General features: G+C 42.9%; 3 protein-coding genes and 2 long non-coding RNA genes across 9 annotated transcripts; 4 read left to right on the plus strand and 1 right to left on the minus strand.

Moving 5' to 3' along the window:
- The first annotated feature begins 2,303 nt into the window (after positions 1–2,303).
- On the plus strand, positions 2,304–10,709 carry TRIM13 (tripartite motif containing 13). Of its 3 annotated transcripts, none has more exons than XM_015851849.3 (4): positions 2,304–2,375; positions 2,778–2,915; positions 4,503–4,611; positions 5,872–10,709. In XM_015851849.3, the coding sequence occupies exons 3-4, from the start codon at positions 4,594–4,596 to the stop codon at positions 7,102–7,104; spliced, it is 1,251 nt and encodes a 416-aa protein (XP_015707335.1). In that variant the 5' UTR covers positions 2,304–2,375; positions 2,778–2,915; positions 4,503–4,593; the 3' UTR covers positions 7,105–10,709. The 3 variants fall into 3 exon arrangements, with proteins under 3 accessions (XP_015707335.1, XP_015707336.1, XP_015707337.1); XM_015851850.3 differs by lacking the exon at positions 2,304–2,375 and adding an exon at positions 2,419–2,613; XM_015851851.3 differs by lacking the exon at positions 2,304–2,375 and adding an exon at positions 2,471–2,609.
- Positions 8,665–12,864, plus strand: KCNRG (potassium channel regulator). The gene is made up of 2 exons (XM_015851852.3): positions 8,665–9,242; positions 11,112–12,864. Exons 1-2 carry the CDS (start codon positions 8,665–8,667, stop codon positions 11,362–11,364), a joined length of 831 nt encoding a protein of 276 aa, XP_015707338.1. The 3' UTR covers positions 11,365–12,864.
- An 8,196-nt stretch (positions 12,865–21,060) lies between these two features.
- Positions 21,061–25,028, minus strand: LOC116652763 (uncharacterized). 3 transcript variants are annotated; one of them, XR_014942132.1, is made up of 4 exons: positions 23,906–24,175; positions 23,428–23,548; positions 22,374–22,650; positions 21,061–21,629 (listed from the first exon to the last, which is right to left on the minus strand). It is a non-coding gene; the product is annotated as an uncharacterized LOC116652763 (long non-coding RNA). The 3 variants fall into 3 exon arrangements; XR_014942133.1 differs by lacking the exon at positions 23,906–24,175 and having other exon boundaries at positions 23,473–23,784; XR_014942134.1 differs by lacking the exons at positions 21,061–21,629; positions 23,906–24,175 and adding an exon at positions 24,890–25,028 and having other exon boundaries at positions 22,511–22,650.
- A 20,128-nt stretch (positions 25,029–45,156) lies between these two features.
- Positions 45,157–114,443, plus strand: LOC107308172 (uncharacterized). Its single transcript, XM_085536215.1, has 14 exons — positions 45,157–45,831; positions 49,689–49,763; positions 52,169–52,238; positions 55,524–55,730; positions 55,856–55,937; positions 76,215–76,369; positions 86,117–86,206; positions 96,845–97,008; positions 99,878–100,018; positions 100,644–101,227; positions 108,901–109,053; positions 112,237–112,430; positions 112,561–112,711; positions 114,328–114,443. The coding sequence occupies exons 1-4, from the start codon at positions 45,376–45,378 to the stop codon at positions 55,586–55,588; spliced, it is 666 nt and encodes a 221-aa protein (XP_085392341.1). The 5' UTR covers positions 45,157–45,375; the 3' UTR covers positions 55,589–55,730; positions 55,856–55,937; positions 76,215–76,369; positions 86,117–86,206; positions 96,845–97,008; positions 99,878–100,018; positions 100,644–101,227; positions 108,901–109,053; positions 112,237–112,430; positions 112,561–112,711; positions 114,328–114,443.
- Positions 114,444–118,221: 3,778 nt separating this feature from the next.
- LOC146762793 (uncharacterized) lies at positions 118,222–120,664 on the plus strand. Its single transcript, XR_014942136.1, has 2 exons — positions 118,222–118,327; positions 120,562–120,664. It is a non-coding gene; the product is annotated as an uncharacterized LOC146762793 (long non-coding RNA).
- Positions 120,665–144,179: the final 23,515 nt, after the last annotated feature.

Below are 144,179 nucleotides of genomic sequence, written 5' to 3' on the forward strand. Positions count from 1 at the left end.
TCACATGAATAAAGCAGCGTGCTTCGACAAGCCGTCAGCCTGAAGCTGGAGCGTGCTCTGGGTGTGCTCTGACACCTCTGCAACAGGACATGAAGCCTGAACCACCTCCAGGGAAAAGAAAACTAGACCTGGAGCCAAGGGTAAGTCTGGGAAATGTCCTCAGCCCTTCACTCTCTGCATTTCACCATAGGAGACAATTGCAGCCTGACACGTCTTCGGTAGCATGGCTTTCAAGAAGCCGAACTGACAGGGAAGGCAAACCTGGAAATAAAAGGAGCTACTTTGACCTCCAGCTACTTCTATCCATCAGTTTCGTGACTGATATCTTCTCCAGCACAACACAGAGGGTGGCTGGGGCCCACAATGAGGAGCTGGTGTGGCCAAAGGGTAAGATTGTGTTACTTTTGGCAGCAATGCTGGCAAAGAGCTGGCTGGAAGCATTTGGGAAATGATGGCTGAGGGGGGCACCCCAGCTTTATGTTGACACGTGTGCAGGCTGCCACTGGGACAGGGCCCTCTCTGGCTCCCTTATGCTGGCATCAGTGTCTGTTCGGCTGCGGGGTCAGCTGGGTGAGGAAATTGATCCCACTGAAAACTTCTTTTTTTTTTTTTTAACTGGATTAATTCTTGGCTCTGTTGGCAAGAAGGTCTGAGCTAACATGTGGCTGCGTGGATGTCAGAGCCAGCAGAGAGCAGGCATCAGGAAAGCATGACTAAGGGAAGGGAAAAGGATGGAGCTTGCTCTTTTGCCAGCAGCACAGTTGGCTTAACTCCCCACAAATCCACCTCTCAGGATGGAAGTACCTGTTCCATACAGCTTGAGTCAGTTTAATGGCTTGTTTCCACAGTAAGGAGAAAACCTCGTCACTCTTTTCCTCTCTCTTCTTACCTTAGGTCTATTTTTGCAACTCCTGGTCCAGGTAAAGAGGAGATATGCTTGGAAGCTGGTTTGCACTCTTAGGCCCAAGCAGCTCCCTCTTTGTTTAGAAGAAAACAGAATAGGACAGGAAATCATGCTAATTTCAGTCAAAAGAATTAATAGACAATGAACTATGCTCAAGAAATACAGGAGGAAATGAAGTGGCAGATAGGCAGGACCAGCTCCGTCACCCTGCTGGCCACCCTGCTTTGGATGCAGCCCAGGATAACGTTGGCTTTGTGTGCTGTGAGGGCACATTGCTGCCTCGTGTCCATCTCAACACCTGCCGGTACCCTCAGGTCCTTTACAGCAGGGTTGTGCTTTGCAGAAACCCGGCTGCAAGCATTTGGGAAATGATGGCTGAGGGGGGCACCCCAGCTTTATGTTGACACGTGTGCAGGCTGCCACTGGGACAGGGCCCTCTCTGGCTCCCTTATGCTGGCATCAGTGTCTGTTCGGCTGCGGGGTCAGCTGGGTGAGGAAATTGATCCCACTGAAAACTTCTTTTTTTTTTTTTTAACTGGATTAATTCTTGGCTCTGTTGGCAAGAAGGTCTGAGCTAACATGTGGCTGCGTGGATGTCAGAGCCAGCAGAGAGCAGGCATCAGGAAAGCATGACTAAGGGAAGGGAAAAGGATGGAGCTTGCTCTTTTGCCAGCAGCACAGTTGGCTTAACTCCCCACAAATCCACCTCTCAGGATGGAAGTACCTGTTCCATACAGCTTGAGTCAGTTTAATGGCTTGTTTCCACAGTAAGGAGAAAACCTCGTCACTCTTTTCCTCTCTCTTCTTACCTTAGGTCTATTTTTGCAACTCCTGGTCCAGGTAAAGAGGAGATATGCTTGGAAGCTGGTTTGCACTCTTAGGCCCAAGCAGCTCCCTCTTTGTTTAGAAGAAAACAGAATAGGACAGGAAATCATGCTAATTTCAGTCAAAAGAATTAATAGACAATGAACTATGCTCAAGAAATACAGGAGGAAATGAAGTGGCAGATAGGCAGGACCAGCTCCGTCACCCTGCTGGCCACCCTGCTTTGGATGCAGCCCAGGATAACGTTGGCTTTGTGTGCTGTGAGGGCACATTGCTGCCTCGTGTCCATCTCAACACCTGCCGGTACCCTCAGGTCCTTTACAGCAGGGTTGTGCTTTGCAGAAACCCGGCTGCAAGACTTGACTTTGTTGAACCTCACGAGGCTGCCCAGGGCCCGCTGCTGGAGCCTGTCCGTGTCCCTCTCAATGGCATCCCGAGACGTGAATGCCCAAGTGTTGGGGTATCTCTTGAGTACAGTTTGCATCTGAGGAAGGGACTGAAGTACCACAGCTATGCCGGCAAGCTCTGCTGCGAGCAGGCACAGCTCATACTGTTGCTGCCCGCCCCGAGCGGCGGAGAGAGGAGGAGGAGGGGCGTGAGGCGGCCGGGAATGGCGGTGCTCAGTGCTGTCCGCCGCCGCGCTGAGGTGAGAGCAGCCGGGACGGGACGGGACCGGGCCCGCGGGTGGGGGCCGCGCTGTGGGGCGGTCGCGGCCGCCCGCTCCCCGCCTCCCCCGGTCCGGCGGCCGCCGCCCCCTCCTCTGCCCGGGCAGCTCGGCCCCGCCGCGCCCGAACCGCGACCATTTTCTACGGCGTCGCTGCCATTTCGTGCAGGCGGGGCGCGGAGCCGGGCTGGGGGCTGCTGGAACGACCCGGTCCGGGTGGGTGAGTAGCGGCGGGGCAGCCTTTGTGTGCGGCTGCAGCGCGGCCGTCGGCTCCGTGCTGAGCCTGCCCGCCCCGGTGGCTCGTGAAGGGGCGATCCTCATTAGCTTCTTTCTCTCCTCCCCCATAAGCCTCGTTTTGTGCTTGTTGTTTTCTTTTTTTTCCAGGCCTTTGCAGCTTTCTGGAAGCTGGACGTGTTGGATCTTTCTGGTGCTCCTCAGAGATAAAACCACGTTTGGCGATGAAATAATCAGTTCCTGCTGGCTGCCTGAACACCCGCTGGATCCGGAGGGCAGTTGTGCCGTGTATGTTAGCGCTGGTACTTGGTTGGGTTGTGCATCCCCTCCAGTGAGGTGTGCGGGACAAGGACTGTTGGTGCTGGAAGGCGAAGCTGCCTTCTCCCTTCCTGCCTTTACCTCCAGGCTCTGTGTTTTGTGTGGGCTTGGGCACAGTGACCCGAGGAAGACCCAGGAGGTAAATCGTAGGAGGAGACAAGGAGTTGGGGGCCTTTGGAGAGGGAGAGGGATAAGAGCCATCCTAACTCCTGTCTGAGTTCAGCTCCTTGGGGAAGCACGGCCTGTTAAGTTTCATTTACAGTACTTGGATGTCATTGAGGGAAACTTGCAACTCAAGAGCTCACTTTCTGTTTTGCTTGAAGCTCAGTAATATTTCTGTTTTGCTTTCTGCTAACTGATAGACCCACATTCTGTGCTTAGACACATGCCAGATGCCTACACCATGCTTCAGCGTAGCTTGTTTTCACCTCTATGGCTTGATTTGTATTGCCATTCTGAATGATAAAACTGCGCAGGTTGGTCTTTCCAGTGGGAGACATCTTCTGTGGTTGTACCCAGAGAGTTTGTGTGGTTCAGGTGAAGGAATAAATCTCGGTACCTTTTGGTCTGTGCACTATAGGTGGTGAATTTTGGGCCATTCATACCCAGATCAGAAGTTACGCAGAGCACATCCCAATGGGGAAGTGGAGGGGTTAGGATCATAGAATATCCCAAGTTGGAAGGAACCCATAAGGATTATTGAGTCCCATCAGATTGCCAGGTTTTGACTGGCAGTCACACCAATACTGAGCGAGTAGTGCAAAGGGATGTTTCAGAGGGATATTTTAGTTCACAGGCAGCTTCCTCTCTGAAATTAACCTCCTGAAGAAGGGAGGAATTCAGCTGTCCCAACCAGTCTTACAAGTTTTCGATATATTTGGTTTGGTGTGACTTACTGTTGTAATAAGAGAGGGGGAAAACTAAAAGCTTATAGGTTTGCCTGTTTCTTTCTTTAAATCCTAAACTCGTAACTCTGTCATACAGTGGTTTTGAAATTTGGGTGCATTTATAAAGCATCATTATTTCATTGGATAAGTGGTCCTGGGATGCACCAAGATGGTTTTATTTGGATCACAAAACTCTTTTGCATACACTTTTGTATTTTTAGGAGCATGGAAGTCTTTGGTGTTTGCTGTAAAGTTCTGATAGAATGTGCAGTGTTTTCTGCAGTGCTTTGCATTACTTGTTGCCAGGTATACAAAGCTTCTTTTCCAGTTCCATAACTAAGAAACAAAATCCTTCCTGGTAAAGGAGATGGACCAGAACAAATATTTTCTGCATGGTGAATTTCCAGTTATTAAAGGTGTAGAACCGTCACTCTAGTTTTGCAATTCTTATCCTTGTAATACGTGAGCAGAACTGATCTGTGTGCTGCCACTATGGCTAAAAGCTATGAATGAAGGCTGGAAAGAGAATCATTCCTAGGGAGGAATACTTAGGGGCAAGAACACCCTCTTCCCTTCATCCCAATCTCTACCATTACAAAGAGAACACAAGAGAAAAACTTTGCTTATGCCAGCATTGAGAGGTGTTTCAAAATTGCTTTCTTTTTTACAGAAAATGAAGTTTCTAAAGGAAGCCTTGGGTAGAAATTAGACCTTTTCTCCAGCGTTTGACCCTACCTCCAACAGGTGCCTTCTCCTGCCTGATGACCTTCGTCCTCAGGGTGAGTAGAAAAGTTGGCAACTCTTTCAAACTCCCTTATCCAAGCAAACATAAGGAATTCCCTTCTTCCTCATTGCTGGAGGAGCATGGGAACTGTGAGGTTTCACTGTGACTGCATCTGTCTTGTTCTGAAAGAAACTTAGGTCTTGCCATTCTTCCCCGTGCTTTCCTAGGATCAGTGGTATGTTATTAGTCTTGTCCAGCATGTATCTTTCCTTGTAGCTCTTCTCTTGGTTCTCTTTCTTTGCCGTTTTGTATTTCTTAGAGGGCTCAGGAACCATAGTGATAACATCAGAACTAGATAAAAGAGCTCATTCATTTGCTTTGCTTGTTACATGACTACTTTGATGCTCTTTTTGTGATATGTCCTTTAATTTATAAGACATTTTATTACATACTTTTAAACATAATTTGGATGGAGTTTATACAAGAGAAGCATCTTTTTAATTATAGCTTAAAACTAAGTGTGCAACAGTTTTGGCTAATACAAGCCAGTGCTCTGCTTGGTGGTTATTAGTGACTTGTATTCTTAGAGCCTGCTCTAATGACAGGGTGTCTGAGATCTTGGCTTAGAGGCACAGGGAGGGTGGGGGAACGTATCCCTCCACTGAGACTTTCCATTACAAAGGAGTGTTGTAAATCCTTTTCCTGTAGGCTCTGTTCACCAGAAGAAGCTACTGAGGCATTAGTGCTGTGAGAATTAGAAATAGAGGTGGTGGATGAGTAAAAATAGATAACGGTTTTATTTTGCTCTGAATTATCAAAATTATGGGCAGCTGTTCTTTGAAATATGCTGTCTGCGTGCTGAATAGCTCAACAATAATGCATTCACTTGGTTATTTACAAATATGGGGGGAGCGGGACAAACTCCTTCAGTTTTTATCTGTTATGTTTCTGCATATTGCATCAGTGCAGGAAGATGCAAGCCTTGAGTTATTAGTACCTGAGTTATTTTTATTTGACACGGAAGGCCTCGCTTGGCAAACCCTTTTCCAGCTTTCCTGTTTGAGAATGAGAAAATGGTTCTGCCTGTACCCCAGGCCATTCCTGTGCCTGCCATCTGGTGGCCAGATTCCACAGCTAACTTGATCCCTTTTGGGAAGGTGTGATTCTGGGCTGGGTTGTCAGAGCCTGTTTGGGGCTCTACCTTTGGGATCCTTGAGAAAAAAATAGATCCTCAGATGGAGATCAGGTTTTGTGTGTTTCCTGGAGAAGAGATGCACATTCTGTAAGTTGTTACCATCTTTGCTCTCTTTCCTAGGACATGATGGAGCTGCTAGAGGAAGATCTCACCTGTCCCATCTGCTGTAGCCTGTTTGATGATCCTCGTGTCCTGCCCTGCTCACACAACTTCTGCAGAAAGTGTCTGGAGGGAATACTGGATGGAAATGTGCGGAACGTGCTTTGGAGGCCATCTCCTTTCAAGTGTCCCACCTGCAGGAAGGAAACTCCTGTTACTGGAGTCAACAGCTTACAGGTCAACTATTCCCTGAAGGGAATTGTGGAGAAGTACAACAAAATCAAAGTAACTCCAAAAATGCCTGTGTGCAAAGTGCACAGCGGGCAACCCCTGAACATTTTTTGCCGGACAGACATGCAGCTGATCTGTGGGGTATGTGCCACCCGTGGCGACCATACAAAGCATGTGTTCTGTTCCATTGAGGAAGCTTATTCCCAGGAGAAGAGGGCTTTCGAAACCCTGTTTCAGGGCTTTGAAACATGGCGTTGTGGAGATGCTCTCTCTCGGCTGGATACCTTGGAAACCAGTAAGCGGAAAGCTCTGCAGATGCTGACCAAAGATTCTGACAAGGTGAAAGAATTCTTTGATAAACTGCAGCACACGCTGGAGCAGAAGCGAAACGAGATTCTCTCTGACTTTGAGACCATGAAGCTTGCAGTGATGCAGGCCTACGATCCAGAGATCAATAAACTGAACTCGATTCTGCAGGAGCAGCGGATGGCTTTTAACATCGCAGAGGCCTTCAAAGACGTGTCTGAACCCATTGTATTTCTGCAACAGATGCAGGAGTTCAGGGAAAAAATCAAGGTGCTCAGAGAAACCCCTTTACCTTGTTCCAATGTGGACATCACCCCTACAATGAAGAGCTTCGATACCAGCCAGTGGAACGGAATCAAATTGGTTGATGTGGACAAACTTTCTTTACCTCAGGAAAACAATAGTCTGAAATTGAAGATTCCCTCAATCTTTTCACGCAGATTTATAGTAGCCTCTCTCGTTTGCTTGCTCATTCTTGCTGTCACCAGGATGTCCTTTGTGGAGTCTGTGGTTGACAACTTCCAGGGCTGGAAATCTCAGTTCTTTACCATTAGCTTGTCCTATCTGGCAGATACGGTGGAGATAGCCGATCATGCAGTCTTTTACTGGGAACAGATGACTGATGGAGCTTCGCTTCTGAGCGAAAAGTGTAAAAACTATACGTTGGTTGTGCTGGATAACGTTGCACAGTTTGTGTGCAAGTACAAACTGTTGTGAAGTCCCTGCTGAAACATAAGAGATTTGATGGGGGAAAAAAAGCATCGAATGTTCTAAAATTAATTGTGTGTTTGGGGTTTTGGTTGTTTTTTTAATTAAGACTTTCAGTGTCGGCAATCAGAGATTTGAAATATTATGTCTGTAATATTCATGTAGTTGGAGCACTGCTAAACTGAAGGTGAAACAGAGCTTTGAAAAACACTTTCCTGGACTTCTGTTGCGGTGGTGATGATGGAATATTCATTTAAAATCATTTTTCCCTACTGAAATTTAGGGCCTAACTGTGTACTTCCTATAATGGCAAAGCACTTGTGGAATAAGGAATTGTATATTCTTGTTCCTAAAGGGCATGGTTCATTTTGTTCCCCCCAATTTGAAGGTGGTTTGGAAACAAAAAGAAGAGCTGTGATTGAGGAGAGCATTGTACTGAGGATTAAGATGGCCCTTCTGCTGCAAAACACAGTGCAGAGTTCAGCCTGGAATCCATTTCTACCTTAGGGTGGTTCTACCTGTATTCCCTGAAACATAAATGTATGTATATACGTAGTTTGATATATATACATGTATGTATATGTGTTTTTATAGATTTTTGTAAAACCATGAGTTGAATTTTCCTATGTGTTCTGATTACTGTAGGTACTGCTTATTGCTTACATGTTGTATACGACAAAAGCATCTTCAGGGTATACACCTTGAATAAATTCTAGAGGTAAAGAGCAATCAACTGATGTTGATAAGAGAACAAGCTGCGAGGTAATACATACTTTGCAGTTTACTTCTCCAGCATGACATCACTGGGTTGACTTGTTCCATCTATGTTTCTTTGAAGCCACACTTCCTTAAGATGTGGCTTTGATGCCAGAGTTCATTGTGGTGAGAAGGCAGCTTGTGTTGTCGGCCTGCAAAGGTGGCAGGTAGAGCAGTTTCTCTTCATCTGTATCAATCCAGATTGTAATTCTGAGAGCCAAAAAAGAATGGGATGATGTGCTTGGAATGGTGTGTAAGGCCCTGGGAATAAGGATGTTGTTGGTGTTTTAACATTGGAGACATAGATATGATCTTTAAGTGTGTTTTCACATACTGGGCATTGAGTTTTCTGAATACGTTTGCTTCATTGTAGGATAACGGTGTCTTCAAGTGAACTGTAAGCTTGAGTTTGCTGAAGTGCCCTTCTTTAACAGCATATGATCCTGAAATACATGGCCTAAAGTACATCTCCCTTTTTCTTACAGTAGTCCTGTGAACAGCAGTTTATAGAATAAAAGCATTCTCTCCACGTTTCCAGGAAACAGGTGAAATGGGTGCCATACTTCGGGGATGTTCCCTGGCCTTTATAGAGATTTAATACATTGTGATGGTCAATTTGCTGTCTTCCAGTAGTCCTTGCAAGCTTCAATTGCAAGAATCAAAGTTTCCAAGCAACCAAACCCTGCAAACAAAAGTGTTGTATTTACATCTTTGTTGCCTGGGAGTGCTGCTGCTGCCCCACACGTCGCTCCAGATGGCTGGTGAGTTGGCAGAGATCAAGTCACGGACTTACAGAGCAGAGCTGAGGTAGCGATGAGTGGTCGAGAGGTGGTTGCTCTGAGTGTGGGAGGTGTGAGATTTGTAACCCGGCCCTGCACCTTGCTGCAGTTCCCCGAGTCCAGGTTAGCACGCATGCTGGCTGGTGACGACCCGGAGTTTAAACTGGTGAATGGAGAATTTTTTGTGGACAGAGATGGTGCTTTGTTCAGTTACATCATGGACTTCTTAAGGACTCTTCAGGTCTCTCTGCCTGCTGATTTTTCAGACTTCCAGAGGCTGCGCAGAGAAGCGGAATTCTATGAGCTGTACCCCCTGGCTGAGCTCCTGGGCCAGGAACACCTCTTGAAGCCGAGGCTGGAGATCTTGGAGGTGCGTTTTTTCCTCCAGGAGACGCAGGCCTTTTTCCGGATCTTCGGTTCCTGCAGCAACACCGTGGAGACGCTGGCTGAGCAGATCACTGTGCTTACAGGGCAGCGGCCAGGGCAAGGCTGGAGCGGCCCTTTTCCTTCTCAGAAACCACTAATTCCACTTCCTTTGGAAAGACCTTCTCATCACGACATGGTTTTTCAGTGTGGAACCGACTGCTCTGCCGGTGACCGGTTTGTGGCCAGGTACTCTGCAGAATGTGACTTCTCATGATAGAAACAGCTTCCTGGCTTCTGCTCTATGGAGTACACTCTGTGCACTAGCAAAGCTCATTGTGAAGAAACTGTTGGACAACTGTCAGAGAGAAGAAAGTTTCCTTCGTTCTGTTAGCTGAATGTTATGTTTTCCAGCTCTCAAGTACCCTGTTTGATTTCTGCCCCGCTGTTCTTAAAAGTGTTCCTGACTGTCTGAAATACTGTTCTTGATGTTTGTTTTTGTGTTCCGTTTGCTCTCTCCTCTCTTCTGTGCTCTCTCTGCAAGGCTTTAGAATTTCACGGCATTAGTGACCTTGTAGAAAACTCGAAAAATGGAATGAAATGAGGCAAAGGAAGCAAAATAAATAAGCAGTGAGGTACAGGAGAAGGCTAAAATCCTCTAGCATATGGGCCTGTAAACTTTAATAATGAAAAGAGGTTAAAAAGAGGTGTCTAAACAGGGTGAAAAACACCAGAGGAACTGAGATGGCAGTTCAGGGACTGGAGAGCTTTTGTAGAGCTTTTTTATTCCAGGAAGAAGGGGTATATTATGAACTATGGGTAACACAGTGGGTTTTCTCAGAGCCAGGTTTGTTTTTTTAATTAAGATCTCTGTAAATCAATGATTTTTGTGATTAGCAGTGTCATATTCCAATAGCGACTTGTATTTTTTAAACAAGCTCTTGCTGGATGTCTCTGTTGTAAGGGGACACATTCTTACTGTATAAGAAAATGTAACCTCATTTGTCCTCTGTGGCAGCTAGAACATCTGGAACTTCATGGAAATGTCATTGAAATCGTTCCAAAAGGGTTATTCTCTCCGAATATTTGAATTAACACAGCAGCCCTTTGATTATGTCTTAAAAAAAGAAATCAATAGAGCCTATCTTCCTTTTAGCTCTCTTCAGCTAAGCGAGCACAGGGAAGAGAGAACTACTTTGCATTTGTGAAGCGATGTCTATTTAGATGGCAAACCTTCATGTGATCTATTTGTGATTATTTTAGTGGACTGACAGTTGGCTGAGCACGTTATGGCTGCTTAAACAGAATATTCCCCATCCTTTCCTTCTTTTAATTCTGGCTTGGTAGAACTTTCCCTTTGCGTATCAGTAGAAGAGCATCCCCTGATGCTAAACCCCCCTGAAACAAGCCAGCTTTGGCTCTGTGGCCTGCTGAATTTCTCTTGATTTGGTCTTTGTGCTGGGATCTCTTTTGTGTGCTTTCCATGAATGCTTGGTGTACTTCCCTGTGAACTGTGGAGCGGTTTCACCCCTCAGCCTATGTATTTTATAACAGTATTTTTACCTGACTTCTGTTCCTTCAACTGGATAGATTCTTACACTGTACTTGATGCCAAGTAAAAGCTTGAGGCAACCTGAAAATGATTTTATTACTTGTTACCTACCACCAGACCTGCTGTATGGGTGGCTGCAATAAATGTCACTGTTTCTAGACTGATCCCGTGTAGTGGGAAGTGATGGGATGTGCATCACCTCGCTGTCCTTTCCTTCATCTCTTGCCTGGGAGGCTGTCACAGATCACACAGAGCATGCTGTCCACCTCTCTTGCACTGAATGAAATGAATTCAGGCTTCTCACAGTAAATTTGTTGTGGGGGTGAAGGAAAATGGCTTATTCCCATCTGTAAACTGGGCAAGCTGAGGAGTGCTGCTCTTACAAAGGGAGGAAGTTGTCCTTAAAGGGGGGGAAGAGATGCAGCATGTTGGCTGTCGGTCTGTGCAGCCAACTGCTGGTGTGCTCCATCCATGTGGTTTTGTTCTGTTTTGTTGTTGTTCAATCACATCCTTGAAGAAGAGTATAGAAATGTTCTGTAACTGCTTTTTTTTTCCCCTTATTTCAGGTATGTTTCCATAAAACCTGACAACAGAGTGCTGATAAATGGTACTAACGTGCTAGGCCTGCTGATTGACACCTTGCTCAAAGATGGATTTCGCCTCGTAAGCACCAGGACAGTGTCCAGCGATGACAAAGTGGAATGCTACAGTTTTGAAAGGACACAGAGGCCTGCGAGCCTTAGCATTGCTGCAGACCAGCACCCAGGGAGCTCTGGGATGGTGCAGGCAAGGAGAAGCCGAGTGCAGAAGGGGAAATAAAGCATTTTCCTGTGCTCTTGTGAAGGTGGAAGAGGTGTGTGTCAGCACCAGTGGCCTCTTTTTGTTGTTTGCTCATTTGAAACTGCAGCTATTGAGGAAAGTAACAAACAAACAACTCGTTAAAAAAAGAGGCGGGAGAAAAAAATGCCCTTCTGCCTTTCCCTGCTCCACCCTCTTCAGTTCTAAATAAAAGAGCCACAGATTCAATGCTGTTTCTGTGGACCAGACTGCAGTACTTTCAAGGGCAGTTTTTGTTTTTCTCCGTGGCTAAAACTTGTGTGACTTGCAGAAAATCAGTCGCTGCTTCTAGAAAATCATTGTTCTGTGCTACACAGACTTCATATGTGATCGTACACGGAGGAGTGACGATTTGACAACCTGCACTCAAGCAGTGTGGATAAGTGGCTGGAGGAGGAATGTCAACCTGAGAGACTGGAGGTTGTTTCTGCTTTGGAAGCACGCACCAATTCCTGCAGTGGCGAGGTCACAAGTTATGCTGCTGTGGGCCTGGAGACATGAGAACGCGGCTTTGTGGACACACCGCTGGCGTTCATGAAATAATAATGTGTCACTGTCTCTTGCAAAATACTCCTCTGTCCTCTCCCTGCACTCTGAAGACACTGAGCTGCTCATTACTGCTGAGAATTAAATGATAAAGGTCCTCAGAAAAGACTTGTGATATGAACAAAGAGTCAGTCAGTTCTTAGAGCCTTAAGTGTAAGAACAAACGTGTGATGAGCAGTCCTTCAGATGGGAGAGTTGGTGCAGTTTTAAGCAAAATAATACAAGGCATCTCTTAGTGTTGTTAAATGGAAAGGTATTTAGGAAGGAGACTTGGCAGAGGTTGCCTTGGGAATGTTAACCCCGTACAATGCTTTGTAAAGGTGCCAGTTATCTCAGGTATGGGAGAGCTGAGTTAATGAGGCTTTGTACATGGAGAACCTTTTGTCCTGCCCAACAGGCAAGTCATGGCAGTGTCAAGGATTCATTATTTGAATCTGATTTTGTTTCTTGTTAAGAAAACATCTTTCCAATGCTATGTCAGCCTATTTGGCTGACTAATTAGAGCTGGCTTTCCTTTAGCTTTAAAGTGTCCATTTCTTTACAGCTCTTAGGAATGGTGATGGGTGGTGGGGATCACTCTCCTGTTTCTCGTTTATAGGGTTTGAAATGAAACGGATCATTCCAGACTTCTGGTGCCGCTATCAGATGTTTGTTTTCTCTGTGCTACCATAAAGCATTTTAGTTTGACACAGGTTCAGAAGTTCACTGGCAACAAGTAGGTTCTCTTTGCTTGTTTTGGAGCTCTTCAGGGGTAAAATAATGTGATTGTGGGACGACATCTCCTAAGCTGCTTACAGGCTACACACACATAGTAAATACTGTGGGATGTTAACCTGGATGCTTTCACTTCAGACTGTTGTTTTTTTTTTGTCAATGTCAATCAATATGTTCATGCTTGGAGCACAGGCCTTTTACTAATAAATTTAGGCTACTTCACCTACTGCAGAAGCAGTGAGTTTATTTTCACTGCTGTAACACCCATTTTGAACTCTGAGATTTGAACTCCTTTCAAATAAGGTGTAAGGAAAAAGAAATATATATGTTTTAACCTACATCATTGCTCACACTCTGTGGTTCTGGCAAAATGATAAACTGATACAACCATTTCACAGACTGCAGCACAGCTGAGGCTGGCAGGGCCCTCTGGGTCCCTCTGCTCCAGCCCCTGCCCCAGCAGGGACACCCAGAGCAGGGTGCCCATGGCCACGTCCAGGCAGCTCTGGGAGTTCCACAAGGAGGAGACCCCACAGCCCTTGGGCAGCCTGTGCCAGTGCTCCAGTAACTGGGGTAGCAGGTAGCTGTTGTAGATGGAGAAATGAATTTGGTAGATCAGAGCCCAAATTAACCACAAGTCTGCGTGATTTTCAAGCCTTTTGGTCAAAACCAGGTGATGTGTTAAACTGACTAATTTCACACACATCTTTCCAGATCCACAAGCTATGGTGTCTTCCAATACAATTTCTGCTGGACTAGAAGCGTGTTGGAGGAGATTTGGTCATGTTTTTACATACAGGAGAACTAGGAGCTCTGATACTCAAGTTTATGTAGCAGAAGTAGATTTTCTAAAAAGAGATGGTGGTGGCTTGATGCTTCATTTGCTTTCATCCACTCGATGCTTCAGAACAGGTTGCCCAAGGACGCTGTGGATGCCCCATCCCTGCAGGCATTCAAGGCCAGGCTGGATGTGGCTCTGGGCAGCCTGGTCTGGTGGTTGGTGACCCTGCACATAGCAGGGGGGTTGAAACTGGATGATCATTCCGGTCCTTTTCAACCCAGGCCATGCTATGATTCTATGATTCATTTGTAAAAGGTGGATAATTTGGAAAGCAATGCAGAATTGGTGAGGTTGGAAAAGACCTTCAAGATTCCCCAGTCCAACCAGCAGTCAGACCTGACCTACCAGGTCCCATCACTACACTGTCTCTCTCAGTGCCATGTCCACGTATCTCTTGGACATCTTCATAACCGAGGACTCCACTACCTCTCTGGGCGGGCTGTTCCAGTGCTTCAACACTTTTGTGAATAAATCTTCCCTGATAGCCAACTTAAACCTCCCCTGGTGCAATTTGAGACCACTTGTCATCACTTGAGATCATCCTGTCTTTCTTATTTTAGTATTTTCCCTCTCTTTCATAGTTGCATTTTACCCTATATTTATTTTTTCATCACTTGGAAGATCTTTTATGTTCCCAGTTTTTACCTAGTTTGGCTCATTTTCAATCGTAATGCTCAGAAATAACTCACTGAACCTGAGCTTTGCAAAGCTGAAGGTATATCCAACCCACAGTCTGGGTGGGATGCAGTTCTGATCCACAGCTGAATTCAGTGCCAGAAAGCAGCCAAAGTGGATTAGAAGTAAGTCCTGTTTGAGGTCACAGCAATTCAAGTACGTAACTAAGAATAATTAATATATATATATATATGTTCCCAGATTGCTGGGAAGTGTTATTGAATGTTCACTGGGAAACAAGCTGGGAACCATCCAAGAGGGGGAGGGAGACTCAGTGCCTCTTATTCCTTCCCTGTGATTTGTGCTGAACCCTTGCCAGGCTTTAACTTTACAAGGTTTATTTTTATTGATTTTCAACAATAAACAGTGGGAGTATCTACAATAAAAGATTTACAGCGCATCACGAGGAAATACAACTCCCTACCAAATATTATATTGATCTATTCCCAGATGCTACTGAAACAGCATGTAAAAACCCAAAGCAAGCCCAGCAATGGAGAACTTCCCCTCTCTAGTGACAGATGCGTTTGCCTGTTATGTCTTCAGAAAACAATAAAAGGGAAGGGAGTGACTCTGCTGCTTTGACCATATCTTCAACAGCCCAGTTAAATCTGTCAGCTCAATGTAATCCACATAAATAAAGAAGTGGGAACCAAGGGAACTGCTAGCGCATCTGAAGATTCCCACTCTTTGAAGCTGCATCTCCTGCTGCAGTCAGGCCATAATTAGTCACAGAAGGCCTTGTTGTGACTAGCGAATGGATGGACCAACCGTGATTTGAATAGCCTGGAAATGGCTGGAGATACGCCTGGAGCTCCAAATACTCTCAGATGGGTGGGTGGGATGTAAATCACCACTCATCGTGTCAAATAAAAATAAATCTGACTTCTGTTATGAAAGAGAGAATATCAGCATTCTAGACCATAGTGTAGTTGCTGCTGAAATAACCCCTGAAGTTTTATCTCTAAGTGTGATCTGACGTGTAAATTTCTCCAAGAATTCTTACTCTGCTTCTACTCCATTTCCATCCTAACGCAGCGGCTCCGGTAATTGGTGGCTTCTTTCTGGTTAGAAAAATGATGAATATCGCCCTAAAGGTTGGAAACAGTAATGTCTACAAATCTGCTTTGCGGAATGAATTTAGTGCTTTGCTTTCTAAGCAAGTTACTGCCACAACAGCCAGCTGAGTGCTTGCAGAAATTGAGAATTAAATGTTGCGACATTGTTCCATCCTCATTCTAGGCTGGAAAAAAAAAGGCAATGGATTGGAAACATCAACTCTGGGGTTTTACTCATACTTTGGTGTTAGGAACTCAATTTTCTTTGAATTTCAAAGGCAGTTTGCAGCTCTCATTGAGGGCCTTCTGTAATGGCTGCTGTATGCTTCTCACCCATGATAATCGCGTGATAGAAGTAATTCACAGGCATGCCATTGAGTTAGACTAGATGATCTCCAGAGCTCTTTTCCAATCCCTGCAATTCAGCAGCAGACACAACACATGCTGATCCTTCTTCAGTTCTTGCATCTTTTTATAAGCCTTCCATCTTGCTCCTGGTTACTGGAAGCAGAGGAAGAGACCATGCTCTATGAGTGGATAGAGACCAAAGAAGAAAGCAAACCCAGCTTATTTTCCTGTTACAGAGATAAAAGATAACAAACATAGGGCTGGAGGGACTCAGTGCCTTGTGGAATCCACTTTCTGGCAGTGCTTAGGAACACAGCATAGTGGTAGAGTTGGCAGCGCTTCGTTAATGGTTGGACTTGACATGATGATGCAATTCAAAGTTTGCTTGTGTTCATCTGGAGTCCTGAAACCTCTACAGATACATAAGGAAAAGGGTGGGCAAAAGACCTGCTTCTTGCTAGACATCTTCCATTTCAGACATTTTCTGCAGAACCTCATCTGGAAAACACACCTCCAACTAGGAGACTTCTGCCCACATGCAGCACCTTGTTGTGATTAGCCATAAGCCTGAGATGTGCTTCTGAGGGAGGCTTGAGTTTGAGTTGAATGGTCCAACATCATATGGAATTGAACAAGATAAATCTATGGGATAACATCACTATGGTTTTGATAAGCTCAATTCTGTGGGTGGTTCAAAACCAACTTCTTGTCTACTCACAGCAAGACACAGCCATGAGTGAAGGGCACAATGATGACATTTATCAGGAGTTCATATACAACACATCCAGGAAATGAAGACAGGGATTCCTGTTCTTCTGAAACAGATGATGACAAACATGCCAATCTTCTACAGGAGGCCATAACTACTGCTACAAGGCTCACGTAACTTCTTTTAGCTGGGTGGGTAAGCGTGGAAGTGTTTTGAAGGCTCAAATCAGGGCATTTTAATCAAGTGATTAAAATGAAAGGGAAAAAAAGAACAGCTGAAAATATTATTCCGTGTCTGATCTCTCAGGCGTAGGTATTCACACCTCTTGAGATACAGGGCAGGCCAAAGCAAACACCATCCTGGAACCAAGTCATTAACTCAGCATCTTTCCCCAGCTCCCTCTGTTTTTAAAAGATAAAGTAGGAACTCTTTTCTCTCCCATAAGAAAGGAAATGATGTTACTAACAATCTTGTGTGGTCCCACTAAAATCGGACCCAGAATAGAACAGAGTCAATGAGTAACTAAAACAGACTCTGCCAATCTCTCTGTGATGCCTGGCATGAATCTGCTACAAAACCACTTCAATGATTAAGAGGAAAAGGTAGAACTTTAGAACACCCTGCACTGTTCCAGATCTGAGAGTCAGACAGCCTGCCACGCAGATGAAAGAAGCAGGTGTACCACCACATTGAAGGAACAAGTCTTTTTACCACATTAAGTTATTATTCACAAAAATTAATCATAGTACCCTATCTAGCTTGGATCTCTCCCTCCCAGAAGAGTAGCTGTTCCTACAGCAGATAGAAAAGTTCACCTGCTCTCCCTATCACTCTTAAGTTCCAGTTGTTGCTGCGTTCAGAGTCTGTTTTCCTTCCAGTGAGAGCAGGTCTGACACAATACTGAGCCTGACCACACTTAGCAATGTCTCTAGTATCTGGTAAAATCCGTTCTGCCAATTGAAGACTTTGTACTGAATAGGTGCAGGTAACAAGACAGGAGCTGCCATGTGGTGAGAATACGAACAAATGATGGACAAACACAGTGCAATCTGTGACATGACAAAGACAGGCTTTCTTTGAAGGTTGAAGTCAAGTATCTGGATGGTAGCTCAAGGACCCCTGTTCTTTAATAAATACCAATGAGAATGTAGAGGTGCTGAAAAATGTAACAAGTCTCCATCTCTATAAGCACCCTACTTTGAACCACAACTTGTGCCTCTACCTAGCACAGGACATCCAAATGAACTTTACAAGAGGATCCTTCTGTCCTTTAATGATTCAGGAGTATTTCCCATGGGACTGATCTTACTGGGCACTGGAGACTTATCTCAGTACCAGCAGAGTAGCAGTTCATCTTCAATGAAGACCCAGGTAATGCTCTCCAAACCAAGTAAGCTGTATCTTAACAGTGCCACATTATGCAGTATGCCTCTGAACATGAAGCAGGTTGTACTCTTTCAAGGTATGCACTGATATGAAATCCTTCCTAGGCTAAAACAGCTTCCACCAGGAAAATAACAAATGCTACCATTTCTAAAACCAATCTTAGCAGCTATTTAAGTGCTAATGTAAGTATAAATGAGTGAATAATAGACAACTACCTGCTATATCACAGGCTAGCGAAGAGCTCTATTCAGTAACTATTTTTACAAGAACTCTGAAATAAACGTGAAAAAGTAGAGATACAGGCAAGAATTTGTCAATTACCTTAATAAATATCCACTGCTCTACACTGGCCGGCTGCTCATATCTCAACACTCAGAGAAAGGTGCAGTGTTAGAAGAAACAGACTGATAACACTTTAATAGCATAAGGTGGTGTCTTTCAAAAGCTACTTACTTAATGCCTGAATAAGCATAAAATAATAGGATCGCACTATCACGGCTTTGCCAAGTAAACTTTATATTTTAAGCTACTTCATTTGGCTTGAATGAAGTATAAATTGCACACAAGCCTCGAGGCAGTCTTATAGTTTAATCACAGCTTGGAAATTAAGTAAGTAACCACTCCTGAGAAGAGAAAGATTTGCAGCTTTTCTGTGCACAGCAAGTTCCTTATATCTCCCACCCAGAGCAGACTCTCAATCACACTAATTGGGGAGGGAGATAGTAAAACCTTCTTGTCAAAAACAAAACAAAAGCAATCCAGACTAGTGAAGAGGTGAATCACTGCTGATTGCTGAGCAATCCTTCTTGAATTCTTTTACTTCCCCTCTTCAGCAGCTGTAGAAAACCCAAGAGTATCAAGCAGTTTAAGGACATCTTTACTGGTGCTCTCTCCAGCAACACAAAACAGAACTTTGGCATAACAGAGATCTGTGATCTAGTTCACAAATATTCAGCTATCTCAGTGTTCATCTACTGAAAACATAAGGTATTCCTTTAGCATGTTTTAATGGGCACTTGTATTTACTGCATGCTCTTTTTTTACTATTACTTAGGAAACATCTTAAGAAAAGAATATGGAACTTGCAAAGAACTGCAGTTAGTCCAAGAAAAACAAATTCCACTACCCTTTGAAATCCTACCTGCAGCTTGCTTTCATCTGGTTATGCTAACAGTTATCACTGCCAACAAGCTTTGAACAAAACCATTTTGTGACTTCTATGCTTTTCTGCACATATCATTGATTTAACAAGATGAGGAACATCTGTGGGCAACTTTCCCCAAGTACTTCTTTTCAGAAGCAGGAGATGTGAACTTGAATCCCCCTTGATTTCTGAAGAACCTGAAACCTGTGTTCTCTGTTTTCCAGGTGAACCCCCTGGCCCTGCAGCTGCTTCAGCCAATATCTTATGCTGATCTGAAGGATTTTAGGTGGTCACACCAATTTTTAAGCAGCTCACCAGGCCAAGTGACTTTGGGTCTGTCTATCTTTCCCATTCTTCCTCTTCAAGCATAGCATGGAACTGAGGAAATGACCACAGGTTGTACCAGAGGACCTTTAGACCTGTTGTCCTGGGAACTCTCCACAGGTCACCCACTTCCACCATGAACAATGTCTTTTGAGCAAGGATACACCACGAAATTCTAGACAATAACTGCTTGCATATAGTATATATACATACAGTATCTGTTATCCCATTGCCACATGGATACACAGTGACAATTACAAGGCAAGTTTTTGCTTTCCTTTATGAACTGTAATCACCTAATACAGGGCCCTTTAGTTTCCCAGCATTTTAGGGTTGTTTGTTTGGAGAGAAAAAGGCTTTTGATGTCCTGGCACACACCTATTTCACACCTTTTCCCCCTTCCTATTTTTGCTATTTGAGATAACATTCAAAAAAACAGCTCGAGTGCAACAAGCTGTTGGATTTGAGCACAATTTGTTTCTGGAGCCTCCACAACAATACAGCCAACAGGGGGCTGTCTGGCTACATGATGTTATATTTTCAGCAAAACCTTTTCCAACCATATAACCTACAGTCAGACAAGCACACTTACTAAATAACCTGAGTGGTGACAACACAGTAGCTCTTTTCTATCTTTGCCTGACACTACCAGACACTCCTTATTCTGATATCCTAAGATTCATTACACATGCATATATAGAAAGTTAGCAGTTTTATTGATAATGCCTGAAAATAACAAATTGCTAATTGGAAGAGTGACAGACTTCCACATCACCTTGAAAGGTGCCTCAGCCATTTCCATACACTAAGAATCCACGTGTATGTGTGCATTTTTCTGTTAGTTTTATGTATAGATGTTCTTCTGCTGAAGGAAAAGCAGAAAAGGATGCTGTTAGCAACTTTAGCATTGAATAGTTGTCTTCTCTATGTTCAGTCTCCTGCCAGTTAACACCAAAGCACACAGTGAATACAGACAGTCTATACAAACTTCAGAGAGGACAAAAGGCAAACTGATCTTCTCTTGCAGCCTACACACTTCTGGCCTTTCTCATAACTATGAGAGCAGTTAGTCTTGCATTTTTTTCCCCTACTGCCTCTATTCATGTTTCTCTTGTGCTGTACCTACAGGTCCTGGACTATATTTTCTACAAACTCCTTTGAGGACTTAAGGAACAGATAGGTGAAGTCAGCAGGAGTGTCAAGAAAGTAAGACTAAGGCCCAGAATATTCCTGACACTGGTTTAAGCAATGAAACAAACTTAAATTCTGGTCTACTCCGGACTGTCATTCTCAAGAGGGTGGAAGGAACTTTTCCTTGGTGCCAGCACTGCTGCTCTCACAGCAAGCACATTCAGCTGGCTGAGCTTACCAAAAATCAAACCAAAAGTCACTCAGTGAAACCACCACGGAAACATCAGAGCCAGGCTAATACTGAGGGGAACAGGAAGATCTGTCAGCCCCAAATTTGTCTTGCTTGAGAATCACAGATTTTCAAGAACACTCATTTGTTTCCGTCTACTGTTCTAGCTGATCCAGTAATATAGTCCCTGAAGCATTTTCTTTGCCTTTATTTCAACAACCTATTAAGAGTGTGTGCATATGAGACTCTGTGTTCTATAATTTATACCTTACATGTTATAAGATCAGAACAATGTAAGATTTCAGAGTAGTTTATGGTAGATTTTAAAATACTATGCCTTTTAAACTACTTCAAAGCACTGAAGCTTCCAATAAAAGATTCCTTTATGTAGAGCCACATGTTTACCCCACAGAACCCATGGTTCATTTATAGCCATCTCCTACATTTATAAGCTGCAGAAAGAAAGACAACATTATGGCTACAATATGATTCTTATCTCTCAGCAGAAGCTTAGTTGGTCAGCACTGTCTACTTAAGACTGAAGAGTCAAACTCATACATTAACATAGATAAATGTTACTATAATTAAAGTTTATTTCAGAAATTTTGAATACAGGGATCAAGTTTTACAGTAAGATAAGAGATACTGGGCATAAGTTAAATTTGATTTATTAACACAGGACTATTAAAAGTGAGTCAGATTCTGAACAACAGAGCTGTACCTGAGAACTGTTAAATAACTTCCAAAGGAAATAAACTGTTTAGGGTGCTGACCAAGTGATTCTACTTGAACTGCTAACACGGTAACACACAGCACTCATCTCTTTCTCTGTCATCTGAAGTCATAAGCACCACAGAAAATCCCATGAGGAAGCACATCCATGTAGCACATCTACTAAACAAAGCTTGAAACAAGCCAAAATAGAAAAATATCCCTTCAAGTGACTATCGTTCCTACTTTAAATATAACACGAAGATACAGAAACTACAGCAGTACCCAACAGTTAGAGGTATCCCACTTAAAATATGTAGGAAACTACAGCCAGACATAACATTACATAAAGTTTGAATTCATGTTCTTATGCACATCAGCTGCAAACGTGGACATCAGTGTTTCTGTTGGAAACGATGGCTTAAAGTCACCTGTGAAGCAAGGAACATGAATGCTACAAAAATCAACGACCTAGTGATTTGTTCAGCACCATACAAAAATAAAGACAGAAAGATCTAACATCCAGTTCCTAGGATTTCTCATTTCATGTAAACATGAAGACGGTTTCTCCTGCTTGTAGGCTTTGGTTTGTAGGCTTTCCCTACATTTTCAACCTTTTTCTGCAGCAGTGTTGGGCTTCTTCCTTGCACAGCCTACAAACATCTTTCCTGACTCAGCAGCATACCATGCTGGTCCTATCATTGTATATTCCGTGTGATCATGAAGGTTGCTTCACAGTAGACCAACACAAGGGGGCAAATTAAGATCAGGTACAGCCCTGAGAGACCTGTTCTGCCTGATCCTGCTTAGGCTGGGTGATCTCCAGAGGCCCCTCAAATACTTTCTGATTTTTGGGATGCCTTTTCAGGACAAAATTTCATGAAGCAGCAGACTGTAGTAATAAAGTTGCCCTTTTCTGTGTGGAATTGGATGAGAGAGAATTGAAAGCGACAGCGATTTCATCGCAAAAACTCCTGTGTAACAGTCTGACTCAAGTGCTAAGCATTCTAATAAACGTTAACATTGATCTGCTTTCCTAAAGCCTGATTTTCTCTCTACAGAATCAAGCAGGGTTAATTCTGTGAAGCTGCTGCTTCTTCCATCTTCAAGAAACAAACAAATCCCTAAATCTTTGCCTAACCTGTACCAGCCCTTCCAACTTCGCAGTTTCATACCTCTTTTTGACATGCTCCTCTCACCAGCTGTCCTCACTCTTGAGTGGCAACTCATCTCTAGATGCTTTCAAGCAGGTTTTTCTTTTATTCTCCTTATTTATGAATTAAGCATCTTCTTCCCTTCACCATTACTAAGACTAGCAGAAAAATAAGCATTTGGATTGAATTTAATACACTTTCACTTCCTTCAGTCAGGCACAATCCATAGGATGTCAGAGCTGCAAATGTAGGAGTTCCATTCCTCCACTGGAGACAGTGCATCCTTGCAGGTTTATCCCTGGAAAACATAACAGCTACTATTTAAGGCAACAATGAACCATGCAAAAAAGGTGACATCTTTTTCAAAGATTTAGGAACTAAATAACATGGAAAGGTCTTCACAAGCACTTGAAATTATACTCTTGACACTCAATCCAGACTAGAACTTTCATTCCTTGTTTGAGTCTTGGTTTTGCAAATACTCAAACCGTATTTTCATCACCATTAACCTTTACGGCTAAACAAAGCAGTGCAAGCTCGTATTTACTGCTGCTTCCGACTTTCTGCCTTGTGTCAGTACAGGGGTTTGCATGGAGAAGCAGAAAAAAGTCTATTTCACCATTCACATAGCAATACCATGCAAACAGATCTGGTCATTGTATGCTCTCAGATCTCTCTGACTGGCTTTTTAGACTTACAACCACACTCTCTGAAACCTCAGAGATACAGCCCAGAGATATTAAATATTGGATCCAAGAGAGAGACAGCATGGATGGCCATTTTCATCTATATCATGTTTGCACCTGTGTAACTGCACCAGTAGCAGATCACTGGAGTCAAAAAAAATCCCTAGTGCAGATAGCCTTCTTTTTCTCTATTTAAAACACCTATACGTTGTATAAACTTCAAGTTGTAAGATACACGCAGTCTTCAAATCAGTGTTTTAATGGCAATATATAACAGGGCTAATAAAACAAGATTAGCAACTGATACTGAGTCACGACAGTGAAGAAAATAAAATTCTGAAAGGAAACACTTTCAGATCTTGACTGTATCTAAAATTAGTGACATTTACATAACCATTAGTCCAAGTTTGAATCACCACACAGTTCTTGCATACAGCTTTTAAAGGAAAGGATCCCAAGTCATTTCCATTCTCACTGCAGCAATTTCAATTGTCTCAATGAAAGATTCCCCTGCAAAAGAAATGTGTCAGTGGAAGACGAGAAAGTAAATAGTAAATTCACAGTCACTTATATAGTTAACAATTTTAGGGGTTACAATTTTCAGCTGATTGTAGTTAAGAAATCAATTAAGAAAAGAATGTTTGACTTAAGTTATAAAATGGAAATCTGAATAAGTTTCATGAGTAATTTTGGAAGGTCTTTTTGCTGTATGTCCTCGCTTTACTAAAAATATCGCAAAACATTTCCCAATTTAAATCCATTAAGAAAATTAACATAGTTACAGGAGTCTTAATAAAGATACGCTGACATTTAAAGTGATGTCACTGCTATAATCATACATACATAAATATATATAAAAACACTTACCGAAGCACTGTTAGACAGGTATAGGTTGAGATGACTCCTCTAATAAATTCAGCTTTCATGTAAACCAAAGCAGTCAAGACTACATATGCACCTACTCCACATTTGCCATCAGATAATCTGAATTCCTATATATTGTTACTGACTAGATGAAAATACAAACCAAGCCAAGAAAACATTCATAAATAACCAACATTTAAGCAATAACAAAGCGGCTTCAGGAAATACAAAGGTCCTTTCTCATGACTCACATGCAGAAGTGGCTGGCCTTACTTCAGCAGCACAGTTAATACTGGAGATATTTACAGTTTTAACACCAATATTTACGTGCTGCTAGAGTATGACAGACATCAGCATCACCAGATTGACTAATTCCTAAATGACATTTTTCTTCAGGATGATGAAATCCTTGTATTTTTGAGGCAGCACAATATGGCCTGCACCTTTTCAAAACCCACAAACCATTATGTGCTGCTACGTTATGCCAAGGTGTCTACTGTACTTCGAGGACATAGAAACGTTGAGAGCTAAATGCAGAACTTCTGTGTTGAACAACTGTTTTTGTGCATTGACGTGAACTGTATTAACTCCAAAATCCTTATAAAGCATTGCCAAGCTGCTTGTTTATTTACACAAAGTTTCAGACTTTATTGAAATCTGTACATGAGACCTTAATGGGCCACAAATCAGAAAGTGGACAACGGCATCTGATTTGAGGGACTAAAGATTATGTGGATATTTACTGAGGAGAAAAAAAGTTAGCAAGTAGCTCTTAGCAGTCCATCTGCCTCCAGCCCAAACCATCACACTGCTTTTATTCGAAGATAGAGATGGAAACTTCAGTTCACATCCTCACCAAGTATCCTTCTCTCTCGTTGCTCAAGTATATCAGAGTTTTAAATGCATGCAGAACTTTTACTAGTTCCCTATATAAAACAAATTATTTTTTTTTCCAAATACCAAATTATTTTAAGAAAAGCTACTTACACAGATTCAACCCATGTACTTCTTTCCACTGCAAGGAGTCTTCTAGCCAGTGTAGGATGAAATCACCCTCTTAAATTAACAAGACTATCTTTGTAAGCACAAAGACGTTTTGCAGGCCACAGGTGGGAAAGTCTAAGTCTTCCTCTCATTCTTTCCAGTGTTTGCTCCTACAGTAATACAGCAAGACAGCCTCTGCTAAAAGGGTCTGTTGGTAGAGATGTGTCAATTAAAATGAGATTTGGCAGTATATAGTTAACTGCAGCAACACGAGACTTTGCATGCTATCAAGGTACTAATGCCTCCCACTTGTAAGTTTAACCTTAAGATATCAGAATGTAATAATTTTAAAGAGACAGCTGCAACATTTAATACCTTTGGAAGTACATTCCTCACTTATACATCCAGGCCAAATTCTTAATTCCTAAACTGTGTTAAACTAGATAGTGTTGTTTCAGTTGCCTAATTGCCAGGTTGCTCTTAGCTTTCTAGCTTAAGAGTGAGTGGCCTTGGTTTGTTTTTTGTTTTCTCTTTAAAGTAATTCTCCTCCCCCCCAGCCCCCATAAGTCAATACCTCTAAAATTAAACTACACTCCCCAATGAGATGAAGACTTGGGAGAACTATTATGCTATTTTCCCCAGTGAGTACATTAAGAGAACTGGCAGGTAATTTCCCCCCTTTCCCAAACATGAATACAAAACTTCACATGCATTATAGGGTTACAGCTTAAAAAATCTTTACTAACAAAAATTGCCCCAAACAAGAAATAAAATTAAAACCAAAAAACCACAAGTGTGCATTTTCTACTTCTGTTTTAAAAATACATTTTCTCTGTAATGACTAGAAGCAAGTTACAATTGAAGATGATATATTTGAGAGAGAGGGTTGAAAAACAGGAAAAGGATGAAAGGAGGAAGACCAAGATAAAAAGCACACAGATAATTAAGCAAGATATCTACCGATATCCAGGAGCATCTGCACAAAGCTTTGTACCTCCCTGCTTTCTTTGGTCACACAGCTCACACAGTCATGCTAATGAGTGCTTCTCCTACCTCTATCCTTATGTCTTCAGTTGTTGTTGGGGGACAAATTACTGAGGAGGCCTCAATAAAAGCAGGGGATCCTGTGTACAGATAACTTCATTAAGTCTCTCCACCATGGCCTTCCCAAGCAAGAGCTCTGCTGAGAAAGATAGAAGAGTTCTGAGGAGGTAAAAATTAAATATCAATGAAGGAGGCTCTTAACATGTACAGAGAATTAAGGAATAAGAAATCAGAAAAGCAGGGAAACTGCTTAAAGAGAACAATAATTAAAAAAGGGGCTGTGGTCACAAAGCCTTTTCTTAATTTCAGTGTTTCAGCCTAATGTAAAACACTGTGCTCAGTTTTTAATTGGTTTATGGTTAAGAGTTTATGATAGCACCAACTCCGATTCATTCTCTTTCTGATCCCATGAAAATCAATTCCAAGTGAATTTGTGGCTACTAATAAGTTTAATTTAAATAACAAGTTATATTCAAGGAGGTGCTACCAGCCAGCAATCTGACAGCCCGGTGATTTGGAATAAACCAAACCAAGGCCTTTCTATTAAATATAGTACATAGTGTCAGATGCCCAGGAATGTGCCATAAGCTTAAACATTTACTTGGCACATTGTGCTCAGACACCAACAGCTCTCTCCTGATATTTCTTGGCCAACGCACCTTCCATGTTGATATCAGACACCATTCACACACAACCATATTCCTTTGTTTGGGTTACTTGTTCATCACTGCAAAGTAACGCAGATACACTATGCAAGCACAGCTATTGCTTCGCTGTTCACTGTCACCCTTTCCAACCTTGCTGCAGTTTAAAGAAAAAAAAAAAAAGACACTGTAAGGCTCTCAGAGCTGCAAGCCTGAAGCACGACATTGCTTCTCACCAGTGCTGTGTGGCACCCACAGCACAGACATCACAAAGTACATCCCCATATGCAAGTTCTCTCAGTTTAACCCCTTTAAACCGATGTGAGATGTGCAGACAGCAGTTCTGACATCTGTCCTGCTCTGTGCATTCCAAGAAGAGCATAACTTACTCAATATGACAGACATTTACTGAGAATTTGTTTGTTTTTTTACACTGCAGGTAAACTTGCAAAGCTGCTCTTTCAGACCACAAGTCAGCGCCACTCACACACTCTTCAGCACAAACACACACATTAATAGTTAATTCTCATTTTAAACACAAACCTCCTATCAAATTAATCTGGGATACCAGCACTCTTTACCTCTGTGAGAAAGAAAGAATTGAAGAGACACTGTCACCACAGTATTAAGAAACACAAACATTTCTATTCTTAAGCATCCACATTCTGATATCTAAAAGTGTATGTAGCTGAGTCTTGATAATGCACTGTTTACTTTCTTCCCCCACCAGTTTAAACAATAGTAGTTTCACTTTTTGTCTTCTGCTTGCTCAACACTGTAATATTTATACTGCAAACATGCAGGAATTTATAACCTTTGCTCATTTTTAAAACTTACATTTTAAAATAGATGCGAGTTAAATATTCTGCCGTCCCTCTCTGCTGGCTGCTTTACCCAACATGAATATTTAGGACTAAAAGGGCTTCTTCACAGCCTCTACTTTCAGTTACATGCAGATACAAGAAAAGGAGGAAAGATTCAATTGAAATACCTATTCTAAGCATTATCTTAAAGATATCGGTGCACTTTTGGCAACAACTGCACTGTTATTTGGTTTGGGTATAGCCTATGACATTCACTTAATGCTCCCAACTTAATTGAGACTACTGTGTGGTCCCAGAGAGCAAAGAGAAGAGAGAGAAATAAACATCTATCTTTATTACCCTTATCTGGAAGTAAGAACATATACCTTAATTACCTTTATCTGGAAGTAACAATAAGACTCTGAACTCGCAGTTAGGACTGCAGTTCTAAAAAGAAATTTTTTGTTACCTAACAATTTTGTGGATTTTCTTTTTAGTATTATTTATTATTATTAAATGACTGTAATGCAGCAATAAATTAGCATCACTTTACCACAGTAAGGTGCAGTCATTCAGGACCGAGCTTACACACTCTCACCACGTACAATAAATCCTCCCCTATCTTCTACCAAGCAGCTAAATACTTTGAAGTCCAGCATCAATGCGCATTAAAAAGACACAGTGCTTTGGATAATATTCTGAAAGCAAGGAAGATTATTTGAACAGAGATAGCTAGAATCGCTCTGCAGTTTTGGTTGTAAATTATGAGTAAGGTCAAGCACACAAACTTTGAGGGAAAGGAGAAAAAAAAGGGGGATTATCTGTTAACTGTTTCACAATCGTGTCAACAATTTTTCCTGTGTAACCACAGTCAGAGACTGAGACAATGACAGAAGTTCTGTGCAATGTAAAATATTGCTAATGAAATTTAAGCAGATAACTGCTGATTACAAGAAACTTACTGTTGCTAAAATTGGAGAATCTATAACATGTGTCCAGCCATTCCTCCAAGGATCATAAACAAACATATTTAGACTATCCGGAGAGCTACTGCAAAAGATAAACATAAAGTAACAAAGTCAGCTAAAAAAAATACAACAAAAAGCACACAAAAAAACACCCAAAACCCAGTAACTAAAACATTAAGAAAGTCTGTAGTTTAATAATATACGGAAGCCTGAAAATGCAGTTCTGGTCCATCAGCATTAAGTTTAGTTTTAAATCGGTTTTAATTCATCTCAGTACTCCAACCATGCTTACACTGACCTGATTTGCATGTTCTGTTGTAGGAGGTGCACCGGTCCTTCACTGCAGTCATGTCAACAAACAGTCATTTGGAATGGCAATACTGAGGCTACAGTGGAAGTGATGGACAGCAATCGAAATGCGCTATGGAAGGAAAGAAACTAAAAGGTACTCAGATCTGAAGTGAGAAACGGATCACAAGACTTGAAACAAATCTTTTCGCTTGCTAGAGCTAAAAAAGAAGCCCTAAGGGAAGCTGACAGACGGCAGACAAATATTATCAATGTATATTTCAGTTTTGACTCTAGCTTAAAAATAAAATTGAATAAGACCAACTCCTCACACCTCTTTTCCCAGCTTCTAAAAAGTGTTTTGTCAGATGTTGATGCATTAACCATACTGCTATATGAGGTATTTTAATGCGAACTCATGAAGTGTAACAAGCTTTATGTCCCAACAGTGTTTGGGAAAGTTGTATTTCAGAATAGCTTCCCACATCCCTCTCCTTTGCACTGCAGCAACATGCACGCAACTACTAAAATATCTGTCTTCTCTGTACCTTTGGCATACACACAAGAAGAAAACGGTGTGAACACTTTCAATCTGTGCTCTTTCTGCTTGAGAGGACACATATAAAATCAGAGGAAGACATACACAATTTTCTGTGTTCTAGGAATTATGTTCTATACAATACTACTGTAGTTATTAAAATATCTCTTCTGCCCTCCCTCCTTCCTCCCCCCTGTCCCCCCCCCTCAATTCCCTCTCAGTTTTCATCACAAAAAGATCAATAGTCGATCTGTAGAATCTACCAAAAAGAAAGCCAGGATTGCCTTGAAACACAACTTCAGTTTCTAAACATTTTTTTTCCTTTCTTTTTCTTTTTAATTAAAAAGTTTTTTCTATAACATCCTTTAAGACAATCTTTTTATTCCAGTTCTCCAATAAATGTGCATTTTTAGATAATTACACTGTTACCCCCAGAAAAGATCATCCTATTTTTACAGTTTAAGTTGCTGAAACCTCACATGCAGAACATCGCTGGTGAAGGAGAAAACTGCCAAAATAACAAACCCCCCACACTGTATAGTGGAAAGTTATTAAGGCAGAGAAACAGGTTTTCCTCCTAAATATGTTATATTTCTCCTAGCTTGTCCTATGAAAGAATAAATGATAATTCAGAACATCTCAGCAAACTTTTAGGTTTTTGTCCTTTCCATTCATTTCTATTTATTTTAATTTAAGAAAGCTAAATACTAAATAAATAAAAAAAAAAGCTTCCTTTTTCCCCTCCCAAATTTTCACCAGGCTTTTTCCTCCAGCCCAAGCAGCAGCCTGGTGTAAAACACCGCGCTCTTCTAAGCTGGCACCCGCTCTTTTGTGAGAGAAAGGTGGGCAGGTACTGCTGCTCAAGTATTTTAACTCTAGCATCTACACCAAAGCTCTTCCCATCCTCTACAGAATGCTTAATGCTCAGGCAGCACTTTCCAGCAAGCTTGGTGCTAAATGCACAGGATCAGTGTCCAAATTACTGCTGGGAAAGGGGAAAATAATCAGCTTTAGCCAGGCTGCCCTCCTAGTTGCCATCTTATCTGAAATTGATAAGTCATAACGAATCACAGGATGGTAATAAAGCAATATGTGCAGAAGCAAATACATTCCTAAAAATGACCCTGCTGTGCAGTCCTACTTGCTCTAGACGACAGCACCCATCTTTAATTTTCAATCGCCACCTCTCTGAATTGCAAGGACCTACAATGCCTGAAGGCAGAGAACCAGGCCCGGAGCTCAGAATGCAACCCCACTTGTACAGGGCTACATTTGCTGCCCGCCTGCTTCAAAAGATTTCGGGTCAGAGTGACAACGCTGTAAAATAAGGGTCAAAGCACAGAAAGACCAAGGCCACAGAACAAAGAGCTTTTCGTGTCCTGAAAGAAGTCGCCTCTTGTGAGCCTGCCTTCTGGCCCAGACAGTAAATTTGTCTTTATCTTCTGTCTCTTGACATCATCACTACACGACTTCTGTGAAATGCCAGACAATGTATGACTTATGAAAGGTAAAACCGCCGTTAGAAGAGATTGACTCAACTGTTAATGGAATCCTCTAGTTAACATCAGGGAAACACCTACCAGCAATGGCTGTAATTCTTCCAGCCCTCGGCTGTATCTCTACGGCTTCACAATTTAAGCAGTCACTTGAGCCTAAGCTTTGGGGTGCCTTTAACATCTTTGGGGTACAGATTTCTGGTCATATTAATTACTTAGTTTTGCTTAAGTCAGTGGTAGCTGAAGAAATATGCAGGAGGCCCGATGGAAGGCTGATCATTTCCCTCCCCCCTTATTCATACAAAAGATATCTATTTGCACATGCACATGAATACTCCCATTCAAAAACATTTATAGGTTTGTTACCCACTCCCTCATCAGCGAGACCCATGACTCAGAGACCGAGCAGAGGAATATGGTGCTTTCTAAGGCTGACTGCTAAACAGTGAAGTTCATTTCTACAGCTAGAAAACAAGATGCATCTAGGATATGCCTTTTCTAAGCAACAGTTTTGCTAAATGAAAGGAACTTTATCCACTCAAGAGAAAAAGAAAAGGAAAAAAAAAAAAAAAAAAAGATGAGGATGCTGGGTACCTCCTAAGGCTTTATATTAAGCTAGATTTTCAATATTTCACTAACAAGCTTAAAGTAAAACCCTACTGAATTAACCAGAAGTTAATATATTAAGAAAAAATGTAAAATCCAATGCCTAAAACCACAGTAGCAAAGACAAGAAATCTAAGTGGTACTATCAGTCCTATCAAATACTTAGTAAATAGCCACGAAACAAAAAGACATCAATACCTTAACAGTCAGCACAGAGCTTGTCAAAAACATGTTGTTTTTTAAGTAAATGGCCAGTTGGTAATGCAGCCTTTGAGCAAACCTCAGTATTGTGAGAACTCTGTCCCCCATATCCCAAACCTTAGTGGTCATTCAGATTCTTTCTTATAAGCTACTGCCTGTTTTTTTTTCCCCCTGCAGGTCTACAATATGACGTTGTAGAAAATTAGATCTTCCTTACTTCATATTAAATGCCTTCCCAACAGAGCAAGTACCTTTAGCTCTCAAATCCACTCTATTAATTCCACCTCCCTACCCTCAGTCTTACTAACTTAATTTAAGGCTGGAATTGGAGACTGAGATATATAGGATTACGTTAAAAACAAAGCAAAACAACTTACCTTTCGGCTATGGAGATCTACAGGGCTCTTTTGAGTTACAATTCCAGCTGAAGAGAAGCTTAATATTTTCGAAAGGAAGCAGATTCCTCTGCTTTTCCTCTGCATTATGTTATAAGATGCATGATCCCTATTTCAAGCATTAAGAGCAGCATTTAAGAACATGCTTTGTTTTCTTCCTAAATATTTAATACACTTGAAAGATCTCTTATAGGAAAAGCCTGGTGTAACATACGAAGGGCCTACCCCAATCATCCTACACTTTCTGAAGGAAACGATTACTCCTCATCTCTCAAGAAGCATTGGTGCGAATATACCAATTTTCCTTGTGGTGAAAAGCAACCCACAAGTTGAGGAACTGATGCAAACTGGCAGATTTCCCCTTCTAATTCTGAGACATATGCGTCATCTTTTTGTCAAAAGCTGGGAAGAAAAAGAATCTCTCTTCCAGCCTGCCACAAGAAACCACCTGCTTAAAGGCAGAACAGAACAATATCGCAGCACTGCTCTGCACGCTGCTCATACTCAATCGTTTGTTCTTGCTTTCTTCAAATAATAAAATTCCAAAGACAGCCTGAAACGTTAACAACTGAACTCCTTTAGCTGATTTAAGGCCAAAAATCAAGCTAGTAAAAGGAGAAAAAAAAAACAAGAAAAAAGATAAAATATGCATGTTGGCAAAAATTGAGAGTGTTTTACCTGCAGAGCACTAAGAATTCAATTTCTTAACAGCTTATATGCGTGCTTGGTTTAAGCACCTGAATATTCAGTTTGATTTTGTATTAAACATTCATGCTCTCAAGAATGAGCTTAATGCGCAGTTAGGATTTGTTCTAGCTAATAACCATGGTCAGTGATAATTCCTTGCCCATTCTCCACATCCCCCCCAAATAAAACAAAAGCCTCCTCTAGGATCCAGGGACTCATCACTGAAGCATTCCTTTATCCTCTTTTCTTTTTTCCTTTCCCCTCCATATTATTATTGTTTCCTTCTGTCGGTTTCATCCAGGTCAGAACTACACACTATAGGATGAAACAACCTTCCTTCCATAAATTCTGATTAACTTTGGGCACATCGTTGCCAGCAGATTACATTTCCAAACTGCACTGAAGCTGCAGACCAGACCTGCAGAGATAAGTGTAAATATTCACTGCAACAATGCATGGAAATATTTCTATGCATAATCCTTATTAAAACCTAAAAAGCAGGTAATGAAAGAATAAGTTTTAGACCTCTAAAATACATTGTGCAAGGGGTGTGAAAGTAATACTACTTGAAAAGCTGCTTTATAACACAGGAACGACCACACCACTTGAAACTCAGATCAGCCCTTTTATACAGAAGTATATATAATAATGTGCAACTCTATAGATAGATATCAACACCCATGTGTAAAATACCCCACATTGAAACCTGCACCGTGGCACTTCCAGACATTTACACTGCTGTATGTTACCTTTCGATACAATGAGAGAATCTGCATTGCTAAAATAAGAATCCTTGAGTGCATTTCAAGAACCATGACATCACCCCTTTGCACTACAGGTTGCTGTTGACAAGCAACGGGGATGTCCAGTCCATCACAATGAACCTGTGAAAACTATCGTTTATTATGTAATGCACTGTTATGTAAATTGTTTAAATCCTGCACAATACACACAGATGAGCAATCAAGTGCTGTATTTAACTGTGGGGGAGTGATCATCTCACTTCAACTCCGTTTTTACATTACATACACTGGTTTGGTAAAATTACAGGCATCATCTATCCCTCTGATCCCTTATAAATGTATTTCATTACAATTTAAATTAGTATATTTTCCTTGTTAATCTAGATAATTTAGCAGCATTACCCTGGCTATTAGTATTACTGTAAATTTGTTACAATTGGTTCCACAAAACCAGCCCTCAATGCATTTCAACCTATTCAGACTTTTTCCCTCACTCACCATTTTATTTTCTTTGATGCTTAAAAATAAAAGGCATTTGGTTTTCAGCACAGTGTTACCTCACCTACCCAAACTCAGCATCTTTCGCATCACTTCCAGAGGGTTCAGTGCAGCAGGTTATGAGCATATTAATACCCACCAGATAAAACAAAAGAAGGCCACTGAATGCATTATGCCTTTCCGATAGCAGCAAGAGGGAAGGAAAGGAGATGGGAAGAAGAGGTTTGTTAACAGATAATGCAGCAAAACACAGGACCTGGCTTAAGTTCCTTCTCATTCAGCAGAGCACTCAGAAATACCCTCAGGTTGTGTACTGGATACAAACAGAGAGTTAAATAGAAGATTGAGGAGTGTGATTACATGGGCTGGCTGCCGCCTGGGGGGCAAAGGGACAGCCCCCATAGGCTCCCCATTTTTCAAGAGGGACCGTAAGAGCTGCAGGGCAGGCAGACTCTTGCTTCGAATTGCCCTCTAGTGTTAGCCTTCACAAATTCCTGCCTCAATGACAAATTCTGCTCAGGTTTTTACATAATGGAAAAGTGGGTCAACAACTTAAGTTTTATTAAGCTAAAAATAAAACTTTGAGGAAAAAAAAACAACAACACAACAAAACCAACAACCGAGCAGAGTTTTTGAAGGATCATTTTCGTGTCAGAAGACTGAGAGATTGGCAAACTGAGGATTACAGACCAAAAATGCAAGAGGAAATCTGCACTTCTAAATAGGGAGATAAAAATCAAGGACAGCAAGTTTAAGAGGGAACTTAGGAACGTTTTTGTATTTTACACTTCCATCAGTTTCTTATGCAGTTTCACAAAAATATCATTTCCTGAAACAAACACGAGGCACTGACAGCCAGATCCACTGTAATTACAGTGACAGAGCTGGAATCAAAACTTTAATGAAAACTGAGGAGCTGGTGGTGTAAAAACAGAGCCCAGCCTACGAGCACTAACACTCTAGAAGGAATTATTCTCTCCCTGCTGATTCGAGGATCTTGTAGTTGCACTCCAAACCTGGATGCAAACAGGCACTGTGCAAACAACAGTCCTCATTTCAAACCTGCTAATTCCAGAAAGAAAAGCCCAAGCGTTTTCTTCTGATCTTATTTCAAACCACATTTTCCTCTACTCTCAAACTGACCAGAGAGGTAATGAATTTAGGACCTGGTAACCCTTCCATATCAGATAGATTATAGCCACCACACACACAGCACTGAAAATCAACATATGAACCATTTTTTTTTCTTTTTTAAATAAAGAATAAAACAAAGAAATGCCTGTCAGACAGCACCACAGCCCCTGAACTAACAGCCACACTGCCTGAGAACTGAAACAGACTCAGTCAGGTTATAAAACAGACGAAGAAAAATACACATTTCCCTGCTGCTTGTGTAACTGCTGTGCCTGTCGCTGACAGCATCATTCTGCCTTCTCCTTTGAGCCTGGAGAAATCTTAAGGGGAGCATCAGAAAGGAGTACATTAGCAGAAGGCCATTCCCCCTTTTGCTAAGGGGTTTGTCTGCCTGTGCAAGATACTGCTGGTACTGTCAGACTCGTGTCAGAGAACTCTGCTCTGCAATAGACTTTTGCATATATTTATAGTCAGGCTTTCTCATAAGAGCTGTTACAACGTTTCACAACAGATGGAGCATCCTCCTTTTCTAATTCCTGATCTGTAGTAAGACGTGTAATAGTTTGTAACAGGGGGGAAGCAAATTGTTTGCAGGATAACTTGAGTGTTAACTCCCTTCAGACCAGAGTATCTGCCTGTTCAACCAGGAAAAGCATTGCTCTAACAGCACAGAAATTCTAACTCAACTGCTTTTTGTTTCTCAGGTGCACTGGGATTCCTGGCTTCCCCACAATTTTCACTAAGTCCAAGTGAATTATAATATATGGCAAATATATTGATGTAAGAAATTATCATTTCAAGTTGGGAAGACTCTGGATCATGTTGAAAATTACAGTATTTACCAAATATTTATGTTAACTTTCATATTGCTACTTAAACCCATATTCCTCAGGGGAGGTAAAAAAAATAATTAAAAATAATAATTTAAAAAATCCTCTTCATAACAATTAACAAATGCATGGATAAAATGATGAACATTTTTGGTTTGAAGTCATAAAAAAAAATCAGGAAAAATAAAAACCCAACCAACCAGAGAATACTCACAAGAAATAAGAAGCAAACTCTTCACACTGACTTCAATAAGGGAAAGGTGTAATTACTTTGGAGGTATTTGCACACTACCAGGATTTTAGAGCACTGCACAAATTAAAAATACAGATGCTGCCGATCTCTTGTTTTAAATTAATTATCTCAGTTAATTGAATTAAATTGATTGTCATATTTTACTGAAAAGCAGTAATTTTCCTCCAAATATTGCTGTAAAAATTGGGAATGTAACAGAACATACCATGTTCTAGGAAAAAAAAATTAAAAAAAAATAAGAAAAAAAACCCAAACCCCAAAACCCTCCAACAGACACAGAACCAAAAAGCTACTGTGGATATCCATGTATTTAAATTAAATTCAAGCTTGACAAAGCCAGAAACAGGGGCTTATTTAAGAGCACTACTGAATTCGCACTCACATCTTCATACAGGCTCTTCTTCCTGCTGGTGTGTGAGCAGCAGCCCCAAACAAGGTGGGTTAAACAAGCTATCAATACAGTAGCTGAACATTTATGATAACTCTTAATTCTATTTTTCTCTTCCCTTACCCACAGCTTAAACGCCTGGGTCTGCACACATTTCTGCACTGCTTCTTGTTGTTGTTGAAATAAATAAATAAATGCAAGCAAGAGCCTATTTTCATGCATTTGGCTTTGAGGGGGAAGCGTAAGCATTTAAATATGTCAATTAGCATTTTTTAACTATTTTTCCCGAAGACTTTGTGGCTTGTTTGTTCCTCTTTTACAAGTGTTTTGCAGGATCACTTCACCAAGAGAGAATTAAAAATTGAAGTTTAAGTACACCAGCCTCAAATCCTTGCCATAGAGATGTTTGGCTACATGTCTAAACTAATAACAAAAGCTAAGGTTTATTTAAATTTAACAGAACACAAAACTCCATTTTAAAATAATATTAGGGTTAGACCTAGTTAAAATGAACAAAATCCATAAAATTCCCTTCTTTCAGATACCTAAAATTAAACTAGCCATGTCTGAGCTATCAAAGGGGTTTCAAAGGAGGGCTAATGTGCTGTAATAACCAAGCACAGGGTGCCTTCACAGCCACATCTCTCTTTTAGGAAAATTCTTTAAGTTGCTATTGAAAAAAAAAAGCAGCAGAAAGTCCTTAAAGAAAGCACTGATGAGCTGACAAAGATGTCTGCAGCAGCTCCTTCAGCCGAGCAGAGCAGCAAGCATGCAATGTCAGCTATCAGATTGTGATTTAGGCAACAAGGTCTGTAGAGGCTCAAGCATGCACCTATTCTGCGAGTGGTAAAAGTGGCCATGGAAAGTTGCACACGGGAAGCACTTCAGCAAAGAAGCCTGCACATTTTTATCTCTTCAGCTCATTACAACTAGATATTGCAAAACAGCCCACGAAGTCGAGCACACTATTTGCAATAGCCACACCAACAGTTTTTAAGGGGCCAGCACTACAGCCCTTATTGCAGGGTTAATTTCCAACAAAATCAGTGGTAGTTTGCCTAAACAAGAACTGTGACAGCAGAAACAGGGAGTTAGAAAGTAAAACACACCCCAGAGCTCTCTGCAAAGCTTCACTGCTCTTTGGGGCACAAAACAGCCACGCTGAGCACTTCTACAGCAAACATACTGACCAGCTCTACAACAAAATTAATGTAAGCCAAATTTCAGCAAAAAAACTGTTCTAGAGCCAATCAACACTTGAAAAATGGATTCTAATGGTAACTGACAACTGCAGCACTCCTGAGAGACAGCTTCAGCCTGTACACGAGTCACACTCTGTAACTGCACTGCTGGAAAAGTCTCCTCTTTGGGCTCCTAAAAAATTATTTAACTTGTCTCGAAGTTCAAATTACTTTGATAGCTTTTATTTATTAAAATAATAATAATACTAATAAAAGTTTGGATCTACTGAGATGATTCTGCAAATCCTTATTTGTGGAAATGAGCTATTAGGACTACTTGTGTATTTAGAACCCTGCAGGCTCAGGCCCTAAACTTAAAAATCCTTTGATTTACAGTTGTGAACCAGATATTATATCTCTTTTTTTAACCGAATAAGAATCTATAAGAAATACTCAGAACTCGTGTCAGCCCAAGGAACACTCCATCAAACTTTCACCTTTTAAATATGTCACAAGGGAGCCTTAGATACTTTTGCCTTGCAATATAATCCTGATTTTCATTAACAAGAATGTAATTGCTTTTGTACAAGGAGGGGGAAAAAATAGAGTAAAAAATACAGAAAAAAAAAGAAGAAAGAATGAACAAATTCAAAGAGGTGTCCTGTGAAATCTTTATGTTCTTAAAAGAACCAGGATGAAAAGAAAAAGAAAGAAACCACCACCCGAATCCATATGCGTTATTACACTCGGTGCAGAGTTCCTAGACTGTCTGTAAAATATTTATTTCTTTGCCATCATATTAGACACGTCACCCAAACACTCTAACTGCATTAATAAAAAAAAACAACCTTTTACCACAACTGTTAATCACAAAGAAGAAAAAAAAAAGGAAAAAAAAAAATCACCAATTCACTCATCACAAATTGCAATGTTCATATAAACTCCTGTTTCCCTCATTTTCCTCTGGATCCTTGAGCTTTCTGTATTCAGGATTTTTCTTCCTCAACTGATAACTGCCTGTAGGTGGTCTTTGCTGCCCCTAATAATCATATAGTACAGTTTTCATTATGCGAACAACACCTTCAGAACGTGTCTGCCTCAAATAGGTCTGTGCCAGGAGGTGTCCTGGTAGCAAAAGCAGCAGCTCCTCGGGTGTAGTGGACATTAGTTACAACACTGAGGAAAGCTGCAATTTACACTTCGCTGGATTTGGTTAGTACAAATTAGCAGTCACCAGAATCAGCTACATTTTTTCCCCTTAAATTTCCCTTATTTTATGATACAATCCTGCAAAATAATATTAATAATAATAATAAAAAAGCCTTCTTGAAGACAGACAGATTTGATTAAGGAGAAAAAGTGGATTCCAGCTGAAAGCTGGAATTGCTAAAGTCACGACATGTTCATAAAATTTGTTGCACTGTAATATATTTCGCTCAAGATAAAGTTTTACAGTTTTTACTGCTCCATTTAGTATTTAAACAAATTTACTCAATCCAAGAACAGTCCCTATTTTAATTTCAATTGTTTTTAGAAATGGTTAGTTCAGATTATTCGCATGCAAGTAGGTAGGTTATGATTACTCTGCATGGATTTCTCAGTTTCAGCCAAATTAGTACTTCTGTTGCAAAGCAGGACTTGCAGTATGAGTGTAGCCAGTCCCTATTTATTATCATCTTTAAATATTTGCTGTTTTGCTATAGAAAAATTTATTTACTGACAAGTGGAGAAATTAAATTCAATTTCTGCCTGTTTTGCTCCAGGTAGTGGCCTCTGAAGCTCGTTTTGTCTCGTTTCCTGCTTCTTAGCTCGTCAAGCAGCAAGTTTGTTAACACACTTGAAAATAAGTTTTGCACACTACATTGAAGTGCACCCAGCTCTCTGCTCGTTTCTCTAACAAACCCTCCTAACAACAACAACAAAAATAAAGTTACTTAAAAATAAACAACACTACCACCTCTATACCTTGTTTTTGGACTAGCAACATTTCACTTGGACTAATTCCCAAGACAAGAATACGAGAACAATACTATATGGAGAATTTATATAACTTCTATGACCAAGGCTGCTGCAAATTCAGCTTTTTGTATGAATTTTGGCCACTTCGTTTCCTTTTGAAGGCAGCTGGTGTGAATGCTTCGCTTTTACTCAGCCTCTTAGAATTTTACAGAGGGAGTGTAAATTAGAATTATTTTACCAAACAGAAAAAACTCAGGCAAACCCAGCAAAACTTGTCTATTTTGAATAATCCGAACAAGTTACACCATATACTTTTTTTTTCCTTTTTTTTTAAATAAAGAACATGTGTAATAGAGAAATGTTAATATAATATATACCATGCTCTGCTCCATCAACCTTCCAGAAAGAGTTTTTCAATCACAGGACTAAGCCGTTCTCCAAAATCAGCTCTCTATTGAAAGGTCGAAACCTGCAATAAAAACGTCATGTATTATAACATATTTCCAACACCCACAGTTTCATGGTTGATCCCCAAACATAGACAGAGGTCATCGGGCTGACCCTCGCATTGTCTATGTTACAGGAAATCCTAATTTTAAAGAGGGAGAGAGATATATTTTAAACCAAACCGAGTTGATTGGGAACACCTGTGATATGCCTCTTTATTATCAGAAGCCTCTCGAAACAAATCAGATTAGCATGCCCTGCTTTCATTCTTCCTGCAGCATTTTAACATGAAAGCAATAGAAGAAAAAAAAAAAGGAGGGGGGGAGGGGGGGGGAAGGAAGGAGGGGGGGAGAGAAGAACCTCTCCCAGTCTCTCCCTCCACCCTGAAAGCAGCAAACAGGTTGAGTACAAACTGCTTAATGGGTGTGTGATGACTGCTGCCACACTCTCCAGACGGTGCTGCTGACTGAGCAGGGTTGAACTTCGCACGTTTTTTCCTGCAGGAGCTTCAGCTGCTTCTCTTCAAGGGCAGAACCACTGCTGCGTTTGTTAAAATGGAGCTGCACAAATTTTTAGCTGCGTTTTAGGTATTAAAGGAACTGCACAGTTATCTAAAAAATACATTTAAAAGCTTACAGGGAAGAGGAAAAAAAAATAAAAATAATAATAAAAAGAATTGGCCATGACACTATTCAGGTAAGAACAAAAGCATAACCTGATAGAGGCAATAAATATCAAATATCTACTGCAGGAAGCAGTGCATCCACGCAGCCACATCCTTCTATTTATTGGAGCTTTTCTCACTGCAGATAGCAGGACATGACACACGCAGTGCCTAACAAACGTGGCAGCAGCTGCCTTGCTCAGCTCACCTGCTGACAAACGTGCCCATCTTTTTGCTCTTTATTCCTTTATGGTAGTCCAGAAAAATCCTAAAAAAAATCCCCTTAGATACAGAGCTCTGATAAACACTCTGCTTTCATCAGAACTGAAAATTTGCTTTATTTAAAAAGAAAAAAAAAATAATAAAAAATTATGGGAAGGATCCATGAAAATAAAAGTTTCTGCTCTTCAACCAGAAACACAAAAGTGCTGCTCAAAATTCCCCCACCCCACCCCCATGCTTATATTAAGATTTAATATCCTTCAAGCTGATACTGAAAGCAAGCTCAAAGAAAAGCACCTTCTACGAACACAGAGGCTGGAGCCCTCAGCCGAGTGTAATTATCTCCTTCTCAGCTGAGACCTTCCTGTGAATTTCAGCTCATGCTCAATAAAATTATTAGCTGCATCTAGATCAGACGTTGAAAAGTTTATTAATAAGCCATTTACTGTGGATACACTCATTACAGTTTCTGAAAACAAACCAAATAGGCACTTTTTATCCCCCTGCTTCTAACAGTGGTTTCCTTCAGCCATTAACAACCATCTCTGAGAGTCACAGCTATTTTTCAGCTGTGAGCACAATATCATCTCGGAGCAACACGTTGGGAAGGTTGTCACAAAATAGAAGCTCAATGTACAGAATTGACATTTTATTCTCCTGTTTTGTGTATGTGGCAATGAATGTGTGTGTGCCTGCGAGGTCATCCTCACACACTGGCAACTGCAGTGCTGAGATAGGAAGAAGTGCTTAGAATTGCACACAGCCATTAACATTAGCTGGAAAGATAACTTTTTCTTAAGAGATGATGTGCTAAAATACGGTTAAATGTTAATATTAAAGTAAAAAAGAAACCTACCAGGTGTTGGCTGCGCTCCCTGCACACAGCAGCACAGGGGCTGGGCTGATAGCTGCCCCCCAACCCAGGGCCAGGCACAGCACCTCACCTCACAGCAAAGGGTTAAAAAACCACTCCAACACAGACACAGCCTTACACCCCATTAAACAACAGGCAGGGATTTTTCTACCTAGCTCATTGGAATCATTTCTGATACTGTCCAGCATCCAAATTTAGGCTCATTTCAAAAATCTATTTCCCCCCTTTTTAGCTTAACCTTCTCCTATTTGTTGTGCATTAACACACAGTTACCTAAAACAAAAATAAAATAAATAAAATAAAAAATAAATCCTCCCCAGCTCCTGCCAATAATTGGTAAAATAAATAATTAAAATGGCAGAGCAGCATTTGGACCGAGGGAAGCAAAGCATTGGGAATCCATGCCACACACCTCCCCTCTGCCTCACGTCCCCCTCAGGTCTGTGGGACACATCTTCAGTCCTCCTTGCCTTAGAGTACATCACCAGTTCTCTTAAATAACAAGAAAGGCTGTGAGAGGAGCCAGTATGTACATGAGAAACGTGGGCAAGCAACACTTCCCCAGTGTTAGTTAGTGGTGATAGGGGAAAAAAATCATTTTGATATCAAGTTCCAGTGTTTAGGATATGTATATATGTGGACATTTATTTTTATATGAATAAGTACATACAGAGCATCTGTGGAAGAAGATTTGTGTGTGTATGCGAAGCTATTTTTATTTTAAAAAAAAATATTTTATATATATAATATTTCCCTGCTGGTACAGAGAATGGCACAGTGTAATCCCCCATTTCCTCCTCAGGCAGGCAGGACCAGGCCAAGCCGCACTGCGCTTTTGACAACTTTAATAAATGTAAATTGCTGGGATGAGATCTAAGGGGCCTCTGGGCACAGGCAGGTGATGGAGCTACCAAACAAAGTATCTGCAGAATATTGGTAGGAGACAGAGGACAGCAGGGGAGGTGCTCACTGATTGTTTCCCAGTGCAACTAAAAAGCAGCAGGCTGATGTAGCAGCAATGCTGGCTGTTAGGTGAGAGCTCTGGGTGTAACCCACTCGAATAGGTAGCAGTGCTGTACACCTGTTGGATGGCTGTGTCCTTCGGGAGGGATGGGTTGAGCACCATCCCCTTGTGCTCACATTGCCAGGCAGTGCCTGCAGCCCCGGCTGAGCTCTGCTCACATCCTGACTCATTAGCACTGGGAGAATTAAGGAAACGCAGCCCACAGCTCAGAAGCAAAATCCCTCCTGTGACACTGAGCTTTAAAACAAGCTGGGAATTCCAGAAGCCAAGCAAAAAAAAAAAAAAAATCAGAAAAAAATAAGAAAAAATACACACACGCAAAAATAAACCCCAACCGACAACCAGGCAGCAAAAGCACCTCGCACACCTTGTGACCGTACACACAGCACTGCAACACGCTGCCCACAGCCCCGCACCTTCCCATTGCTGCTGCTGCTCCTCAGCATTACTAACAGCACAGTCGATCCAAGCTGCACAAGGTTTCAAAGAGAGAAAAGAGAGTGAATCTCTTGGAAACTTTCAGTACAACTTGGTGGGGTTCCCCCCCCCCACACCTCGGTACCAAGGCTAGTCAAAAAATAGCAAAAAAATACAGGAAAAAATTAGTAAAAAATTCCCAAAAAATTAGGAGGGCGAGAGAAGCTGATTTGGATGTTTTTCTGACAGCTGGGATTAAAAAAATAAGTCTGAAAAAAATAATAATAATCATTAAAAAAACCCAGCATGTGCACGCAGTGCACGGCACAGTGAAGGAACACAGCACTGAGCACTGAAGTTGAGCTTTCAGTTATCGCCGTGGTGTAAATACACAGGTTTCGATCTTTAAGCACATTTGATATTTCCTCTAAATGTGCCTTGTGCGGGGCCAAGGCATCCAGTTAATGTTTGACGTTTGAACTGAGGTGAAAAATGCAAGCGGTTCCACAAGGGTCCATTGAAGCTACACGGTTTTCTTCCCCCCAAGTGTCTCCAAACGAGCAAATAGAAGGAAGGCAAAGCCGATTTCCATAGCCGGCGTATCGATATTAGATCGCTTACTGCTTTCATTTTAGCCACACCCACCCTTTATGTAATTATAAAATATGGGAACGGTGCAGCTCGAGAAATAAGAAAAGCCAAAAGGAGACACGGGTGCGACAGAGCCCAGAGCGGGCGCAGGGGGGCACGGGGCTTTCATTTCAATGAGAAAACAGCAAAGAACTGCGGGGCTGCGGACCGACACCGGGAGATCGGGGTGGAAAATCCCCCCCGCACCTGTAGGGCACCGAGCGGGGCAGGACGCCGAGCTCCTGAAAGCGAAAGTCGGGGCCGGTGGGCGGACGGTGCCGGGTGCCGCCGCTCCTCGAAGCCCTTCATCATCCCTCCGGGAAGCGCGGCCCGACGAGGCGGCCCGGAGCGCAGCATTGCCATGCTCACAGCTTCAAAACGCGAGTCGAAATGTAGGGAAACATTGCGTTACGGCGGAGCCTCCGAGATTGCGATGCTTAAACCAGAGCCCGCCGCGTATCGCGGCTATCGGGGCAGCGAGGGACGAGCAGCGGGAGCGGCTCAAGCAGGGAAAAAGAAGCGCTGGGAAAGTGCGAGAGAGAAAAGCGTTGGGGATCCCTGTGTGACACGAGAAATACCTTCAGCCCCGAACTGGAGGGAGGGAGGGACGGAGGGAAAAGGGAGAGGCGAACTTTTGCGTTTCGCTTTAAGGCGCCGCCGCGCTCCGCTCCCGCAGCGCTGCCCGCCCACGGCGCGGCACAGCACGGCACGGCACGGAGCGGGGCCGTGCGATGCGATGAGCGGGGCCGCATCCAGGCGGATCCGAACCGAGGAGCTGGATGGAAGGAAGGAAGGAAAGAAGGGGGGGGGGGGAACGAGATGCGGCGCGGTGTCACGGAGCGCCGCTCGGCGCCTATCGCGATCCGCCGAGGGGTGACATGGAAACAGGCACCAAAAAATAGCAGAGCCAATGACGAACGGCGGCCGGGTGACAGAGCGGAGCGCTCCGGAGGCGGAGAGGAGGAGGTGAATGGGCAGCGACGGGCCGGGCCCAGGGGTCCGGTGGTGGAGGGGGGGGGGGGGAAGCGGAGCGGCCATCCCCGGCTCGGGGTAACGGAGCGGAGGGGGTGGGGGGGGCAGCGGGCGGGGAGAGGGGAGAAGTTAATGTGCTGCTGACACGGGAGGGGGGAGGGATGCGGGGGGGATGGAGGGAGAAAGGGGGTGGAAAGCGAAGGTTATGCTTTTTTTTTTTTAGGGGGGAGAGGGGGGGTGGAGATAGGGGAAGAAAAAGCGCGGGGGGCATTAATCCGGGTTACGAAAACACGGCAGGGAGCGGGGAAGAAGAGCAGCGGGGGCGATGAAGGCGCGGGGGGGTTGGAGGGGGGAGGGAGGGAGGGAGCCGCGTCCCGAGCGCTGCAGCCCGCGGTGCGGGTGGGACACGGGGCTGTCACAGCGGGCACCGCGCCGGACCCCATCCCATCCCATCCCCATCCCCCCCTCCCCCTGCGGCCGCTCCCCGCGCTGGGCGCCGCCTGACAGAGCCGTCCCCCTCCCGCTCCCCCCCGGCTCTTACCGCCCGTGGCACCGCTCCGGAACGCGGCGGGGAGGAGGAGAGATGAGCTCGAGTGGCGGCGGCGGAACGAAGCGGCTTTCGGCGGCGGCCGCTGATGTGCGCGGCTCCCCCGCGGCAGCGATGCGATCGGGCATCACTCGAAAATGGCGCCGAAAGAGCAGGGCTCTTCATTCAAATTCGTTAGGGCCGGCCCCGCGCCCTGGGGCATGCCGGGAACGGGGGGGGGGGGGAATGGGGGGGGGGGCTGAGCGAGCGGCGCTTACGGACACGGCGCGGGCTGACAGCGCGCCCCTCCCCCACACCCCCATTCACCGCCCCCCCCCTCCCGCCCGCGCGCGCTCCACGCCCGCCTCGCTCAACGCGCGCTCCCGCGCTGCCGACCCAACCGCCAGCGATGGGGGGGGGCTGGAAAGGGAGGAGGGGGGGGAAGGAGGGAGGGAAATGTCACCCGGCGGGAGCGAGGGGACGGAGGGACAGCGAGCAACGCCGGCTGTCAAGGTAAAGGGGCAGCGGGGAGGAGGGATGCGGGGTGCTGCACGAGGAGGTGCTTTCCCGCACCCCCCCCCCCGCCCTATATCCCTCCCCGCGGGACCCCGCGCTCAGGTCCCCCCCGCCGCCCCACCCGGTGGCTGCGGGCTGAGCCGTGCGGGCCGGGCCCCGCGCTGAGAGCGTTTGAAAAAAAATAGCGCTGCGGGGACGCGGGGCGGGGAGGAGGATGGGGATATGGGGGGGGAAGGGGGGGAGGAGAGGAGAGCAGAACTTTCATTTTCACGCCGCCCCCCCGGAGCCGTGCCGAGCCGTCAGGTAGCGGACACGGCTCGGCCCGCGCTCGCAGCCCCATTTCGCGGAGGGGGGGAAGCGAGATGGAGGCGCTGCGGACCCTCTTTGCACTTGACGTGAGGCTGCGAGGGGTCCCGCCTCAGCCCGGCCGACGGGAGGGAGACAGCGGCGGGGGCCGCTCCCAGGCCCGCGCTCTCACCCCGTTCTCTGTCGTCGCCTATTTTTCCTTTCCCTAACCGACCGACACAGGGAGCTCCGAGCTGCCGGGCTCGCTCAGACCGTCATGGCTACGAGGAGTGCGCTGCCGCTCCGAAACACGCGATCCCGGAGCTGCCGGCTGAGCGCCGAGCGGTGCGTGAGGCACCGCACGCTGATACCGCGCCCGTTCTACTCAGCGCCTCAGCTCCGGGATCGCTCCACAGCCAACTCTTTTTTTGTTCTTTTTTTTTGTTCTTTTTTTTTTTTTTTTTTTTTTTTTTTTAAAGCGAGTTCTCAGCAAAAGAAAAAAAAAAAAGTCGTTCCTCGCATCTTTTTTTTCTTTTCTTTTTTCTTTTTTTTTTTTTTTTTCCTTTTGAAAGGGAGAATATATAAACGATTGGCCGTTTCTTTACACCTGTGGGCTGATTAAAACTGCCCCGAGTGAAGTTTTCAATAAGCACTTCAATAAGCCACCAACGGCTTGGCTTCCCCCCCCCCCCCCCTTTTTTTTTTTGCCCACGAAAGCAGGATTTAGTGGTAGAAATAGCAATTAGAGCGCTGCAAAAATATATACAAAATACAGTGTTGCCGATACCACCCGTCTCTATTTAGATTTACGTACAGTTTTGCCCTATAGCGATCTTAGCTGCTATTTTTCGCCCATTTTTTTCCCCAACAGAAATAAGATAGGATGGCAGCCCCTTGACCAGGATGTGGTAATCTCTGATACGAATCACACTATTGTCCTCTCAAATGGCATTTCTGAGGCTTCCTTATGATTTCTAATGGCAGGGAAGCTTCTGCTCTGCTGCTCCTGCCCCATACGTGCTCGCAGACACATGCAGGCCCAATCCTGTGTGTGGTTCTGGGCTTCGCTATCCCCCTGTTCAGACTGAAGCTGGAAGTCGTATTACACAATCACTGCTCTCAGTATTACTTAGGGCTGCACCAAGCGTAAACCCAGTGCAACAGTCTCGGTTTGCATCATCCAGTCCCTATCTCTGGGATTTCAGCTAAATAATGCACAATTATCATAATTTTAGGATCAGGATGGTTAAATATTTAACGTTGAGGAAAGGCAGTGACTCTCATCTAACAGCCCCTGCAATACGAGGTGGGTATTGCACTCTCTGGCTGCAGCATCTGGGAGAGGATCGTCAGCTCGTTTCCTCAGTGACTGGCGAAGCCAAGGAGTCACAGCAGGAGCACAGCTGAGGACAGAAGGCAGAGGAGAGGGATTTTGAGCCTCGACAAAAGCGATGTGGGTTCTTTAGATCAGATTTCCATTCCAGATAAGGTGGGTTGGCAGTCCTATCTATGCTGTGGCAGCTAATAGGGTCGAGCTGCAATTTCTGTGCTGCAGAATTTCTGCACTCCTTTCCTCACACGTTCCTCGCTGAAGCACTACCTGCACACCTCATGGCAGCCAACCCCCCACTGTAGGCACTTCTCCACACAGAGTGTCATTACGTTCTCAGTGAATCTTCCACTGCTGTAACATGTGACATGGCCAGCATTTATCATGTTATCTGCTCTCCTGTTGCCAGGGGGAGGAGCGTGTGCAGTTGAATGTTTTGAGTTTATCTTTTCTTTTTTTTTCCCCAATATACATGTTGTGTGTTTACAGTAGTGAGGCAAGGTCAAAGTCATGTATTTTGTTCTCCAAGCACCATGTTGTTGGTTGGGCTCCCGATGGCCCTTAGCTCCTGGGTGCATTAATCCCACAGACTTGCTATAGCCCTTAAGAAAGTGTCTCTCTAGAAATGTTCTCTTTTCCCCCTAGTTGTGTAGATTCTCATGTGTCAGGTGAGAGAAACTGCCAACACAAGGCTGTAATCTGGAGACACACGCATTTCTTTGGAAAACCTGGATTTAGGCCCTAGAAAATCTGGAGACCCTATATCAGTCATTTAAAGTTCTATGGAAAATCAATATGAAGTGGAAGAGAGGGACTTGCATTCACTTACACCACTGCAATGACATTCCCCTTGGCTTCCTATAGTTGGCAGTTCCCTATATGGAACAAGCATCACACTGGGGTATACCAAACCACCGGGGTCTGTCTATGAGGTGGCACAACCATAGCAAGGTACTGATCTCCTAGAATGGCATGGAAGCTCCCAGCTCGTCAGGGATGGTTAGAAAGCTGGAGGCTGTCTTTTGACTCAGGCACGCATTACTTTGCAAATTACCTTGCTATGTGTTTTTAAGATTTATTTTACAACCGTGAGGATTAGAGGAATTTGTTGTAATGAAAACTGGCATTGTGTCATTACTGTGTAACTGTAGCTGGATTCTTTGGTCTGTCTGGGTACTCGCACATTATTCCACTCTTCTGGTCCAGCTCCTAAGTGAGTTACACCAAATGGAGGCCACAAGGTAGAACCAAATGGAGCAGTTACAATAATGTTTTCAAGTGATTGCACATCTACATATTATTTGGGTTCCCTGTTTTGGAACAGCATATGTGTGCATAGCCAGTGGAAATTCCAACTTTTTTTTTGGTATTTATTTTTCTAATTCAAGCCCTGCCTTGCTTTTGTTGCTCATCCAGCCTTCTTTGCTGGGTCCCTGTTAGAGATTCACCAAGGCCTCTCCTCAGACCTCTGTGACAGTTGAAGTTTCTGCTTAATAATCTACTCTGATAATCAACTGTAGTTGAACATCTTTCATTTTTTACTTTCCTACTTCTTTCTGTGGTCATTAAGTCTCTGGTTTATCCTGACAAACATGGGATTTAGAATTCATTACTCATGCCATTTCAGGTCGTCATATAGCAAGGGCTGAAGTGTGCACCCTTTATTACTGTATGGCCATTAAACTGCAGTGGCAGTGAAAGCAAAGTTCTGAATTTGCCAGCTGAGAGCTGATCTAGGGATCCCTCTCTTGCTAGTAAGGACTGCAGGAAGTATGTGCTAGATTAGGATGTACATCTGCTTTATTAAATTTCCTATAAAATTATAAATGGAACAACCCACAAAACCCACCTATAAACAACCTCTAGCATTTTTTGGTGCAGACTACCTGATTTTTCAACAGCCAACTTTCAGTCTCTCTATATATTTCCCCAGTGTCTAAGATGCTTAACACAGTATAAAGGCAGCTGGTATAATCCAAAGGTTGGGATTCCTGTACTTTCCTTCAGACCTGACAGTATTGACTAGAACACAGCCATAGGCCTGACCCATACTGAACATATCCCTGAGGCCTCGGGAAACGTTTGCTATTAAACTTAGGTTCTGTGGTGAAGTTTTGCTAAAACGGCCTCGCTGTAACTTCCAAACATTGTAAAAATTCTTCTGCATGTTAGTGGTTGTGAAATGTGCTGGTTCGTTATCTGTGAAAACTGAAGCCCGTTCTTTATGGATTAATTACAGCAGAGCAGTTGCCAAGTGATCTTCTCCACAGCACCCACGAACTTTGGCCTTACACTGAAGAGGACTCATCAAATGGTGAGAAGTAAGTGTGGTTGTCGGGGCTATAAATTATTAAGGGGATGCTCTATTATTTTGTTCTTTGTATTGATTCTGTTATTTAGCTAGTATTAAAGTTAGATTGGTCTTGGTAGGGTAATTACTGGGGCCAGAACCTAATCTCTCACCTTCCCACCCGCTATTTCGCTTGTTGCTTTCTCAAGCTTTATCATCTTCTTTTCCATCCGGGATTTTCCCAAATAATTGCTAGCGATACACTGAATTTATGAGCTTTTTTTTTTTTTTTTTTATTACTTGATTTAGCCTTAGTCCTGTGCATGTGCTCAGCTGTGTTCACAGGAGGATTTCTATCAGCACCACCAGTCAGTGCAGCACAGCTTGGATACGCAGAACTGTTGGAAAGACTGAAACTCAAATATGTATTCCTGCTTTTCAATGAAATGCTACTGAAATTAATACAGGAGTGAGAGGTCTGGAAGTGCTTTAGCTAGCACTAATTTGTTTGCTTTTATGCTGTTCAATTCATTTCTTTTAAGACAGCATGATGTAAATTGTTCATTTGCTTCTCTAGTTTCCCAATTTCTGGGAAATTTTGAAATCTGAGCTTCAAAACGTTTATAAAATGTTAGTAATGCTCATGATTCTCATAAAAGGAACAAAACGTTATTGTGTTTAACCACTTTGTGAAAAGGGAACTGAATCTAGAGAGGAACTAATTCTATCAGCGACTCCCTGCCTTAGTCAGGTCTTTAACCTTGTTCTAGCTCCTTACCAACACGTAGTAATGATTTTTACACGTGTGGGATTATTAAGCATGCATTTTAAAAAGAGAGAGTTTCCTTTTTTACAGCTGTAGGTGAAGGGTGGAATATTAGTAGCGGGAAAGGACATGAGAATGTAGGCGTTAAGCGCTGGTACTGGCTTCCTGGTAGTTTAGAGAGGTGACAGCTTAAAATAACGGTGCATACAATGATCCTCAGTTTAGGAGGCAGATCACAATGACCAGAAGTTCACAGGATGCCGAGAGATGTCCCTGAACTTTGCTGGTTCACTGTTTTGATTTCAGTGGCTCAATTTATGTTTTCCTTTAGTAACCGTATTGTAAAGTAAGGAGTAAAAGGGAAAGAAACCTACTAGAAGCTTACAATCTCCACATTTCCTCCTCCTTCTATGATCACTACCACAGAAAGACTGGAATATTGGGCATAAACCCTCACCCTGCTCTTTACCAAAGCAGGGCTGGAAGCTCAGGTGTGTTTATAAGGCAGAAGAAATTGCGATGAGCCCTTTACACCGATAATCGAATGATGCTCTGTGTTAAGAATTACCACAGTACTGTCATCAAACACTGAACTAATTTAACCTTTTTCAGAGTTAGTTACCATTTTGCATATTAAAAAACGAGATTTAATACTTAAGCCAAAAAGAAGCAGTGGTTTTCGGGCAGAGAGCACTGAGATATAACCCAGAGGTCATTTATTTTTAATCCAGATTTAATTCTCAGTTTCTTTTTTCTTTCTCGGGCACTTTCTTTAGTTTCCTTTTTGAGACCCGCTTCCCGAATTAACTTCAAGCATTTAATTATTTGCACTCTGCTTCACCCAACAATTAATTTCGTACCTAAGTCACGATACTTGCACAAGTCCAGCTATCGAGAGGGAAGCCTGAATGCACATTAGTCCCTCACGTTTTGTACTTGGGTTCGCCTATCTGAGAACCAATAGGCTGGATCCAGCCCAAGTGTGAGTCAGCATGTAAGCAGGGTAAGGAGTTGGGGCTCAGATCTGTATGCAGGCTTGGTATTACAAACGGGTTGAATGGTTTCAAGATGATTTACATTTGTTTTTTAAATTTAAGCACTTCAGTTGTTTAGCTGAGCAGAGTTTAGATACTCCATATGCTTAAAGTTAAATGCTTAAAGATAAGTGGCTTAAAGGTTTTCTAAAAGCATATTTGGAATTGATGTAATTCTTTTACTTCAATAGAAGTTGGATGGTTTTGAAAATCCCATTTTTATTGCTCTGCTAAGAAAGTAACGTTGTTTCTTTTATCACATCCCTTTTTTGTTAAGTCCTTTGCACTTCTGGTCCTGTTCACATTGTTTCCTTCTAACCTGTCCTCTAACTTCCAACCTTCTATTAACTTTGCCACGCTGACTATTCTTTGTCTCTAGAGCGATAGAAAGGGTATGAAGAGCACAGTGGGTGGCATTTTCCTAAAAGGGAATTAAAAATTATTCTCTAAATTGGTATAATTAGGATCTGAAGCCAGGTAGCGATAACAGGATTTTAAGGTGATTCTTTAATAACCATTAAGCTTATTCTCTAAAAAACAAAGCAGAAATACCCACTGAGTAGATCGATTCTTTACACTCAATGTCAGTGTTCTGTTACTAAGCTATGTATCACTGAACTTTTCTTAAGCCCTGGGAGATACAACATAAAATTGGAAGAGAAGCATGGATCTACATGAAGGGCAGTCCGCTGCATTCTTGTAAGTTCAAAACATATGTATAAAGTTTTATTTCTCTTACATTTTCACCTTTATGAATTGACATATATTTAAGGTCCTTTGCACAGGGACAAAACAAAGGCAGCTTTCCTGGAGCGGTCTCTATTCTCTGGATTGTTTTATACTCTCACCCTGTAAAAATCTGTGTTGTGTTATAGCTGAGTTTGTGGTGTGACTCCTGAATGAAAACAGTAAATGACATAAAATTCATAGTTATTTTCACAATGATTATACAACCGTGTTTTCATGCTTGCTTTCTGAATAAAACAAGACATGTAGGAATGAGTTTTCTCCTAGTAGCTTCTGAATCCCCTGCTTCATTTGAGCTGTATTTTATACAGAGATAGAGGTCACAAGGTCAAGTTTCTACAGTTTCAATGAAACTTTGCAGATGGGATTAGAAAAATGACTCAAATTTGTGCCCCCAGGACAGAAAAAGCTTCAGCATGGACTTGGAAATTTTCTATCCCGTTCAACCTGCTGCCTTGCAGATTAGCATCCTTGCCTGGTCTGACAGTCAGAATGTTGAGGTGCTCCTAGTAGTGAGATGCTGGTATTTTGTGAAGGAATTTAGGGAAATTATTTAGAAGGGAGTGGGAATCCAGCCAGGGTAATGTCAGCCTGGGATTGCTGCACAAGTATTTTGGGGCACGTGCAAGCACATTAGTAAGTAACTAGACTTTGTTACTTTGCTGGTTGTGAAAAAAACCCTTGTTTTTGCAAGAGCCTTCCAGTCTCCCAAACCAATCATGTATCCTTCAACTTTATGGCGATCTATACCTAGGTTAGATGCATGTTTTTCCTATCCTTGTCAGAGAAGTGAATGCAGCTATGTGTCCCTGACCTCTCCTACAATCTGCACTCTTGGAGCAGTGCATGGTACTCCAGTTAACTTCCTTATTGGAGAACGATGTGGAGTTGGGCAGAGGGGCAGAAAACAACAGTAGGATCTGGCTGCCTAAGTTACCACATTGCATTGCATCTTGGATAATGCCATGTTTCCCAGGCTTCATGGTCATGGGCTCCTAGAGAAATGACTGTCCCAAAAAATATAGTCTGCTCGTTGTCAGTCAGTAAGAAATGGGTACATTACACTTGCCAGAGGTACTGGTTCACTCAGGTAGGCTCAGATGCTGGTTCACACTTGCAGGCTCAAGTAGGCTAATGTGACTGATGTCTGATATTTGGGAGAAGCATTCACAGAATCACAGTATCACAGAATTGTAGGGGTTGGAAGGGACCTCTAGAGATCATCAAGTCCAACCCCCCTGCCAAAGCAGGCTCCCTACACCACGTCACACAGGTAGGCGTCCAGGAGGGTCTTGAATATCTCCAGAGAAGGAGGCACCACCACCTCCCTGGGCAGCCTGTTCCAGTGCTCTGTCACCCATTCAAGGCCGGGCTGGATGGGGCTTTCAGCAACATGGTCTAGAGGGAGATGTCCCTGCTTATAGCAGGGGGTTGGAACTGGATGATCTTACAGGTCCCTTCCATCCCAATCCATTCTGTGATTCTATGATACTTTTTGAATAGAACTTAAGAGCTGGAGCATTGATCTTTAGAAAGAGTTGAATTTTTTATGATAAGTTGTCCATATAAACTGAAAGTTTTAAAGGGAATAAAAGGAGAAGAAACACTTCAAATTCAATAACTTCTAAGACAACTGCCTTGAAATTTGTTGTAACGTCTGAAATGGGGATTTCAAATTTTTGCTTGTCTTCCTGCCCAGTTGAAAGCTTTAAGCCTGGCAAGGAAGGAAAAACTGTGGTACTCTTCTCCATTTTCTGTTTGTTTGCAAGTCTGTTGTTTGACAAAATCACAGCCAGCAAGAGAACAACTGGTTGCTCAAAACTAAGACCAAAAGTAGAGAAGAAAAAAAGACTGCAATTCCATCTTTATGGAACTCCTGATTCTTCTGTTAGATTGTCAGATCCTTTAACTTGTTCTCAGCTTTTGTTTGTTTGTTTTAAATGTTGTTGTTTCTTTAATGGTATCTAAATTAAAGGAATGAAGAAATGTCTTCTGCATGCTTATAGGGTCTAGTTCTTATGCCCTTCACCATCAGTGCTCTTGCAAAGTGTCACCAGTTAAATACTATTTCATGGAACCCATGGTTAATGTGTTTGTAAACGTTTTATGATGCAGAAAAGCGTTGTGACTGAAAATAAAATGCCTTTTAAAGATCAACATAGATGTATTTTTAATGAGAACAGTGAGGTCATATCATAAATGTTAAGTTTTGTGTGAATGGCAAAGAGGTGGTATATATTTGTTTAACATCATATTTGTACTTCCTGCATTTTAAATAGTTTTCTGTAGGAGCTTAAATTTAGGAAATTATTGCAGTTGATTTTTGTAAGGATTTTTTGTTTGAAAAAGATTACTTTTAGTATAAAATTGACTACCGTTTTTCATGTGTTTTCAAATACTTTAGTCCTTGATGCTGCTATATGTGGCCACGTGCTTTTATAGAATCATAGAATGGCCTGGGTTAAAAAAGACACAAATTATGTAGTTTCACCCCCCCCTGCAGGGTCACCAACCACCAGATCAGGCTGCCCAGAGCCACATCCAGCCTGGCCTCGAATGCCTCCAGGGATGGGGCATCCACAGCCTCCTTGGGCAACCTGTTCCAGTGCGTCACCTCCCTCTGAGTGAAAAACTTCCTCCTAATATCTAACCTAAACCTCCCCTGCCTCAGTTTAAAACCATTCCCTCTTGTCCTATCACTATCCACTCTCATAAACAGCCGTTCCCCCTCCTGTTTATACACTCCCTTCAAGTACTAGAAGGCCGCAATGAGGTCTCCCCAGAGCCTTCTCTTCTCCAAGCTAAACAAGCCCAGTTCCCTCAACCTTTCCTCACAGTACTCCAGCCCTCTGATCATCTTAGTGTCCCTCCTCTGGACCCGCTGCAAGAGCTCCACATCCCTCCTGTGCTGGAGGATCATGATCACAAAGACCTCAACATTTACCGACCAATGCTGTCTCCCCAAACTGTATGCTGATTTTAAGCATTTCTACTTCAAATGCATGTTAGTAAAAGTTCCCATAATGTGCTGTTGCTACATGTAAGGCCTGTAAGCAATTTTAAGTCAACATGCTGTAAAAAAAGGAACTAAAAATTCCTATAAATAACATGCAACTTAAAGATGTATGGAACTCCTTTATTATGTGCTAAATGCTGTAATAAAACGGGCTATCAGAAGGTTTTGCTGCATGTTACTAATTTTAATTTCTTTTTTTTTTTATCCCAATATTTTTGCAGGTGTGTGGAGGAACGGGTCCTGCGCTCACTGTTGTTACTCCCACATAGGCGGACTCTGTAACTGATTATATGTGGGTAGGGCCCTATTGAAATTAAGGAGATCCTACAGTAGTGCGGGGTTCTGTTTGTGTGACCCTACTGTGCCTTCTTACTGTGAATTCTGTCAGTGTATCATGGGTTGTGCTGGAACCTGCCTTTTGGGATAATGTAAGTTTTGCTTTTCCCCCAAATGTACTTTAGACGTGAAATAATCATTATTAAAAAAAATAATGTTTTGAATTAGAAAATAAATATAATTTACATGCGTTCTTTTAATTATGTTTTTTTGGCAGTACCAAATAATATATTCCTCAAAACTTCTTAATGGCACTGAGGCTTTGTGGATAGTTGGTCACATGATGAGAAAATTCAGCTGTAAGTACACTGAAATGATTGAATTTTTCAATAGTTAGTCTTTGCTGATGTTGACAAACTAATAATGATAAAAGGTGATAAAAATCAGGAGGTGTGATTTATGTGCGACTCCGGTTCTTTTTAGAAAATCCATACAGTATATCCATTAGGGATATTATTATTCTTGGATAATTCACCACGTGAACCTGGAGTCCTTCAGCACTGCTGTTAGGCAGGGAGTTTTAATTTGTTTATTTCCTTTGCTTTCAGAATAGCGTGTTTCTGACCTGCTCTCTATCTTCACCCATACAATTTTCCAGATTTATAGATCTATAAAAACTGTTTATACCACCAATATTTGGGTAGCTACTGCAAGCAGATTTACTAACATAATTGTCTTGCTGAGTTGAACGTTGAAATGTTAATAAATATGTACTTATGCTCATGTCAAAGTAACTCGGTTAAATTAAACTAAACTGATTTGACGTTATGAGTGGCAATTTGATCACACATGCTGATTAATTATAGTCTTCTTAGGCAAGAACTATATATTTTATTTTAACTAAGTACCTTGTGCTTAATCGGTAATAATTATCCATACCCTATGTCAGTGGATTCACCCAAAATAACTAAAAATATACTTGTACTGAAGAGGAAGTTTTTTTTCTTGTATCTATGGGTACAGGCATTGCTATGATTCCTATTTTTATATCCAAGTGAGCAAAAATTATGTGTGGGAGTTTTACCTGTGTAACGCTAACGGCTTTTATAAACTCCATGCCCTTTTTTATGATGGTGTATCTCCTTTCTGGTATTCAAGTACAAAAATGTTCTGAAGGTAATCTTATATCTGGAAAATGGAAGAACTAGAATTGGTATTGAATTTGGTAGTAATTATTAAGGAAGTGTAAAGTTCTAGAGGATTCGTAGGCATGGACAATTAAGAGATACCTTAATATAGAGCAAAGATGCAGATAGTGATTGGGGAGTAAAGATTAAGGGATTGTAGGGTTATTTTTTTGCTTGGCACAAAAGTAACATGGAATGAATTTGAAGGAAGAGCAAGACCGAAGAAGAAATCATAAACAGATCAAAAGCAGACTTGAGAGTCCAATTAACAAACTAATGAACGAGCAAAATAAAACACAAAAAGAAACAAGGAACTAAACTGAGGAATATATGGCAAAAAATATGCCCAGAAGGAGAACTGAATGTGTAGCTACTGGAACTTTTCATTTCATCAAATATCTGGTTGATTTATCAATCTATTTAATTTAAAACTTCCAGCAAATGTCTTCCTCTACAGTTCTCTGCAGTTTTTTGGAGGGGTTGTGTGGGCTTTGGAGAGTTAGTGACTGTGAATTACCTTGTATAAACAGAGTATTGGAGATGACAGCTGCAACTAAGAACAGAGGTCAATGGTCTACGTATGCTAAAATGTGGCTAGTGCTAAGCAGAAGACAGAGTTTCTTGTTCAAACTCATAACTATTCTAAAATTTAATATCTCAAAGAGAACTCAAAACACAACATGATTGTTTTTGTTACGGGATGTTATGGTGCTTCTTTTATAATTTCTGAACACAAAATGAAATGGAGTTATTTTTCAATATGAGATGAAATCATTATTTGAGAACACTGAATGTTTCTCGCGAATAATGAGAACGCTGAATATTTCACTTTGCATCTGAAATCATAGAATCATAGAATTACCCAGGTTGGAAAAGACCTTGAAGATCATCAAGTCCAACCACAGCCTAACTATTGTACCCTAACTCTAAAAACCCTCTGCTAAATCATAGCACTACATCCAAATGGCTCTTAAACACATCCAGGGATGGCGATTCAACCACCTCCCTGGGGAGCCTAATCTTGAAAATCTTGAATGGTATTTTGTTGTTGTTGTTGTTGTTTAAAATGCATAGTTCTAATAGTTAACTATCCCCATTTTAATTCTATATGCCATATTTATTCTTACTTCCCCTAAGTTGTGCAAAGGAAAGAAAAGGAGAGAGAGATCAGGTGATTGTGCAACAACCAAACTCAGCCTCCCATGTTCCCTCTCCACACCAGATAAACAAAAAATGCCTCAGAAAAGATCTAGTTCCAGAAGAGAAAAAGAAACAAGGTGATATATTAGTCAGTGGGGTATGAGGAGTCCCCTGGATGTTTCATATGTCTCCAAGCTTTTCAGTCATCTCCTCGGAGGGCAGCTCATACACATCTGACTGCATCTCCTTCCCGAGAGAGCAACTTCCCTGTGCTTTGAGAGAAAGAATGTAGGGGTACAGCTCTATTCTGCTTGAGGTAATGCTGCTACAGAATGTTGTTTGGAAGAAAAGGAACCCTGAACTGTCTCCTGCTGTATGTCTCCAGTACTCATGGCTGCCAACTGCTGTAGTTGAGCACCTGATCTGCTTGTTTCTTTGGTTCAATCCATTCTGTGCTGTTGTAAATGACTAAAACTAGGAAACAGCAAGTAAGCAGACATGAAGAGATCCTGTTGATGTTGGTGGAATTTAGGGTGTGGGCATTTGCTACATGGGCACACTTTGTGTAGGTCTGGGAATACTTCAAGGGCTGGAAATACCAACCTAGGGCAAAGAAGAGTAATTTTCCTTCAGTGGCAAGCTGAAATGATAGCCTTGGTTCTGTACAATAAGAAGGAAGAGGAAAGGAATGTGCCTGAACGTTCAGCATGTTAGTTGTTTTAACTGTAAGCTGTAAGACCTTTTTCTCCACTGCTGTTTGCACTTGGCTTGTATCACCACTGTCCTGTCTTTGAGTTGGATGTAGCATGATTTTGTTTGCTGTATGAAGCACCCATCAAATTACAATGTCATGAATATCATTCTTCTTCAGTCCTTGAAAGTCAAAACATGGTAGCTCAGGTAGCTGTAATAACCTAGTAATAAATGTGGCGTGAAAGAATTTTCTCATCTCACTACAGGAAGAACAGCGTTTTATGTGTCACTTCAGATAACTCATCCCATCTTCTTTTCTACTCCTAAGAAGATCTAATGCATGAAAATTTTCTTCAGCGTTGTTCTCAATTCTTTATTTCAAGTCACAACTACTGTTAGTAATTTTTTTCATATTTAGGTTGGGGTCCTCACAAAACCTTTTTGCATCCTTAGCGAATGATACCATCACGCTGAAGTTTGTTTTAAGTCATCAATTCTAGGCTAAATTTTAGTTTTGGAAATCTTTTTCCAACCTTTCAGGGGTGGATGCTCTTTCTTCTCTGCGGATTGCTTGTATTTTTTATCCAGGTTTTCCATGGATCATATTGTTATTAGAAAATCTTCTTCTTTTGCCTTGACAAATGTAGTCTTGTCATTATGTGTTCCAAGCACTACTGTAAATATCAGTTTCCAAATTTACTCCTTTGGCTTTTTAAACTTCTTCCTTCAGTTTAAAGCAATAAAGATAAGCTATCTGTCTTTGTTTTCAAGGCCCATCAAGACTACTTCTACCTGATACCTTTCGTTCAGTATCAAGAAGTTGACTCTGATTTTGATCAACATAAGATGCCAGCTTCCATCATTCAGTTGTTAAATTTTCACACTGGATACTTTCTCCTCAGCTGCCTCTCGTGTACTGGTTGACTCCTTCATAAACAGAACTGTTTGCTGTCTTCCTTTAATATCTTCTTAAAAGTTTTATGTACGATGAAGCTTATGATAATCCAACTAGAAAATAAGTATGTTGTCCATGTATACTAATACCAGTGCTTGTCACAGTAATACTTTGTCATTGCCTTTGTGCTCTGCAGTAATCTCTGTTGTCTCTTTACATAGAATTCAAGCATGTAGACTTTTTGTTGTATGCTTATTCATGGCCCAGCGTAATGAGAAGTGGTCCAGGGTATAGCCTTCTAGGATTTGCGGTAATGCAAATAAATAATAACGAATATTCATTGGGTACTGCAGCATAGCTGTTGGATTCTGCTGAGCCTTGAGTCACATGCTGATGCAGAAATAAGGTGTTCCAAATAGAGGCCTCACAAAAGGGAGAGAAGTGAGTTTCAGCCAACATAGAAAATACTGGCATCTCAGAGGTCTTCTCAGCTGTCAAACCCAAGTCAGTTGCTACTGGCATTGTGTCCAGAAAGCATCTCTTTATCTTCTCCACAGCAGTAACAGTAGACTCTTCCTTCTCAGAGGAAGTTAATGTGAGTATTACAAAATTCTCCAGTGTATATGAGAGATTGAAGGACTTTATATACTTCCATAGTGTCCTTCTGCTCCTTAGTGCATTCCCTTCCTGACACAGCATCTATTGGCACAGAAATCTTGAATAACCACAGGCCATTCTGTTGGTCAGTCCTTGTCAAATGACTCTTGGTTCTCTGCTGAGAAGGAACCTGCACTAGTTTTGATTCAGTATCTAGGTACATTGCTACCTCATATTGCTCTGTTTCCCTGATACCTTGAAGATAATGATTCTTCAGAAGAGTGGTAAGCATGAATCGCAACAGCAATTCCTCAGGTATGTCACTCTCTTTCTGGAAGTGGGTCTGCATGTATCCCTTTTCCTTCTTTTAAAGTGACACCAAAATATCAGTGTACAAATGATAACAGAGATGATGAAATGTTAGTGCCTTGCTGATAGAGAGATGATAGATTGGTCTATTGGTCTTTATAATGCTACCTAGTCAAAGAAGTTACATTTATCAGACTAAACCATAAAATATAATTGCAAACAGTTCCAGATCTGAATAGGAGTTGCCTGGCAAGAGCTCTGAATGAACTGACAAGGTGGACACAGTGACTGTGAAATACTGCAGGGGGCTGGGGTGGCCATACAACCGAGAAGCATGATAATAACAAGAGTTTTCAGTTTTCAAACTATGGTCTGGATAAGCTTAACATTAGGCCATCATGCATAAGCTGTGTTTTTAACTACTATCCAGAACTAACTTTTGGGCAAACTATCTAGAGATTCCAGTAAAACAAGGACAGCTCTTGATTTAATTTAGATTCATACACAGGACTTGGTTGACGAAGTAACCGTAGGAAAGACACTAGGTAGTGGCACACCGTATTAAACTGAAGTTTGTCACATTTATATGAGAGAAAAAGGTAAAAATAAATAAACAACCCAGTATTGTTTAACTGTAGAAAGGAATTGCATATGAATGAAGAAATTGTTCGAGTAAAAATTATAAGAGGCTGTGAGAGACACAGAGTGTTTGTTTTCTAATTCTGACCCAACTGAATAAGAATTAGTGACAAGTGAGCAGTAAGGGAAGTTACTAGGAATAAATTGATGCTTTTCAAAAAGTGAAATCCAAACAAGAAACAAGAGCCCAGTTCTGGGAAGTTAAATATAGACCTATTGTAATGAGGGACAAAAAGATTTTGAGGAGCAATAGGCTAAAATCATAAAAGCAAAAAGTAAAAGCTATAAGCATAAATTTTTCAGTTAATTCTGCTAGCAGGACACTGAGTTCAAGAGACAGAATATCTAAAGGCAAAGCCATTGAAGAAAGGAACATATGGACAAACCCTTGCATTGGCAGAGTTTATTCCAGGGAGATTAGGAACAGTCCCATATAAAAGTTGTTCTTTATAAGTATTTCAATTTTTACATTGCAATAAAAGATTTTTGAACAACTTGATTAAGGAGGCATTAGCAGCTTGCCGGGCAGCACATTGTTCCGTCAGTAGTTCTAGAGAAATTCAGAAATGAAACTGCTTATCTGTGAACTGTGTTGTATAATCTATCATTTAAATTGGTGCTGATGACAGAGGAATGGAAAGCAGCAAATGTGACCATTTTAAAAAGGTCTCCAGGGATGATCATGGACTAATGTACTAATAAGTCTGACTTCCATGGCAGGCAAAATGCCAGTGAATGTGATAAAGAATATAATTAATAGGAGCACTTGTGGCTATAATAGGAAACCATCACCTTGACTTCTTGTACAAGGTAGTTTTGTCTTATGGCTTTGTTTATTATTTGATGCAGTAAACAGTTTTGGGTCACCCAAAAAGCTTTTTAGAAGGTCTGTCACCAAAGAAAGTTAATGCAGTGAAGTGTTGAGATACATAAGATTCCTTGTTGATTAATAAACAGTTACAAGATAAAGAAGACTATAGCAACTAATGGGCCACCTCCTCCCAGCAATTGTACTGGTACCTTTTCTGGTCCTCCTGTTCCTAAATGGTATGAAAGAGTGCAGTGATAATGCTTAGAGATAATAAAAAGCTACTGTGCCTTTGGTGTTAGAGCTGACGTTGCCCTGAAGAGTTGCAGGAGGATCTCACAGCACGGGCTGTGTTGCTGCAGGAGCCACTGCTGTCCCAGAGGCCAGGTATGGCTGACCCACTGTTAAACCAGACCTGTCAGCAGAAAGGGTCATCACCTCATCATCTGCCAGCTCTACAGGTTGCAGCCAGACCTGCTGTTCAGGAAGGCAGGGACTTGCAACTGCTCTCTACAGGGACCACAACTTGGAAGTTCTACTTCCCTATTTTTTAGGGTTTCACAGCCTTAGGTGAGCTTGAAATACAGAGTTGGATCCTTGAATTCCGGCCTGCTACAGGGGTAAAGCTTAATTGTTAAGCTGATGGGTGCTGTATGGCTGCTGTGAAAAGCCTGGGTTCTGGAGCCTTTTCCTAATGTTCGTGTGGTTTTTTATCAGCTCCTGTTGATTTCCTGAAATCATTGTGGATGGACTAGATGCAAAATGGTACTTGAAACAAAGGAATCATGCTGGTATACAAATCGGTTTTGAGCACTGATGAGAATTATATACAATATAGACATGGGTGATGAAGATATGGCATAGCTATTGTGCAGGGGCAGTAAGTGAATGAGGATTCTTCATTTTGTTGGCTGAAGAGTAATAACATAGGAAAGATCTCTAAAACCATTAATATGTGGAAGTATTTAATAGGAGACTCTAACTCTCTATTTCTAAGAATAGAAAAACAGGGAGCCCTTGGCCACTGTTTTCTGTATCCTAGGTGACCTCTGAGATAGCAGAAGATACCAGTTTAATCTGCCATAGTTTTGTGGCACAAAACTGCACATCTCTGTTTGTCCCAGACCAGCCATGGCCAAAATCCAACCTGTGTAGAATTACAGCTTTTCTGTAAATAGAAGTTTGTAGGCCTTGTTGTCTGATGATAAATTTTCAAGTATGAATCAAATGTAAATTGGTCCCTTCTTCCTAAACCTGAAGATATATATATGTATACTCATAGATATTTAAACTATGCTTCTGTCTATTCCTTTGTCTGGCAGTAATAATGTTATGGTCATATTGGCCTTACTTCTTCTGCTTACAGATGTATGGGTAGAGGATAATGCCAGTTTGCTGCTGCTTCAGAAAGCCAGAAGCAAATAGCAGGTCCTAAAATAAGTCTCAGGGGAAATCAGATAGAGGAGCAGAAATGTTTAACACAGCAACCAGAAGGTCTGGAGGGAGGGAGAGAGAAGAGAACATCATTGTATTTCTGAAATGGCAGGAATAGTTTCCAAGCTGTGGTCCACTAACACCTGATGGGCTATAAGGCTATGGTAAGTTGAACTGCTGCTTTTTTAATTGCTGCCTTTCCTGAGTATCACTAATAATCTTTCCTCCTCTTCCTTTCCATCTGCACTCATGAATAGTGGATTTAGTGGCCTGAGAAGTGAGGACTGGGTCCCCGTCGCACAAAGATTAGACTTCCCATCTTAATCAAATGAAAATATATGTACATCTTTGAATGCTTATCTGATTTTCTATCAATATTAACAGATGCAAACTTTTCTTATGAATATTAGTATCTCTTATTACAGATAAGTTTATTACTCTAAAAAATTCCACTTCTATTTAACCACGCTCTTTAATTTATATAAGCTCCCTGGGTGGTAATTTTACATGGCAAAAACCTTTCTCTTCCTCCCATCAAGCCTCTTATTATTAATAATAATATTATCCATATTGACAATTTTCCAGAATCATAATGCATTTATGTTAGCTATGCTTTCAGTTGCCCCAATGTAAGTTACTTTGTGTTGTCACAAATACCATACAAGCACATCCATAAATAATTTGCAGAGATTACATCTTTTCCAACATATTGCACATCTTTTTAGTAATCACAGTGGTGTTGAAGTGGAGACATGCCAAATTAGAAACCTTATTCAAATGGCATAAATGTGTTTATCCTAAAGAAGTCTATTGTCTAATCTAAAGTTAGATTGTAGCATATGTATTATATGAAATGTAAGCAAAATACTACTGGAAACAAAAGTTACAGTAACAGTATTCTAAGGGCATTCAAGTAGTTTGTCAGGCGAGCATGCTCTGTGTAACCCTTTCTTGTCGCATCTTTCTTGTTCTTTTGATACATACATAGGAAATGAGTTTTGTGAATCCTTTTATATTATTGTCGTTAATATTATATTATTATTACTGAATGTCTCTTGCTGACTGATACGATTCTGCAGTTATTTTCAGTGTTCTAATATGTATAGCTCATATGGTTGGTTTGTCTTATTCACACGCACAGGGCTAAGCTGGGTACGAGGTCAGGAGAAAATCTTTGCCTTGTATCAGAAACATACAAGGGAGGAAAGTGCTTTTCTACCCTTGTAACATGGAAAAATGTTATTTACCAGTGTCATCTAGGGGTGACAGGAGACAGGGATACATATGCCTACAAGTAAGGCATATGGGTAGAGAAGCAGTGATGGGGTATACGGGTAGGACTGAAGATCAGTGTGTGGGAGTAAAGATTTAGGGGCAAAGGTCAGAACAGGATTCTTGTAGGACCTGGAGAGGTCACAGCTGGATAAAGGCACTGGGGTCAGCTGGAAGTAAGTACCCCAGACGTGGCTACAGCTCTGCCACATGCTCATTGCACACTATCCCTGTCTGTTCTCTCCCCTGCATCTTCTGCAATCCCAGCTTCTTGTCTGATTGTGAACTGGAAACCTTACTTTCCTGCTTACTCCAAAAACAAGGACACACAAGTACAAAAGGCCCCTCAAACCCCTCCCTTTGGAAGCCTCTTACTGCTCTTTCTTCTGCCTTCTGCCTACGGGATTCTGCAGTGTAGGTACAGCCAGGTGAGAAGTGGGTGCTGGGAGCAAAATAATGCCTCTGCTTCACCAGATAGTTTGCATCCTCTCCAAGTGGGATGTATCCCATCATTTGAAATCTGCTCATGAAAGAAGAGTTCTTTCATTCTTTTCCCCCTGTTCATTACAGTGTGACAATTTTTTTTCTTCTGCATGGTGAAACAGAGTTTTTTGATGTTTGTCTTACCAAAAAAGCAGAACAGTTCAAGATTTCTAGAGCCTTATCTCTTGTAATTCACAATTCTTTGTGATCTAGGACCTTCTTAAGTAAAAAATAATAAATCTAGTGGACGATTGCACCTATTGCTGACACGCCGAGGCCTTCTGACAGTATATTTTAATTACTGCTTTGCAGCCCCCTTAAAAATTGTTCATGAAACCTCAAGAGCCTGCGGAGAGATTGAGAGCCACTTTCTAAGGGGTTATCTTTAAATGCAGGTTACTGTGTTGGTGGTTTTTTTAGATTCAGGTGTTGGGTTTTTTGTTTTTTGTTTTTTTTGTTTTTTCTCTTATCCCATCTGTGAAACGCCAAGTGTTGATAACCATCTGTGAAACACCTTTTGATGTAATGGCTGTGACACTGCTTTAGAAATCTTGTGAAATAGATTGCGTGGTTAGAAGAGCTGGCATCTGAAAATGTATGTCATGGGCACAGGTAACTGTTATAGGGGAAAAATAACTTGATTTGTGTACAAAACGCTGGTCTTTTTAGCTTTCTGAAGTCTCTAAGCATCTTCCTGTATGCTCGTTGTAAAGTATTTAAAGATACAAGTCATTGCATTTCTGAAGTATTCAGTGCATCGTTTAAAATGACTACCAAAGGAGAGAGGTGGATTAGCTTCACATAACAGCTAAGCATAAAAGTAATGATTCAGAAATAATCATGTGGTTCCAGATCAGTACAAATCATTTTGTTTTTCTGTATGAGCAGAGCTCTGCACAGAACCGTGATCTCATTCTACCTTATCAGATTACAGTCACCTACATAGGTTTTCAGAACTAAACTTTATTCTGGTGATTTTGTAACTGTATGCAGAAAAAGTGGGAAATTAAACACTTAAAATTTAAGTAATCGCTCTTTATCTGTGCTAAAAGATTGCATACACAAGCTTAGTATTTCCTCCTGGGACTGGATCTATAGTCCTTCAAGTTCTGCAGTTAGAGGGAATGTGAAGGTGAATAAGGAGAAGCAAATGTGAAAGGAAAAAAAGCAGATGGAGAGGAGGAAATTTCCCTTCCTTTACAGAAGGAAGGGCAAGATGAAAGACAGTGTAATGAGCACAGGAGTAACAGGGTGAAAAGGGAGGAATAATGTGTAGTGTTCAGTTATGTTATGCTTTGTATTTGTATGGAAGACAGATTGAGACCTCAGCTTTCTGACTATCTGCTGTGCCGAGCCACACTATAAACCATGTGCATTTTTGCCTTAGTGTGGTTGCTTCCAAAGGCAGCTTGAAACTATCTTTCTGAGGCAACCTAAATCACAGAGTGCATCATTCTGCTAGAAAATAATGTCTTCCCCAATGTTCTGTCTTCCCCAATGTTCTGTTTTCCTAATCTCGCCATCTAAAAACACTGCTGGAAACACAGATAATAAAAAAGCCAGCTATATGTACATTTGCTGTTGTTAATTCCACTCACTGGCATTTGGGGCAGGGGATGGGTATGCAAAAAGGCTGAAATACATAACAGCGGCAAAAATTCTGTGCAAAACTTTGTTGTAATAATGATGGAAGTGAAAATTGGCCTCGTTTTTCAAGTTGGTTTTTTTTTGTGTCAAGCTCTTGTTCACACCGTGTTTGAGGCTCTACATTCTAGATGGATCACTAATAGCCAATACTTTATATACTGTCCTCAAAGAGCAATATGAAATACAAGTGACTGTCTAAATCAAGAAGAGGTTTAGCCATCTCTACATCAGTTTGTCAAAACTTAAATGGAAAGTGAGACCAAATGCAAAACAATATTAAATTATATTATCAAAATGTGAGTACACAAGCTAACTGCTAGTTTTTCATCATTTAACTGGACTAGGCAAAGTCACTTTGTAAGCAAATGTAGGTATAGATCAACAGAATACTCACATGAGCCTTCATTACAGGTGAGCCTTCATCAGCACATGGATTTCATCCATAATCTGTAATAAAATAGCATCAATTAGGAAGATGGCAAAGAAGTTTTAATTGATTAGTTTCTTCTTTTATGTCTGCATGTTTCTAAAGAGTATATAAGGCCTTATAGCAAATAGGGAAAGTATGGGGTTTTTTTAATTGCACAATTAATATTTATATAGCGACTAGTTCTAATCTTCTTGAGTTGTAATGCTTATTTTTAAATACACCTCCCATTTTCTTACATTCACTTGGTGCTATGCATAAAAACACCTTAGCTGTCCACCTGAGCATGACTTCAGTGTCACTGAGCCCTAAGCTGATGCACAGCAGAGTGCATCCCTGCAAAACCAGGGACAGAAATGGGTGTTGCAGGGACAGCACTTGTGGTGCCAATTCACAGTTAATTTTTGGGTAGTAAAATCTACTTCTTGGAAGGTAGAACAGCTCAGTATTAATTTCTACTAATAAAAAGATACAGGCCTTCATAAGGATTACACTACAAGTTGCTGCGCTGCAGGATTTGTTTTCACATGTAGTGTCTGTGCCATTGCACAGGAGAATCTGGACAGCGGTCAGTAAGGACATCCAGTAACGGTAAGAAGACTGAAAAGCTGATGTAACTGCTCTGTTAAGTCGAAAAGGAAATTGAAATTAATAGCAGACACAACTTTGAGAAGTTGTAGATAACAGATTTCATACTGTATGTTATATTTAACCGCTACCATTGTGTTGTTTTTCATTAGCGTTGTACTATTTTCCATCAAAAGTCTGCAGTTCTTTAGATAATGCAAACCCTTCAGTGCAGAATCATACTTCAAGCGGGGTAATATTTAGGTTTTAAAGATATATTCTTAATTGCACTGACAGCTCTGTGTATTCCTTATATAATAAGCAGGATTGGGGTGAGTGTATCCTGAAATAGCCATTAAAAGCATAGTATGTGCAGGACCATTACATGCGTGGATCTCCAAGAATTGCATAGTCCCAGGATTATATCTCAGACTTGCTATGCAAAAAAGTGCACACTGTGAACACTGGGGTGTATTGCAGATTCACCAGAGCTCCCTTTCCCATCCTCTTTTCTTACATTTTAAGCTTTGGCACTGCAGTTCTCTAAGAGCAGTGTCTTCCTTTTGCATCAGGGCTGGGAATCTGGTGAAGATTGTCCCTTCAGACTTGCTCCTGGAGCTTCTGCACACTGATAGGACTATGTGTCACCCTTGACTTTTGTCTTTAATTATGACTCATTTAAACTAACCATTAAAATCTAAGTATCAATGTGCTATGGGGTATGGTTTAGTAGTTTAGTGGTAGTAATGGTGACAGGAGGACGGTTGGCCTAGATGATCTTCTAGGTCCTTTCCAACCTCGTGATTCTATGATCCTATTTGTGATTAATCACTGAATTTAGTGGCAAATTATTGAAATATCAGCAGTGCCATTTTAAATATCATATACTTGTGCTATTTCCTGAATCACATTCTTAATGTTGTGAACAGAGAATCCCAGTCATGCCAAGCTTTGACTTCAGGAGTTAAGCTTAAGGCCCTAGTAGTACATAGATATGCCTAACAGAAGAGCAAACTTTCTTTGACTGGATCAGATTTATTTTTTGGTGCTCAACATATTAATGTTTGTTAATAATAATTAAACAACGGCAGCAACAAAAACCCATGCTACAAACCATACTGCATGTTCTATGCAGATAAAAGCTGTTAGTAAATTTTTCTTGTTCAGAATAAAGAAAGTTGAAAACGTGCTCTCTTTCATATTGCTTTAATCCTGGTGTCATTGTCTGTAAGTATTCAGCGCATCTATGCTTGCAGAAACCTAAAGAACTTCATGAAATTAATAACATTCCAAAGACGTGGTTCAGAGTATGAGATCTAAGCCTTAGGATGGGATGAATCGCCCTCTGGAGGTGCCCGTTTCAGTCTACTGGCTTCACAGGAATCCTGCCTTGAACTGCTTAGCTTAAACTAAAAGTTAAGTGAGTGGATTGTCACCAGAGGAGAGGAATAACTAAGCTATACTGGGTCTTTTCTGTAGACCTTTCTATTTGTTAGGAATAGCTACCTTATTCCTCACCTCTATTTGCCACTGTTGTTCTTGTACCATTTATAAAATGAATAAGTACAATTGTTGCTGTCACTATTTCCTGTGTATTTCCTGTTTCTTTGTTTTCTTTTCCTGTCCTTTTTTATCTTATTATCTTATCTTTCTCTATCTTTTTTATCTTTCCCTGACTTGTTCTAGCTACCATCTCTTCTGAAACTTCTCATTCGCTCCCTCTCTGACCATCCCGCCTCCCGTCCTGAGAGCACTGTCCTAACTTGTGATCTGGATGACTGCTGGCCATTTCCTCTGATGCTGATATCAGTATTTTCTGTGAGAGACAGTACTGTAGTGAAGAGACAGAACAAGAAGAAGATGGCACTGCCGTGATTTTATTTTTGTACGGTTTGGAATCATCTAGAAGTATTGCTGTGACTACAAATTAAGTGCACTGGTTTCCTAACAAACTTGTCATTTAAAGATGTTTGTAGAAATGTAAAATCAAATGTGAACTGCATTAAAGTCATTTAAATTTAACAAAATATAGCATTAGTCTCCTTTTTGTTTTGTTTTTTCTTTTAATATGGAGACCTACATGGATCACTTGCAGAAAGCGGGTTATATTTTAAAAGTTGTGGACTAGCAAATTCTGACTTATTAAAGGATAAAATGTTTTTCCTCGTCCCTATGGTAGTAGTTCCTTTATTCAGACCCGCTGCTTAAAAACCTCTGCTCCCGTTGTTTCCTTCTCTATCATCTTCTCTTTTTTGACTTCCTTTTACTAGCTTAAGCTTCCTGTTCCTTTTTGCACTGGACTTTCCTAACTGAACACCAGTCCATTCTTCTCTCATGTATACGCCCATCGGCCTAAACTACCGCCTTAAGCACGATCATGTGTATTTGTAAACAAGCAGATGTGCTGTTTCAGCATATCCAATAGATAAGAAACTTAACAACTCAGTAACAGCATTTAAAGTACTTCACACCACACATGCCTCACAGGATCAGAGTACGGTGCCATCCACATCGATGCCATAATAACTATGGACAGGCACAAACATTCCCATAAAAATACAAGTTTAACGTATTGGTTCAGTATAGGATTGCTGACTTAAAAGGAGCATCTGAAAGAAAGCAAACATTCGTAATTAGCATTGCAGGAGTATTTAGATTTTATTTGCAGATAGATCAAAGAGGAAATGCTAGCACAAAGAGAGCTTTGTATTGACAGTAATGTAAGCAGTTAAAGAAAAAAAGACAACTAGAAGATGTACGTCCATAAAAGCAGTTATCTTTTTTTTTTTTAATAAATCATGCTTTGTTATAGCAGAAATCTGCAATAAAAGTTGATGTTTTCTGTTAAGGGTAGGTACCGACATGTTTTGTAATCTTTACTAAATGTTCTTTGCACAATCTGAACTTGGATTTGAGACAGTGCAGTGAAAGGAAAGCTAAGTACGTGATAAAATAGTGACAGTTTGGAGTTCTTCTGATATGTACAATATTGTTCTGCAGCCTCTTCTGGTACTTATGATAGTAATGATAGTAATGGTACAGTAATGATAGTAACTTATGACAAAATCCATGGATGTGGCTGAGAATATCCTTTGTGATGCCCAGGAGTTTTAAACCAGTGTAATTACAAGAAGGATTCTGCATAACTTTGAGTCTATTAAAAAAGTATTCTTCTTATTTCTAAACATCAGATTCGTTTTCTGATATGAGGGTGACGATGTACACAATGTAAGCAGAGCAATATGGGACCCAGAAGTAGTTATATGGAGGTTTCGGGTTGTGTAGTAACAGTGGTAAGTTTTTTTATTGGAATGGATCTTCTGCAATTAATTTTATTGAATGAACCATACAAAAATTATCCATGGAGTGAGAAAGAAAGACTTCTAACAACTACAGAAAGCCTGTTAGTATTATCCTCACTTTATATCAAATGGCATGCATACAGTTAAATCATTGCTGCTGAAGTCCTGTCCTATTCATTAACTATTTAATGTAATATAATAACATCCTGAAACAGGCTGTTACTTAATACCTTTATCAGTTTTACAGTAGTTATGGGACATGGTCTTATCATGAAAAATAATATAATTTTAAGAATGACATATTATTGTTAGAGGGAAATACATCAAACTGAATTAGCATGGGAGAATCAACTTTGTTTTTGGGAGCACTGTATTGGCATCACATAAGATACAAAGCTATTGCTTGTTTAACCATATTACGAACCCAAAATACAGGGTTACAGCTGGAAGATAGAAGTATTTTTATACTCAAGTTTGTGCTGGGTTTTTTTAATTGCAATTTTTGGGTGACAGTGTCTCAGTAAAAATAACCAGTTAAAAACTCTCTTCAGTATATGAAGAATAGTGAGGAAAGCACAGATGGAAATACTAACAAAGTAAGACAAGTTTTTGAGCAAATAAACGAATGCAGCCATAGGGAAACACTTGTGAGAGAAGAATGAAGTTGAGCGAATGCTACTACACTGAGATGTGAAAATATACATAATCTAGAAGCTCCTTCAGGAAATAATCATGTGAAATTAGATATTTCTATTCATAAACACAGCTTAGGGTGCGTGTGGTCCTGAGGGGTGCAGTGCCACAGCAAATTCCATGTAATGCTTTTTGATTGCGTTACAAACAAGCCTGGCTAAGGCATAAATAGAATATAACTATCTGTTTCTATATAAGGAAGATCAGGTGAGGGAGCATAATTTATAAATACAGCCACCCTGCAGTTCACATGGCTGGCAGACACAGGAATAATATTACACATGAAAATGGAAGATGCCATATCCATGAAGGTTGTGATGAAGGTTTATTTCATGTGACTCTATAGAGCTGGGAGGAAGGACAGTGCAATGTATATGAAAGTAAGGGTGTGAAAATGCTTAATGGGAATTTGAATTATGTGCAAGAATATTTCCAAATAGGCTACAAGGTATTGGTAAGATATAGAATATTTTTAATATTATATTTGTTATACTCAAAATACAGGGTATTTTTTATTAATACTACTAGAAGAAATAATGACAATTAATTCAGTCCTGGATCTGAGGGTAAGCAGGAAAAAACAACAACAAAACAACAAACCTAAAATGAAGACCTTAAGTATGTACAGCACTTCTAGTTCAATATATAGGGCAGAAAAACAAGAATGATATTGTGAACATCGTTGGCAGAAAACTGTGGGGTTTGGAGAGTAACAGCAGAAAGCTGCTTCAGAACTAACATTGCAATAAAAAGAGAACAGGCTTCCCCTGAAAACAAATGTTCAGTGAAAATACAAAATATTAAACAATGAGTTTACTACTGTGATAAAACAGATTTCCCCAGTTGAAGAGACAGCAAACAAACATGGTAACTGTCCATATGGACAGGTATCCAACAACACCCAAGGCCCAGGCTCTGTGCTGCTGACCAGGAGCTCTTCGGGGCCTCTCCATGCCAGCAGCTCTCTGATAACAGGAGCACGAGGCAATGCGCTGAGTCTTTATTTTCTTAGGCATTTGTGCTAGGAAACAAAAGGGCCATGGTGCAGCTGCAGGTGGGTGGCGTGTCACAGCTCCCATTCACACAGCTGGCCTTCTGGGTGACAGCTGTCCTTACTGCCCACCCAGCACAATACCCAACCCCTGCTGCTCCTCACACCTTGCTGTGCCTTCACCTCAGTGCTTCTCAGCCTGACCAAAAAGCACACTAATAGCTCAAGGCCATGGGTTGTCCCATGGTTGAAAGCCAGTCTTCTATAGTTACCTTTCAGGCTACTGTTTCTTCAACAGAGATGTTAATAAATCCATATATTTTGATATAAAGTGACTTAAAGATAGCAAAGAAAATCAGGAAATAAATCACTAAAGTCAGAGGAGGACAGCAAAAGGTAAAGCAGTGCTTACGTGACTGTGTTTTTAAATGAGATTAGAAAGCAGCGTAGGTGAATGAGTATTCTTTTTGAAGAAGCAAGGTTACAATAAAAACTCACCTAATCATAGAAATACTAAGGTTGGAAAAGACTAAGAGTATCTAGTTCAACCACCAACCCAAAGAATTTACCATATGACTGCGTAAATAGATTCATTTCATTAATATAAAGAGTTTTGAGTCCTATGTATGTGGAGCTCCTTTTGGGATACCAGCCTGGCATATCATGCATTTGGTTATGGTGTTTTGTGCTTAGCCTTTTGAGAAGGATCTGATGCTGAAATGGGCATACTTCAGAGTAGTGATCTCATCCTGCACATGATGGAATAAGTGCTTTACTGAATATTTGTACAGATTTCTGAAAGGGATATGCAATAATATATTGGGATTAATATAATCTCTGAATTACTTGGACAGTTTGCCAGTATGTGATGCAATTACTATTAGGTTCCAGGTCAAAGTTTGACCCAGTGAGGTCACCAGTTGTTTTCATTGTTGCTTCTGATTTTACAGGTTGTAGAAAGCTATGTGCGGGATACACAAAAAGAGGAAATAACATTATATTCATGGACTATTTTAAGACCTGGGATTAACTGCTTAACTTTGAAAGCATTAAAAAAAGAGAGCAAGAAAACATGTCGAGTTGCACAGTATTAGAACACGATCTTCTAGCATCCAGTTGAATACTGTCATTTAAGTTACTCAGATGTTGAAAGAGAAAACAAACAATGTGCAGGTTCTGAAAGGGGTTCAGCTCCTCTGGTGAGTGCTGAGGACCTCCGTACTTTACTTGGTAAAATTGGTCTATAAATTAACTAGAGTAATTTATTTGGAGAAGCAGTCCTTAAGGAGTGCAGGACTTGAGCAGCTTTTCTGGAGGAACTAAGTGACCTTACTGTACTGCCAGCATCCATATGTGCAATGTGATGGGGAAATATGTTCAGCAGAATCACTTGTGCAGTATTAATGTCTGATTCTATGCCGTTGGCTTTGGAATAGCTCTGTTCTTGCAAATAACAAAGTGTGCATCAGTAAAGTCAAGAGAATATCGGGGTGAAGAAAGTAGATTCGCATACATGTGGATGGAGGAAAAAAAAGCCAATGTCACAGGTATTGCATATCTGGCTGGAAAGAAATAGTTCTTACAATGACCCTGTAATTCTGAAATGCAAATGCATTATGTAAAATTCTGTAATTTCAGTTTCAGGAAAGGGCATGAAACAAACAAAATATTTGAAGCTGTCCACTTCTCTCTGAGCCTTATATCTGAACTGTCAGAGCTGGCAGTTCCTGTTTTGAGGGGGAGAAAAAATCATTTTCAGGCTCCTCTTGGAAGAGATTTGGAAAAATACAGCAGATAGTGCAGGTACGACTGTCTGCTGGAGAGCTGTTTGCAGACTCCTTCTCTACTCAGTGGGAATATAAGTTCAGTGCCCACCACTCTTGCTTAAACAGCCATGTGCTGAGGGGTTCCCTCTCTATTCCTAGAGAAAAGGTTTTTTTTCCCATTGCTTTTGGGAGCTGTGGGCAGCTAAGCTTTAAAATGTCCTGGAGGTGACTACATCAGAAATCATCAAAGAAGGTGTGAAAAGGCTTTTGCTGATGTGGGAAATGGACGGCTGTGAGCAGGAGCTGCTGGGAGCCACGGAGTCTATGGTCAAAAGGAGCACACCTGGGTAACTTTGGGGTCTGGATGCTTTGCAAATGGCTAGGTTAGTTAGATTACAGAGAACAACTACTAAATTTCAGGAATTCATTATGAAACTACCCTAAGAATAGATTATGTGAATATTAAAAAGGAAAACCAAACCTAAGAAACCACTTCTTAGAAGAACTTTCATATGTGACTATGGTATAGTTTGTATGAGTGAAGTAGAGCAAAGCAGCAGAAAAATCTGCGCTGCATGTCATAGACCTCTAACCAGTTCTTCACTTTCTCTCTTTCTTTCCAAAGAAATAATGTAGGGATTCCTGTGATAAACTATTTTTGGTTAAAAAGTAAAAGAGACTAGATTCTCCAAAGGCAGGCAGCTGGAAGTAAATGTGAAGAAAGACAGCCACTGCTGCATTTCAAGCGCTTCTTTGATCTGTTATCTTACATCCTTTGTTTTATTTTTCTTGGTCCGGAATATTTCGACTTTATTCAGACAAAACTCATATTGAAAACAGTGAAGAATGTGACACTCGTTTACCACAAACTAGTAACTGTGTCATCATCAAAAGGGACTCCGCTGAATATTTCAGCTAGCAGCATCCTTCTGCCTCTGACTCAGAAGGCACTACAATCTGGTTTGAGGAAAGGGAGAGGGATGTGGGCTTTGAGTCAAACCTTTCTTCTGCCTATGCCTAATTCTCAAAGCAAACAATACTTACGCTTCTCTGTCTGCTCGCTTAATTAAGAATATTATCATTCTTGTTTTAGGCGTTACACCTAAAATTTGCGTATTACTAAACAGAAGGCACACAAAACCCGTTTCATCCACTGCTTGAAATGAAAAGGAAAAATGAGAAAAAGCAAATAAAATTGCATCTCTGTGTTAAAACAAAACCTAGAAAAGGGAAATGATTTCAGTGTCCAGGTAAAAGAAAATCTGTAGGAGAACACATGAGTGAAAATGTTTTTGCAGAGCGAGATTTATAAAGCACAGTCTGAAAAAAAGCTGTGTTTGTTTAGTCTACAGAAGAGAGGACTGAGGGGAAAATAAAAGAATCTGACATCTAAAGATTATTGTGAAGAAGACAGTCATCGATTGTCTTTTGTGGCCTGTTTTGGAAAGACAAGGAAAGATTATCTTAATTTACAGCAAAGAACGGCGGGCTACATATTTGTGAAACACTTCTGAGTCTGAGGATGGGTAAAGACTGGAACTGTACTATCCAGAGATGCTGGAGCATCTTCCTCACTGGGAATTTAGAACACATTTAAACAAGTTTCTGTCATTACAGTGTTTTTACATTTATCTTCTTTCCTAGTCTGAATACATGATAAGCCCTTACAAATGCAGGCATCTTTTTATCGACAGAGGTATTTTTTTGTATTTTGTGTGCCTTTTTATATCATAATTTTCACCAGTTTTAACTTTGAACTTCACATGCATGTACTCCTTATTTGCAGATCATGGACAATGATAAAAATTCACCTATGTGTGCAAGCAGCGCTGGTACCTTGACTGCACTATGTGACCCTCTACACAGGAGGCTGTGTGCCTTTGTTCCAGCACCAGCAATGCACTTCTCCCTTGAATTCCAGCTCCAGCACATGCTCCTCAGGTATGTATAGCTTTGTTGATATTACGGGGAAATACACTGCATTCAAAACACATGTAGTTTCTTTAAAGTCGTAAATAGATAACTAGAGTGTATTACTTTACAGAGCATCTGAAGAAGTCTGATTCCTAAGCAAAACCAGAACTTTGATGATCGATTTTACTTTCTGTGGTTAGCGGCCTATTTTTGCTGTGATAAGTAAAGTCTGTTAGTAATAAAAATGAAACCTAGTATCAGTGCTGTCATAATGGAACCCCAAAGTGAAATTAGTTAGTGATATTAGAAAGTATCGCTTGTATTTGTGCTCCAAACCTCAATTTATTTTATTTTCCTGTACTCAAAAACAACATTAAAGAACATGCATGGATCATGTTGCTGACATTCATGGCCTTGATTATAATGTGAATCATTCACATATATGCTTTCGGTAGAACATAAAATATATGATGCAGAAGAGCAAGGACACTGGAGGGATGAGGATCATTTGCCTGTTCAGAATCCTGGCAGAGTTCAGTCTGCTCAGAATCCTGATGAGCACGTCTGATCTTTCTAACAAACTCAATTTGAAGGAAAATGAGAAAAGCCTTTAATTGTATTTATTACCGTGATAAATAGCAAATATGCAGATCTGTTCACTGCTCGAGAATTTTTAATTTCGTTTCAAACAGTAGTTAAAGTCTTCAAATTGAAGTGCTCATATTGCAGAGATAGTTCTTGTATTTGGTCTGTAGCAGCAAAGAATGTGAATATGTGAAAATGGGTATTTTTTGTACCTTCATTCAAACTGTGTGAGAAACATTTCGATTATTAGTTAACAGCTGTATTAAAAACATGAATAACATACAGAGACTGAAATGATTTCTGCTTAGTTAACTTCCCAGAGAGGAAGACTTAAGTAAGAAAGTAAGAGAAGAAGCAGCCCTTCACTTTTGTAGACCTATCTTGTTATCCTGCTCTAGAACCAAGGAGCTCCAGTGTAACATTCCTCTTTTGTGTGGCACGTGAGTCATCTAGACTGGACCAGAACTTGGTTTAAGGAGTATTTAAAGTAGGAGACATCTTCTTAAGTTGTTTGAGAACTGACTTAGAAGAAGACCACTATAGTCTCAAGGCTTTTAAAACACAAAGCAGTCCAGACAAAGATTGTTGTCAATTTGATGTATGTAATTTTAGGAGTCTTATTTACCAACAGTAATTGACTGCATTATAAGCTTGTTTGCTACGGGCAAATTATGCCCTATGTTAGCATTCCCACAGCATTGTGGAACAAGAATACAAATTACATACTATTGCTCCTTTATATTAATATAGTTTAGAAGAAAACCAGTTTTCTTCAGAGAAGCTTTGGGAAGAACATGTCTAGCGAATAACCTCAGAACATTTAATTCACGCTTTTTAGTTTTTCTCATGAAAATCAAAGTAGTAGCTTATAATCCAGGATGTTTCATGAAGAGAGAACGATGTGAAATGTGAATGATGAGCAGAGCAAACAGAGAGAAATGTGAAACTATTAAGGCTTCTTTTACTTCAAATCGACATCTAAGCTTGTCCGCTTCTCAGAACTTGCTTTTCAACATGTGCATAAAGCCTCTGATTTCTGTAATAGAATATTCACCTTTGTAGTTTGGAGTTATAAAATCTTAACTATATTTTCAACATTCCTATTTAATATTTTATCAATCAGGTAATGTTATTTTTTTCCAGACTAAAGAAAAGATTTCATTAACCAGGGGTTATTTATTAGGAAGACAAATGTAGTTTCTTTGTGTGTCTTCAGAGGCCCAATGGGGTGATTAAGAAAATCAACGCCCAGCAAGGTGTCTGTAATCTACTTCAGATAATATGATACTCAGGGAAAAAAAAAACCCTACAGCTCATCGTATGGAGAGCTCTAACTGCTATTTCAAAGGTGCCACTGAATGTTTCACTTAGCAATTTTAAAAATATTTCTTATGGATTAGATAAGGATATTTAGAAGCAGTAAGAATTACTAAGGGGCAGCTGAGAAGAAAAAGAATATACGCAGTGTTCGATTAAGTGAGGTAAACAACCACACACAAACTGGAATGGTGCGACAGAGGACAGAAGATATTTTTAATTGAAGATGGACTGACTGATACAAGGAGTGTATTCCAAGAGAGGACCTCCTGTCCCTGGAGGTGTTCAAGGTCAGGCTGGATGGAGCCCTGAGCAGCCTGGTCTAGTAGTAGATATGGAGGTTGGTGGCCTTGCATGCAGCAGAGGGGTTGGAGCTTGATGATTCTTGAGGTCCCTTCCATTCCAAGCCGTTCTATGATTCTACGGCTCTATAGAGAATGTGTAATTGGAAGCTGGGATAGAATTGGGAAAACATGGTGTGCAGTTGGTTTGAGTTATTCTGTCTTAACAGATTCAGTATTATTTTAAAGAGATGTTAATCCGTTTGATTTCATAATCAAAATTAGACTGAACAAAGTGCTAGAAAAAAGAAGGTCCTGTGGCCAGATCTGAGGAATAAGTTAAAAGAAGGTCAAAATTAAGAAAATATTTTCTCTGAAGTAATAGAGTTTGTAGGTAGTTCCAGGCTCCATGCTTATACTGTGATACACAGGAAGAGTAATAAAGAGAAGGATGCTTTCTTAATGTAGTTTGCATGCATGTTAACTTATGTAGCCTAGCTTTCCATCTCAGTTGGCCAAAACACTGAGAATCATTTTAATTGCCCAATTTTTACAAAGCATGTGAATAACTGAGCTGGGGTGCTTTTGGCTTCTTGAGTGCTTGAGTAGATGGAGTTTATTGCTGGTGTATATGTGCCCTGTAAGTACAAGGACAATTTGGACAAGCAGAGTCTAATTATTAGACGGTATCAGTGGATTACTTGAAGCACCTTCATGCTCTCTGTCCTCAGGGCATTAAACAGTACTGTGAGTACAAACATTCATGACTTCATTATTTCCATCACACCACAAAGGTGGAAATAGTGCAATATAAGTACTGTGTGATTCATTTGACTTTTATGTGTAATACTGTAATTAATTTCATGCAGTAAATTAGGTCTCCTACTGACTATTAAGAAATATGGTTTGAATTAATATACCAGATATGTCTCCTTCTATAAGGATAGGAGAGTCATGAGTTACTGGGGTTTAATATTTTCCCTAGCATGATTCTTCAGATCCTATTTATGACACGAGGAAACAGTCAGTGGGGGGAGGAGGGAGGGGATTTCCTTAGGGGAAAAAAAAAGAAAAAGGAAAAGAAAAAAGATTAGTTTATTTCTAAATTCCATGAATAAAGCTACAGTTATGCTTTAAGACAGCGTCTCATATTAAGTGTCCTAAAAGCTGTGACTCTGGACTTCTAAGCCACATTCGTGCCCACAGCCCACCGACAGGGAAGTCGGCAGGAGGACTGCGGTTCCAAGCACAAGCACATGCACATAGCAAGGGATGAAAGAGTCATCAGCAATATGGTGTCTCTCTGATTCATGTATTTTAAAGTCCAAGGCCTGAAAAGAACTATTTTGTTTTCTGGATGCTCCCTGCAGGGACCTTCATAGTGACTGGCTTTGTGTTGAGTGCCTTATGTATTTTGAGCTCTGATAGCAGCGATCGTCTCTGTAGTGTCTGTGCTGTCCGTAGAGCTGTGTGACTTGCTCTCGTGCCTTCTCTATCCCTTATTCCCTATAAAGCTATCCAGCCAGTCAGAAATGACAAACATCAGAAACAGATTCCCTTTTACAACAGATTGCTAGAGCAAATGTGCCACGGATTGCTAACAGAAGCTGCTGTACCTACCACTCTCCTTACAGAAGGGGTTAGTGCTAACCCTGTGCTGTGAGCCATCAGTACTATGACACTTCCATTTGCTATTTCAAATTTGGACTGGAGTCGGATCCATAATTTCCTCACCAATCCCTAATCCTCAAGATCAGCCTGCAAAGTGTCTTTTATACAGGGGCCCACACAGCAGATTCCTAATGGGAACACTGGACTATTCTACAGAGAGCAACCCTTCACAAATCCTCCTTGTGAACCAAGAGACATATTTATTTTGTTTTGGTGTTCTTCCTGCCTCTCTCCCAAAAGCAATTGTCTCAGAAGATAACAAACAGAAGTGTAGTGCCACAACAGGTGATTGACTCGGGTCACACAGGTCAAAAAACATAAAATCAATGGTTCTAGACCTAAAAAAACAGCAATGCTGATTTGAAACACTTGGTTATGAGGTTGCTGAACAGCAACAGGTCGGTTAAATTTGCTTCCAAGCATCTGTTAAGCTCACAGAAAGCATCTTAGCATTTACAGTCCCTCACAAGACATACTGTACTTTGTCTACATTCTGCACAGAGTTGACCTGTTGCTGCCCAGCACCAAAGCAAACTGTGGCACATGAAGAAGTCCTCTCCTCATGAGACTTTGGGCAAACCAATTGCAGGTCCTTAGTATGGTGTCATCTTCCTACTGGATGTGCCTGGGGTCTGGATGATAGGCCTGCTCAGAGACAGGGATTTGCTCACAATGAAAGTCTCTGTGATGCTTGGGTGATGTTCTCTATGTATCTCTGAGTCTTTTCCTTTTACCTTTCTTTGTGTTGTGTGAAGCTTTCAGTGCTGTGTCTGTACCTGCTTAGCCAAACATATTCTTCTGAACTAATAATCAGACCCTGCAGCCAAACCCAGGAAACTTCTTGAGAAGTATTACTGTACCTTGTAAAACACGTAGCAATGAGAATATATTCCATGAATCTCCTGTGGAAATACTAGGAAATTCTCACAAGCTTCTGCTGTTTTATTGTCAGCTCTGCCTGATTAAGGTCTGCTGCCAAATGCCAGAAACAGTCTTTGCTCCCTTAGAGAAAGGCTTGAACTACTTCAGGTTTTTACTTCAGCTTTCAGCTGAAGTTCACACTGATTCCCTGAGCTTTAATTCTTAGCAAGCAATATTCTCAGAATGGGGCTGATTTCTTTGGAACAGCAAATTTTCTTCTCTTTATTTCCACTCCCTACTACTCTTTTAGATTCTGCTTGCAGAAAGACCAGCAGGGCTTTAAAAGTGCAACATGCATGACTGCATCTTTTCCTCTAATGCATCATCCCTAACAGTGGGAAAGAGTGGCTCTCCCCAAGTGTGCTCGGCAGAGCTTCCAGTTCCCTGGGATCTTGGAAGGCCTTCTGTACAAGTGCAGCTCCAGCATCTGCCACAGAAAGTGGGCCGAGCAGTGGCCGAGAGCTAAGAAGAAACAGGTTTCCAGCACAGAGACTACAGCCTCTACTTCAGAGACTTTAATTGCCCCTCTGATGCTTTGTCAAAATAGCAATAAATATTTTAAAACGGCACATGGAAAGGATGGACAGGGATCCACTTTCTGCCTTTGCTATCAGTACAAGAATGAGGGTGCATTAGATGAAGCTGGCAGTAGGCAAGTTCAAAGCAAACAGTATTATAAACTGTTTTATTTTATACGTACTTGGGTAATATACTTGTGACTTCCTTTGCCTTAAGATAGTACAGATAGTACAGAAAGCTCATGGGGATCCAAGGAGGGGGTGCAGAAGAACGTGGAGGAGGGATCTAGTGAAGGTCACTGAGCAGACAGATGGCATCAAGCCAGAGAGCTAAAAATTGGGTACTGGCACCCATGGGCAATGTCAAGTGTGCTGGTCCTGGTCCTGCTACTCACTTGGCTTGGACCCAGCCTATGCCTGCTGCCAGAGGTGGGTTCATGGGCAGCCCAACCTCTCTTGCATTCTAAAATACATTTGATTTATGAACCTCTGCTAGCCCAGCCTTACAGTAATGAAACAATACTTTCAGGACCATTCCCTCCTAAAATTCAACCAACAAGAGCCAACTGGAGTCAACAATTCTGTAACGTGTTAGTGAAATGCCTCTATCTCATCTCTTTTCCTTTGCTTAATCTTGACCTTACCTAAACCAAAATTGATCTCTTTAGAAACTTTCTGATACAGAGAGAAAATCTTTCAGCCCACCAAAAAAATAAAATAAAATAAAATAAAATAAAATAAAATAAAATAAAATAAAATAAAATAAAATAAAATAAAATAAAAGCAAAAAAAAAAAAAAAACCACAAAAAAAACCCCAAAAAACAAAAAAGAAAGAAAAAACAAAAAACACTAGAAAATTCACGGGATAGCTTGGTTTCCAACACAGTAATTTAGGAGCTGATCCATATTAAGCAAATCAGTTGAATCCACAGATCAGTAATGCCAATCTGTAAGGCACAATTCAAAACGGAGCAGGCCAGGATCCCAGTCTTTGGACCTTGTCAGCAATCATTTGCTTCCTTTCCACTTAAGAAGTGGTCCTGGTGCTAGGTTTATGCTCCAGAGTCACGCAGGAAGGAAATTCAATGGGAAGCCTCTATCTTTAGCGGAGCTTAATGCCATCATTGCTTACGTTCAGTTCCCTGGTTTGTTTAAACTCTCTCCAACATGCCAGTCCACGGGCCTGGGTGAGTGCAGCTGGAACTCAAGGGTAGGGGAACAGGAGGGGATGGAGGATCTAAGGCCCTTTGTGGCATCCTCCCACGCTCTGCCTCCTGGCACTGGTAAAACCTGCACTTGAACAGCCAGTGCTTTACTGAAAAAGAAAAGCAAAAAGCTTCTCCTATTTGGCTATACTTTTAACACCTCAGGTGTTGAGCAAATTAAGGCAAACCTCTCTGCCAGAGCTCTGTCTCTTTAACTTTGTGTGTACACCAGCAGGCACAGTAGGAACCCGTTCTGTTCTGAGCTCACCATAACATAAGTGGCTGATAAATCAGAAAGGAGGGAATCCACATTTTGTATTGCTTCTGCGGCCTACTGGAATGAGGGATGTAAGTTTAATGAGTTATATATGTATACTTTATTTTATTTAAATTAAAATGTTTATTTTTTTTTTAACAAGACCACTTAAAATTAAATATGGAAGTAGGGCAGCCTGTACTAAGGTTACATTTACTGTAGGTATTTTAAAATAACACAATAAAAGTGCTACGCGACACATTTTTTGATGCCAGATTTTTAGAGCAAGTCAAACCACTGAAGGGGGTGGGAGTCACTGCCAGAGCTCTTGGAAACTCCAACCCACAGAATGCTGAAGCTGCTTCCGAAAGCTTTTTTTCCCCTCTTTTAATATACTCATTTACTTTACGCTCAAAACAGAAAGCTCCACTGAGAGATGAAAAAGCAGGCAATCTCATCTTTCTCATCAAGACCATGAGTGAAGACTGTGAGAGGATGAGATGTACCAGCTCCAAAGTCTTGAAGGTCGTGCTGACCAGAAACAGTCACTGCAGCTCACCATCTAGCAGTGATTAGTCCTTGCTGAATAAATCAGCTTGCAGTGCACTGTGTTCTGATAAATGTATTCTTTTTCTTACACGTTACGTACATCTACGGTTATTTAATTAAACTGATAAAAAATGAAGTGCTCTTTTGCTACATTTTAACTGAATACCACTTTCTGTCTAAACAGAGTTTACAAATCAGAATTGGAAAGATTAATCACGTAGTAAAGAAAACTCATTGTTTTCTATGGTAAAATGTAAAAAATTAAGAGCCTGAGGCTTTATAGGAGATTAAGTGAAAATCGAGCGGTGAGTGAATAACAATCCAGATGACAAAAAGTATCATGTTTTGTGAGCGGCTATATTTAATTGAAAAAGGGCCTTGAACAGTGAAATGAAAGAATGCAAATATAAAACCATACCAAAATAGATGGAATAAGGTAGGGTCCTTCTCTTTTCTGTTTGGAGAGGTAGTTAATAAGGATCATTTAACTCAGAGACACAAGGCGATTGCACCCAGGCAGCTGCTGCTCACACTGGGGCAGCAGCACCCATTGCCTCTGCCCCAGCCTCTGGGGTGCTGCAGCCACTTACAGAGAGTAAATGGAGGTGCTGGGACCTGCCCAGGGGGAAGGTAGAAGGTGACCTAAGGTTAGATGACCCTGACAGTCAAGTGTGCTGCCTTGACAAAGCACAGTGGCTTGACAATTGCTCAAGGCTTGCAAAACATTACGTTATCGTGTTCATGCTGTATCCACTGATAGAGATTGTTTTCCTTGTACATGCTGGGTATTTCTAACTCCGCTGAACCTACTGATGTGTGAAAACAGAGATAAGTTCCAACTGGAGGCCTCCAGCTTGAAAGGCTGAAACTTGGAGTGTCTGCATTGTCTGAGTTATTCCTTTGGGCTAGCGGCCTCTGTCTTTAAGTGAAGAGCTGATCCATGCCCAGCATCTACGCTGCTCTTTGAAATGCTTTTTTATTTTTTATTTTTTTGAATGGTGTCTTTGTTAAGAGCTGGAGAAGTTGCAGTGAAAGAATATCTCAGTTTCGTGCTCGATGAATGCCTTTGTATTAATTCTGTCCTTGCATAGGTTTGAGCAGTAGTGCTGGTGGGGTACATTAACAGCTTGCAGTGGGGTACGCCACACTCATAGCTCAGTACTAAAGCCAAGTGTAGAAGCTCAGCATGGACTGCATGTATTTTTACACTGGAAGAACTTAGATTTCTTTGGTCTGTGCTGTAACAGAACTTCCTTTTGAAGTGCTGTCTGCCGTTACAGCTTCTTCCCCATTCAGCAGAAGTTTTAGTGATAATGTAAACACAAGCCTCTTTAAGCTGAAGATTTTGCTTTCCATAAAAGAAAGTATTCCTTTTTTTTTTGCAAAGTGGCCTGAAATAATCTTATCTTCCTATATTTTTGCTTATATCTTAACATTTGCTTAAGTATTAAGAAGCTTCTTGGTGTGAGGGAGGATGCAGAAATACATAAAAGTTAACAAGATTTTTTCAAGTAGATATATAAAATAAAAACAAGGAAGGCGAAAGCAGCTTGCAACATACAGCAGACACAGGCTGCAGTGGATAGGAAGGTGTGTGCCTGTGCTGAGGACGACTGCAGACTGTCAGGGTCAGGACATGCTCACCTGTGACTTCAGGGGCACAGAGATGCAGAACCTTTGATTTGCATAGTATTAGGAAGTAAAGAGGGTAATAGCCTTGCTGAAGGCTCTGGTCATCAACTCAACATTTGATATACGGCTTTTTGTCTGTAGAGCTCAGCATATTTTTAAGCCTTGAACATGACTTTGCTCCTTTTAAAACTCACAGAGCCCAGGTAGAAGTGGCTAAGGCAAAGTTAAACTGTTCATAGCTTGTCACCCCGTGATTATACAGCTCCTCTCATCTCTGTGTACTTTTACACAACCCAGAATCAGAGTGTCACAGAACGACTTGGGTTGGAAAGGATCTCAAAGAACAACCTGTTCCAGCCCCCTGCCATGGACAGGGTTACCAACCACTAAGTTAGGCACTCGAATCTATCCACTGCTTTGTGCTGGATCTCCTACTGCTCTCCAAAACTTTCCCTATTCCAACACGAGGGAAGACTTGTGGCTGCCTTCCGCAGTTCCTTAACACACATGGCCATGGAGCAGCCTGTATACATGTTTTGACTCTTAGGTCCAGGGAGGTCCAGCTTTAATTGCCCTGATCTTAAAAGTTTAGAGGCAGGGACAGAATTATGGCCCCAACCTGAACTTCCATTCCAAACCACGATCCATCTATCTCCTACCTTGGCACAGCTTGAACATCAGCTATATGGTATAACTTGAAATCATCAGCACTCAGGTGGTGGGGAGAAAGAGATAAGAAATAACAGTGATATTTTTCAATGTGCTAATTGATTCAGTTGATTTAAGCTTAGGAAATTAGGCAAAGGCACTTGATTTCTTTTATTTCATTTATTTACAGGTCAACTTTACCTGCAGTGCTGAGCTATTGTGACAGTATGGCTTTTGTGACTTGCGTTGAGCAGGAAGCTTTCAAAGCCATGTGCCAAAGGTAAGTCAGTTTAATTACCTTCTTATTTGTATATCCCTGCAAATATTGTATGTTTGCAGGGGAACTTGGAGGGGAATTGGAGGCTGGCTCTGTGGATAAGGCACAGCCCTGGGAGCAGGGAGCCCTGAGTGCTTTGCTCCCAGTGCTCTCACTGTACTGAGAAGGTGCACATGCTGCTCCAGCTTTAAAATACTGCAACCCGATCCTTCTTCCACGGCTCAGAGCCTGGGGGTGGGGAGGGAGGTGAAAGAATAGCCCAGATCCTCCTTCCCGTTTTGGGTCTGGTTTACTATCTTGGGTGAAGAGAGCATTAACTGTGCGTGTCGTTACGAAGGAGGACTCTTTGCTTGCCTTTGCTCTCACCTTTCACTGTTCTCGTGGCATAGGCCAGGTTTAATCTAGTCTGCATTAGGAAAAAACACATGTACGCAGCACAATGAGCTTCCTCCTCATTTTCATTTTCCCTCGCTGCTATGTAAATCACGGCTCAAAGCTTGCAAGGCGTTATGAAACCAAAGGGGTTGCACCGATGGGGAGCTCCTCCTGATTAGCCCTCAGTGTTTGCCACGCTGCTTAGCATTGTAAAACCCCAACAAACAAAACCTTAGCTCAAAAGCGACTGCCTGATATTTCCCTAAGCAACACACGAAGAGAAAATATTGTCAAACGAAAAGTAATTTACTAAGGAAATCTTTATAAACACAGACAGACAACGTGCGAGTCAGAAAAGAGCTGTACTGGAGCTGCACTTGCGGGTAGAGATTTCAAGTTCTCCAGATAGAGTAGCTCATAGATTTGACTTGGAAAAGAGACCAACATTAATATTTAGCCAGGGGCTGTGACAGCCAATCAGTACACTGCCATACAGTGGGATCTTTGTGAAATTTATTCTTTTATAAGAAAGGATGTTCATGCACGTAGCACATTGAGCCAGCAACAAGGATATGAAGAGCCCTGAAAAAGTACAGTTGTTTTCATATCCTCTTTTGCCAGCTAATGCTGCCTGCTTTTCTGCACACTTCTTTTTACATTCTCCCTACAGTCTGAAGTGCCTGTTTCTCACCTGATGAACTACTGCAGGCTTCTTATCGTGCACCCGTCCTTTATATTTGATATATTTGTTGCTCTGACCTGGACTGAGAGTCCGCTTTCGGTCTGTGCTGGGTACGCATCCTAAAGCAACGCCCCAGTCATTTACACATACGTAGTATTAAGAACGTTAACCGCACTTAGAGAAAGTACTCATCAAAGCTATCACTTAGGACTTTTAGTGAAGCACGAATGCCAAGCTCGAAAAAGAGATAGAGATAGAGATATAGAGATCCCTCGGTACCAGCGGAGGGTGAGGCAGGAGCCGGCAGTAGGGCTCTAAGGGGAGGAACTGCTGAGCAGGACACTTCTCGTTTCCAGAAATGAAAAGAACCCAGAGCCGCTCGCAGATTCCTCCAGGAATGCGATGAGAAGGGCCGCACCATCCCTGTCCTACTGTTGGAAGGGAGGCACTTCTCTTTCCTTTCCCACTTTCTGTAAAACACCGCTTACTATAAAAGGACAGCTGGATCCGTGCCGCTCCTTCTGCGCTTCAGGCTCCATCTTTTAAAACTTTTCTGCCCGCACCTTCCCCATCACGAATAAGCGCTGCGCTTTTCCGCCGTCAATAGTTACGTCCATGCGGAAGGGACACCTCGCAGAGCAGACGGGCCGGGTGCGGGCACCCAAAAAGCGGCAGCCGGATTCTCAGCCGCGTTAATTCCGCACGGAGCTGCTTGTCGGCGTAAAGCAGAACGCGGGGCCGGGGCAGGGGAGGGGGGGGTGCAGCGCTGCCCGCAGCCGTTCTCCCGACCCGGGGCCGGCCTTAGCGATGGGGCGGAAGGGAAGCGCTGCGAGCTCGAAACGAAAGCTTTAGGAACTCGCGGCCGAGGCCTTCACGGCCACCGGGGAAAACCGCGTATGACTCGCAGGACCTGCGAGGCGGCATTTCTGGAAAGAGCCGGGTGTAAAAGCGCTAAAGTATATTTTAAAGAATTGAAGTATTGGGCACGGCCGCAGGGACAGAGCGTGAGAAGGGCCGGCCGTAACGTACCCGTGCAAGCAATTGAGGCGATCAAAAGCAAAACAGACGCCGAGGGGAATCGGCAGCGAACGGGCCACGGCTGTGCCAACCCGCCAGGGCCCTTTGCTGGCCGCACCCGGAGCGCTAAGCACAACGACGGGCTCAGCCCACAGCCCTGCACGGCGCCGTCCCGCAGCACCCCGAGGCTTCTCCCCCTGTGAGCCTCGAGCCGGGTCGAGATGCGTACGGAACGTACTTAGGATTGAGCCGAGGGGCGAAACGCTCGCTCGGTTGGTGCAGAGGAAACGGAGCAGAGCTACAACCTAGCAGGACAAAGGAGACACTATTGACTCATTCCAGACTGCCGACTTAGCAGCTCAACTTTGTTTCCTTTTAACTTTAGTAACAGTAGGAGCTCAGAGCTCCCCGCTCCGTTCTCCGCGCAAATAGAAACACCTGGACTTCAAAACAGCAACGCTCTTTGAAGCCACCCCGAGCCATTAACACATTAAAAACCTCCGTGCGCTGCCTCAATCCCGCACTAAACCGGTGCCCGTTCGAAGGGGGGGGGGGGGAGAAGTTTGCATCGCTGCTCTAAACTTTTACAACAAGTTTCCGAAGTGTCAGAATGACTTTTTGATCTTTGTGACGGTTTCGCAGCGGGTAAGTAGCGCTGTTACGTTTGCAAGGGGTTCAAAGGTACAAAAAGAAGGGGGGAAAAAGGGAAAAGAAAAAAGCATCTTTGCTGTACTCCCGCACTTGGAGGAGCGGCAGCGTGGGGCGCGCCAAACGCGGACGCGCGCGCGCGCCGTGACAGCCGCGCACAAAGCGGGGGGGAGAGAGAGAGAGAGAAGTGGGCGGGGCCTTGGCATCCTATTGGCTGGGAGAGCTGTCACTCATGCGACGTCACAATACGGCTGGGGCTGCACTGTAAACACTCGGCGGCGCGGGTGTGTGTGAGCGCGGGGGCGCGCCCGAGCCCGAGCCGGGGTGGGGGGGAACGCGCGCCCCCGGGAAGGGGAGGATGCGCGCTCCCGAGGTGTCGTGTGCGCGCACGCGAAGGTAGCATCACTACAGAAGGGATGATGTAATTCTCCCTCCGCGGGGGGTTGAAGGGGGGGGGGTGTTTGGGACACGCGTGATCGTGACCAGCATTCCCCCCCACCCTCCCACCGAGCGCGGCAGGAGAAGGAAGAGAAAGGGGAAAACGCGTCAACACCCCCCGCCGCCCCCATCAAAGCACCCCGCGAGGCGTGGGAGCAGCGAGTGGGGAGAGGGGTTCGGCCCGCGGTGCGGTGCGGTGCGAGCACCTCCCGCCTCCCCCCCTGCCCTCCCCGCCCGGCACTTACTGTCAGCGGGGGAAGCCCGGCGCCGAGCCGCTCCGCCGCTCGCAGGACGGTGCCAGCGCAGCAGACAACGAGGAATCAAAAAATAATCGCGAACGGATCTGTAATCTTCCAGTAGCGAGAGAGAGAGCCGGGGGGAGGGGGTTGGAAAGGAGGCTTCGCTTTATGAAAGCGGTGGCAAAAAATCAAATGAAAATAACGCCCCCCCACACCCCCCTCCCCCGGTTGCCTTTTTTGTGCAGTTTCAGCAAAGCTGCGAGGAAGTTGCTCCTTTTGTTCCACTATTTATAGATTGCGTCAACATTGCGAAAAGGAGAAGGCGGAGCGGCGGCACTCGCTCCTCGCCGGGGGACGGGCCGCGGGGACGGAGAAGGAGGGGGGGGGACACGGCGAACAGCCCGACGCACACGCGCGACCTCGGGCACCCGCCGCCCCCCTCCATCCCTCCCCCTCTGGCCGCGCCCCGTGGCTCCGTGTGCCGGGGCGGGCGGCTCCGCTCGGTGCGGTGCGGTGCGGTACAGCACGGTACAGCACGGCTCGGCGCCGCCCCGCAGCCCGCAGCGGGAGGCGGTGCGCGGAGAGAAACCTGTTGCGGCCTCGGGGAGGCCGGGGCCGGGGAGGCCGAGCGGCGGGGAGCGGCCCGTGCCCCTCCGTGCAGGTGCAGCCGAACGGCAGCGCGCTGCTCCTCGGCACCGGCAGAACAGACAGCGCGGAGCCGCCCGGGTCGGGTCGCTCTCAGCCTTGCACGGAGAAACGCGAGCGCACTTTGCTGGCTACGGGCCAATATTACTAAAGTGAATGTAAACAAAGAAAAGTGCAAACACGAGAGAAGGGCCTTCCCCCGCCGCCGGGACGAGGGAACGCGCTCCCGAGCGGTGCCGGCCTCCGTTCCCCGCCGCGCACCGGCCCGACCCGGCCCGGCCTCGCTGGGACCCGTCGCTCCGCGGGGCCGCAGGCCGACGTGCCCCGGGCGGGCGGAGGCTTCGGTCCGCCCCCGGTGTCGGGGCGCTGCTCTCCCGCCGACAGCGGGGCGAGGCCGAGCGGGCTCGGGCCGGGCAGGGCAGGAGTTGGGATTCCCCCCCCGAGCCGCCCGCATGAGACGTGCGGATTTCCCCTCCCGAGCGACGGCGGATTTCATCGCTCTTCGGGGTTTTCGGGAGCGGAGTCACCGCGGAACGAGCGCGGCCCACGGCGATGGGGCAGCGGGGTGCGGTACCGCTCCCAGACGGCTCCGGAGCAGTGAAATGAAAGCGGCTTTCCGTGGCTCCTGGCTCGGGCTGCGTCCTCCGGATCCCGCTCCCTCCTCGTCTTTACGGAAAGAAATAAAACGAACGAATATCTGTCGGTTCGAAGGCGGACAGCGCGCGGTGTCGCTGAAAAGACGGAGCGGTTTTTATTCGGTGCGAGAAGTCAAAACCACAGCCTGAAATTGGCTCCTCGAGCTGCCCCGGGGCCGGACGCGGCCGATGGGAGAGGCCGGGAGCGGAGAGACTGCGGGGAGAGCGCGGGGCCGGGCGGAAGGCGGGCGGGCAGCGCGATGTCCTCGGAAGTGTTGGAGGAAAGGGGCAGTGAGGCAACGGGAATGCGTTCATTGGGGTGAGGAGAAGGGTGCTGCAGCGACAGGGGGGACAGCCGTGACGGGAAGGGCTCCATTAGGTGCAGGGTGCTTTATTATTATTACTTTAAATCCCTTGCTCTCTCTCTTCTCTCATTTTCTTTCTTTCTCTCTGTTTTTCTCCTTCTCTCTCTGTCTTTCTCTCTTTCTTTCTCCTTTCTTCTTTCTTTCCTCTTTCTTTCTCTCTTCTCCCCCTCCCACCCCCTCGGACGTTTTCAGAGCCGCACGTCTCTTCCCGAAGCCGCACCGACCGCTCCCTGCCCACTACATGCCTCATAGCCCAAAGTCCCCACGGGCCGCGGGCTGCTTTCCTCTGGGACAGATCAAGAAGCTGATCTGACCCCCCCGCCTTCTCCCCCCTCACCCCCCACCCGACCTCACCGCCCGCTTCTCGCTGTTCCGCCCGCTAAGCTACACAGAAGCCGCAGCGGTCTCACAGCGGGGCTGCCACCCTCGGGCCTCACGGCCGGGCACAGCGTGGCACAGCGGGGGCAGGGCTGGACACCTCGGGGCAGTTCCCGACCGCTCTGCTTTCCTTTACATCCAAGGCTGAAATGACCTCAGGACTCCGCCTTTTGGGAAGCAGCCTTCAGCCTCCCTCGCTCCTCTGCCTCTCGCTCTCTCCCCGTACCCATGGGACCGGGGGGGGGGGGAGGGGAGCTTTCACTTCTCGTCCACTCTTTGCAAACTTTTCGGACCGTATCGGGACTCGCCGATGGGGCCGGAGAGATCGAATCCCATTTCCTTCCCCCTTCTGATAAAACAAAACCTTTCTCAGCCCTCTCTCCGATGCTGGGCACCAACAGCCGACAGTTCCCAGCTCCTTCTGAAGGGCGAGATGTGTGTGTGTGGGGGGGAAACAGCCGGCTGTGATTGCGGGCATTTTAGGAGCGATGCTCCGCTGTTCCAACGCCGTTTTCCAGGAGCGCATTTGGTTGCCGGGCTCGGGGACCGTCAGACGGAGCGGAACGTCAACGCTTGTACGATTTTCAATGTGCTTTAAAAAAATTCTTTATTAAAATCAATAATAATACAAATAATTAGAAATAAAAATCTCACTTTGATGCGATGGAAAAATTGCGGTGTAACGTCGGGCAACGCAGGGATGAGCGGGGTGAGGGTGAGGGGGGGGATAGAAAAAGGAAAGAAGAAGAAAAAAATGGGAAAAGGAAAGGAAGGAGAAAGGAAGGAAAGGAAAAAGGGAAGGAAAGGAAAGAAGACGAGAGGAGTGGAGTGGAGAGGAGAGGAGAAGAGAGGAGAGGAGAGGAGAGGAGAGGAGAGGAGAGGAGAGGAGAGGAGAGGAGAGGAGAGGAGAGGAGAGGAGAGGAGAGGAGAGGAGAGGAGAGGAGAGGAGAGGAGAGGAGAGGAGAGGAGAGGAAGGAAAAGAAAGGAAAAAAAGAAAGAAAAGAAAAGAGAAAAGAAAGAAAAGAAAAGAAAAGAAAAGAAAAGAAAAGAAAAGAAAAGAAAAGAAAAGAAAAGAAAAGAAAAGAAAAGAAAAGAAAAGAAAAGAAAAGAAAAGAAAAAAAGAAAAGAAAAGAAAAAAAGAGCTCGGAGGGCCGAGGAAGGGCTCCGGCAGCGCCTCCCCCGCCCCGAGCCCCGCTGAGCTCCACAGCCGCCCCGGGGGGATCCGGCGCCGCTCCGACCCCTCCGGCCCCGCAAGGGTAAAGTGCCGGGATGGGCTCAGAAAGAGACGTGTTAAGAAAGCCGTAGAGATGGATGGATGTGATCCGCGCGTCGAAGCGATGTGGCGCTTCTACCGCAAGCGTGGGGCTTTTTTTCGCATTATATATATATATATATATATATATATATATAAATATATTTTCTTTCGGTCTGGAAACTTTTTGTGCATCTCAAGCGGCGTCATTCCATAATTATTATTTCAGCCCCCGTCGCGTGGAGGCGAGCAGGTTGTTGTTAGGGCCGGGCCGAGCGCCGCTCGGGATCCCCGCAGGGTCGGTCCCAGCCCTCGGATCGCGGAGCGAACGGCGGCGGGGCGGGAGGGGCGCGGGGCGGTGCGGCCCTATGAGCGCTGCGGGGGCCACGGGAAGGGCCCGGGGCGGGGAGAGCAGAGCGGTGGGGGCTGTTCGGGGGCAAAGTCGTTGTTTGGACATTGAGTCGAGGTTGGGTCTTTTTTTTTTTCCTGTGTAGCTGGGAAGTGTCAGCCGTAGCCTTGGTTCTATGTACGTTAGCGGCGGAGGCTTGGAAACGTGCTCGTCACGAGCGGCTGAGGGAGGTTTTATATATGTATATATATACTGCAATTCGTGACAGCGAAAAAGCTCAATAACCCGCGCTGGGATAGCGCTTTCCCAGCGATTTGTCTTTCCTTCTTTTTCTTCTTTTTCTTTCTTTCTTTCTTTCTGCCTATCTTTTTATTTCTTTCTTTCCTCCTCTCTTTTTCTTTCTTCCTCCCTTCCTTCTCTCCCCTTTCTCTCTTTCTTTCTGTCCTTTTCCCGTATTTCTTCCCTTTGTGCCGTACCCCAGCCGATGTCCCGGAGCCGCCCGCACAACCCCGGCCGCCCGCTCCTTTTCCCCTTTTCGTTCCCCAGCCCCGAGCTGTCCCTGACGACGCGAACCAAACCCCGGTGCCACAACTCTCCCACTCTCCAACCCCATCGCCCTCCTCGTCCCCTGCACGGCACCTTTCCGTCCCTCCGTTTTCTGACGTTCTTTCCCTCGCAGATGTCCCCACGTCCCTCATTTCGTGTCCTCCTCCCTCCACCGGCTCAGCGCGTTTCGCCTCCCCCCAAACTTGGCGTAGGTTTGGTGTGAGCTGAGGTGGCCGATGGCCGCGTTATCCCCCTATTTTTGCACGATTCAATGCGGCGATTTTCAGCGCCGTCGTTAAAAATACCGAACGCAAATGCTGAGCGCTCTGCGTGTCCCGAGACTTCGATGCGCCCCGGCGCACGGAGAGTTGTTTAACGCGTAAAGTAAAAGTGACGGATACCTCCTTAGCAGGAGTTTAAAAGCGATTAACCGAAAAGAAAAAGAATAAAAAGAGAAAAGAAAAAAAAAATGAAGGGAAAAAAAAAGGGGAGGAAAAAAGATAAAAAAGAAAATCTTCAGATAGTCAGAAAAGGCTGCAACACCGCTGGGGGAAAGAGAATAGAAGCAACAACAACAAAAACCCAACAAACAAAAACTAAAGCAACAAAACAACCGTCTTCCGAGCGGCTTCGGGTCTCGGCGTGGTTTCCTCGGGGCTGCGGGTGCCCCGTGCCGGTGTTGGCATAGGGACATCGCGGGGACAGCGCGGGGAGTGGCGGCGGAGCCGTCCGTGGCCGGGATGTGAGGCTGCTCCGGGCGGGTCCCGGCGTCCCCAGAGCCGAGGGGCTGCGGGGGAGTGCGGGGATTTCACCGATGGAAACTTTGCGGTGCGCTGAAAATACATAAACCAGAGCGACAGCGACGCGGAAAGTAACTCCCGGCTGCTTGAAAAGGGAGGTGGGGGGGGAGAGGGGGAGACGGGGAGGGGGCTGGGAGGGGGAAAGAAAATAACCCAACAACACAACACAAAACTGCCGGGGGATGTGAGTGAATTCCGTTCATTTCACCTCGCAGCATCGCACCGACAAACGCGTGTTGGGGCAACTGGGGACTTTCAGTTTTGTTCCCGCTTTGCCCGCCGGGCTCCCTCTCCCCTCCAGCACTGTCTCCGTGTCCCCAGATCTCCGTGTCCTTGTGTCCCTATATCCCCCTGCTCCATGGCCCCATGTCCCCGTGTCCACCCGTTCCTAATATCCCCCTGTCCCAATATCCCTCTGTCCCTATATCCCCTTGTATATATACCCCCGTCCCCGTGTCCTCCTCCCTCCCCGGTCCCCCTGCCCCATTTCCCGCTGCCAGGTGCTCTCGCTGTCCCCCCGCCCCCCTCTCTTTGAGATCCGGTGGAGCAGCAGCTGCTTCCAAGCGATCCCCGCTTCTCGGTATTTCATTGTCACAGTTTCTCGGGCCCGGCCCTTATCTCTCCCCGCAGACACTCGCGCTGCGGCCGCTGCCCCCGGAGCTTTCCGTGCCCACCCCCGGGCAGCGGACAGAGCCGGGGTTCTCCTTCTTCCTCGCCCCCCTCGCCTATCCCGGGCCGCTCAGCGCTCACCGCCGCTGCCCTTTATCTCCTGCCTTCAGTCCCGACTGTGCGGGAGGGAAATGCAAAAAGAGCGTAAACTCAGAAAAGAAATTCGCGTTCGGCCATTTTCTGCTTAGTTGACACCCCGAAGCGAGTTTGTCCGAGGTGTGGAAATTAGGCGTGGAAACTGCAAACAACCGCACCTGGGTTGGAATCGATGTCCCTCCCCGCGGCTGTCCCGGGCCTCGGGGACCCTCTCAATAGGGGCACCCGGAGGGGTTCGCTCCAAGGGGGCAGCGCTAGGATGGTCTGGGGCAGTCGAGACGGTGCTAGGAGATGTTGGGACGGACAGGGAGCGAGGGGCATTGAGCAGCCGGGCCGATCCGTGCCGGGCGGAGGCTGCCGCCACACCTGGGGGCCGGGCGAGCTCAGCCCCTCCCGGCCCCGGTCACACCGGTCGGTTCTGGGCGGGAGCTGCGGGAAAGGGAAGGGAAGGGAGGGGAAGGGAGCTCCGTGTGCTCTCTGCGCGATGAGCGTCCGCATCTTCGCGTCTTCCTTATGGAAAAGTCAGTATTTTGCCTCCAGCTGCCAACTTCGGCTCCTTCTGATTCCTCCACTCCTGGTGCCGTCCTTCTTTGGGTTTTATAAGACCTCCCCGTACCCCGGGACATCAGCCGCCCCCCAGTGCCCGCACGCCGCGAGCCGGTGGAGCTCTTTGCGCACTCGCTAAAGACGTGCGTGGTGCTGCACGATCCCACGGGGAGACTTCAATCGCTGATAAATGTGTTTGGCTTGGCGATGAGACTGTGGGGATTTGACTCATCGAGATGTAAATGAAGAGTAAATAGAGAAAAAAGCGTTTCTGTGCGTCCATCTGAATTTACATTTCGTCGTTTTAATAGATAAGTTAATGCCGCTTCTATGTCTCTAATTAATAAGAGCTCTAGGGGGAATTCCGGGAAGAGAGACGGGGATGATTTGCCTACTGAAGAGCTAATGCACGGAGGAACGTTGCTCAATATCTCTGACATCGGTCTGTGCTGATACAAATGGAAGTGGTTTGAGGCAAGCAGCTTATTTGCAGCTGGGGAGACAGGGCTGTGCCCCTGCTCCTACTCCAGTCTGCAGGCTGCCTGCTTAGCTTAGAAGCTCCTTTGTCAACAATCATTTTCTGGGGACCCAGAAGCTGCCCTGCTCCCTGCAGCAGTTCTGTCTATTAGTTTCCAGTGAGTTGCAGCACGCTCGCAATATGTGGTCATTGCATTATAGCCCAGACAGCCCGAGGATAGAAACAAGGCAGATACAAGTTATAAAACGTTACATGAAAAGGAAGTCGTGTTTGTTATTAAAAGCGTGTCAGTGTCAAATGATGTTCAGAAAATATTTGCTCATCACTTAATCACCACCTTGTTTCAGCAGACGCTGCTTGCCATTCATTATAGCTAACATGAGTGGCTGTACTGCACACAGTGATGCAAGGGCTCTAACTCAGTCAACACAATCTACATATCTTTGCCTACTTGTAACCTTGCTTTATATATATGTTTGACAGACCAGCAACACTTAGAATCACACAATCACTGAGGAAGAGACCTCTGAGACCATCAAGTCCAACCATCAACCCACCACCACCATGACCACTCAAAGAATCATAGAGATTAGAAAAGACCTCCAAGCCCATTGATTTCAACCCATCACCACCATGCACTTAAACCAGTAAGTTCAGAAATGTTGGCTATGTTTATCATATGAGACTCTCATCCATTGGAGAGCATCCTGAATTCCTTGGTGCTTGCTGTCTTATGTGGGACCAAGGCTCAGGTCCTTTGGTGTCACCTGGGATCATTGAGCCACCGGATCCTGTGCAGTTGTTTCTCTTTGGGTGGTGTAGTCTGAGGGAAGATGTGGGCCTTGTACTGTTTCCCAAAGGCCAATAGGTCCGCCCAGGGCTCTGTGAGAGGCAGAAGGCAATCAGCACAGCTTTGCCATAGCAAACATGTTTCTATTTTATCATTCAGAAGGCGAATGCATGAAAACAGTTTAAAATATATAGATTGTTGCTGTTATGGGGGTCTACATGTTAACTGTATTTGCTGACCAAAGAAACTAGGTGAGGCTAATTAGCAGAACTGTCATTTCTAACACTGCATGTTCTCTTGACAGAACTGCTTTCTAGAATACATACGTGCACTTTCCATGTACACAAAAGCTGTTCTGCATGCAGGCATGTGCAGGTTGCAATTGTCTCTTACCTCTGCTTTTTGGAGCTCCTGCATGTCATGTGAGCCCCCCCTGAGGTTTGTACTGGATATTTCAACCTCCCTTTGCAAGGCAATTGCTGCATTCGCACATGTGGGAATCTGGTGAGCCATACAATCTTAGGCTGAGGATTTCTATTCACTGGGGATTAGCTGAACTGTTTTCCTAAATCAGTCACCAGATCTGGATTCCAAATTAACAAAGTGGCGCTGAGCAATAATGTGGACTCTAGGTTGCAGCTTTGCAAACTTATTCAATGGAAGCATTATAAAAGCAGGCTGTCTGACTGCCTTAGCTTTAGCGCAGTGAACTCTGAGAGCTAGCGGACTTACTGAATTTCTAACAGTTAAAAAGCTCAGGTTCATTCAGCTCCGAGGATGCTGAATGAGAAATGCTGGTCTTTGTACAATTCTTCTAAACACAGCTACTCCCAACAAAAGTTGTAGAGGATGCAGAACGACTGTATCCTGGATAACAGTATTAGCTTGGAGACGATTCAGCCTCTCCCTGTGCCCCCTTGACCTGCTGTCCCTTTGTTTTGCTGGACAGATGTTACCCTGTTCCTAAAGACATCCAGGGGTGGGGATTTCACACCCTTCAGTGCAGCCTATGCCAGTGCTTAACCATCGTTCTCTTGATGTATTTTCTGTAGTCATCTCTAGTCTAAACCATACCGGTCTTTTTTATTTCACAGAGTTTATGTCTTTTGACCTCAGATTATTCTGATCTCTCCTTTTTGAACTTGTCCAGTCTTTCTTTTGCTGTGTCTCAAACCAGATCTCAAGACTATTTCTCCAATCTATCAAGATCATTGTAGTTTCTATCCCATCTTCCAGTGAGCTGGCATCCTCTGTTAGCTTGGAATCGTCTGCAACAATGAATAAGCATATTTTATCTTCCATCCTTTAGGTTGCTAATGGAAATACTGAGAAATCCCAGACTTACTCTTACACAGCTGTCAATTTCAGCAATTCTCTGTTGATAAATGCTTCTGGTGAATGACTTCATAACTGTTTTGTACTCATCCTATATTAGTTTCCTCTAAACTGTGTTTCTGTCTTGGGTAGAAGAAGCATGTCATTGTCAATAACAGTCAAGTTATGACACCTCCTGCTTCTCCCATCTGTTATCCTGTTGCAGAAGGAAACTAGATTAGTATGTCACCACCTAGTCTCATCCAAAAAGACTAGCTACACATAATTTAAGCATTGATAAAGAGTGTGGATCAGCAATTGCCAACTTATGACCTTGGGTGAATGTGCTGTGAGTGGAGGCATCAGCCTGGCTGAGGCTGTGCTAGAGGGGCAGGGCTCATGAACTGAGGAGCATCTGGCAAAGTTCTCAAGGTATCATGGTAAGGGTAGGTGAGTTTCTAGAGCAGTCTTATGTGAGACACTGCCCCAGAGCTTTATCTCCCTCTGTCCTTTCTGTGGCTGAATATGGTGTCTTGAGACAAGAGTGATCGCAACAAGCGACCTTCAGATAACAGTAAAAGAATAGAAAGGAATTGAATCTCTGGAACACAAAGAAAGCAAAATATTAAAACTTTAAGTCTGTTCAGATATGTTAAGAAAGTGCCCAGGGAGGTGGTGGAATCACCAACCCTGGAGGTGTTCAAGTTGTGGTTCTGAGGGATGTGGTGAGTGGGCATGGAGGGGTTGGGCTGATATTTGGTCTAGGTGCTCTTAGAGGTCTTTTCCAACCTTAATGATTCTATGATCTGCACAGGGATGGAGGATGTAGAACATGGTACATCCAGAGATCTGAAACCTACACTCATTAACTCAATCATCTATAGTAGGGCATGCCAAAATGAAACAAACATTAGGCTAATGGAAAATTCAATATACATTAATGTAATTTGTCTCCAGAAGTGTACAGTGTATATTTCATGTCATATCACACTGCTGTATATACAGAGAAGAAAAATATGTATTGTCAGTGTATAATCCATCTCATCTGTTCTGGAGGGGGTTGTACAAAGAAATATACTTTCATGTACAGTGTGATCTGACAGGTCAGATGTAGACATCTGTATTTTAGATTTATATAGTCAAGTTACGTAGTTTTGCTTTTTGTTTTGGTTGTGTGAGTCACTTCTGGTCTGTATAAATTATTATGGGAAGAGGGGCAAAACCACCATATTGACAGTGCCCCGTGAACTTGAAATTTAGGAAATCTTGATGTCAGCAAGGTACTGTTTAAATGTTTAGCACCCAAATGTCTCCTATTGTAACCCCTATTATAACCCTGTATACAGAGATGAGCTTCTTGGCTGTTGACTATTAATTATCTCATAATTACCATCATTCTTCTTGTATTTTAGTTAAGAATTGTGGATTTACATAAAGGCCCTCCTACACCTGAATAAATCTTAAGAAAGAAAATAAAGCTTCATGGCTTGCAAGTCCCTATTAAGGAACTACCAGTGCTGGAGTTCTTGGCATCAAAACCTCATCTCTATAAGGTAGGAAAGTTGATATATTTCAAATTCAGATATACTAAATAGTGTTAAACAGGAAATAGTGTCAAATGCTGAACACTCATAATTATGAAAGCTTATACAGAGTTTAAATCCAATATAGTTTACTCTGTTGATCCAAGGTTTTCCCAAGGCACCTTGTGTAGACAAATCCTGATCCTGATTTTGCAGGGCGTGAGCAACACCATTTACACTGGATTTTTACCTGAAGTACTATGATACACATAAGAATGTCTGATGTGAAAGGGAATTGGAATATATAACTGAATTCTAAACCTTGTTAAAAGCTCGGAAGGAACAGAAAGCAGTGAGATGATATTTCATTGCAGAGAGACGGTAGGTGATTTGTTCTCCTGTTCAAATGCGAAGGAACACATAGCTTTAAAATGTGAATTGCCACGTTTACACTTATGAACATTGCTTTGCTGGAACACTCCATAACATTGTTACAGGACCCCACAGAAATATGGGGATATGCTGGGGCCTTCTAGAACGAGTTACAAGTATTTTTGACCTTCAGCCAGAGTCATTGAAATTTAATGCCAGAAAATTGCCTTAACTCAGTGCAAACGACTGGCACGATTTCTAAGAAGGTACATGGTCTTAACAGCTATGTTGGAAGATTAAGAAGCTGCAGTTTTCATGGTGATCCCCATCCCATCTGTTTTAAAGAGATCAAAGAATGAAGTCATACTTCTGGATCTGTGCTAACATCGGTCCACAGGGAAGGCGCTGAGGAAAAGGAAAGTGATCTTTACATATGGCAGAGATGCTGCTGCTTCATTTGTTCAAGTCGGAAAGTTTTCTTTGATATCTTTGTTTCAGGGAGCTTACAAGCAGCTTAAAAAGACACAAAAACACTGCATGACATTGCATGCGCTGTGTAGTACCACTGTTTGCTATGGAATATGCGTGTGTTTACTATGCTAGGTAGTTCATGCGGCTGTAAATGCAAATCTGATTTTTATACAATAAATGTTAAAATTGCTTGGTTTGTATGCACGTGTTTAACGACGATGCTGATGTGTGGTTACTTTTTCTTTAAGTTATGTAACTAGTCATCTGTTTTTAAAACATGTCAATTCAAGAGAATGTTTTTTGTTGTCTTAAGAATAGGTAATATTACCAGCTGGTGCTATTTGGAAGAATGAAATAAGTCAGAGTGTTCTGGATATGCTACACTTGTTGACAAAGGCAAGTCGTATTTTTATTTCTGTATCTCTAAGATGTATTGTTACCACTGAATTATAGAATCCATCTTCTCCTTCCCTCTGAAGAAGGCAGAATGATATATACCTATATTCTCCTTAACAGATATTTTACAGACTCGCTATTTAAGACCTCCAAGAATGGAGACTTCAGGTGCTTCGGTGCTTAATCATTGCAGAAAACTATTTTTTGACATGTGCAAATTAAATGAACAAGCCTGCTCTACAAACTGAACCTCTTTTGCTGCAAGTTATGTCCATTTCTATCTCTCTTGTTTCTTGACTCAAAGCAGTTTCAGAATAACTTATTGTTCTTGACCTCCAGCCCCTCTTACAGCTTTACTTTTATTCCACATCCCTCTCAATGTATAGAGCCCAAAACTTTGAGCAATTCATGCCAAACTGAATGGAAACATTCCTTAATATGCCTTGTAAGTTGTATTTCCCACCATTCATCTTACTATGATGACCAACTTTTATTTCCACATAACAATATGACATTGGTGAATCATCTTCAGGTTACTCAGCTATAATCCTAGCATATTTTTTTGTTAACTGCTGCTATAATCCCTCACTTTCTGCATTTTGCCTAAGCATCGAGCTTTATTCTCATCTCAGTAGCGTTGTCCACCTTTGTTTTCAGACCCTTCCTGCGTTTTCTAAGATCATTTAATTCTTTACTAAGCTGCTCTGGAATACTCACTCATCTAGCAGCACAAGTTTTGAAGCCTCAGAAAGGTTATAGATACCTGGAGTAACTGTAGGTATTCACATGTGAGTTGGGTGTCTTGACCCTTTGGGATCAAGTTAGTCAGTGCAATCCATGGAGTTTAGAGACATTTCAACTCACTTCATCTCATTCTTTTGTATCTGAGTACATCTGGTCTGATTAGCACACCTATTTATTTTAGCCTTCATCATTAATTAGTGCCAATTCCTTGTAAACATCTCAAATCATTTCTTCTATGGTTCTATGACGTGCTGGAATTGTCTGTGTCTCTCCAGCGACTAAACAAATTTCACCTTTAGTGTCCTGTTAATGGGAGGGCTGATACTGAGGGCCAAAAAAGGCCACCACTGCCACCAGGGTTAGTGTTTCCAGGAGACCCGTACAGTAGCAGTAGTCAGCTGTCACTGAATCCCACAGAGAAAGGGGGGCAGTTCTCAGCTCGCCTTTCAGCCACCCTCACCAGTGCCAGCTGCACAAGGAAAGGCTGCAAAGCGCTGGGCAGGCTGAGCCAGTTTGTACAGCTGGCTCTGCAGCAGCGGAGGCTGAGCTCTCACAACCAAAAGCACGACTCATTTCTGGTTTTAGGTCTCCAGTATCTTTCCAGTCACACGTTAAACTGTCTTCAAGGAACGCAATGCCTTTTTTTCTCCAGTATTGTTCTGGCATCTCCTTCTGCCTCTAATGGTGCCGATGTTCTCAGATGATACCTCTGGACTAGATTTACTCTAGAAGTGCAAAAATATGTGGTTATTTCTAGGGAGAAAGTCCTCTCTGTGGATTTCTACTTGGCTATAGGAAATGTTTTTCATCATAGGTTGCAGTAAGAGCTACAATCCAGACAATCCTTCTGGTGTCTTTGTTGCCAGGAGAAAAATGATCTATCAAAGCCCATTTAGTGGGAACTTCAGTCAGACACTTACGAGTGCTGATTCTTCGTTATTTTCTCATTATGTGGTTCTTAGGTTTCGAAAGGTCTTGACATACATACTCCACCAATAAGAAAAAATCCCTTCTCATGAGATTTAAGCATGCTACTTTTATCTTTAATGGAGCCACGTTTGAGCTGCTGTCATCACGTTCACTAAGTCATCTGTCAATGAAATCCACATTTTTAGTAGCCATTACCTCAGCTCACGGATAAATAAAGTCCCAGCTTTTATGTTTAATCCTCCATATTATTTTCAGGTGGATAGGGTAACTCTGAGGCAACATCTTAAATGTATTCTAAAGGTGGTTTCAGGTTTCTTATGAATCAGTTTATCCACTTACCGATAGTTTTTTTTCTCCAAGACCCAGTTCACTGCTAAGAGGATCAAAATGTTGATCATCCTTGAATGTTAGGAGACCATTAATGTATTACTCGAGGTAGACAAAGCTCTTCAGCAAATCTGTGATGCTCTTTGGTCACAAACAGCCTTTATTGTGCAGGAATGAGTCTTAAAATACTTAGCTGCGGCCTCAAATGCACTCAAAATGAGTTAGCAGCCTGCATCAGAGCCACCTTTGATGTAAGGAGATTAGATCCACCAGCCCTTATCAAGGCATACGCAATTAGAATACAAGGTGCTGCCACAGCACATGCTGTCTGAATTCCAGCAGATGAAGGGTGCAGAGATAGATACCACACAACTGCTGACACTCACACTTGGGAAGCAGTGCTGATGGTGGTGGCACAGAGGTTTGACGCTGCGGAAGGGCACTGATTCTTCAGTTTTTGTCCAAACGAAGCTGGCATTTACTGGCATGTCTGCCCTTTTAATGGAAGACCATTAAGGAGTTTCCTAGTCACCAGAACTTGAAGAAAGAAGAGCAATTCCTTTCGTTCCTGTGATTCTTTGCATGCTCTTTGGAATAGAGCTCCCACCAGCGCCCTTCTGTTCTGCAGGCAGATGACTCATCCCCTGAATACAGGGCTGCTGAAGAGCTGGGTGGTGATCTTTATATGTGCTTGTGGGAGGAGAAGCAGAGGTGAGCAGGTTATGCACACACCTTGCTGTGGACACATAGCAATCTTACAAACACTTGAATTCTTGTGCAGGAGAGACATATCCATTTACAGTGGATTTTACTCCCATAGAACATTCTGAAGTGTTATAGTTGTAAGTTTAGTAACCTTCTTTATTGTTCTTTCTACAAAACTTTGTGTGAATTGCATTATTATTCCTGGTGTATTATATTACTATATTGCCAACTATTCTCATTATTACCATTAAAAGCAAAGAACTGCTAATAATATTTAGCAGGTAGTGAGAGTCGTGAGTTTTTGCATGGGAATTACAACTCATTAGGATTCAGAAGTAGGATTTGTTGTGTGCACTGCTAAATTTTCTTTATGAAACCCACTGATGCACAGCATGGTTACACACCAACCAACAGAAGTCCTCCACAGCTGTTATTTTAAGGCTGCATCAACAAACAGTTTATTCTGCACCCCTGAAAATATATATGCATGTTCATTATGTACTGTATATGTACGTACATACACTGTGTATGTGTATATATATATATATTCATATATATATATATTTATATGAAGTGACAAAGCAAGTAGTTTAATCCATTTTATGGGTCCAGCCTGGAGTTCTGCATACATGAACTTGTGTGTGGTCAAGGAGGTTTGCATATTTTTGAACTCTAAGTTGGCCTAATAAAAGATATCAGACTACAGTGCTTGCTTTGTCAGCCCTGTTTTCCTGGTTCAACATCACTTGCAAGATTAATTTTCAATTTTTAACATAAAAACCAAGCGGAAAAAAAAAAAAAGTGTTTACTTACTGCAAGGAGTGGATTCCATGTTAATGACCCTGAAGGAAGCTTGTACACAAGGTAAGGATTGTTGCCAATTTGATGGATATTCATGTTACAGAATATGAAAATGTGAAGTTACACCATCTTGAGGATTTTGTTTTTATAAGTTGGATTGGTTAAAAAAACCCTTTAAGTAATCATACTGTGCGTTTGATGGTGGAAATTAGTATGAATGTTTTTGGCAGTGGAACAATGTGATGTGGTTATGCATTTCTGTTTTCTCTGCCTGCTCAATATTGGCCTTCTACAAATACAGATTACCATGTCGATGGAAGGAATTTACAGCCTTGGCCCCCTTGGCCCTCTCTGTGTTACAGCACCTTTTTTGTACCTTACGTTACATATCCTCCCAACTGTATTTTTCTGACAGAAAAAGGAAATGTCTGTGGGCTGAGAAGCTGAAAATACATGAGCTTCACTTTTTAATTGGATGAAATGTGTATTATTTCCCACTTACCTTGATTTCCCGCGGGTAAAAATCTCAGTTCTTTGAAATCAGTAGCAAACTTTCTGTTCATTGTGACAGGGATGGACAGTTCACATGTGATTCCTTACCGGCCAGTGATGTCCCATACTGGAAGCCTTAATAGAAATACTTCAATAATAATGACAGCAGAGAAAACATTAATAAAATTGGGATTTAGAGATGAAAGATAAAATCCACAATTAAAACCTGACCTGAAGACAAAGGCTGTGCTTTAGATATGTGTAATATCATCAGTTTTTGGGCTTCGTGGTCCAAATAGTTTGAACAGCAGGATCCGTTTGTGTTTTGTGGGCTGTTACACTGCATCCCTTACTTACTTCATCCTGTGGGCTGCTTGCTCTGACTTCATGGAATTGCAGCTGTATTTGCGGAGTGCTCTTGTCCTTTGGCACTCCTTCCTCTGTACCTTACTAGGCTCTGAATGCACCAGCATTTTCTCTGGAAGCAAATTTCAGAGTTTGTCTTTAAGCCGGTGCAGTGCATATTCAGAATTTTTTCTTTTCCTGGAGTTTAGTTCCAGAGGAAGGCTTGCTTGCCTGGTGCTCCCATCAGCCAGCTGTGGTTCATAACAATAATTAACAGTAAGTTACTGCAGCAGAAAGACAGAGTGGAGCAATGCAGACCAGAAGCTTCGGTTACATGGTTCTGTTCATGTGTACGGATTCCAAAGTGCTTAACAACCAGTAATGCAGGCAGGATGGGCAGCTCTGCTCATGGGGAAGTTTTCTGCTATAAGATTCTGTTCTCAGTTCAGAACTTAGCCAAACTCACATTTGGGTCAAATATATTTACATGGGATGTCATTCTCTAGGATTTCTTTTTAATGTATTAGCCAAAGTGAGTTAACTTCTTATAAGAAGGCTGGTAAAAAAAACCAACAACACACCACATGTTGTTATTCTACATAAGAAAAATAAAAAATAAAAAATCCGACCCTGAGTTTTAAGAGGTTTCAGAGCAAAGACAGATCTCTCTCTTCCTTGGAATCAGGCATATGCCTTTTGCCATCCCCACAAAGCTTTTCAAATTTTGGTCAACTGTTTCAAGAAGTGGAAAAAAACACAGTTACCAAATATTCCATAGAGATTTACTAAGACCTAACAGCAAATATTTCCAGAGATTTCATCTTCTCTGCCTCACACAGCTCCTTCCCATGCTCAGACTTTCCATACATCGTCCTCACAGAATGGCTGAGCAGCCACCAGCTGGGTGCACCAGTGCCTGGGCTGGAAGTGACCCCTCTGGTATTGCCCCTGGCCTTTACTTGGAGCTGCAGACTCTCCCTGGTGCCCTTAAAGGACATTTGGGGCTCTCAGCTTTTATCATTTGTTGGACAGCCTCCAGCATGGTTTCTTTGCCACTTGCCTGAATGAACGTAGAGAATGGCCAAGAGGGCCTTGGAAGCCAAACATAATGTAGACATTAATCCTGTTGTCAATGGGGCGTGGGACACACGGACTCCTAAGGTCCTTCCCAACCTCAGTTAGCCCGCCGTACTGTGATTCTTTGCCACCTGTTAGTCTGTGTGGGCCTGAGGGATGATTGATGATTGGTCTCTGTAGGTATGATGCTACATAGTGGAAATAGTCTTAGAATCATAGAATCATTATTGTTGGAAGGGACCCCTAAAGTCCAGCTCCCCTGCAATGAACAGGGACACCTACAGCTCCATCAGGTGCTCAGAGCCCCATCCTGCCTGACCTTGGGTGGATGGGGCATCCATCACCTCTCTGGGCAACCTGTGCCAGCACCTCACCACCCCTATTTCAAATAACTTCTTTCTTATATCCAGTCTAAACCTCTCCTATTTTAGCTTGAAGCTTTTTCCCCTTGTCCTATCACAACAAACCCTGCTGAAGAATCTATCCCCTTCTTTCTTACAGCCTCCCTTTAGATACTGAAAGGCCTCTTTCTCTTCTCCATGCTGAACAGCCCCAGCTCTCTCAGCCTGTCCTCATAGAAGAGGTGTTCCATCCCTTGGATCACTTTCATGGCCCTCCTCTGGATGCACTCCAACTGTTCCATGTCTTCCCTGTGCTAAGGACTCTACACCTGGGTGCAGCACACTGGGTGAGGTTCATTAGTTTTGTAACAGCAGGTATATGGAGAACACCAGGCTAACACTGGATTTACAAGGACCAGTTTAGAAAAATGGAGAATACAAGACTGATTTCTGCTGCCTTGTTTTGCTTCCAACATATGTTTGCATTGTAACACTGACTCGAGTTTTGTGAGTATGCTGTCTTTTCTCATATGGTTTTGGCCATACATCTAGCATGTATCTGCTTTGGAGATGAATCAGCACTGAGCAGAATTGATAGATGGCAACTGCAGAACTCCAGCTCACATGTAGAGAAGCTCACATGTAGCAAGGCTTTTCCTGAATGAATCAGGACGTGGTAGAAAAAGAAAACAAGGTCTTCTAGTTGAGGTGGTTGAATTCTACCCTGGAAACCTGGAAAATATCCCTGCCTCTCCTACCATGCTTCTGTGTGGTAATAGGCAAATATTTCTCAAGTGGTTATTAATTGTAAAAGGACCTTTCTGCTCGTGCCAGTAGTGCAAGATTATTATGCTAATGTCATCCATCTATGACCACTCCTTCTATAGTAATGTCATATATGATGTTCCATTAATAAAGCCCTCATCAAGTCAGTTCAGGTAATTGTTAGCTCCTTATGTCTGCTTATCATCTAATGCTCACCTTATATTTATACTTACACATTATCCTTCTAAATATTTGCAAATGCTTATTTGGCAATGAGCTAGGCAAAGTATCTTGAAAATCTTTGTAATTCATGGAAATGCTCAGGCAGCGTATGAGATTGTTTTTCAAACCTCATCAGGCTTAATTAGATCCTGCAGTTCATTCATTTGCACTGAAGTCAATTGGATTTTTACATGTGGAAAGTCTGCAAGATCAAAAATAATGCCCAATGGGCACATAGTTGTATAGAAGAAAACGTCAGCTCCGGCTGGTAGTGTTTCTGACTTCTCATCGGTCAGACTCTCTTTCTCAATTAGCTTTGCTTGTATTTTTATGTGAGTGGTTTTGAAAGGGTTCCTGGAAAAAAAAATAAATTGCTGCGTCTACTGTACATGTTTTCATTTACAGATCAGTGAAATGGATAGACAGATAAATAAATAGATAGGGTTTTCTGCGCTCGTGAAACATGTCACATAACACGAAACCCTCTTCTGAGTCCATTTTGTCAAGTATGTCAAATGATATTTTTGAGATTAGACTTCTGAGGGTGTATTTGCAGCATTTCTTATTGCGGCTCTTGATCTATGCACCCTTGTTTGACAGTCCCTTAATCTGGTCGATAGAAACCAAATGAAAAGCAGCATTTAAAAATATGGCTTCAGGGACTCCTTAGGAGGTTTCTTTGTAAGTGTACATTTACTAGTTCATCTGTAAATTTATTTTATGGGGTGTTTAAACCTCAAGAAAACCAAAAAGCATAATATTAATGCCTGGTTTACATCTACCGAAGTCAACGAGAACTTTGCAATTGACTTTAATGGTAGCCTATGTCCTCTAATTACGAAAGTGGCAAGGATGATATACAAAAAACCACAAAGAGAGTTTTCTGTTTCATCATACCCTTTTTTTCTTTCTTTTCTTCTGCAGATGTATAAGCAAAGTACATTGTGGTTTGTTCATGGATTAAACAATTCAGCATTTTGGACCTAATCTGGAATGACGTTGCTGCTTTAGGTGGTGTTTTGATGCTCAGAAGATCACGGACTACTCATTGTCTGCATGGCTCACAGAAGTAATAGGGTAGGAAACCCAGCCACGTTTTCAAAAGCCTTTTGAAAATAATGCTTTTGGTTTTGATCTTACATCTACCCTTTGGTGTGAGTAATGGAAGAAGTTAATGAAGCTGTTTTCTTCCTAGTTGTCTTTTTTTTTTTAATGTTGTTTCATGAGATAATTTTGACAGGGTTCCTGGAAATCCACATAATATCCACAGTATATATGTACGTATTTTCCCTTAAGGTTCACCCAAGTGCAGTAAAAAAGTTTCCATCACGCAATTGTAATCCCAAGGCATCGTTTTCGTATCGTGTTAGTGAAAGTGAGTGAAAGTACACTGCAAGAAAAAAAGGACTTGCAGAGTTAAAGCTGTTTCTCTGCTGGCGTAACAAGCACAGCAGTCTGAACAGGCTCGATCTGGTGAGCAATTTGTAGCAGTAAATAAAGTTAGACAAAAATTCCCACAAACTTTTTGTTAAGTCTTCTTCAGAGGTATTACTCATTTGGTGGCTGAAATGCTGCTCTTGCTTCACATTTTTAACGCTTGTGAAAGTTTTACATATTTTAGTGGTAAGTGGAAATGCTGTTGCTCTGTAGGGAAGAGCAGCGTCAAAACGTTCCCAATGGGAAAGGGCTGGAAAGGGCCACTTTGGTGTTCTGAGGTGTGGCAGTGAAACCCCAAGGGAGCAGAAGGGGACAGTTGGGTCCCTGCTGGGCCAGCCTTTGGGATGCTCTGAGCAAGGGTGCAATGGGATGTAACAGTGGGTGAGCTCACCTTTAGGGTGGGTAAAATCTACACCACCATTAGAAAGGAATAACTTTGGTTTCACACCCTGTGTGAAGAGGGCTTGCAGCTCTCCAGCTCCCCTCCTCCCAAGCTGGTGAAGGCTCAAACCTACCTGGTTCTCCTCCCCAGGCCTCCCAAATCTTCAGACTTTTTGCCCTTTTCGGATATCCAGCTCTGAGGCTTCCTCACTGCTGGGCAGCTGTTTTTTGAAGTACATCAGCATTAGGGTAGCCAGGAGTCCAGCAGCCCTAGGTTTTGTGCTGTCTAGTGACACATGTGCTTTGGGAGTGAGTTGAAAATCTTACAAACTGGCTTTCTAAAAAAAAAAAAAATAATAATAATTTGTCACAAATTGTCTCTCAGAAAACAAGCAAACAAACAAACAATCAAAAAGAACAGACTTGTTGCAGGCTGAACATAAAATTTGTGTTAAAATTCCTTTGAGAAACATCAGTTAGAACAAGTAGGGATCATTCAGGATCGCTGCTGCAGCAGCTTTCATTTTATGCTTATAATCAGGACACAGATGAATAAATACAACTGGAAATGACATATTTTGGGAAGATTTGTATTTCCTAGATATATCTCATCTGTATCTCAGACAGAGATATAACTGTATTTCAAGGCCAGGCTGGATATGGCTCTGGGCAGCCTGGTCTGGTGGTTGGCTACCGTGTCCATTGCAGGGGGTTGAAACTGAATGATTGTTGTGGTCCTTTTCAACCCAGGCCATTCTATGATTCTATGATTCATTCCATGATCTCTAGTGAAAGACACGCAGAAGTAGGGCCTTACTTCTCAAGGTAGGGCCCATGTACCTATAAATAGAGTAGGTCACCAAACGACTATTTAACTGATCCTATTTTAGACTTACTTTTGATGAAGACCATGGCTGTTAAAGAAAAATCAACATATAAGGAACTGAGGAAGAGAGGAAGGCTCCTCTGCAGTGAAGGCAAGGGCAAGATGAAATACAATCATGAAATACAGTCTGTGTTGGATCTCTGGGCTAAAATGATAAAAAGTAGGGCAAAGTCAGGACACTCAAGTCAGTGGAGTGGGGCAGCTGCTATTCCAGAATTCAGACAAAATAGGTGTATGAAACCACATGCTTGAGTGTCTTGTAAGAAGGGAAGAGTCACTGGGACAAGAGCAGGTTTGTTAATCTGGGTAAAAAGATCAAGGGCGCAAGTCCTTAAAACAGATCTTGGAGGAAAAAGAATGTACTTAGTAAACAGAGAGAAGTATTAAAATGATTAGTTTGGGGGGGAAAAAATGAACCATAGAATCAGCAAGGTTGGAAAAGACCTAAAAGATCATCCAGTCCAAACCATTCACCTATTACCAATGGCTCCCACTAAACCATGTCCCTCAACACAACATCCAGTCGTTCCTTGAACACTCCCCAGGTCGGTGACTCCACCACCTCCCTGGGCAGTCCATTCCAGTGCCTGACCACCCTTTCTGAGAAATAATACTTCCTAATGTCCAGCTTGAATCTCCCCTGCCGCAGCTTGAAACCATTCCCTCTAGTTCTATTACTAATGACAAGAGAGAAGAGGCTGACTCCCAGCTCACTACAACCTCCCTTCAGGAAGTTATAGAGAGCAAATGAAATGAAAATGATGTGCAAATCTGGCACTTTAATTTGATGGAAAAACGGCATCTTGTAAACCTAACCTTGCTGGATCTCACTGAGAATTTTGTTGTGGTATAGCAAAGTATTCGATATTTCTTTTTCTCTGAGGTGAAGGGAGAGAAGTAGTGAAGTAAAAAGAGAAGTGGGGAGGAGTAGTGAAGCTGCAGTTCTCTAATTGAGTTTACCTGCAGCTAGTTTGGGTGAGGTTGTTATGTGTTTTTCTCTTTGTGAATTGATATTGCATCCTGCACAGTGTGCAGTGTTTAGTGGTCATGTGTGGATTCAGACAGCAATGTAGGTTACCTCTGTTTTCCTCTTAACACACTTTAAAATATATGATGCTTTGGCTGAAAGTATATATGTTTTTAGATGGAGAATCAATGACTGTCATTCTGGCGTTCAGGGTAAGGTTATAAAATGGCAAACAACCCAAATGAAGGAAAGTAGAGTAGAAAGGGGAAAAAAAAGCCAATAAAAAAGGGAAGTACAATTATATGCAGTGCTCTGGAGCATTTGTACTTCCTCTGTGCAGAGGCAGTGCTGTTCAGGTTGGTGTTAGGTAAGTGATACCCAGTTATGTAGCATTTGTCCTTCTGGGACAAGTATTTGGAAAGCTGGTGACCACTGATGGTAGAAGTTCACAGTGTCCCACATGGAGTAAAAAGATAAGGATGTGAAAGTAGCTCCAATGCTAAGGTTATTCCATTCAGTGTGAGTTCAATAGGCAGAGTTAAGAGAGCAGGAAAATTTGACCTCATTCAAAGCTCTCATCCTTTTGCAGAGGCTTATTTGAATTCTGGGCTGTTTCTATAACATACATTCATTTCACTTGCCATGGCAAACAAGGACTCTAAAACCAGAAGTATGTGCAACCATTGGCTGGACACGATGGATTTTACAAGGAATATGTCTGAAGAAACTCTATCTCCATAGTATCTGTTGAAGAAAACAGCCTCGTGTGTCTCCCATTATCCAGTGAGTTTACAGCAATATACCCCTTTTTTCATGTGCTTGCATTTTCCAAAATAAAAGCAATCTTTGGAAATCTGTCACATAACTATCTTCATAAATCACAAAACATAAAAATGTTATTGTCTTTTCACAGATGGGAGAACTGGAGGAACAGAGATGTGGAGCTGTCTGCTCAGAGCTATATAGGAGGCCAGTGACAAATCCAGGAATCCAAGCCAAGGCTCCTAAGTTGCATCCTAATTCTCTAATCAGAACAGAAATTTGCCTTCTGGCACTATGATGAGGTATGCCATAATGTTATCTGTATTTTAGTAATTTACTCAAGGGGAATATGTGTGAATGCGTGTCCAGTTTGGGGGACCCCAACACAAGAAGGATATGGAGCTGTTGGAGCAGGTCCAGAGGAGGGCCAGGAAGGTGATCAGAGGGCTGGAGCACCTCTCCTATGAGGACAGGCTGAGAGAGCAGGGGCTCATCAGCCTGGAGAAGGCTGAAGGGGGACACTATGGTGGCCTTCTAGTACCTGAAGGGGCCTACAGGAAAGCTGGGGAGGGACTTTTTATAAGGGCATGGAGTGACAGGATGAAGGGAAATGGCTTTAAACTGGCAGAAGGTAGATTTAGACTAGATATGAGGAAAAAAAGTCTTTACTGTGAAGGTACTGAGACACTGGAACAGGTTGCTCAGAGAAGCTGGAAGCCCAATACCTGGAAGCATTCAAGGCCAGGCTGGATAGGGCTGTGAGCAACCTGGTCTAAAGGAAGGCATCCCTGCCTACAGCAGGGGGTTGGAACTGGATAATCTTTAAGGTCCCTTCCAACCCAAGCTATTCTATGATTCTGTGATTCTATGTTTGCCTTGTAAACAATTCAAAAGAATTCATTGAATTCTAATTCTGAATTGAATTCCTGATAGTTTTCTTTTTAGTTGGACATTTTTCACCCCCTCCTCCACAAATATTTCTTCATAAGTTGGGCTTATATCATAAAGGTCTCCAGATATTATTTTGGACATGACCACAAGTTGCTGTCTACAATTATCCGAGAGTAGCTTTAATAATTCAGATTTCTAGATTTTTTGTAGTCCAATATAGAGGTTTTCTTGAGGGTCCTGGGCGCCTCTGCTTTAGCTTGCCATTACAGGGGACTCTGGGTAGTTAGCATCTCAGAGAAAGGAGATAAAATTGTGCATCCTCAGTGAGGATGTTCCAAGCATTGGAAACGACTTTTGGAAATACTGCGGTGACTGTGCTGAAAGCATGAAAAGCTCAAGTCTGGCTCCATTATAGCTGGAGTCTTCTCCAGCAGCCCCAGACAACTGAGGTGCTGCGGGTGCAGAAGCCCATTACAGAACCTAATGCTGCTTGGCATATTGAGGGGCATTTGTCATCGTTTTGGCAAAGGTACAGCTTGCTTTCTGTCTCTCCTAGCTATGTCCTCATATACCGGTTGAGGGACATGTGCATAATGCTTCTCTTTGAGATGCTAATCTTTTGGAGTGTTAAGCACCAATAATAGCGTTAGCAGCTGGTTTTACTCGCACTGAAAGCTCTGAAGCAGCGCAGCAGCTTTTTGCATAGGATAGGAAGGATTTCGGTCAGGCTTTCACCTCAATTTGACATATCCATGCTGTGGGCATCCCAAAATAGTACTAGGATATGACACTGAAACACCACTGAAGCACTGCTTCGGTGGATGGTATCTTTGTGATTTAATAAGAGCAAATGTTAAATAAGATTTGAAAACTACATTGCTCCTTATAGTATCTTTACATTTCCAGATCTTTATTACCAACAGTTTAGTGGGTGCAGGTGATGAGCGCGCTTAGAAAGCGTGGTTAGGTTAAGCTGCTATTGAACCACAGAATATCTGTAATTCATCCACGCTTCTCCCACCAGCAGGTGTCATTCTGGAAAAAGGAAAATATTGTGAATCCCAGAACTGGAGAATTTGGCTGTGACAGGAAAAAAGAAAAAGTTTGCTTTAAAAGACAGCTTGAAGGATACGTTACTCCAAATGAAAACCAAGACAAAGTTGGCTGGTCTGTGTTGAAGGAGTCTGTCAGGATATTTTCTCAGGATCTTTGCACTGTGTAAACCTGCCATATAATGAACAGAGGGCAGAGGATGGTTGAAGCAAACCAATAATGCCTGGTTAACGCTGTCTCCTGCCTTTTGCTGTTGTGTGTGTCACCTTCACCACAGTGAACTCTCCTCCCATGATGACTATCAAATAGTGATAATAATCAGTTTTTATGATGGGCTTTGGGCTGTAGTTCCCCCAAAAGGCATATGCAGTAAGGTGATGAATGCATATCTCGTTTACTTTGATATAAGCTTGAAGTAAACTCATTGAAACAACTGAAACTGGCAGAATTGCTTCAGATTGAGCTTGAAGTAAAGAACAGTAGAATTTCACTCTCTACTTTATAAATAAAACTTAATGTCTATTTTAATAGTTGTCACCTTTTAAATTTCCACCTGGCTATCAGATGCAGATTCCTTTGATATAAAGAGCATAATTTTGATAACCACACTGAGAAAGCTGTGCCAGAATTATGAAGAATCAAGACACCACTGGCTTTATTGCTTTAGGACTCAAGGTCAGCTGGGTCTGGTCTTCTGGATGTTAAAACCAAACTTGCTGTAAAATACATGCAGGAGGTGTATTGCCCACCTTGTATTCCACTGGAGGTTTGTTCCAACCCATTACAGCTCTGATGATTATAGTCTTCTGTCTGCCAGCCTAAATTTCATAGAATCACAGAACAGCTTGGGCTGGAAGGGATCCCAAAGCCTATCCAGTCCCAACACCCTGCCCTGGGCAGTGCCACCCAGCAGCTCAGGCTGCCCAGGGCCCCATCCAACCTGGCATTGAGTGCCTCCAGGGATGGGGCACCACAGCTTCTCTGGGCAGCTGTGCTAGAGCCTCATTGCCATCACAGTGAAGAATTTCTTCCCATGTCTAATCTAAATCTCCCCTCTTTTACTTTAAAGGCATTATCCATTGTCCTATCACTACACTCTCTGATAAAGAGAACTTCCCTCCCCAACTTTCCTGCAGGCTCCCTTTAGGTACTGGATGGAATTTATCCAGGGGAAAGATAAGAACGATCTCCAAGGTTTGGCTCTCAGGAATACATTAAGATGTGAATTAATTTTATGTTTTCAAAATTTGGACTTACAGCAAAGCGATGGGAAATAATTGTGCCGTAGGCATCCATATCTGTTTCAATAAGTTATTTAAGTACGAATGTCACAATGCTTTTCTTGTGGACGGTATAAAGCACTCTGCTGCTGAATGAGAAAAAATAGCACATCAACTTAGAATTAGAAACTTCACTCTAGAACAGTTCAAAGCAATTATCGTTTTCAGTATTTAACTTTAAAAATGTATCAGTCTTCTGAAACGTGAAGCTAAAAGAGTATCAAAATGCAGTGAATTTAGCTATTCCATTATGCACTTTACGGGACCTGAACGATGTACAGTGATTATCTACAACTGGCTTTTATATGGGAAGGCATGGGATTTAGCCTGCATATCAAAGTGAAATTCTATCTTTTGAGTGTTATTTTCCGAGCTTTTAGTTAAATGATCCTATTAATTTTTGTTTAGTTATTCCATTTTATTTTATACTTTTTTTGTGTTAATTTTGGAAGAGATACACGTGCTTAAGTGTAGCCCTCCTGTCTCTTTGGAGCCCCTGGGGAATCCCAGCTGGCCTCTTGCTGACAGTTCAGTGGTGCATATCTCCTATAGGTCCCACACTGTCACTGTCAGCCCACTACAGGTGCTGCAGATGCTCTGTGTTGCTCCAGAGGGCATTGGGTACCTTCCTGTAGGCATCTGAACTTTGGTAATGTTGTAGAAGAATAAAAAAAAACCAACAATACACCTTTACTAAGGCTTAACAAAATTAAAGGTGTTACAGCTGTGAAAGTAATTCCACCTAAGGTGTTTTACCCAAGCTTAATGAGGAGTAGGAGCAGGAAAGTAATTCCATATCTAGCAAGTGGAGGGTTACTGTGTTTAACAAGATGCCATCAAAGGTCTGTTTTGAATTAAGGTGGCTGAGCTGAACCCGTGTGTGGGTGGGGAGCTGCTGATGCTGCCGGAGAGCACAAGAAGACAGCTGTGAGGTTCAAGGCACTGAACAGTCCATTTTTCCTTTGCAGATAATGCATGCAGGCTCTGACTGAGAAAAAAGGGGCTTCCCAGCAAGAACACAGTGGTCTGAGGTTCAACAGTGTTGGGAGCTTGAAAAAAGTAAGCATAATTCCTCAGGTTGGGGCATGATACAGCAAATTAATTTGGATGAAGAAAGTGGTAACTTCAGGTACCAGGCACTCAGCTACAGACAATTAGGGAAATACACTCAGCAATTACAAAGCTATGCTAATCAGGTTCATTTTTGATGGTCTGCTGAATAGGAGGGAAGTTAAAAACCTTGAATATATTAGTTAGTGGCACAGTGGCAGTGGTTTTGTGAGAGGAGAAACAAATACTCTCCTCACATCACTCATGCCAGCAGTCTGAGCAGGAGGAAGGTGCAGGAACATACATAGAACCAGGACTGGTTTGTCTCTTTAGAAGGGAACAATGGTATTTCGACCATTTTTACCAAATCCCAGAGTGTGAGACAGCATTTTATGGACTGGGAATTATATAACTGAAAGTCTATGAGTTGGGAAAGAATTACAGGAAGCCAGAGAGAGCTGGAACCTAAGCATCCTGAAATCTGTGACCGAGCCCCAAGGATGCCTTGCAAGTCTTGTAATAACAAGACCCCTTCACTGCCAGCTGTGTGTCTGTGGTCACCCCATGGCAGTGTTTGTGAGGAATGCATACAGTGGCAGTGCCTCTTTCAGAGAACACCAGGAAAATAGCATGTGGCCAACCCGCATGTCATTTGTTCTCCTTAGCGGAGGTCTCACATATGCAGTACTTAAATGGCACGTTCTGTTTCTGAGTAAGATGAAGGTAACTGATAGAAACCATTCAAAAGCCTCTCTGGCTGTTGCTTATGTTCCCTGCAAAGGGCTGAGGTGAACAGCTCTTTGGAGACGTGGCTTTACATTGAACATACGCAGGGCTGTGTCATTATTAATTCTGCAAATGTGTTTACAATGGTTAGGTAAAATATTTAGTTACTATTTAAATATTTTGATGTATTATAGCTCATACCCGAATTTTAGATGTCTACTGCACTTAACATTTCCAATTTAAATAACCGGTTTCATTAAGGTTTTTAGTGATACAAATTAATAACAAAAGGCAGTTAATGCAGAGTACGGTTATAAGACCAAAATACATGTGGTTTGAATTTAAAGAATTAAATGTTAGCATTTCCCTATAGAGAAAGGTTATTTGGGCAGTGGTGTACTGACATTATCACCACCCACGGAGAAGGGGACCTGTTGATCCTATTGGTTAAGTATGAATTCAGAAACGGAAGAAATGTTGGTCTAGAGGGTTTGCTTGGTGTGAGTGAATCACACAGGAAAAATGCTGATACCTAGAGTAGCTCAGTGACCTTCTTTGATGGTTAGAAAGAGAAATAAGCACACAAGGTTTCTGTCAAAGTCAGAAGGTTTAGGTTGCTTGCTGGGTAAAATCGCCCCAGGTTATTAATATAGTGGAAAGTTAAATGATGAGCTTGGAAGTATGATAATAAGCGCTGCTGTAAGTGAGACAGAAATGATTTTCTGTGGCCAGTAAGAACGATAATCCAACGTGTTAACCATTGGGCTCGAGGGCTGCTAAGAAAATAAATGTGCAAAGTGGATAAAATAAAGGCTGGAAGTGTGTTTAAGTAGGTGTTTCTTCAAAGCTTTCTTCAGGAGGGTGTTTCTGGACATTCTGCCCTACTGTTTTTGGCAAGACATGTCTGTTATAATAAAGGTAAGCATGCGGCTTTTGTTCTAGCAGAAAATAGTGCTAACTGTAGCTCGGGATTTATGTGCTTTTGTAATAATTTTCATGGACTTAGCTAGAAACAAATCTATTGAAGGTAACAATTACGAGCTTGGCACTATTTGATGTTAGTTAAATCTGACAACGCTGGGATGGCTTCACCTATTATTCCTGGAAAAAATTGCAAAATCGGGTGGTTTTAGGGAGTTTTGTGTGGATGTGGAACTGCACAGAGGAGGCAGCTCTCAGCATCGGTGCATGTAAGGAAAGCTTGGCTCTGAACCTCAGGCTGACAGCTTGGAAGCAGACTGGGCTGAAACGCAGGCTCTGCACTTTGGCTTTTGAAAATTTCTGCGTGAGACCTAATTTCAATCTGAAAAATCAACATACAGTGGTTTGTGATCAGTTTTGCTTTGTTTGAACCTAAAACTCAAAGCAAAACTCTTGGTGTATAGAGCTGTACAAAGCAAAATGTAAGAAAGTGAACCCAAGAGCTCTACAGACTGAACAAGCTAGTTTCACTTAGCTCTCAAAATAATCCCCGTTTTGCAAGTTCACTTTTCAATTGCACATGTGGTAGATGTCAAAATTGAGCTAGTTTCACTATGGGTAGTGCAGCTCCAAAGCATCACACTATCAGCAAGGTCTCAGCACTTGCTGTCAGTCTCAGCTGGTACTCTGGACATGTCAAGAGATGAAATTTTCTCTGTCTCAGCCTGGTCACATTTAGCATTTGCTCATCTCTTAGACAATCACAGAATTGTAGGGGTTGGAAGGGACCTCCAGAGACCATCGAGTCCAGCCCCCCTGCCAAAGCAGGCTCCCTACACCATGTCACACAGGTAGGTGTCCAGGCGGGTCTTAAATATCTCCAGAGAAGGAGACTCCACCACCTCCCTGGGCAGCCTGTTCCAGTGCTCCGTCACCCTCACTGTAAAGAAGTTCTTGAGCACACTCGTGCAGAACTTCCTATGCTCCAGTTTCAGGCCATTTCCCCCTGTCCTGTCTACACACACTGCTGAAAAGAGTCTGGCCTCCCCACTTTGCCCCCCACACCTCAGATATTTATAGACCTTGATCAGGTCCCGTTAATGACCCATGTGTTTTCATATCCAGCTCTGAACTAATTTCCTAAATCTCTGATAATGCTCTAAATGGCACCCAGTCCTGAAATGGCAGGAGCCACTCACTGCACCCCTGGAAGGTCATCCTTGAAGTCATGTGTGTTCAGTTCAAGGCCTGATGTTGCAGAGATGCTGAACATCTGCTGCTCTTCCTTCCAAGCCCACAAACTGCAGGTGCTCATGCCACTGCAAACATCAGATGCCTACTCCCCAGGCACTCTTATTCAAAATGAAGCAATGAACAGCCCTTTGCTTTAGCTTTAGCTTTTTGTAAAACCACAGTGCAGTTGGCTAGAAACAAACATATGAGCTGTGCCCATACAGTGACACTTACTTCTAGCATAACATTGCTGAGTATTTGGGAGTTCAGACTAAACATTGCTGAGTATTTGGGAGTTCAGACTAGTCGGGGTTCCTCCCTTCATGGAATTACAGAATTATAGAATCATTAAGGTTGGAAAATAGGACCTTCTAGTCCAACCACCAACTCATCCCCACCATACCCACTAACTATGTCCCTCAGTTCCACATCTACACAGTTCTTTAACACTTCCTGGGACAGTGTCTTCCTGGGCAGCCTGTTCCAATGCTTTACCACTCTTTCTGGGAAGAAGTTTTTCCTAACATCTAACCTGAACCTCCCCTGGTGCAACTTGAGGTCATTCCCTCTCATCCTATTGCTGCTGCACGGGAGAAGAGGCCAACCCCCACCTTACCATGACCTCCTTTCAGGCAGTTGTAGGGAGCAATAAGGTCTCCCCTGAGCCTCCTCTTCTCCAGACCAAACAATAAGAGTTTCCTCAGCCCCTCCCCATATGACCTGTATTCACTGAGCAGCTGATCCATTTCCTTCCCTGATTTCCAAAAAAATATTGAGAGACTGACCTCCTGAGCTCCCAGAATGACCACTGATGGAAAAAGGAGGCCCTGGCAGAAGGGATCTGGGTGAGTCATCATGTGGATGTAGAGCTCAGCCTTCGGCAGCTTTGTTAAGAAGTGAGGACTAGGGAGATGTTCGAAAGAAATATAGTATCTGATATATATATATAATATAGTATCTCATCAGTGATCTTATGTGTATATATTTTGTTTATTCAGGGAGAAGATGTCAAATTCTCATGACAAACCAGGTCCTGGAAAAGTGCTGAGTGCCAGGGGAATGGATGAACTTGAAAATAAAAGGATATCTGGAAATACGCAAGCTGAGTTACATAAGGATTGTATTGCAAGTGAAGTTTACAATATGATGGTTCACCTCAGCACAAGAGTGAGCCTGGTCACGTGCAACCAGGGAAATCCACTGGGCTGTTTATGGAAAGCAAACGTTATGTGACCCTGAATCTCACTTGGTATTTTAAACCATAGGAGTTTCAGATTTGAGTCACAATAAGTAGGACATATATATGTATCTATATAGAAGCTTTTAAGCTCTGAGCAAGGCTTCTGCCTTGGCAATATTTTCACCTCAAATTGGACATCTGGTCCTCTATTCTTGTAAATCATTGTAGCCTCAATCCAAAGTCAGAAATCAGATGAGAGGCTTCCAAACTTTGGCAAGAAATTCAATGCAAAAACCTTTACAATATTCTCTTTTCTACTCTGTCCACTTTGAACTCCAGAACCCCTGTTCCATCCATCCACGTTACACCTCGCTTCTTCATAGGGCTTCCTGCAGAGGGGTGATATCAGTATCTCTCTGATGCCTTATTTGCCCCAGTGGAGCTTTCAGTAGGAGCAGATACGTTCTTAGCACTGCATGGAGAACACCCTCAGTCCAGGGTCTTCATTGGGACAGTCCTCTGTCAGAGCACGAGCTGGAGAGGATGGCACACAAGAGGCACACGTGGTTAAAAATCTGTTTTCTTCTTTTAATTCAGCACTTTGACCTGAAACATCAAGGCAAGCTGCGCAAAGCAAAGAGCTGCTTGCAGAGTAGAATGCTGCAAGGTAGGAAGAGAAGCTCTGCTTAAGAGAAGATTCGTCTCAGTCTACAAAACAATCCCACTACAGAATAAAATAAGAAGTAACGAGATTTTCCACTGTTAATTTCATAGTAGCAAACCACATGTTCTAAACAATGTCTTATTTTATTTATTTATTTAATTATTTTTTTATGTTTTGGTGTAAGGTCTCATTTTTTAGTAACAAACCCCAGCCTATTAGCCCTGCCATTTTTCCACCGCTGGAGGAAAACGTGGACTCTTGCTGAGTTTGTACAGTGAATATCTCAGTGGTATTTGAATCTGCCTCCAGTAAAAGGCCTCTAAATGCGCTCACATGGAAGAACCAGCTCAAGGTAGAGGAAATGGAAAAAATGGGGAAAAGAAGAAACCTCTCTTTTGGATCTGTAGCTTTGTTATTTTTTTTAGATTATGTTTCTTCTGAGCTCCCAAAATCTTCGGTAACAAACAAGTTTTCTTTTAAAAAGTATTAAGTTATCAAAGCATTTGCCAGGTCCTAATATTAAATCGTAGCAGTCAGCAACGTTTAAGTTCGGCTATATCATTTTGCTGAGTAAGTCATGCTAAAACTTAAAGTTTTCCCCTTAAAATGATCCTTCCAAATGAGATTGATATGGTGAGAAACAAAAAAAAGAAAAAAGAGAGGGACGCCTTCATCGTAAGGAATTATGGAATTAATTTTCTTTATACACTGTGTTTGCACAGGACATTTTTGTTAACTCTTAATAAAAATACCATTCAGCTGCTACTTTCATTGTTTTTATCCTGGGACCAATACAACATTGTCATTATTGGATATAAAGTGCTGTAAAAACAAATCTAATTTGTTAAGTTTATTTTGATAAGAAATAAATATAAAGGTAGTGCATAGTTTGTATAGTGCTGCTATCATAGGACTCCTGGGTATAATTTATATAAAGAAAATAAAAAAGCATACATAACTTTCTAGTTGATTTCCTTTAACAGGGCTAATTGAAAACAGTTTCTGTTATTTAAAAGTAATTTATTTTAAATATAGTTTTTCAAACAAAGTTCTTATTGATATCCATTTTAAGTATAATATTATCTCAGTGTGGGATACAAGTAAAAGGTCAAATCTTGTAGGAGTATTTTCTGTATGACTCAGTTCTGATCATAGATAAACTTATCAGGGAAACCAAATTAGTTAACCTTTTCAGTACCGCAAGCTTGTTTTAGAAGGCCACAACTGTTTCTTTCACAAAGGCAGTGCTTCAAAGCTGGCACTTTTGTACTGAAACATGAAAAAGAGCGTGCTGATTTCCCTTTTCTCTGTCTGATAGCACGCGAAGGCTGGTGATTTTGAACATGAAATTAGTCTTGGTGAAATTCAGTAGATGGCCACACACAGTATTTGTTTTCAGTTGTGTTGTTATGTAATAAAGATGTGCAATTTCTTAACTCCATGACATCTTTCATTTTCAGACACTGTTAAAATATATGCTTTCTTTTGTCCAGTAGCTTAATCCTTATAGAATGACTTGAATCTTAGAACATCTTGGGTTTGAAGGGACCTCAAAGATCATCTAGTTCCAGCCCTAAATGCTCAGGTCTGATTACTGGACTGCTGATACATACTTTATAAACAGAAAGGCTGCATGGGACATACCTTTAGGAACCAGTCTCTTCCTGTATCGCTTGATGACTTGTTCAATTCCTGTCCATTTAACTGCTTTTACATTTCTCAGAAGTTTCTTCAGCTCTGCTTCCTTTTTCTTTCTACTGTGCCACTGCCACCAGGTCAATGGCTTGAGTCGCTCTGGTACATTCAAACTCAATGCCAAAACCTCTTCTCTCTTAGAGTCGGATCCAGAGTGACTGAGAGGTTTTTATGGACTTCAGATTAAAGACTGTGCTCATGTCTGAAAGAAACACTCACAGATGCCACCGAACCCCAACCTTCCTCATGGCATTTGTGCTGCCTCACCTCTATCAGCACAATTTGATGTTGTCTCTCAGGGACACTTTGACTCACTGGGGTTTTGCCTGCAGACTCATTTCTGCCTCCTCTGCTCATTTTGCATTGGATTTACTCTCACTGACTTGTGTGAAGAAGTACTCCAGGGGATTAAATGTGCTGGAGCCTTTCCCCACACAGTATCTTGAGTACTACACCTCAGGCATGATCTGGAGGAGGACTCTCGAGACACAGATATTAATGATATTTCTCCCATTCAGTGAAGGAGATGCATTAAAAATATACAAAGGTGATGGATATGTAGCAATCTGGTGTTGAAAGTCAAAGCTCACACAGCACAAGCCGAGCTGTACAAGTACACAAGTTTTGTCCAGCAAGAAGTCAAACACAAACCTTTGAGGCATGTCTCCCACTGCAGTGTACTTGGGGTGGACATTTTGTCAGCCATAGTCATACTCAGCAAAATATCCATCTCACATGGGCAGTGGCAATGAACTTCTTTTTTCTTCCATAGAAATCTGCAAAAGATGACCAGTTAAGTAGTTAAGACATTTCTACTCTTCCATCAATGGAAAGGTTTTACTCAGTACTTTCTCAGCAGAAAAATAAGTGGTATTTGTTGAACCACCTCACCAAATGAAACTTCATCCGACTGGGCAAAACAATGTGATTATCTGGGCAGAGAATGCAGTATATTCCATGCACATGGGTGGAGAGTGAGAGATGATGGAAAACCTGCTGGGTCACTTTTAATTACTAAAAGAGCAAATTCATGGTTTCCTCATGGACCAGTCACACTGCATAGTATTTTCTTTTTTTATTTCTGTTTAAACTGAGACTGATTAATCAGACTTCCTGGCAGTGGTTGTAAGAGGAAGATGACTGAGAATTCAGAAGGTGAGTTAATTCTCATTTTTACTGTGTCTCAAGAGCCACCCACTTTCCCTTCACATGACTCAACACCAAGAAGCCTTTACAAGTTTTGCAGAGTGAGACCAACCTGCTGACCTTCTGCTCTCCTCCATCTTTTATCCCATTTTTGCTGCTCCCTCATTCTCTTTGTCACGTTTCTCATTTTTTAGCTCCTTTCAACAGCAAAACCCCATCTCCGGCTTCATATTCTGTACTCGAGTGACATGGCTTCGTGGCCATGGTGGTGATGGGTTAATGCTTGGACCAGGTAGTGGACTTTTCCAATCATAATGACTCAGTGATTCTGTGAACATGCTCTTCATGTCAATAAAGGACTGCTCAAACATCACGACTACTGGAGCGCCATGGGTTTGTATGATGGGTGAGCACAGGCTGTTGTTGATGCCATTCTCTGTTGTGAAACGTTATGCCTCTTTCCCGCTGCCAGTGATCTTGGTGACACAGTAACATAGGTTCACACTGCAGCCCTCCTTTCAATCAGGGCACTTGTAGACATCATGTGTTTATTCTCTCCTGCTTTGTTGATCATTATCACACAGATTTTAGAAAAGAATCACTTTCAGACCTCTTATGCACTTAGATTGCTTGGACAAGGTGTTTAGCAGCTTTCTAAAGGGGAAAGGCATGGATGAGCATATACAGACACTGAAGCCGCCTTAAAGAAGCAGGCCACTTGACAACATCAGAGGAAACATTTTGGTCTTCTTGCACCAGCCATTGGTGAAGGTGTATAGTAGGATTTTTGCCATAGCAGCAATGTCTACATGTTTTTCTTTCTGACTTACTCTGAAAGCTTATCAAATGCCATCAAGATATGGAGAGATGATAGTTTGAGCTGGAGAAAGGTTATTATTATTACTTATTTTCCCCCCCAGTATATCTTGTTTGGAGGAAGATACTACCTTCTGCCACAGACCTCACCACACTTACACCTTGCCTATTCTGTCTGCAACAACAGCAAACATTTCCCCATTTCTTTTCCATTTCAAACCCTCTGAGCTACACGTAGCAGGGACACCACTCACCAGACCAGATACCCAATACCTCATCCCACCTGGCCAAGAACACCTTTAGGGATGCAGCATCCATAGTTCCTCTGGCAACCCTGAACAGTTATTACCAGCTTGCACTGGAATGATGTGCACCAATGAAATCCTTACACATGATAAATGAGTGACAACCTTTGTCCTCTGTTCTCATCAGACTCTACCCTGTTACTAATAGGCAACCAGGTGTTTCTTTTACCAAACCTAAAGCTGCAAAACTGGAGCATCTCTCATTGACAAAGAATTCAGCCTTTTTTTTAAACCAAAGTGGAAAACAATTCCTTGAGGACTTCTGCCTCCCTGCTTTCTGAGTTCAGATATCCATTTTTAGTGATTATGGACCTTAAGAATTCCCACAATTACAGTTCTGCAAATAGGAAGTGATAGTGAGATACGATCATTGAGCGTGGTCCTGTCGTGTTTGTGGGTTGTGTGGTCTTCTCTAAACATCCAGTAAACACAGTGTCCCACCACAGCTGATTTTTCCCTGCAATATATTATCTTTAATAAATCCAAAGCTGTACAGCTTGGCCATTGCCCTCCCACCGCATTTCTGTCTTCTGAGATCAAAAATTCAACTTTTTTTTTGATTGGTGGAGACAATATATATGCTTTTAACACGCTCTTATTATCCAGATGCAGAAAGTCCTCCAGTGTGCAAGCACAGAAGATGTATTTATGTGTCTGGTCATCTCTGGAATGCATGGCTGTGATGCGAAAGGCTGGGAAACTCTTGTGGGACAGGATGACTGCTGGCGGTGGCCTGACAGCCCCAGCAGACACATAGAAAGAAGGAAAACTGATGTTTTTGTGGTGTTGAAGCACATTTGGAGGGATGCTCCGTGCACCCCAAAAATCAGAAAGTTTGAGAGGGGAGGTCTGCAGTGCAGCATCCACACTGGTAGGACTCTTATATACTTCCTCTATGGTCTTCAAAATGATGGGGGCCTGGGGTCAACGTGGCCCTGGCTGGCATCTCCTGTGTTCACCCCTTGGTGCCCTGCTCAGCAGTTTGCAGGATGGGTTTTCTGCTGTCTGAAGAGGAAAAAACCCCATTTGCACAGGATTTCTCTGTGTGCAAAAGGCTTGCTAGAAAATTGCCGGAGCTAAAATGATCACACATGTCCTTCAGCTTCGGAGAAGGGAACTCTAAATGAGAGCATGTGTGCTCTGATCCGGGGCTGAGAAAATGTCAGTCTGAGGCGCTTGGGAAGTTCCTATTGATACAAGCAGGGAGGCTCCCTGCTGCCCACAGATTTCCCACATAAAAGTCCTACTGGTAGCCGTGGGAACTTCGCAGCAGCCACGCTGTGGCTAAAGTCACCGCTCCGAAAATGCAGAGAAATTAGTGTTCATAAAAGTGAAAAACATGCCACAAGAATGAAGACGCCCTGATTCACAGCCATGGAAATTACACGAGTTCTGGCATAAAAAAAAGCCAGATTTTACAGCTATCCTGGCGGCAGGAAGGGATGGCTGGTGAATTTTAAAAAAGCCTCTTTGAGCAAAAACCCTTGCCTTTTCAAGAATGATTTGACTGCACTAAACCAACAACAAAACAGCCTGGCGGTGCCCATTTTGCCCCACGGAAGAGGCAGGCCCTGTATCGCACAGTGGCCTCTAAGTGAAGTGGAGCAGTTTGCTCCAGAACCTGTGAAACAATTTCCAGCAGCTGGTTTGTTCCGAATTTCAGTTCTGCCTTCTGATCTGACCATCACCTCCCCCAGCCTGTGCCAGTCACTTCATATGTTTGCAAGGGAAATTAAAAGAGAATGCAAAACAAACACGGCAGGCTATGATGGAGCAGCAGGCTTATTCCAGTGTAAGTTAAACATGAAGCTGGGACTCAGAGGAGAAGGCAATGCTGGCAGTAATGCAGCTGGTCTAGCTTATCATTTAGCACCATTTGCCATTTGAAGTTCCCTTTTTTGACTTTTCTGCTACGATTACTCTAAGCAGAAGGGATGACAATTCTGGTGTTGACTCTTGCTGCTTGACTTTAGGAGATCCCCAAGGAGGAGACCCCACAGCCCCTGGGCAGCCTGTGCCAGTGCTCCATCACTGCAGAGCACAGAAATGCTCCTGGTGTTCAGAGGGATCCTCCTGTGCTCCAGTTTGTGCCCATGGCCTCTGGTCCTGGCACCGGGCACAACTGACAGAGCCTGGCTCCCTCCACCACACACCATCCTGCTGACCCCCTGTCAATGTGTGTCCAGACACCTCCTCCCTGCCCCAACCCCACACCCATGCTGGCAGCAGCTTATGACAGTGTAAAAATAAAACAGGAAATGATTTCTGTGGGGGTTGTGGTGGAAGACAGAGAAGTAGCGTGGCTCTGAAGAGCATTTGTGCCTTCATGCAAGCATGGAGGGCCTGCCAAGCATTACAGGGGGATGTTTGCTTGGACTTTTGAGTGATGGAAGGCTTCACTGTGGGTGCCTGGCCCTGTCCTATTGCCAGCACGTGCTCAAAGCACAAGGGCGCAGCTCACTCTCTGACCTCTATAGAGTCACAGAATCATTAAGGTTGGAGAAGACCACTAAGATCATCCAGTCCAACCACCAATCATTCCCATTACATCCACTAACGATGTCCCTCAGTGCCACATTGACACAGTTCTTGAACACCTCCAGAGAAGGTGACAGGGCAGCCTGTGCCAATGCATTACCATTCTTTCTGAGAAGAAACGTTTCCTAATATCCGACCCTGAACCTCTCCTGGTGCAACTTATGTCCATTTTCAACCCTTCTATTTCTGCTGGGAAGAACCATTAGCATCTGGCTGAATGACTGAATGGAAAGTGTTCAGATGTGCTGGTCTATACCCTTTGCTGTTGGCAATGCCACCCACCAGCTCAGGCTGCCCAGGGCCCCATCCAAACTGTCCTTGAATGTCTCCAGGCATGGGGCACCCACAGATTCTTCTTTGTACCAGTGCCTCACTGCCATCTGAGTTACGAATTTCCTCCTAACATCTGACCTAAATCTCTCTTCTTTCAACGTAAAGCTGTTACTCCTTGTCCTGTCCCTTGTCAGACTGCATAAAAATCACTCCTCTTCCTGTTTGTAAGCTCCCTTCAAGCACTGGAAGGCTGCAATGAGGTTTCCCTGGAGTCTTCTCTTCTACAAGCTAAACAAGCCCAACTTCTTCAACCTTTCTTTATAGGAAAGGTGCTCCAGCCCTCTGTTAATCTTAGTGGCTTTCCTCTGGACCTGCTCTAACAGCTCTGCATCCTTCTGTACTGGGGCTCCCATGCCTGGACTCAGCACTCTGGGTGGGACCTCAAAAAGACACAGCAGTGGGGGGACAATCCCCTCCCACTCCCTGCTGGCCACCCCTCTTTTGGTGCAGCTCAGGATGCTGTTGGCAAACTGTATCCAAACTCAACTTGGCTGTTCTCTCCTGGACACCACTGGGGAGGACAAAGGGCCCTGGTGAGCACTGCCCCAGGAGTTTCTCAGGGCAAAATATTCTTCTGGGCATTAGAGAGCTGAGTGTTTCCTTGGGGCTCATGTCTTGGGCTTGGAAATGGCCTTTGAGTCTGCTTCCGCCAGCTTTGTGTTTATAATGAACATTTATTTCTTTCCAGCTGGGTCAAGTGTTTTTTCCTGTAGCACACAAATGCTTGGAACAGAGGTTCAAATCCTTCTCTGCCTTCAAACACAAACATACCCTATCTGGGTCAGGAAGTCCCTGACCCACAAATCACTGGAGGCTGACAGAGTATATCGTGGTAGTTTTATTGTAGGCTTGCCCTTGCCTTGTGCTCTTCCCTCAGCATCTACTATTGCCAGCATTACAGACAGGATATTGGGCTGGAGGGACTTTTGGTCCAACCTCCTGTGGATGTTTTTATGGTCTTTTGTCTTTATCCATGGCCTCTGGAGTCTAATAAAGATTTTGTAAATACAAAGAATTTGTTGTGATCTAAGAAGTTGGGAGCATAGGAGGGCCCCAAAAGAGCCTGCACTGAGGGGAGCAAAGGCCTGATAAGAGCAGTGGGTGACTGCGGAGTGTCAATGGAACAGCTTCCAGTGCTTGTTGGTTCTTGGATAGATGGTTCTCAATGGGCAATGAAAGCAATTGTTTCTGGACACTTAGCGTGCAGTTCTCCATAAAGCGTATAATTTCATAGTTTCATACAATGTGTGATTTATCATTCAGGTTTGCTTCTATCACTAGACCACAGCCTCACTGGAAAGAGCTGATCTAACTATTTTATTTTGCTTCTTAATTGGTTTCTTCTAAGGATAATGAGCTCCCTGAAGATGTCTAGATCCCCTTGGCCAAGCCCTGAAGCTCTCAGATATCCTCGCTGCACCAGAAAATGCCAGGGGGGTGAGACGGCTGAGAAAGCATCCCTAACACCTTCCCTGTGCCTGCCCCTCTTTGCGACTTTTGATGGGGGGAGAAGGGCAAGATGATGTGAAAAAAAAAAAAAAACAACAAAAATCACCAGAGAAGGATTTTTTTAAAGAACCTGCTCCTTTTTCAACCTTTCCCCACTTCTTATGTGTCTAGAAAAATCCCCTTCAATGTGAACCCTGCAAGAAATGCTGTTCTCTTTTTCATCAGATGATGCTACATGCCTTAGAACTATGGTTTCCATGTCCTTCACCGAAGCTGCATCATAGAATCCTGGAAGCACAGAGTGGTTCAGCTTGGAAGGGACCTGAAAATCCATCCAGTTCCATTCACTGCTGTGTGCAGTGCTGCCACTCACCAGGTCATGTACTAGTTGAGGTCAGGTCACTTGACCTTTACTTGCTTCACTGCAATCACTGCTCCTTGATTTGAGGTTTGAGCACTGGCAGTGGTAAAGAAGATTTGAAGATCAGAATGAGCAAAGTGCATGGGCCTGCTTAAAAACTAAGTAAGTGTGATGTTTAAGCCCAGAAATAGCCTGTTTAAAGTTATTCACATGTTGATGTAAAACACAACTGAAAAGAAAACACTTCACACTGAAAAATAATGCCTTCTCACCAGGGTGACTGAAATGGAGATTCTGCTCAGAAACTCAAAAACAGCCTAGAAATGACCCTTCAACAATGTGTGGAGAACTCCAGCTTCTACTAGAAAGCCAGAAATACCTAAACACAAGCAAATACCCTCAAAACTGTTAGGGATGTCTGTGCACACATCTTCTGTGCCTATACCTTAGGGATCCTTGCTATTCATTGAGTTAGGGAGGCAGCAGTCACTGGAAGTCAATAGGAAAAGTGACTCCAGCTGCTTTTAGATGAGGTCACCTCGAGCACTGCATTCAGTTTTGGGTCCCTCACTACAGGAGAGACACTGAGACTCTGGAGCATGTCCAGAGAAAGGTAATGAAGCCATGAAGGGTCTGGAACACAAGTCATATGAGGAGCAGCTGAGAGTACTGAGATTGCTCAGTCTGAAGAAGAGGCTCAGGGGAGATCTTATTGCTCCCTACAACTGCCTGAAAAGAGGTCATGGCAAGGTGGGGGTTGGCCTTTTCTCCCAGGTAACAGCAATAGGATGAAAGGGAATGGCTTTCAGTTGCACCAGGGGAGGTTCAGGTTGGATATTAGGAAGTGTTTCTTCTCAGAGTGCATTGGAACAGGCTGAGGGAGGTGGATCCACTATCCCTGGAGGCATTCAAACAATGTACAGATGTGATGCTGAGAGACATGGTTAGTGGGCATGGTGGGGATGGGCTGATGGTTGGACTAGATGATCTTAGTGGTCGTTTCCAACCTTAGTGATTCTGTGATTCTTTGATGGCTGGGATCCTTGGTGTTCATGGCCACATATTTCACAACTCTTAGTGCTGCTGGAATTGCTGTGATGAGATACATTCCTGAAGGCTCATGTTCCTGACACTGGGCAGGTAGAAACTGGACTCTGTCTACAGAGGTGGTTGAAGGATTCCCTCCCCTGATGGGCTGATGAAACTGGAAATGAAGAGTTCTGAAATATTTGGGACTGCTCAACTGAAGAAGAGAAGGCTCAGGGAGATCTCATCCATGTCCATAAATCCCTGAGGGAGGGTGCTACAGGCTGGAGCCAAGCTCTGTCAGTGGTGCTCGGTGCCAGGACCAGAGGCCATGGGCACAAACTGGAGCACAGGAGGTTCCCTCTGAACACCAGGAGCCCTTCTGTGCTGTGCAGTGATGGAGCACTGGCACAGGCTGCCCAGAGGCTGTGGGGTCTCCTCCTTGGGGATCTCCCAGAGTCACCTGGATGTGGCCCTGGACACCCTGCTCTGGGTGTCCCTGCTGGGGCAGGGGCTGGAGCAGAGGGACCCAGTGGTACTTTCGCATCTCAGTTGTGCTGTGGTTCTGCAATTTTTGGTATAAAAAACAAAGGTTGTTTTCCTTACCCAATGCATAACAAGAAAATTTATGGAGGGATTAATAGTGTCCTTTACAAATGCTGAAATCACAAACACACACACAGCTTTAGCACAAAAAACTCATCAGTAAAGGTCTGCACACTGAGGAGTGCTGTACACCACAGCCCCAGGGCTGGAGAAGGACAAGGGCACAACTCCCAGATGCATCCCGCTGCTCTGCAGCCCCGCAGGAGGCGGAAGGATCCCACAGAGCCCTGCAGAGCACAGCATGCCCGAGGGCAGCTCTCACCAGCAGCAGGACTGGCGCTTTCCACGGCAGCCAGGACAGCTGTGGAGTGTGCAGACAGACACCCACCCACAATGTCTGCAATGCACACAGCTGCTGCCTGGCTGCCTCACAAAGGTGCCTGCACAGCAGCACATGGGCCGGCTGCGATGCAGGCTGTGAGCAGCGCGCAGGCTATATTTTACAAGTCAATTTTCAGCCCCGCTTGCAAGCACAGGCACGCTTTTATGGCATCTAGAGCATTTCGCTGAATGGTTTGGTAGTACGCTACTGACCAGACAGCGCGCTTCCAGATTTAGATTAGCAGAAGCAAACAGCAAGTGGTGGGTTCAAGTGCGGGTCAGGGGATGCGTTACACCCGGTGAGCACTGGAGCCTCGCTCCCCTGGGACTAGTGTTGGAAGCTGTGCTCAATAGGGATGGCCCAAGGTGTTTGCTTTTATGATTACCAGTGCCATTTGCTCGGGGAGAGCGCTGTTATCACGTTGTAAACATCATTTTAGTATTGCAGGATCTGTGCGGTTGGTGTTGGGGCTTCAAAGGAGAACACGCAGTGCTTGTTCTCTCCTGCTCTCAAGCAGCATTTTAGCAGTTAGAGTTTTCTGTTTTTTAGGAAGAAGAAGCAGGGTAGGGAGGTGTGAGGATATTTTGGGTCTGATGGTGGATTTGCTCTTCAATATGTGTTAATGTCAGTAAGCCCAACTTGGAGGAGGAAGCAAAGCTAGAACCAAGACCATGATCATTATAATTAGTGCTGATGATCATTCTATGGATACAGCTGAAAACCCAAATACTGTGACAGAATGTCACCACGGAGAATGTACAGGCAGCACTTATACACCACATCCGTCATAAATCCTGCATTACAAACAGCAGAACCAGCTCAGTGTCCCTCTCATAGTGACCACCTGAGGGTCAGTGGGAGAGATTTCATAGAATCATGAAATTGTTTGAGTTGGAAGGGACCTCTAAGTGCCACCTGTACCAACTCCTCTGCAGTGAACAGGGACACCTACAGCTCCATCAGGTGCTCAGAGCCCAGTCCAGCCTGACCTTGGGTGTCTGCAGGGATGGGGAATCCACCACCTCTCTGGGCAAATGATGAACTGGAAAAACAGCAGATCCCGATAATCATCTTCAGTGATTGCAGCCTGGCTTTGAGGGCTGCAATATTTTCAGATTAAGTTCTGTTTGATTAAACTCCAGGTCACCTTTCACATGGAAATATTTTCCTTTAACACAAACCAAGAGCCCCCTCTCTCCCTTCCTCAGTGCTAATCATGGTCACCAAACCAACATCACAAGAGAAAGCTGCTTACCTTCTCGTAGCTGTAAGAGCTTTTTCCAACCTTGTTGAGTGAGCTGCCTGTGTGAGTATCATGTTTGCTGAGTAAGATCTGGCCTGTGTAGGAGTGAGGTGTTAGTAATGCACCCATGGTTACAGTTCTGCTTTCTCAGGGCTCTCCCAGATTTCTGTGTGCAATAGTATTTTTAATACTGTTGTGCCCCAGGGAGTTGCTAAACATGGCTTTGAGGAAGGTGGTCCCTGCCCACATCTGGGGATGTCTCTGCCCAAGGGTGTTGTGAGTGATGGATGGGGATCACATCTGACTGGTGGTGGGGAAATTTCATGTGTGTCACGGGTTAACCTGTAAATTAACGGGTTAATTACAAAACCATGACAATGTGGCACCCAGGGTGCTCACCTGCCCCAAATAGCAGGTAAGTATAAAACATATGAACACCAGCACAGTTAGTGCAGTAATGCTTATTTGTGGAATTTGCCTCCTTGGGCATTTCCCAGAGCTGCCTGGTTGTGGCCCTGGGCACCCTGCTCTGGGTGTCCCTGCTGGGGCAGGGGCTGGAGCAGAGGGACCTAGAGAGCCCTGCCAGCCTCAGCTGTGCTGTGGTTCTGTTATTTTCCCAGTGCTGGTACTTTTTTTGCCTTCATGGTAGTCCAAATCCCAGATTCCTGCCTTAGCCCTTAGACAGACAGATCTCAGACATAGACCTATTCCTCTCTGTAATTCTCTAGCTTCCTCTCTTTCGAGGTTTTAACCCAGAATATACAAAACAACACAAAAATAAAGGTTTTCAGAGTGACACTCCTGTCATTTAACCTAGTTTCTGTACAACACAGGCACATCTGACTGCATGGAGCAAGTAGGGCAGATGCTGCTCATTCAGAAGTTGTTTGTCCTGTGCCCATGCTGACCCCTGGCTCCAAGGGCCAGGCTGTGATGAGATAAGGGGGGAGAGGGGAAAAAAGAAATGTTTCTGTTTGTCACTTTTGAGATGAGCATCTGGATCCTGCCATGGCCTGGCTCAGGTGTCACAGTGCTGCAAGTGCAGCTGCTTTTGCAAGTGGCCTTAGTTTGAACATGAGAATTCTGAGCTGGCAGGAACAAGGTCTGGCTAAAAGGGGAAAGGAAGAGGGGGAAGGTCTGTGCTAAGTGTGCTCAAAGGATTGGAACTCCTTTGCCCAAGCGTGGCCTGCAGATGAGCACCTCCCCACCATCTTCCTACTGCAGCACATGATGTGGTGCTGTGTAGATCTGGGCAGCATGAGGAGAAGTCACACCAGAAAGCCTGCTGCTATGAATGAAGGCATTCAGACAAATGTCCCCTGTACATAACCAAGCAGAGCTGGGTGCATTTCTGCATAGATTGGTCCTTCTGTGCCCTCTGTTTGCTGCCTGGGGAGCAGTGACAATCATTCCAGGAGATCTGATGGTTAAACTTATCACACAGCAATGTGTCCCCTATTCTGCAGATTTTAAGCCCTAGTTCTAAATCAAATATTTTGTTCTGCCTCATTATTTTAGGTTAATTAATGGTTGTATAATTAAACAAAGGTTGAATCCAAATCTGACTGAGCTCCTAAATGTCTGCAGTGGCAGTGGGTGAAAGTATGACATAGCAATGGCTTTGGACAACCAGGAACGTACAGCTCTTCCAGTTAATGCTTTGTCTTCTTATGATTTGGAAACTATCCTTCATCTCTGTTTTTATTTGCAGCCCTCCTTGCAGTATGTAAGACTTAAAGAAAGAGATTCACCGTCTTTAGGAGGGTTGTATGTCTGCAAGTGGCAAAATTGGCCATAAAACACACATTATCAGATAACTACTATTACTGTTGAAGATATGCAAGTAACTCAGATTATGCACTTTAACCTCATTAAATACTGTAATTTATTAAATACTCCACTGTGTTAATACATAAAAAACAAATTGCAAATCTGATGTTTACTGCTATTCCTCATTATAGCAGCTTTTATGTCTGGTTCTGTTATGAGTACGAGGTCTATTTTCAGTGATAATTCTTCAAATGTGAAAACATGACAAAAGCGCAGTAAAAGGCAAGTCAAGCAACCGCACTGAAGGAATGCAAAAAGTGCTTTGGCAAACTGTTATCTTCAGGGTGGTATCTTTGCTCTATATATTGACACAAATACACAGAAAGATATTATATATTAATTACACAGGAAAATCTTACTCATCTCTGTAGAAAAACAGGATAGAGATTTCGCATGTGGCTCAGCTCCGGGACGACGTGATATTTGTGTCGGTGCTGTTTTCAAGATGCAATTTATCTAACACTGGAAAAGGGTATGGTTTGGCTGACTAAACTCTGGAGTGATGCTGAATGATAAAAGTGCAAAGGGGAATTTTTGGGGCGTCTAAAAGACAACGTTTAAGACTCCGTAGGTGTAAAAAAAACCAAAAAGACTTTTTATTTTTTTTCCTGGTGGTTGCTTGAAAAGCTCACTGACATTTTGAGACACCAACTAACCTCCCCCCCTACCTTCAACTCCTCTTGCAAAGTGTAGCTCCCTAACAACTAAATACAAAGTCGCTCATACTGAGGCACTGCTTCGGCTTGCCTCATCCTTCTTTAAAAGCTAAGCTGGGGTGTGCACCACATCTGCAAAAAAAAACATGTAGATGTTTAGGGCAAACCTATGGCTGCCCAGGGAGGTTGTGGATACCCCATCCCTGGAAGTGTTCAAGGCCAGGTGGGATGGGGCCCTCGGAAGCCTGAACTGGTGTGTGGCAGGGGATTGGAACCCTTTAAGTTCTTTAAGGTCTCTTTCAACACAAGCTGTTCTGTGATTCTATGATTTTACACCATTTTCAAATGCTGGGAAAGCTGCTGATCCCATTTGTGGCACTGTGAGACATGGTTAGTGGGAGTGGTGGGTTGGTGGTTGGACTAGGTCATCTTAGTTGTCTTTTTGCACCTTGAAGATTCTGTGAGTCTATGGTTCCATGATTCCATCATGGGTACTGCCCTGGGTGAGGGAGATCTCCTTGGATGCAGGAATCTGCTGAGCTGAGCAGTTTCTGAGCAAAGCAGGAACCAGTGCTCAGAAATGTGGAAATGGAGGTCAGTGAGTTGGTTGGGATGGGGGTGGGGGCAGTGCTCTGCAGGACAGATTTGCATCAGGAGAAGCACATTTGACATAATACTGATAGATGGGTCTGGGTGGTGATGGATGGACCAGAGTAGTCTTCTCCACTTGCAAGTGGTCCAGTTCCTCTCCCAGGTCTGAAAAAGAGCAGAGGCCTGCACTGTGGGGAGGCTCTGGGCAGGATTCACCCTATCCAACCATTGGGCAAGCTGGTGGGGTGAAGGACATGTTTGTGAAGGTGGGCTTCTTCAAGGGGCTATTGGAGCTTTTCTCCACATGTGCCTTTTGGTTTTGGCTCAAGAAGCAGCCTGACATAAGCAGGGCTTGCTGCTCTTACCTCTCAAGTGTAACTCAGAAGTGCACTATTTGACCCAAGCTGCCATTGTTTATAGATGTACACAAATGACAGTTGGCAGCTTTTGGTCTTGGTAAGTATCTCCAAATCTTCTTCTCCTAGTATAGCTCCAGGTAGGACATCATCCCTGTCCCATCTCTACCTGTCACTGTTTGAGGGTCTTGTTTGGTAGGGAAAGGAGAAATCCAAGCACTCATTAGGCTGAAGAGCACAAAAGGTTGTTTTCTGTGGCACAGGCCCTGACTTTCTTGTCCTCTCAGGCTGGACCGCAATTTCATGTCATCAGAACAATGACACAATTGCTGATGTTCTTTATGCAGATCCAGGTCTGTGCTGACAAACTTCCAACCCCCAAAATGTGGCTGCTTTCTTTTGCAGTCCCAGCCCTGGTCTGCAAGGCAATCCCAGCTGTGAATGGTTTTGGAAAAACAACATGGATTCAGCATAATAAATAAAGGTTTGAAAAATCAGTCTTCCTCTTTCCATCACCCCCCCCCCCCCTCCCGGCCCTTTGAAAGCACCTCAAAAACAACAACTACAACACAATTAGTATTGAATCTTCCATACGATCTAGGGGATCTGACCTATGTCTTCTGAATGACTCGAGATGATGTTGCTGTAAATCCAAGGCAAACTGTCTGCATCATGACATCAGAGAAGAAGATCTTCAGAGGAAGGAAGAAATAAAAGCTGAGACAGGAGCAGAAAGGCATGGAACATTCCCAGAGCTGAACTTTGGATCCAATGGCTAGTCTTGCCCTCAACATTTGTTCCCAGTTCAGATCAAGAGCTTTAGAATTCAACAGACACCATCCTGGGTGCTGAGTGTTTTTTCTCCTTTACATTAAAACCTCACTGAGGTTGCCAGCCCGGTGTGGGTGGCAAAACTCTCAGATATTGATTTTCAGTCTGCTGTTCTTTAAAGCAAAAACACTCCTTTCATGTCACCAGGCACTGTATCAGAGCCCGCAGTGGCTCGCAGGGTGTTTCTGTGCATCATCGCAACGAAGACAATAGAACATCCTGTGAAGTAACAGCCTCAGCAAAACACCACAAGAGAAAATCGTGAAAAACACAGTTCTCTGTTCCCTTTTTTACACAGGCTTCTGGTTAGAAGCGCAGACACACTGGATTTAAATCTCTTTCTCTTGTGATTTGGCTTTTTTTAAGCCTCAAACCATGCAAAGCTCCACTCCTCTCCCTCAAACCCTGTTGCAGCTTGATGTGGGAGAACGTAGGCTTTTTTCCTACTGCTTTCAGTCACTGTCTGTCATGTTCTGAATGCGCCTTGATGTGTCCGCTGCTTTTAATATTGCTGGCTAACACAAAGCACTCGATTTGTTCCTTCTTACTGACACACTTAATTTGTGTTTCCGTAGAGAAATATTGCTCTATTTTTCAGAGATTTCTCTTAAATGGGAGAGCAATGTAGCAAGCTCCATAGAACTATTGTTTGGTGCTTAGTCACTGAGTTTTCTTATGGCTTTCTATTCCTATAGACTGGGGTGTCTTGCATGCAAAAGATTATATTAATAGAACCCTATGCTTGTGAGCGGAAGGCTTGTTCTTGCAACGGCTGCTTTGAAGTTGATGGAAACTCTTTATTTTCTTATATTTGCGAGTGAATGTCTTCAGTGTGCTACGGGATGTTGTGCTGCTGGAAGCATGAGCTTGGGAACGGGATGTGACATTGAGGTGCTGCAGCCAGTGGGAAGATGATGCTTTCGGCCATTTTTGGTGGAGGCATCGTGCTCACAACAGGCTAAAAACAGGCTAGGTGCAGCTCCTCAATCTTATCAGGCACATGCAACAACCCTTGTTAATCCCTGGTCTAAATCCATGTCCAGCCTTGCTATAATTGCTATAACTGGGGGTTATCTCATCTTCCTCTATGCTGGCTGAACTCTGCCAGTGGGTGAAATTATTCCTTTACTGTCCCCTGAGTTTCTGGTTGCAACAATAGCATAGTGTCTAGCGTGATGGTCAATGCTCTGTGAAGAGAGTGTTCTACCAGAAGCTCAGAGTAGGCACTGTCCAGTTACACTGCTCACTCATATAGAACTTTGCTGGGGTATCAGTATGAAAACAGGAAGTGATGTGGGATACGTTAATAAAACTTGACAACAACAGCTCAAAAAAGGTATTTGATCCACTGTTTAAGTGTACATAACTATTACAGGATGAGGAAACAGGAAATATGCTGAGGGGGAGGAGATGAGAACAGAGAACTGTAAAAAAGAATAAAAAGACTGAACTCAAAAAATTCCAAGTCACCCTCTCCAAAGTCATCTGGCATGCCTAAGACGTTCCCAGATGTAATGTGTGTGTACTGCAAGGAGCTGGGACTGAGATCCTTCAGTACTAAATTCAGTAGTAAACTGATGTGCAACCAAGGTAATGCCAAAACCAAAAAGCCCAAATGAAAAAGAAATAAGAGAAATTATTTCTGGGCAAAGGTTTTACAACTTTCAAAACTAAATCAGCTTTCCGTGGTTCCAGTTTCTTCAGAATCTGTGTTTGCCCACAGCTTCTAATAGATGAGATGCCATTGTACTTCTTCTATTCAGAAATAATATTACCATCTCATGATCACTTTTTTTTCTGTCCTCCAATCCCCCGCACACCACCCCACGCTCTTTCATAAGTGTCTGAGTCAGAAAAAAAAATCCCCTTTCTTCTTGATGTGTTTTATTGCAGTATTTCTCTGCCATCTTCTCATTGAAGTTTGCATGATGAGTTCTCTGGTAACCTACTCTGGTACTATTGAATGAAGTGTAGCAAGCCCATTAATTTCAAGTTGTTCAAAGGAAAAAATGCTAATTGCTCTGGATGTAAGAACAGCAAAAGCTATCCCTTATGTCACCTCCCATTAAGAGCACTCAAAGCATTTTAAACATCTGAAGTCACAAGTCACAGTTTATAGACATAGAAACTAGTCCTCAGAGTTGAGGATGTTTGACTTTTAGTAAAGCAGTTGTGAGGTTCAATGAGTTTGGCCTCATTCCTTCTTTGTTGGATGATACCATTTCCCGTGACAAATATACTGGTAAGAACCATTGTCTAATGTGCTGAACACCCACTATTATCCTTACAGTGTCCTTTGCAAGTGGGCAGTGGTAGCTACGCCTACTTCCTTCCAGCCACAACGATAAATAATATGATGAGGCTTTGTGTCCTCAGGAGAGAAGGCAGAAAGGGGACACTGCTGTAATGAGAAGGTAAGCAAAGAGGAACCATCCCAGCAGCCAAGATCAGCTAGCAAAAGCAAAAGCTGCTGGAAGCAAAGGAGGTTGCAAAGTGTCTTCTGTTGTTCAGAGGCTTATGTAGAATTGCCAATAGACCAAGTTGTCACCTCACAGGTAAAGTCTCATCTGAGGTAAGTCAAATACATCAGCCTGTAATGCTGTATCACTTTTTGTGCACTCACTACAAAAGGTATCAAGCTTGGGTTTCAACATTTTGTTAATGAATTTCTAAGGGTACACTCTCACACTTGCATCTTCCCTCAAGGAAGAGGATGGAGGTGCATGGAGGCCTGCCCACAAGCATATTTGTCCTGTGATACGACTGGTTCCTCATAACTTCTGAAGTCTGAAGTAATTCATTGCTTACTCTTAGTTTGGAGACGTGGGCTCTGGCATAAAAGCCTTTGATCTCGAATGTAGACAGGTGTGCTGTGGAAAGTAAGTGGGTGGATATGGTGTTGCTACTTGGCAGCTCAGACAAGATGTGTGGCTGCCCTAGCTTGGATGCTTCCATGTATTCGTTTCTTTTCCCCAGATTTTCATCTTTTTGCTTTATGGGCATGAGCAAATATGGCCCTGCCTAGGCAGATGACTGTGCACACCATAACTGCTATGGAGACAACCTGTTTTGGAGACAGCATGTTGCATACTGTTACAGCTGACAGCCCAACATGTAAAAACTGAACCAGGCCACATGTTAAATATTGTATTTGTTGCTTTTTAAAATGACTTTAGTGAAGGCGAGAAGAAACACAGTGCTGCAGCTCTTGATAGATATATAAAACTATGCACACTTCATCAAGTGTGTGTATGTGTGTATATATATATGTGCACATTCACAGTTATACCAGTCCTTCCTCCAGTGTTGAAGATTTGACGCTTTTAAAGTGCAGAAGTCTATTGATTTTAGTCTTTAAAATCTACCTCCTCTAAGTCTATCCAAAATGCTTTCATGCTCTCCTATGTCAGACTATTATGAATTGCCAAGTTTACTCATAAATATAGTGAAACATCACCTGCATGCTGGCCTTTAATGCTAGAGACTGTGGATGGTGATGAGTTCCCTTTTCTTCATCTCCCAAGGGCAAAGAAGATAATATGGAGTCAGCTATTATGAAGCAGGCTTTTTATAGAGTATGATTCCTCTGTGATGCAGTGTTATTGCATATGTTTAACTTTTTTCGAGTCGTGATGTTGAGAGCAAAGTAATCTCTTGGTTGATGTAATGTCATGGTGCCCTTCTTCAAGACTGTAAGCATAAGAACACTTCTATTATTGAGCCTTTTGAAAGGCTCAATAAGCAACATCCAAGTTGACTAATGAGTCATTTTCTGCCTCCTTGATCCAATTCATGATCTATTACATTGGTTTCCAACATGTTCTACTGTATTTTGGCTCTTCTGTTGAGCCTTTCTCTCACTGTGGACCTAGGCAAGTAGCCGCTGGCATTTGCTGTTGCCTTCACAAGGCACAGTGAGATGAGAAGTGTGTCTCCTCATGGGATTTTAGAGGGAAGCTTTGTATGTTGATGCAGGAAGAGATAGAAAGGCCAAATGCATGACAGATTACACATCAGCAGTATGTGGCCAGTGATGCTGGCAGCAGAAGGAGAAGGTTTGCATGGGGACTCTAACAAGGAGTGAGGGATGGAGAGAAAAATGATGAAAATTTCAAGGCATTGGACTTCTTGTGGTGACCATTTAGGCGGTTTGCTTTCTGCAGGCAGCAGGATGTGGCGGTGCATCTGGTCTCTGCATGTGATATTTCTTGTGATGTTTCTCAGTTGTCCCTCTCTCCTCTGTGACCACGGGAGGGTTCAGCACTTCTCAGAGGGCACAACCCTTCCCTGCGCAGGGGCATAACAAAAGATATTTGGACTTCTGAGGTTATGTGTTGCGGTGAAATGCCATGATGACCTAACATAATGATGCATGTGGGATACAGGGTGACGTGATTATTTTCAGTTGTTCTCAGTTTGCCTTGCCCAGTGGAAACCAACAGTGACTATGTGTGGCTCTAGTGAGGTGACACAAGGAGCAGACTGAAGTGACACCTCAAAATTAAGGCAGTCTTTTTCTGCACTGGTTGCTGTTGATCATACAAAGCACAAGAAGGGACAGGGTGCAGGATAAGCCTATGAAAACCCCAATTTACATGCGGCATTCCTTGGGCCACTGAAGCAACCTTCTCAGGGGGTTTACTCTTGCAGTGTTGCAGGAATAATCTGGTGTCACCTGTCAGTGTCAGTGTGCTGTCAGGCAGAATGTCACCTTGCTCTAGTGGCCTAGTGTGAGATGATGACTCTGTGCCTGTGAAGAAATGGGTCACTGTGGTTAACCACTCTGCCTCCTTTAGGTGCAAACAATTCTTCCTGAGCTTATAGTTATCAATCTACTCTGTGATATCAACAAGATGGTATGTAGGAGGGTGAGACGTGCTGGCTTCAGTCATTGAAACTTCTGACAAAATCCTTCACAAAGAAGCTCTGTGGGCGTAGGGGCGAGAATCTGATACAAGGTATTGGCCTGTAGGAATACATGGCTGCTTGAGAGCCAGCAACAGATGGGGATTGAAATGTGCAGCGTTCTTTGTAGGGAACTTCTTGGTGGTCATTGTAGTGATGATGGTGATGGGAGACAAGTCTGAAAAAAAGAAAGAGATGTTCAACTCTGGTTTTCATTAACAAACATGTTCAGGAGATGCAGGAGACTCCTGTGCTGCCCTATGTCATGCTGAACCATGTTTTTACCAAAAAGACATTAGCAAAATGACCAGTGGTCCTGGGCTCTACAAGCAAACCCAAATGGCATGAGACATTTCTGCTAAGAGCTTCAGAAACTCCTGCACTCTGAGACCACAGAAAATACTTGGCAAACAGGAGAGGAGAAGGCCCTGGGAGGTGCAACCACCCTTAAAGAAGCTCCAGTCAGGTGACAGTACAGTAGGATATGGTCCCCACCATCAAGCCATTTTAAGAGGCTCTGTATGTAATTCTGCCAGTATGTATGGGAAGAAAACCCTGATGATGGCAGTCGGGAGGTTTCATGTCACCGACAAGCACAGAAATGCCACTGAGGTGACTATCAGACTTCATTGCACTCAGAAAAAATCCCAGCTGCTGACACCTCTTCAAAACGACAGATGGCTGTCACAGTGCAGGATACAGGGAGTAACAACAAAGGAGGTGCCATTTCAGGGACATAAAAGAATGGCCCCAAGTTGCACTAGGGAAGATTCAGACTGGATTTTAGGGAAAAAAAACTTCTGCTGTGAAAGAGTGATCAGATGTTGGAATGGGCTGTCCAGGGAGCTGGTGGAGTCACCATCCCTGGAGGTGTCCAAAGAACATTTGGATATTGTACAGTGGGACATGGTTTAGTGGGAAATATTGGTGGTAGGTGGATGGTAGGACTGGATGATCTTGGGGGTCTTTTCCAGTCTTGGTGACTCTGTGATTCTGTGAGTTTTCTGAGTGTTTATTCAAGGAAAATATTAATGTATTAATGTTGCTGCAAAAGAATTGTGGTTGCCCTTCATGAAATCATCTATCACTGTTCAGTCCAAGTTGGGAGTGCTGCTTCTGCAGTGCAAAAATGGGAAGTAGGTTTATTTTATGCAGGTCTTTCTTACCTGTTACATTTATCTTGCAAAAAACCGTAGAGGTGAACACTCTCACTCATTACTACTGGGATAAAGGCTCTTTAAAGTGTTGTTTTGATGCTTATGAACTGCAGTAACTGAATTGTGAAATACTCTAAAGATTTAGGAAGCTCTAACGGGAACAAGCACTGTACATTTTGTCCTTTTGTAAAAACAAAATATTTTTTTCCTGTTTTTCTGGAATAAAGCACTATTTTAAACTACTACAGGCATTTAGTTGTTTCTGCATGATGAGTGGCTCACACCTCTGAATCAGGAGTGCATATCTCTAGGTCAAGTTGCTGAATGTCATCAATACCTGTGTCAAAACCTGTGGATTGGTAAAACTGGCACTGGTGTCATGCCTGAGGACTCTGCTGATACAGAGCCTTCATGATGCTGGCTTCCTACAAGATAGCTGTGTTTTTAAATGCTAGCTGGAAAGAATCTGTTCAGCTTGTCTGGCTGGGCTGCATCATGCCCTTGCCAGACATTGCATCTCTCCCAGATTAAGGACAAGACCTGCTCATTAAAGCTCAGTATATTTTCTGCTGAATTGGATTATCACCATCTAGTGCACTCTGGTCT

This window comes from Coturnix japonica, chromosome 1, assembly GCF_054131305.1.
Source record: "Coturnix japonica strain WE chromosome 1, WE-NBRP24, whole genome shotgun sequence".
Classification (NCBI taxonomy): domain Eukaryota; kingdom Metazoa; phylum Chordata; class Aves; order Galliformes; family Phasianidae; genus Coturnix; species Coturnix japonica.

What these genes read in the sequence shown, in the direction of transcription:
- KCNRG (XM_015851852.3), top strand. Translation starts at nt 8,665, where the DNA reads ATGAGTGGTCGAGAGGTGGTTGCTCTGAGTGTGGGAGGTGTGAGATTT. An exon ending in GGTGACCGGTTTGTGGCCAG is followed by an intron (nt 9,243 to 11,111) that starts GTACTCTGCAGA and finishes CCCTTATTTCAG; the next exon opens with GTATGTTTCCATAAAACCTG.
- LOC107308172 (XM_085536215.1), top strand. Translation starts at nt 45,376, where the DNA reads ATGAGCTCGAGTGGCGGCGGCGGAACGAAGCGGCTTTCGGCGGCGGCC. An exon ending in GAGCAACGCCGGCTGTCAAG is followed by an intron (nt 45,832 to 49,688) that starts GTAAAGGGGCAG and finishes GATTAATTACAG; the next exon opens with CAGAGCAGTTGCCAAGTGAT. An exon ending in TGAAGAGGACTCATCAAATG is followed by an intron (nt 49,764 to 52,168) that starts GTGAGAAGTAAG and finishes ACTTTTCTTAAG; the next exon opens with CCCTGGGAGATACAACATAA.